The following is a 144,179-nucleotide window of genomic DNA, read 5'->3' as shown; positions in this document are numbered from 1 at the left end:
CAAATTCTGTCTTTTGTTGTCAACCTTTTCCTGTATACCAGCCAGAGAATAAATTGGTGACGATGAATAATCTTTGGAGACCATACCACATTATGCCAATCTACCTCCTGTCCTCTTGTTCTAACAATTTCCCATGCCTTTCCTGTAATAAACTTCTCATTGCTTTCTGTTTTCCAGCTTATTTCATCATTATTTTCATTGAGTTGCTTCTGCCTCATTAGGTTTAGGATTCTATCACCTTCTGGAATACGCCTCAAAAGTGAATCACATCTACCTTCATATACGTCTCTAAATGAGTACTTGATGTATTCTCTTCTAACTCTGTTTCCTTGCATTTCTTCTTTGAATATAATGGGAATATTATCCAGCCAAGGATCATGCCAGAATAGTATCCCTCTTCCATTTCCAATTGTGGTTTTCACCATTTGAAAGGCATTTTTTCTTGTTTTTAGGATTTTCTTCAATGACCATGCCATTCTTTCGTTGATGCTTAGTGTCCAGATACTCTGCTCTTCTTTCATAAATCTTGTATGCACCCATTTGATCCATAGGGAGTCCGCTTTTTGCTCCAACTCCCATAAGCTCTTGATGGTGAGGGCTTTGTTCCATTCAACACAACTTTTTATTCCTAGTCCTCCTTCTTCTATGGGAGTGCAAACATCCTCCCATTTGACTTTTTTTCCTCCTCTACCATGTGTTCCCCATATGTAGTCTCTCATGATTCTATCGAGTTCAGCCATTACTTTCTTTGGGATGACTATCTGTTGTGCCCAGTAGCCAATAATTCCAAAAATGACTCTTTTAACGAGCTCGATTCTACCTGCATAAGACAGTTTTTTCGTAGCCCAACCCAAAACAGAATTTCTAACCTTTTCTACTAGTTGTCTAAAGTGATTGTATCGGAGTTGTTTTGATGACAGGGGTACTCCAAGGTATTTCACTGGTAGTTCACCTTCCTTGATTCCCATAATATTGAAAATGTTTTCTTTCCTTTCTTCATTAACCCCTCCATAGAAAGCCCGACTTTTGTCCTCATTAATGTATAGACCTGTAATACTCGAAAAGATTGTTAGAGCTTCTTTGATTATACTAACAGATTCAACATCCGCATAAGCCACAAAAAATAGATCATCTGCAAAATATATATGGGTTATTGCTTCTTCTTTGCAGTACGGGTGAAATTTGAAATGATGACTTCTTAGAAGCATTTTTAAAATGCAGTCAAGAATTTCCATTATTAAGACGAATAAGTAAGGAGATATAGGGTCTCCTTGCCTTACTCCCCTTTCACCCTTGAAAAAGCCTCCATGAATACCATTCACGCTCACAACAAAGTGAGGAGTGAAAACACATTGCATAATCCAATCAATGAAAATAATTGGAAAACCTGCAGCAAGGAGGAATTCGTGGATTGATCCCCATCTGATCGAGTCAAAAGCTTTTTTAATGTCAATTTTGAAAGCCACACGTGGCGATATGTTTTTCTTTCCATATCCATTCAATAAGCTCTGCATGAGTAGGATGTTATGGGAAATAGAGCGTTTGGGAATAAATGCTGATTGCCCTAATCCTACAAGTTTATCAATAACTGTTTTCAAACGTTGCGAAATAATTTTTGAAATAATTTTATAAATAACATTGCAACATGAAATAGGACGAAAGTCTTGAATTTTTTCCGGAATTGAATTCTTAGGAATCAAATTCAACACTGTGACGTTCCATTGCTTCAACATTTTCCTGTTTTGGAAGAATTCCAAAACCCCTTCGCTTACATCTTTACCCACTATTTCCCAGTTTTCTTTGAAGAAGTTCGCGTTGAAACCATCTGGCCCTGGGCTTTTATCCCCTTTCATCGAAAACACAACTTTTCTAACTTCTTCCATACTAACTATTGTAATCAATTTGTTACCACTTTCTTCACTGATTTTCCTTTGCACAATCTATTGAAGCAATCTTCGGTTGTCCTCTATTGTTGTGCTAGTTTCTGTTCCAATCAGCTCTTTGTAGAAACTTATTGCTTCATCATGAACTGCTTTTTGTCCCTGTAAAACATCTCCATTTGAGTTTGTGAGCCTTAGGACCTGATTTCTGAAATTCCTTGATGAACATTTTTTATAGAAGAAAGAAGTATTCTTGTCTCCTAATAAAAGCCAATTTTCTCTAGATTTTTTCTTAGCAAAACTTTCCTCTTTAGAACAGAGGTCTCTGAATCGCGTAAGAGCCTCTTTTTCCTCTTCCCTGTTATAAGGTAGATTTGGGGCTCTTAGTGCCTTGCTTTGTATTTCCTCTAGTTTCATTCTGGCTTCCTCTACTCTTTTAGAAATCCCACTATATTTGAAATCCCACTATGAAGAAGTTGAAATGTGTTCGTTCGGACAATGGTGGCGAATACAGAGGGCCATTTGTGGAATACTATAAAAGTCATGGGATTAAGCTTTTGAAGACTATGCCAAAAACACATCAATAGAATGGAGTTGCAGAGAGGATGAACAGGTCTATCAATGAGATAATTTTGTGTATGTTGTCTCATGCTAAGTTGCCAAAATCCTTTTGGGGAGAGGCAATGAAGACAGCGGTTGATCTGATAAATCTTTCACCCTAAACTCCTTTAGATGGCGACATTCCAGAAAGAGTTTGGAGAGGTAAAGACGTCTATTATGATCACTTGAGAGTTTTTGATTGCAAAGTGTTTATTCATGTTCCTCGAGATGAGAGAGCTAAGCTTGATAGCAAGACGAGACAGTGTATCTTTATTGGGTATGGCCACGGAGAATTTGGGTACCGATGTTGGGATCCGGTTAACAAGAAACTCATTAGAAGCAGAGATGTGATATTTTTTGAAGATCAAACCATTGAAGACTTTGAGAAAAAAGAAAAGTTGAAGTCTACGGAGAAGGAATTGCCTGATAATGGTAGGATTCGAACACCACAATCATAGCCCAATGATGTGGAAAATGCCCAAGTTGAGGTTGATGAGACTCCTCTTGTTGATGCTGAGCCAACAGAGGAAGCTGAACAAGATGATGATAGTTCTCTAGAGCCACCTAATGATCAGCATATTAGAAGATCTAGTAGGCAGAGACAACCTTCTACTAGGTATCCTCCCAATGAGTATGTGATGTTGACTGACGGGGGAAAACCAGAAACCTATCAAGAAGTATTGTCTCATGAAAACAAGAACAAATGGTCGGTGGCAATGCAAGAAGAGATAAATTCCTTGCAAGAGAACGAGACTTATGACTTGGTGAAACTTCCAAAAGGAAAGAAGACTTTGAAGAACAAGTGGGTATTCAAGTTGTGTTGGGCCTTTAGGTCTAGCCCAATTAGGCATTTAATAAAACAAGCAAAACCCTAAGAATGCTGCTCATTCTATCACTTCTAGAGAGAGAAGTCATTCTGAAAAGAAGAGAAGAAACAGAGGAGAAGAAACAGAGGAAGAAGAAGAGAAGGAGGTAGTAGATCTCTTACATTTTCATCTTCAAGTTTCAATCTCTTGTTATCTTATATCTAGACTAGCTTAAGTCTGAATGAATCTGGTTTTCTCTGTTTGTATGCCTCAACTTTGGGTTTAAAGTTGAGAAGAACATTTGTATCTGTCTCTTGCTTATAGTGAAATTTGCTGGTTGGCCCCGTGGTTTTTTACCCTCCAGGTTGAGAGGGTTTTCCACGTAAATATGGTGTTGTTTTGTTCTGTGCTTGATCTTCTATTTTAGGCTTGGATAACCTAGCATTTACCCATCTCACATTGCTAGATTACAGTATAAAAGTAATCTTCATTTCAAAATTCCCAACAAGTGGTATCAGAGCTGTTAGGTTTATTTTGAAGAGTGCTTTTGTAGGTTGAGATGGAAGGCAATAACACAATGATCAGGTTGACAAATAATAACTGGCAGATTTGGAAATCCAAGATGGAGGATATCCTTTACTGTAAAGACTTGTATGAGCCGGTTGAAGGAGATAGTGCGAAGCCAAAAGATATGTCGGACAGTGATTGGACAAAATTGAACCGGAAAGCGGTCGGCACAATTAGACAGTCGCTTGATGATAGCGTGTATCACCATGTAGCAAGTGAGAAGAGTGCACATGAGTTGTGGAAGAAGCTGGAGTCATTGTATGAGCAGAAAACAGCAGGTAACAAAGCGTTTCTGATTCGAAAGTTAGTAAATCTGAAATTCAGAGAAGGTGCAGGTGTTGCTGAGCATTTAAATGAGTTCCAGAGCTTGATTAATCAATTGTCAGTGATGGAGATGACCTTAGAAGATGAGTTGCAAGCTTTATTGCTCTTGGGATCATTGCCCGACAGTTGGGAGACATTGGTTGTGACAGTCAGTAATGCAGCTCCGAATGGTGTTCTTACTATGAGTATAGTTACTAGCAGCTTGTTCAATGAGGAGACAAGAAGGAAGTCAACTAATACAAATAGTGCACAGGCCCTTGTCACAAAGAATAGGGGAAGAGCTGAATACCGACAACAATCAAGAGGCCATAGCAAGTCCAGAGGCAGATCAAAATCTAAGGGAAGACAGTGTTATCACTGTGGTAAAGAAGGTCACATAAAGAAAAATTGTAGAGCCTGGAAAAGACTTCAACATGTAGACAAAAATCAGAAGAAAGATGATGAGATCAGAAATACCACAGCCACAGTAACTGCAAATGATGTAGTAATTCTTTCTTGTGAAAAAGAACAATATCTACATGTAGAAAGTCACCAAGGAGTTGAGTGGATAGTTGATACAGGTGCTTGCTATCATGCTACACCAAATAGAGAGTTCTTCATGACTTACAAGGCTGGAGATCTTGGTACAGTGAAGATGGGTAATACTAGTCACTCAAGCATTGTGGGTATTGGTGATATTTGTTTGCAGACAGAGCTGAGACATCAGTTAACACTGAAAGATGTGCGACATATTCCTGATTTGCGTCTAAACTTGATATCAGGTGATGCATTGGACAAAGATGGATTCAAACATTACATTGATAGTGGAGAATGGAAGCTCAGTAAGGGATCAATGATTGTAGCAAAAGGGAAATCATGGCACTTATTATACAGAACCCATGTGAAGATACTCAAGAATGGGTTGAATGCAGTACAAGCTGAAAGCTCTTTAAATCTGTGGCATCAACGTCTCGGCCACATGAGTGAGAAAGGGGTACGAATTCTGGTGAGGAAGCTTCACATCCCCTCAACCAAAGATGAGATTCTTGATTTATGCGACTACTGCCCATTTAGTAAGCAACACAGAGTCTCTTTTAGTCAAACATCAGAAAGAAAACAGAATATGCTGGACTTGGTTTATTCTGATGTGTGTGTTCCTTTTGAGGAGGAGTCATTGGGTGGCAATCGATACTTTCTAACATTTATTGATGATGCATCTAGAAAAGTGTGGGTTTATTTTATGAGAACGAAAGACCAGGTATTTAATTATTTTCAAGAGTTCCATGTCATGGTAGAAAGAGAGACAGACAATAAGCTGAAATGTCTTCGCTCTAATAACGGGGGAGAGTATACCTCCAAGGAATTTAAAGCATACTGTACCAAATATGGTATTCGACATGAGAAGACAGTGCCTGGAACTCCGCAGCACAATGGTGTGGCTGAGAGAATGAATCGCACCATTGTAGAAAAGGTGAGATGCATGCTGAAGATGGCAAAGTTGCCAAAACAGTTTTGAGGAGAAGCAGTTCGCACAGCCTGCTATCTCATAAACAGGTCACCCTCTGTTCCTTTGAAGTTTGAAATACCAGAAAGTGTATGGTCTAAGAAGAATATTTCATACTCGCATCTAAGGGTGTTTGGATGCAAAGCATATGTGCATATTTCAAAGGAGCAAAGATCCAAGTTGGATGATAAAGCAATTCCATGTATTTTCCTTGGGTATGGAAATGAGGAATTTGGGTACAGATTATGGGACCCAGAAAAGAAGAGAATTGTTAGATGCAGAGATGTTGTGTTCTTCGAGGGTCAGAATGGGATAAATCCAGAAATCATTGAGAAGTCAGAGAGGGTTGATGAGTCCATAGAACTCATACCAATTCCTTCACATGTACAGTCAACATTAACAGATGAAGATGAACAAAATGAAGAAGCCACTGAGGAAACCTCTGACATGAATGGTAGTAATGATGATGAGACTGTTTATGGTGTTCCTGAGCAGGGGGAACAACATCGTCAAGAGGAGCCAGAAAAGCCTCCATTAAGAAGGTCTGAGAGAGAGCACCAACCTTCTAAAAGGTACCCTTCTTCAGAGTATATTCTATTGACAGAAGAAGGAGAGCCAAAAAGTTTTCAGGAGGCACAAGTTCATAAAGACAAAGCTAAGTGGAAGAATGCAATGAAAGATGAGATGAAGTCATTGCAAGAGATGGGCACATATGAGCTGGTGGAACTTCCTAAGGGCCGAAAGGCATTGAGAAACAAATGGGTGTTCAAGCTAAGAGAGATGAAAATGGAGAAATTATGAAGTACAAAGCTCGACTTGTTGTAAAGGGTTTTGGACAGAAACAGGGCATCGACTTTGATGAGATTTTCTCACCAGTGGTAAAGATGACTTCCATTCGTACAGTGTTAGGTCTAGTAGCTAACTTAGACCTTGAGCTTGAGCAACTTGATGTAAAAACTGCATTTCTTCATGGTAACTTGGAAGAAGAGATCTACATGGTGCAACCAGAGGGTTTTGAAGTGAAAGAAAAGAAGAACATGGTTTGCAAATTGAAGAAGAGTCTATACGGGTTGAAACAAGCTCCGAGACAGTGGTACAAGAAATTTGACTCTTTTATGATGAGTCATGGGTACCAGAGAACCAAGGCAGATTCGTGTGTTTACTTCAAAAGATTTTCTAATGGAAAGTTTCTGATCCTTTTACTTTATGTTGATGATATGTTGATTGTAGGACATGATGCTGAGAAAATAGCAATGTTGAAGAAGGAGATGTCCAAGACATTTGACATGAAGGACATGGGCCAAGCACGTCAGATATTGGCAATGTAGATTACTCGTGACAGAAAAGCTAAGAGACTTTGGTTGTCACAAGAGAAGTACATTGAAAGGGTGCTTGAAAGATTCAACATGCAAGGAGCAAAGGAAGTAAGTTGTCCACTTCCTAGCCATTTTAAATTGAGCAAGAAGATGTGTCCATCAACAGAGAAAGAAAATGATGAAATGTCAAGTGTTCCATACTCCTCAGCTGTAGGGAGTTTGATGTATGCAATGGTTTGCACTAGGCCAGATATAGCGCATGCAGTCGGTGTGGTAAGTAGGTTCCTCTCTAATCTAGGAAAACAACAATGGGAAGCAGTGAAGTGGATTCTTAGATATCTAAGAGGCACTTCCAATTTGTGTTTGAGTTTTGGAAATGGTAAAGTTGTGTTAGAAGGTTACACAGATGCTGATATGGCTGGAGATCTAGATCATAGAAAATCCACTCCGGGTTATGTGTTTACTTTTGCAGGGGGAGCCGTGTCATGGCAATCCAAGTTGCAGAAATGTGTGGCTTTATCAACAACAGAAGCAGAATACATTGCAGCAACCGAAGCTGGTAAGGAGTTATTGTGGATGATTAGATTTCTCCTAGAGCTTGGTATGCAACAAGAAGATGCAATTGTTTTCTGTGATAGCCAGAGTGCCATAGATTTGAGCAAAAAATGCTACATATCATTCCAGAACTAAGCATATTGATGTGAGGTTTCATTGGTTAAGAGATGTAATAGAAAACCAGCAGATGAAGTTGAAGAAAATCCACACGAATAAGAACCCGTCAGACATGTTTACGAAGATTGTTCCAAAAGACAAGCTCGAGCTCTGTTGTCGGCTTGTCGGCATGAATACCAAGTGATGACTTGAAGATCGATGTACCTCTCTCCGTGGACTGGAGGGGGAGATTGTTGGGCCTTTGGGTCCAGCCCAATTAGGCATTTAATAAAACAAGCAAAACCCTAAGAATGTTGCTCATTCTATCACTTCTAGAGAGAGAAGTCATTCTACAAAGAAGAGAAGAAACAGAGGAAGAAGAAGAGAAGGAGGTAGTAGATCTCTTACATTTTCATCTTCAGGTTTCAATCTTTGTTATCTTATATCTAGACTAGCTTAAGTCTGAATGAATCTGGTTTTCTCTGTTTGTATGCCTCAACTTTGGGTTTAAAGTTGAGAAGAACATTTGTATCTGTCTCTTGCTTATAGTGAAATTTGCTGGTTGGCCCCGTGGTTTTTTACCCTCCAGGTTGAGAGGGTTTTCCACGTAAATCTGGTGTTGTTTTGTTCTGTGCTTGATCTTCTATTTTAGGCTTGGATAACCTGTACATTTACCCATCTCACATTGCTAGATTACAGTATAAAAGTAATCTTCATTTCAAAATTCCCAACAAGTTGAAGCACCAAGAGAATAGCTCACAACCTCGATATAAAGCAAGACTGGTTGTGAAGGGCTTTGGACAGAAAAAGGGGATTGATTTTGAAGAGATCTTCTCACTAGTTGTGAAGAGGTCATCCATCAGAGTTGTGTTAGCATTGGCTGCTAGTCAAGATTTGGAAATTGAACAACTGGATGTGAAGACTGCATTTCTCCATGGTGACTTGGAGGAAGAGATCTATATGGAACAACCTGAGGGTTTTAAAGTTAAAGGTAAAGAAGATCTTGTCTGCAGGTTGAGGAAAAGCTTGTATGGGCTCAAGCAAGCGCCTAGACAATGGTATAGGAAATTTGACTCCTTCATGGAAGCAAATGGGTACAGTAAGACTACTTCTGATCATTGTGTTTTCATCAAGACATACGGTGTTGATGATTATGTTATTCTTCTGCTATATGTTGATGATATGCTGATTGTTGGGCTAGATATTGCAAAAATTGAGAAGCTCAAAAGGGATTTGAACAAGTCTTTTGCGATGAAGGATTTGGGTTCAGTGAAACAGATCCTAGGCATGGAAATCACAAGAGACAAAAAGAACAGAACACTTTGGCTATCACAGGAGAAGTACATTGAGAAGGTACTTGAGAGGTTTGCAATGAAAAATGCAAAATCGGTTTCAGTTCCACTTGTAGGTCATTTCAAGTTGAGTTCTAAACAATGTCCTACAAGTGAGAAAGAGAAAGATGAAATGAAGAATGTACCTTATGCCTCTGCAGTTGGTAGTCTTATGTATGCCATGGTATGTACAAGACCGGACATAACACACGCAGTTGGTGTTGTTAGTCGGTATCTCTCTAACCCTGGAGAAAAACATTGGTTGGCTGTTAAGTGGATTCTCAGATATCTTCGAGGCTCTTCGAAAGCACGTTTATGCTACGGAAGTGATACTCCTATTTTGGAAGGTTTTACAGATTCTGATATGGCGGCTGATGTTGATTCAAGAAAATACGTATCAGGTTTTTTGGTTACCTTTGCAGACAGTGCTGTTTCGTGGCAGTCAAAGTTACAAAAGTGTGTTGCTTTGTTTACTACAGAAGCTGAGTATATTGCAGCTACTGAGGCATGTAAAGAGGTGTTATGGATGAAGAAGTTCCTACAAGAGTTGGGTCAAAAGCAAGAGAAGTTTACTTTGTTTTGCGACAGTCAAAGTGTCATTCATCTCTCAAAGAATTCAGCTTTTCATTCGAGATCCAAACACATCGACGTGAGATATCATTGGATACGTGATGTTCTTGAGGCAAAAGAGCTGAACTTGGAGAAGATTCATACAAGTGAGAATGGTGCCGATATGTTTACGAAATCCTTGCCTAAGGACAAGTTTGAAGATTGTCGGGAGAGAGCGGGTTTATTGGAGCCCGCAAAGTTGCGCTGACGGGGAAGATTTAACGGGTCAGCTCATTTGGCAGCTGGGCCTAACAAATTAATAAAGCCCATTAGGGCATATTTAATTAAGGAAATAAAACACAGCAGTTTTTGGGTGATTTTTTTTTCTCTCTCTTCCAGCAGTTCTTCCTCCATTGAAGCAACAATTCCTCAATTGCAGCAGCATATTCTTTTTCTGATTTTCTTTATCTCTTCTCCATTTGGTTAGCCATCTTTAGTGATGATGATAATGTATGTGAATGACAAGTTATGATGAGGTCAATTGATAAATTCTGTTAGATTACCTCTAGACTTGTATTGAACTACATTGTATACCCATTTGATATAGTGGATGATTTAAATGGCTGAAGTGTCCCGTGGTTTTTACCTAATTTGGGTTTTCCACGTAAAATCTTGGTGTCCTGCTCTCTGTTTCTTTGATTGTTTGATGCTCAATTGTTTTGGCCGCCTATTTGATTACACAAAAGGGAAAAAGAATTGTTAGGCCTTGTTGTAGCTTATTTATTTCTGAATTGCTAAACAGGTGCTATTATTCGATTTCTCCAACACTTAATGACATCTCTTATTGGAGATTAAGGAAATTTTGGATAAGTGACCAAATTTCTTTTGTCATATGACAATCCAAGAGAAGATTGTTGGCTTGTCTCCTGAACTTTCACAAAGAACACATCTATTTGTCAAATAAATCCCTTATTCTTGAGTTTGTCTTGTGTAAGGATGTCACCGTGAATGACTTCTCATGCGAAGAACGTGATTCTCGACGGTAACTTGTGTACGCGTTTAAAAACGTCTACCCTGAAAAAACGATTTTTTCGACTTTTAAAAAATAAATATAAAAAATAAATATCTATTTGCAAATTTTAAAATAAAATTAAATCAAATCGGGGAATTGTTTAAAAACCAATTTGTGACTAAAGAATCGTCACCTAATTTTTTTAATAAAATTAGTAAAAATAAATTATTGGCATGTAAAACAATAACGCCTTTGAAAATAGATTATTTAAGGATTCGGTGTTTGGTTACACGTGAAAATTTTTTTGGCGCTATGTCTCACATGCCCATTAAAAAAATAGTCTATACTACTAATATTTTGGTCATTTTTAGAAAAATATTTTACACTTATTTTATCCATTTATTTGTCAATTCCTATCTGAACTAAAATATTAATATTAAATTAATACTTATTAAATATAATAACGAATAATAAGAATAATAATTATTATTCACAAATAAATAAATAAATTGAAAAAATAAAGGGAATTAAAATTTATTATATAAATAAATCAACCACTATTTTTGAAGTTTTATAATTGGGACACAAAATAAAATAAATCTTTAAAAAAATCTTAAAATTTATTTTTATTAAAAATATTATGTTTATTTTTTTAGTTTTTATAAAATGGTGCAAAGGTCATTTAAATGAAATAAATAAGACAAATAAAATAGAAAAAAGAACTTCATCTTCAACCTTTTTATTGCTAGCAAGTTGTTGGTAAAAAAATGACAAATCATTTTTTCCAATTTCACAATTTAAAGTTGAATATTTACAATATAAAAGTTAATAAAATAAATTTAATTCAACAAAAAAAAGTTTTTAAATTAGGTTAGTTGTGATTCTTAATCAATAATTTAAATTAAAAATAAATAAATTGTAAATCAAATATAAACTCAAATATATCCAATTAAAATTTATAAATTGAATTTGAAAGCTTACTAGGTGCTTCCTAAAATGCTAAAAACTTCTTAAACAGTTAATTAACCCTCAAACAACTTCTGAAAAATATAAAATTTAGACAAAAGCTCAAAAATTAAAATTTGAGAATATTTTTCTCTCCCTCTTTTCTCTTTTTTCTTTCTTTTTTTTTATTTGTTTGCAAAAGAATTTTGCACTATACCCAGCCTCGGTCATTTAGGATCTTTTAGGAATTTTTTTTAATGACTGTCCCATTTTTCTATCTATATTTTCCTTAATCTTGGAAAAAAACAAATAAATCAAAATTAATATTTATTAATTTTATTTATTCTATTTATTTGTCAAAATAAACTAATATATATATATATATATATATATATATATATATATATATATATATATATATTAGCCTATTTATTTTTCTTATTTATTTTAACCTATAAAATAAAATAACATATTTATTAATAAATTAAATCATTAAAAATTCAACCTATTTATAAAATATTATTTATTTTATTGCAAGATAAGATATTATTCCTCAAAAAAAGTAATTTTATATTTTCAAACAAAAATCATTTGGTAGACTCCAAATTTATTATAAAATATAAATTTGGGGAACAAAAATGAGTGTCTACAACTTGATTTTCCATAAGTCATTCCAAGGGAAAGAAGATGGACTAATGTTGTCGAGGGAAGAGTAAATATGACTAACCTCGAATTTTGGAGAGTTGGTGAGATTTAAGGAGTCGTAGATCAACGAATCAATAGTAACTTCAAAAAGAAGACCTCTAAGTAAGTCAGCCCTCAGACTATCGGTCATTGAGAGACGAGATGGAATCCTCCAAATGTTTTGACTAAATGAAACGTATAAATTTGCAATCTTGGTATCTTTTGGATAAAAGTCGAGAAAATGTCGTGAAAAGAGACTGCAAGCTTACCATTAGGGAGCCATGAGTCGAGTCAAAAGTGGATCCTTCTTCCATTTCCCACTTTTAAATCAAGAATGATGGTCCAAGTCTTGACGACATATCTTCAAAGACTATTGCCAAATATATTTTCTTCCCGAAATGAGCATCCACTTAAAATCACGATGATCGTACTTTGCAATCAACATCTTATCCCAAAGACTAACATCATTATTTTGAAATCTCCACAACTATTTGCACATGAGTTAGGTGTTGAAGAGGGTTAAGTTTTTTAGACCAAGTCCACTGTCGTTTTTGCACAACTTAACTGTATCTCATTTGACCAAGTGTGTCACCCGTGAGGAGTTAGAGCTGCCAACAAGAAAATTCGCATAATAGTCTCTATTTTTTTTTCCGATGATGAAGGGAGGGAAAAAAATGACATTAGTACGTGTTTTAAACATGGTATCTTAGTACGTGTTGTAACCCCGAGAATGGTCCCCTCGTATCTTAGTACGTGTTTGGACGTCACATGATAATATAGAGCGAATTGTAGGGTAGCTCGAGGTTCGATGCGTTTCAACATTGATTTGCATCTCAAACATCTTTTTAAAAAATGAAACATTATTTTAAAATATTTGAAAATACCTGGGAGCTTTAAAAATTAATCATATAAAAATAATTAATTTTATTCAAATTTTAATAATATGATGATCAAATAAAACTTAATTAAAACCCAGTTTAAATTAATCAAACATAATTAATTTAAGAGATTATTTATTTAAAAAAGAGTCACCAAATAATTTCAGAAAAATCAGTAAAATGTACGTGTATAAACATACTTTATACTAGAGTTTCTATAAGGGGTTCATTTTTTGGTTACGCTCGGAAAAGGGCTTTCGCGCTATGTCCTCTGCATCCGTCAAATGACAGTTTTATCAAGTACAACACTTTAACCAACTAGACTAATAACACTTTTTATTTTAAATTCAACACCAAATTTGATAAACGCGGGACATTTTAACAATATAAATTCAACTGTTTAACTAACTGATCTATATATCTATATCTATATATCTATATCTATATATCTATATCTATATCTATATATCTATATCTATATATATATATATCTATATATCTATATATCTATATATATATATATATATCTATATCTATATCTATATCTATATCTATATCTATATCTATATCTATATCTATATCTATATATATATATATATCTATATCTATATCTATATATAAAATGATGCTTAATTTTTAAAGTTTCCGGCAATGAGAATAAATTGATCTTTGAGTCGGATTTTGGGTTGACCCGACCAAAAAATTTAAAACGGTTAAAAATAAAAATTAAAAATGCTATCATATTTTTACCGTAATATTTTTTTTACGGTTTTTTATATTATTACTCGTGCATTTGCACGAGATGTATGCTAGTTGATATAAATCCTTTATCAAACAAGGTGTCATTGTTCACATTTTTTCATATCATATGAAAAATGATACATACAACATTTTAATTAATTATTTTTAAATATGACCTTAATTAAACTAGGAGGATTCCCGTGCGACGCGAACAGACAAATATATAAGCGAATTAATTAAGACATAAAATAAAAAAATAAAAAAATAAAAATTTCTATAAAATATTGAATCACAATATATAATATATGAATGGTTGTTATATTCAATAGTTTTTAAATATAATAAACAAAGATTTTCACCTTTATTAAATTTTGATTTTAGAAAAAAATATTTAAAAAACTAATATTCATTCCTTTAGAAAACAATATTAATCATTTACTAATCTTGTGACATCACTTCAAATATTTCTCAATTAACCTCATATTACATGTTATTTCACTTTTAGCATTTTGTAATAACACCCTCATATCCAGGTTATTTAATATGTTAGTTAATTAATAATTTTTTATTATAAAATATCTTATCATTATATAAAAAATAGTAATAATATGGTTACACAAAATATAGTTGTAACCCCGAGAATGGTCCCCTCGTATCTTAGTACGTGTTTGGACGACACATGGTAATATAGAGTGAATTGTAGGGTGGCTCGAGGTTCGATGCGTTTCAACATTGGTTTGAATGTTAGACATCATTTTTTTTAAAATAAAACATTATTTTAAAAGATTTAAAAATACCTAGGAGCTTTAAAAATTAATCATATAAAAATAATTAATTTTATTCAAATTTTAATAATATGATGATCAAATAACAACTTAATTAAAATACGGTTTAAATTGATCAAACATAATTAATTTAAGAGATTATTTATTTAAAAAAGAGTCCCCAAATGATTTCAGAAAAATCAGTAAAATGTACGTGTATAAACGTACTTTATACCAGAGTTTCTATAAGGGGTTTGTTTTTGGTTACGCTCGGAAAAGGGCTTTCGCGCTATGTCCTCTGTGTCCGTCAAATGACAGTTTTATTTTTTAAGTAAAAGTCTAACTATTACAAGATTTATTTATAACATTTATTTCATTTAATTAGTAGTACGAGAGTCCTAAACGAGGATATGTTTAGATTACGTAAATAATTGTACAAAATTGTTTAAAAGAGCGTACCTACAATTGCATTGAAATAAGATTAATTGTAACACCTGAAAATTATTAGAAAAATATTATAATTTAAAAACAAATTTCAAACGGGACCTTATTTAAAATATTTGTTTGGGAAATATCCAAAAAATATTTAAATATTATTTTCTAACCTTTCAGGATTATTTGAAAATGAATTGGGATTCCAAAATTACAAAAATAATTTTAGATTTTGAAAAGTGGAACCAAACTGGCCTTAGGACCAGAGTCGTAGAACTTGGGTCCATTTAATCGATTTGGGTTCGGACTGGCTCGGTCTAGACCGGGGTGGTCTAAATCGGGGCTCGGGTTGCTCGGTCAAGGGACTGAAGGGTTCAGTTCTGGGGTTCAGAAGTCTCAGTCCTGAACTTAGGTTATTCGGTCCTAGGTCTGGGAGTCTCGGTCCTAGGTCAAACCTCTTGGTTTGAGGTTAGAATCCTCAGTCGGATTACTCGGTCCTTGCTCAAGAACATAGGTCATAGGTCTCGGTCCTAACTCAAGAACACCGATCATCTATCTCGGTCTTGACTCAATAATATCGGTCTTTGGTCTCGGACAAGACTGAGGATTCTCGATCACGGTTCTATAAGACTCAATCTTTGGGGACCGAGTGATCTTCATTTGGTATGAAGAATTGCAGGTTTGTATCTTTTGATACAGATCATGTAATCATGATCTGTAAGTTGAAAAAAACTTGTATGAATGTATGGATCATAACCCTTATCCTTAATCACGATCAATCGATCTCTATAAAGATCAATTTCTCAAAACCGTTTTAGGGCAAAATTTGGGGAACTTTTGAATTAGGTCATCTCATGGTCTAATTCTTATTCCAACAACTTTGAAATGATGATTATAGTCGAACACAACCAAAATAAGAACATGAATCAAGCTTTGTAACAATTTTTAAAACCGAAATTTAAATTCATTTTTTTTCAAAATTTTAGTTGGATCAAACATGATCGAGATGTTGATATTATGATTTGGAAATTATCCTAACATGTTTACAAACATGTTAGGAAACTATTTGAATCAAAATTCAAGCCAAAAAGCTCAAGAACACGTTTTTCAAATTTTCCACATGTTCAAATCATTTTTTTAGTCTGAATTGAACAAATCTCTTTCGATAGAAAGATTATAAATCATTTAGGGACTGATTCAAATAAAGAAAACACAAATTTGAGCCCTAAAAATGATCAACCCAGTCAAACTAGGAAAAATCCAATTTCAAATCACAAATCAAAATGCAGCAGGTCTGAAAGTTTACCAACGATTAGAGAACACTCCAATGATGTGTAGGAAACTTTCTAAAAGCCTGGATCGAAGCTTGGATTGACGGAGTGAATTTTACAAAATTTTAGTTCACCGGAGTTCTTTGATTCTTTGAATTAGGCTGTAATATTTGGTGATTGTTTGATGGATTGGAAGAATAATGCCTAGAGAGTATTTATATTCAGCTATGTCAGTTATCATAGCCTAATTCAACTTCGTATCAAAGTTCTATCCTTTGAATTCAATTTCGTCTTCGACATCCTAGCTAGGGTATGGATAAGGGTAAGAAACGAATGAGATGTGGTTTCTGGAAGGAACTTTGGCGTCGATCGCGGCCTCCAGAGTTCGCGAAGACGACGAACAAAACGACGTCGTTTTGTTAAACGGGAACACTCTATTGCGTTTCGTTGGCATTTCGTTAGTCGTTGGGCGATTGGGCTAATGGGGTTAGTGATCCCATTAGGTTATCCAATGTAGACCGGGCGTGCACGTGCTTCCGCTACAGCGGGGTGCATGACATCTTTCTGGGTGCTGGATGAAAGTTTTAGCACTGGTAGGATGACCCAAAATCCTGTTGCAATAATTAAATATAATTCCGGCTATACAGGATTATCAGTTCATATTATTCATAAAAGGGTTATTTAAAATCGAATTTTTAACCTTTTCTTGCGTTTTTCTTCACCAAATTAATACACAAAAATATTTTTGACAACATAATAAAAATTATGATCATTTATTTTATTTTTGGGTATTTTGGAGTATTTATTTAATTATCTTAAGCCATAAATTATACATAATTTATGTTTAATAATTAAATAACTTCAACATCTTTTGGGGTTTAATTTGGATAAAATAAATACAATATTGTAACATCAAATTATTTTTAAGTTTTTATTTTATTTTTCTTATCAGGGTTTAATTATCACAATAATTAGTCCTAATTATTTTTAATATCTTTTTGTGATATTTTAAATTTTAAATTTCAAAATATTATTATAAATTAATAATATTATTTATAAATTAGGGTATGTCAAATTTTCATGCTTACAATAGTTAAAATTTTAATTTAAAAAAAAAACAAATATTGCATCAAAATAAACTTTGACTTATATGTGACATTACTTTAAAGTTTAAACATTCTCTAATTATCTCTTAATAGACTTTAGTTCGAATATTTTGTATCAATCTTACCCTTATTTTTGGCATTCTCTCATATTACTAATATCCTGATTAACACTAAATAAATATATGTATATATATTTTTTAAAAACAACTAATATTCTATCAAAATAAACTCCAAGTTACTAATATTTTGACCTCATTTTAAACATTCTTTATTTTGACCTCATTTTAATCATTCTTTAATTGATCTCTCATTATAGACCTTCATTCGAGTAATTTGTACATATTACCTTTACTTTTGACATTTCCCATAATCACAAATTCACACACGCATTTATGTAGTGACTCACATATGTCATCTTACCCTTACTTTTGGTTTTCTCCCATCAACCACAAATTTAAAACATAAAATGAATGCCCCAAAGTAAGATCCCATTGAGAAATGAATAAAAAAAAATTATATTGACTAAATAAATGTAAAGAACATCCTTCAATAAGCATCTTTTCTAATAGAACTAGCATTTTTCCCGTGCATTTGCACGAGTATTAATATAAAAATCGTGAAAAAAAATTACGGATAACATTTTTTATTTTATTTTTAACCGTTTTAAGTTTATGGGTGGGTCAACCCACAATCCGACCCAAGTATCCATTTACTCAACACCTATATAGATTAGTTAGTTACAAAGTTGAACTTATATTAATATTAAAACGTCCCGCGTTTATCAAATTTGGTGTTGAATTTAAAATATAAAGTCTTTGTAACCTAGTTGGTTAAAGAGTTGTACTTGTTTTGTTAGGTTGCAAGTTCGAAACATACCTCTAAAATTTTTAATTTTATTTTTAACCGTTTTAAATTTAAAAACGGGTCAACCCACAATCCGACCCAAGTATCCAAATTAACCACAGCTCTCGACCCGCCAATCCGGACACTTTAAAAATTAAGCATTAATATATATATATAGATTAGTTAGTTAAAAAGTTGAACTTATATTAATATTAAAACGTCCCGCGTTTATCAAATTTGGTGTTGAATTTAAAATATAAAGTCTTTGTAGCCTAGTTGGTTAAAGAGTTGTACTTGTTTTGTTAGGTTGCAAGTTCGAAACATACCTCTAGCATTTTTAATTTTATTTTTAACCGTTTTAAATTTAAAAACGGGTCGACCCAAGTATCCAAATTAACCACAGCTCTCGACCCGCCAATCCGGACACTTTAAAAATTAAGCATCATTATATATATATAGATTAGTTAGTTAAAAAGTTGAACTTATATTAATATTAAAACGTCCCGCGTTTATCAAATTTGGTGTTGAATTTAAAATATAAAGTCTTTGTAGCCTAGTTGGTTAAAGAGTTGTACTTGTTTTGTTAGGTTGCAAGTTCGAAACATACCTCTAGCATTTTTAATTTTATTTTTAACCGTTTTAAATTTAAAAACGGGTCGACCCAAGTATCCAAATTAACCACAGCTCTCGACCCGCCAATCCGGACACTTTAAAAATTAAGCATCATTATATATATATAGATTAGTTAGTTAAAAAGTTGAACTTATATTAATATTAAAACGTCCCGCGTTTATCAAATTTGGTGTTGAATTTAAAATATAAAGTCTTTGTAGCCTAGTTGGTTAAAGAGTTGTACTTGTTTTGTTAGGTTGCAAGTTCGAAACATACCTCTAGCATTTTTAATTTTATTTTTAACCGTTTTAAATTTAAAAACGGGTCGACCCAAGTATCCAAATTAACCACAGCTCTCGACCCGCCAATCCGGACACTTTAAAAATTAAGCATCATTATATATATATAGATACCATTATTCTATAGTTGTTTCTTAGAGATTCATTCACCTCCGAGTCTTCTGAACCAACCTCTTCTTCCTCCTCCTCGAGAACAATATTGAATCCCTATTTACTTGTACCAATGGACAAAAAATGGTGATTTCTTTTAGTCAAGCCCAAGATTGATCAAGAATGGTTAAACAAATAAATACATGCGGGTTTTGAAGGAATTCAAAAAAATCATATAGGGGCACTTTATTAAGTTCCTCTGAGTGTGAAGGCTTCGCCCACTTGCACATGAACGCTCTCAGAAAAAGCACTTTCCAAGCACCTTTGGAGAAGTTGTGAACACATGGAGTAGTTACAGGCAAAACCATCAACTTTTTACAAAGATGGCAACTCGTTCTGCATATTATCATTGTACAATTAGTCAGCCAAACTTAGATGGATATTATTGCAAATTAATTTAGAAATCAGTCTCACACCTTCGAGGTCATCTTTTTCTTCAGAAAGGGATGTCATTCGGCTGGTAGGTGGCAGTTTTGTCCACTCTCATTCTTTCATTCATCCTCATCATTCTAATTGTGGGAGCCAAATTGGGATACCGATTACTTCAACTGTTCCCTAATTTGTGCACAACCAGAATAAACATCAGGCCTACAGAAGTGAACGAGCCAAACGGGGTGGCAAAGGAAATGCTTCAAGCGAACGGATATTTGTGTCCATACCATCTCTGACCATTTTGGAACAATTTAGTTAAGAATGATCTAGAAAATAAGACAAGGGTTTAGGTTAACGATAGTTGGAAGACAAGGGTTTAGGTTAACGATAGTTGGAAGTTTCGCTTAAATTGCAGGCAATGGGGTGTTCACCTAACTCATGTTGTTGGTATTAAGGGTAAAGCCGAATACAGATTGTACTCCATATTTGGTTTGACCGCTAATATAAACAAAATTTGGAAATGAAAACCATATTATTTACAGTCCCCCTATAGCCAACCAAACCCCTCTTATTTCTAAATCATTCTCGGCCAGAATTGGTAACCAAACCCCTCTTATTTCTAAATCATTCTTGGTCCAAAATGTTAGATGGTATGATTACAAATATTCTTTCACTTAAAACATTTCATTTGTCATCCGGTTTGGCTTCGTTGACTTCTGTAGGCGTCATCTTCCTGGTTGTGCGCTCATTTGGAAACAGTTAAAGTAATATGACATTTTTGAACATGCTCAGATAACTCTTGAATCTTAGCCTAAAACCATATAAATTGCATTATCATCCGAAATTTAGAATATCTTTTTATGAAGTTTAACACAAAACCAACCAAAATAAATATAATTAATTAATACTAACTAGATAATCAATGGATAAAAATAAATACCTCCTGGAACCTCAAAATCTTTGATGCTCTGAGTTGAAGGATGAGGTTTCCTTTAGTAATGTTTGTTTTACAGCGACTACTTGGGCACCCAAACAGAGAGGCATAAATACCCTAGTTGTTACCTCTTGTTGTTTCATTCAATCAAATGAAAATTGTTAATATAACAATAACAGAAATGAAAATAGACTCTAAAATGCTTTATGTAGATTACTTATTACCTGGTAGCAACTTGCATCAACGGTTTCACATCTGAGCATCGTGTAATATGCTCACAAGTTGGCCAATGGAAAGAAGCCTTGACTTCCCTAAGGGTGTGTTTGATAACCCTGGAATTGGAATTGGAATTGGAATTGGAGGGTCCAATTCTAATTCTTATGTTTGTTAGACACTTTAATATTAAGAATTGGAATTGGAATTAGAATTCCAATGGAATTCAATACAGTGTAATTTGATAGTTCTCAATTCCTATCTTTTTAGGTCGGAATTATAATTCTAAATTAACACGTTTTTCATGTTTTTGACATGTTTAATACGTTTTTGACACATTAAACACGTTTTTTACACGTGTAACATATTTTCATATTTTGGCACGTTTAACACGTTTTTGGCACGTTTAACATTTTTTGACACGTTTAACACGTTTTTGGCACGTTTAACACGTTTTTGGCACGTTTAACATGTTTTTGACACGTTTAACACGTTTTTGGCACGTTTAACACGTTTTTGGCACGTTTAACACGTTTTTGGCACGTTTAACACGTTTTTGTCACGTTTCACACGTTTTTGACACGTTTCACACGTTTTGACACATTTAACACGTTTTTCACGTCCTTGACATGTTTAACACGTTTTTGACACATTTAACACGTTTTTCACGTCCTTGACACGTCTAACACGTTTTTGACACATTTAACATGATTTTCACGTTTTTAACACGTTTGACACGTTTTTGGCACGTTTAACACATTTTTGGCACGTTTAACACGTTTTTGACACGTTTAACACGTTTTTGACACGTTTAACACGTTTTTCACGTCCTTGACATGTTTAACACATTTTGACACATTTAACACGTTTTTCACGTCTTTGACACGTCTAACACGTTTTTGATATGTTTAACATGATTTTCACGTTTTTAACACGTTTAACACGTTTTTGGCACGTTTAACACGTTTTTGTCACGTTTAACGCGTTTTTGACATTTATAACACTTTTTTACACATTTAACACGTTTTTCACGTCCTTAACATGTTTAACACGTTTTTGACACATTTAACACGTTTTTCACGTTTTTGACGCGTTTAACACGTTTTTGACATGTTTAACATGATTTTCACGTTTTTAACACGTTTTTGACACGTTTAACACGTTTTTTTATATACTGACACATTTTGCACGTTTTGGCACGTTTAACAAGTTTTTCACATATTTAACACGTTTTTGACGCATTAACACGTTTTCACGTTTTTGACACATTTAACACGTTTTTTTTACATTTTTGACATGTTTAACGCGTTTTCACGTTTTTGACATATTTAACACGTTTTTTTACGTTTTTGACACGTTTACCACATTTTTGACACGTTTTTCATGTTTTTCACGTTTTAGCACGTTTAACAAGTTTTTCACATATTTAACACGTTTTTGACACGTTTGATACGTTTAACACGTTTTAAGGTTTTTGATAGGTTTAACACGTTTTAAACCTATCAAAACGTGTGAAAAACATGTTAAACATATTTAAAATGTCAAAAACATGTTAAATGTGCCAAAAATGTAAAAAATGTGTGATAAAGCGTGAAAACGTGTTAAAACGAGTGAAAAATGTGTTAAAACGTGTAAAAATCATGAAAGATGTGTGAAAAATGTGAAAAACTTGTTAAAACGTGTGAAAAACGTGTTAAAACGTGTAAAAAACGTGAAAACATTTGAAAACGTGAAAAACGTGTTAAAACGTGTGAGAAAGGTGAAAAACGTGTTAAACGTGAAAAACATGTTAAAACGTGAAAAACGTGAAAAACGTGTTAAAACGTGTGAAAACGTGTGAAAAATGTGAAAAATGTGTGAGAAACGTGTGAAAAACGTGTTCAAATGTGTGAAAAACGTGAAAACGTGTTAAAACGTGTAAAAAAACGTGTGAAAACGTGTTTAAAACGTGTGAAAAACGTGAAAAACGTGAAAAACGTGAAAAACGTGAAAAACGTGAAAAACGTGTGAAAAACGTGTGAAAAACGTGAAAACGTGAAAAACGTGTGAAAAACGTGAAAAACATGTGAAAAATGTGAAAACGTTTGAAAAACGTGAAAAACGTGTTAAAACGTGTGAAAAATGTAAAAAACGTGTTAAAACGTGTCAAAACGTGAAAACATATTTTAAAAGTTAACATTTTGAACCAATATTTTATTTTACAAATATTGGAATTAGAATTGAATTACAATTCTATCATTTTCCTAAACATAGGAATTGGAATTGAATTACAATTCTATCATTTTTCCAAACATAGGAATTGAATTGTAATTCAATGCCAATTCTCATGGAATTGGAATTAGAATTCCAATGCCAATTCCAATTCCAATTCCCCCTCATCAAACACACCCTAATAGTAAATGGTCGACCCTTGGAAGACCCTAGACCCTGTAATGTAAACCTCACTAGATTTCCACAAAGATCAGTTAAATTAAAATTAGTAATAGATTAAATAACTTTTAAACGAGACTGAGAGCTTATACCCACAAATGGCATTGATAAGCTTACTAGTAGCCTTCGATGGGCGGTCGGCGGGCAGAAAATGCGGGATTTGCGTGTAAACGAGGAAAGAACCTAAATCCTAAACGAGGACATGGAAAGCTGAGATTTGCGTGTAAACCCTAGATGTAAACTGAAGTATCAGTGAGTTTTTTATTTTCATAATTTCATTCATATCCCTATTCTATAGTGTAACGAGCATAATAAAACTTTTCAAAGTCCTAATTAATGATAAAAGAAACTTTTTTTTTTCATATCATTTCTTAAACTTCAAATTGAATCCCGCTTGTTTTTTATAATTAAATTAAATAAAATTTTTATTACCACAATAATATAAATAATGTGTCATCATTAAAATGGTATAATTTTTTTTTAATTAACATAAATTAAAAATTATGATTAATTTGTTCAAATTAAATTGTCATAAAATTAAAATATCATGTTAATTTTTTTTATCAAATTATTTCAAAAAATTCTTAACCTATATCAATTTGTTAAAATATGTTATTTTTATATTTATAATTGTCACAAATTACTTTATTATATTTATGTTTCCAGTTTGTTATTTTAAATTGAATATATAATAATTAAATAATTAAATATTTTTAACCTGCCTAAAAAAAAGGTAATAATTGAATAAGTCCTTGACCAAATTTTAAATTTTAGTATATAATATTATTAATTATTTATTATAATAGTATAATATTATATTTATTTTTTTATAATACTTTAATTTTTTCTTTCTATATATAATAATATCTTTTTTCTCACTCAATATTATATAATAATATATATTACTTATTTTTCATTTTTTTCCCATCATTTCTCAAACTTCATATTGGGATCCCACTTATTTTTTTTAAAAAAATTAAACAAAATTTTCATTATTACAATAATATAAATTATGTGTCACCATTAAAATGGTACAATTTGTTTTAATTAAAATAAATTAGAAATTATGATTAATTTTTCAAGTTAAATTGTCATATAATTAAAATATAATGTTAATTTTTTTTTATCAAATTATTTCCAAAAATTCATAACCTATATTAAATTGTTAAAATATATTATTTTCATATTTATAATTGTCACAAATTTACTTTATTATATTTATATTTCCAATTTATTCATTTTAAATTAAATATATAATAAAAAAAAATCAATTAAATATTTCTAACCGGTTCGGTGAGGCTCGTGCCAAAGTTAATCATTGAATAAGTCTTTCTTCACTAATTGATCAAATTTTAAATTTTAGTATATAATATTATTAATTTTATATTATAATCGTATAATATTATTTTTATTTTCTTATAATAATTTAATTTTTTATTTCTATATATAATAATATCTTTTTTCTCGCTCAATATTATATAATAATATATATTACTTATTTTTCTCTATATTTTATATAATATAATAATATATTAATTTTCTCTCTCTCTCAATATTATATATAATATAATAATATATTAATTTTTTTCCCCTCATTATAACCTTTTTATATCACTAATCATAATAATCTTTTATATCACTAACAATAATTATATTATTTATATTATAACAGTTTTTTCATTTCTAATATTTAAATTGTTTTTTTAATCATAAATTCAACTTAACCTAATTGTGAAAATCATCTTTAAAGTTACATTTTAATGCTTGTATATTTATTTGTTTATTTGTATTTAATCTTATATTTATCTTCATAATCTCTTCTAATTTTAAAATATTTATTACTTTTTTAGTATAAAAACATCATTACAATATATCACAAATATTATCAAATAAGGTTTCAAAATCACCAAAATCATATCAGACCACAAGTATTTTGGATATTTATGTGAGAGTAAATAGATACTTGGGTTGGATTGTGGGTTGACTTGCCCATAAACTTAAAACGGTTAAAAATAAAATTAAAAGTGTTATTTGTATGTTTCGAACATTTAACCTAACAAAAACAAGTACAACATTTAACCAAGTGTGATTGAAATATGGTTTGTCGAGGGATAATAGACTAGTATAATTTGAAAGTGGTTAAATAAATATGAATCAAATATTTGATTGACCAAAGTGTGAGGTCACGATACTAATTATTAAAAAAAATATAAATCAAATATTTGATTGACAAAGTGAAAGTGTAATGTCTCAAATATTTGATTTGATTGACAAAGTGAAAGTGCAAACTAGATGAGAGATTCATTTGGAAAATATATGTGATGAAAATGTGAGAAAATAATTTATTTTATTGAAGTGAATAAAATATGGAATGAGTGCGTCATATTTTTTATTTTAATAATTTTAAATATTATTATAATTTTTTAAATTTATTTTATTTTTATTCTTATCCGTAAATTTTCTTAGTTTTAATCTATTTCATTTATTATAGTTTTTTGATGTTAAAAGACTATTGAATTTTAGGGCTTGAAATAAAATATTTTCTGAAAATTTTAAAGTTGGGTGTAAGTTTGGAAGTTAATCTTTTATGGAGTTGCTTTATAATTACACATGTTCTTAATAATATCTATGTAGTTTGTATTTTTTTTTTTTATCACTTTCACACATTTTTCTAAAATTTGTTCAAATGGTAAATGTACAAATTATAGATGAGGTAGTAGTGAAGATTTATAGAGAGAGAATATATAAGTTCAACCTAAAACTCTTCAACAACATAAAATAGTTATTAAATATTGAGTGAATTTGTATCTTTACTAAGTTTAAAGATAATTAAATATATTGCATTGTTCAAATAGCTATACATTTGTGATTTGTTTATACATACAATATTATATGATGTAATAATAACTTTATAAGAAAATAATTATATTTGAGAAAATTTATCTATTTATTTTTTGTTTGAATAATGTATAAAATATATTGAATAGGTTTTGGTCAAATGACTTAACCTCGTTTTATTAAAAAAAAATTCAAAATATTTTTTACAAACTATTTTCTAAAGAAAGTGAAAATCTAAGCTGTTTTTAGTAGAAAAGAAAATGAAAACACAACCGCACTCAAAACAGCATATGAGGCAATTAATAACCACGTTTGAAACAAAGTAAAATATAGGAATAGTGATTTATTTTAAAAAATAATTAAAACTGTTTCAGCTTCAAGAATGTCAATATGTTCCTAATACATGAAATGAATTCCCCAAAGTAAGATCCCATTAAGAAATGAATAAAAAAAATTATATTGATAAAGAACATCCTTCAATAAGCATCTTTTCTAATAAACATACCATTATTCTATAACTGTTTCTTCATTCAATCTTCGCACATTTGGAAAGAGATTCATTCACCTCCGAGTCTTCTAAACCAACCTCTTCTTCCTCCTCGGGAACAATATTGAACCTCTATTTACCTGTACCAATGGACGAAAAATGGTGATTTCTTTTAGTCAAGCCCAAGATTGATCAAGAATGGTTAAACAAATAAATACATGCGGGTTTTGAAGGAATTCAGCAAGGTCATATAGGGGCACTTTATTATGTTCCTCTGAGTGTGAAGACTTCGCCCATTTGTACATGAACGCTCTCAGAAAAAACACTTTTCAAGCACCTTTGCAGAATTGTGAACACATGGAGTAGTTACAGACAAAACCATCAACTTTTTACAAAGATGACAACTCGTTCTGCATATATATTATCATTATACAATTAGTCAGCCAAACTTAGATGAATATTATTGAAAATTAATTTAGAAATCAGTCTCACACCTTCGAGGTCATCTTTGTCTTCATGTGAACCCTTTCTCTCTTCTTCAGAAGGGGATGCCATTCAGCTGGTAGGTGGCAGTTTTGTCCACTCTCATTCTTTCATTCATCCTCATCATTCTAATTATTCTAATTGTGGGAGCCAAATTGGGATACTGATTACTTCAACTGTTCCCTAATTTGTGCAAAACCAGAATAAGCATCAGGCCTACAGAAGTAAACGAGCCAAACGGGGTGGCAAAGGAAATGCTTCAATCGGACGGATATTTGTGTTGTCCATACCATCTCTGACCATTTTGAAACAATTTAGTTGAGAATGATCTAGAAAATAAGACAAGGGTTTAGGTTAACAATAGTTGAAAGTTTCGCTTAAATTGCAGGCAATGGGGTGTTCACCTAACTCATGTTGCTGGTATTAAGGGTAAAGCCGAATACGGATTGTACTCCGTATTTGGTTTGACCACTAATATAAGCAAAATTTAGAAAATGAAAACCCTATTATCTACAGTCCCCCTATAGCCAACCAAACCCCTCTTATTTTTAAATCATTCTCGGCCAGAATTGGTCCAAAATGGTAGATGGTATGATTACAAATATTCTTCCACTTAAAACATTTTATTTGTCATCCCGTTTTACTTCGTTGACTACTGTAAGCCTCACTTTCCTGGTTGTGCACACATTTGAAAACAGTCAAAGCAATATGACATTTTTGAAAATGCTCAGATAACTTTTGAATCTTAGCCTAAAACCATATCAATTCCATTATAATCAGAAATTTAGAATATCTTTTTATGAAGTTTAACACAAAAGCATACCAAAATAAATATAATTAGTTAATACTAACTAGATAATCAATAGATAAAAATAAATACCTCCTAGAACCTCAAAATCTTTGATGCTCTGAGTTGAAGAATGAGGTTTCCTTTAGTAATGTTTGTTTTACAACGACTAGTTGGGCTCCCAAACAGAGAGGCATAAATACCCTGGTTGTTACCTCCTGTTGTTTCATTCAATCAATTGAAAATTGTTAATATAACAATAACAGAAATGAAAATAGACTCTAAAATGCTTTATGTAGATTACTTATTACCTGGTAGCAACTTGCATCTCTGCGCATCGTGTAATATGCTCACAAGTTGGCCAATGGAAGAAGCCTTGACTTCCCTAATAGTAAATGGTCGACCCTTGGAAGACCCTAGACCCTGTAATGTAAACCTCACTAGATTTCCACAAAGATCAGTTAAATTAAAATTAGTAATAGATTAAATAACTTTTAAACGAGACTGAAAGCTTGTACCCACAAATGGCATTGATAATCTTACTAGTAGCCTTAGATGGGCGGTCGGCGGGCAGAAAATGGGGGATGAGAACAAACAGAGAAAAGAACCTAAACCCTAAACGAGGACATAGAAAGATGAGATTTGCATGTAAACTCTAGATGTAAACTGAAGTATAAGTTAGTTTTTTATTTGCGTAATTTCATTCATATCCCTATTCTATAGGGTAATGAGCATAATAAAACTTTTCAAAGTCCTAATTAATGATAAAAGAAACTTTTTTTTCCACGACATTTTTCAAACTTCAAATTGGAATCCCGCTTATTTTTTATAATTAAATTTAATAAAAGTTTTATTACCACAATAATATAAATGATTTGTCACCATTAAAATGGTATAATTTTTTTTTAATTAACATAAATTAGAAATTATAATTAATTTGTTCAAGTTAAATTGTTATAAAATTAAAATATTATGTTTAATTTTTTTTTTTATCAAATTATTTCAAAAAATTCGTAAACTATATCAATTTGTTAAAATATGTTATTTTCATATTTGTAATTGTCACAAATTTACTTTATTATATTTATATTTCCAATTTATTCATTTTAAATTGAATATATAATAATTAAATAATTAAATATTTCTAACCGGCCAAAAGGGAAATAATTGAATAAGTCCTTCCTCACTAGAAGACCAAATTCTTTAAATTTTAGTATATAATATTATTAATTTTATATTATAATCGTATAATATTATATATAATTTTTTTAATGCTTTAATTTTTTCTTTCTATATATAATAATATCTTTTTTCTCACTCAATATTATATAATAATATATATTACTTATTTCTTCTTTTCTTCACATCATTTCTTAAACTTCAAATTTGGATCCCACTTATTTTAAAAAAATAAATAAATAAAATTTTCATTATTATAATAATATAAATGATGTATCACCATTAAAATGGTACCATTTTTTTTAATTAAAATAAATTAGAAATTATGATTAATATGTTAAAGTTAAATTGTCATATAATTAAAATATAATGTTAATTTTTTTTTATTAAATTATTTCCAAAAATTTCGTAATTTATATTATTTTGTTAAAATATGTTATTTTTATATTTATAATTGTCACAAATTTACATTATTATATTTATATTTCCAATTTATTCATTTTAAATTAATTATATAATAAAAAAATCAATTAAATATTTCTAACAGGTGAGGACCGGCCAAAGTAATCTTTCTTGACTGATGGAACAAATTTTTAGTATATAATATTATTAATTTTATATTATAATTGTATAATATTATATTTATTTTCTTATAATAATTTAATTTTTTCTTTCTATATATAATATTATCTTTTTTACTCACTCAATATTATATAATAATACATATTACTTATTTCTCTCTATATTTTATATAATATAATAATATATTAATTTTCTCTCTCTCTCAATATTATATATAATATAATAATATATTAATTTTTTCTCCCTCCTTATAATCTTTTTATATCACTAATCATAATTATCTTTTATATCACTAACCATAATTATATTATTTATATTATAGCAGTATTTCCATCTCTAATATTTAAATTACTTTTTTAATCATAAATTCGATCAACTTAACCTAATTATGAAAATCATCTTTAAGGTTACATTTTAATGCTGGTAAATTTATTTGTTTATTTGTACTTAATCTTATATTTATAAGCTCTTCTCATTTTAAAATCTCTATTATTTTTTTAGTATAAAAACATCATACACAATATATCACAAATATTATTAAATAAGGTTTCAAAATCACCAAAATCATATCAATACGACCACAAGAATTTTGGATATTTATGTGAGAGTAAATGGATACTTGAGTCAGATTGTGGGTTGACCTGCCCGTAAACTTAAAACGGTTAAAAATAAAATTAAAAGTGTTATTTGTATGTTTCGAACATTCAACCTAACAAAAACAAGTACACCATTAACCAAGTGTGATTGAGATGTGGTTTGTCGAGGGATAATAGACTAGTATAATTTGAAAGTGGTTAAACAAATATGAATCAAATATTTGATTGACCAATGTGTGAGATCAAGATGCTAATTATTAAAAAAAAATATAAATCAAATATTTGATTGACAAAGTAAAAATGTAAAGTAACAATTATTTTGATTGACAAAGTAAAAGTATAAAGTCACGAGATAAGAGATTCATTCGGAAAATATATGTGATGAAAATGTGAGAAAATAATTTATTTTATCAAAGTGAATAAAATGTGGAATGAGTGCGTCATATTTTTTATTTTAATAATTTTAAATAATTTTAAATATTATTATAATTTTTTAAATTTATTTTGTTTTTATTCTTATCTGTGCAAATTTTCTTAATTTTAATCTATTTCATTTATTATAGTCTTTTGATGTTAAAAGACTATTGAATTTTAGGGTTTAAAATAAAATATTTTCTGAAAATTTTAAAGTTGGGTGTAAGTTTGGAAGTTAATCCTTTATGGAGTTGCTTTATAATTACACATGTTCTTAATAATATCTATGTAATTTGTATTTTTTTATCACTTTCACACATTTTTCTAAAATTTGTTCAAATGGTAAATGTACAAATTATACATGAGGTAGTTGTGAGATGTATACCTAAATTTATAGAGAGAGAATATATAAGTTCAACTTAAAACTCTTCAACAACATAAAATAGTTATTAAATATTGAGTGAATTTGTATCTTTACTAAGTTTAAAGATAATTAATTATATTGCATTGTTCAAATAGCTATACATTTGTGATTTGTTTATATATACAATTTTATATGATGTAATAATAACTTTATAAGAAAAAAATTATATTTGAGAAAATTTATCTATTTGTTTTTCGTTAGAAGAATGAATGAACTAATTTTTTTATAATTAAATATTTAGTTATGTTAGGATCGGGGACGCCCTTGGAGGACCGGGGTGTTTCCGGTTTCGAGAAGGGTGGCCGCTTACAACACACAACACACTTTGGTGATAGTCCGGTTAGAGACTAAAACCGTTCTCAGCACTGCACAAACTGTCACAGACTTTTGAACCGGGTTCAAGGGCGGAAATGTCTGTTTCAGGTTGAAGCAACGTATGCAACTTTTAGATGATGTTTTATAGGGAGTCGGTTTTATGGATATGAGTGACCGGTTTATGGAGTATGATTAGTTTGAGGTTGGGTAATGTAAATAATGAAAGCAACGAAAGAACACGAGACAAGGATTTTTATGGATGTTCGGAGCAAACTCTCCTACGTCACCCCTTCTTCTCAGGTTATGAGAAGGATCTCCACTAACTTTTGTAGTTACAACACCACCTCCGGTCGAGCCCAACTTCGCTACTCGCCGGTTACACCAAACTCACTCTTTGATGTAATACAATAACTCAACACAAACACACACAGAAAGCTTCCGGTTTTAGACACACCGGTTTTGGAATATAACAGTTTATCTCTCTAGAACTTAATGCTTTTATGATTAGCTTTTCGTAATGCTTGATTTCAACAACTGCGTTCGTAACTTGCATTTAATGAAGACGTTTCATCTCCCTTTTATAGCTGAGAAGAGCCAACGGTCGTTTTTCTTCTCTCTCCTTGGAATTGGTTGCTCGTTATCACGCCTGGTGCAGAAAGGTTGCTTGCACGCTTCACTTTCCTCACCACCTAGCAGTCATGCAAGCAGCTCTAAGCAGAAGATGACATAGTCGGTTTTCAGATTTGGACACGTGTTGGTCATGCACCTCAGGTTGTCAACTTCGGATCAATAAAGCATCATTGCTTTCCTCGCATGCTTCCGATCGGATCCGATCTTCTTTTATTCTTTCAAGACACGTTTCTTTCGTCATAGTACGTCACTCTTGAAGTTTGAATTTTCCGGTTTTGTGTCTTGTGCAGTATGATCCGGCTGGTTTGTTAACTTTTGTCTTTGCTGACCGGTTGCTTGAGAGAGAGAAAACCGGTTCCTCTAATCTTTATCTTGATCACTTGGAACTAGTTTCTTTGAAGTATAGCAGCAACCGGTTTTGATGCCCCCAACCAGTTCATACGGTTTCGATCTGTATCTGCACATGAAAGTTAACAACTGTTTAGTCCGTCTGGCCGGTTCCAAAAATTAACTTACTTAATTTTTCTATCAATTTCTCCCTTTTTGATTATTTAGAATAAATATTCAAAACTTGTAATGAGTGGCCGGTTTTGAAAATTAACTTACTTAATTTTTCTATCAATTTCTCCCTTTTTAATTATTTAGAATAAATATTCAAAACTTGTAATGAGTGGTCGGTTTTGAAAATTAACTTACTTAATTTTTCTATCAATTTCTCCTTTTTGATTATTTAGAATAAATATTCAAAACTTGTAATGAGTGGCCGATTTTGAAAAGCTTGTTTAGCGTTTTAATTGTTTTATGTTGGAAGAAAATGTTTTAAAAGCATGTGTTTGATTTTCCAAAAATGTATGTTGAAACTACCAGAAAAATAAAATAACCAAGTTCCGTGTCATAATTAAACATAAATTGTTTTGACGGAAATAAAGAGAGATTAGGGCTTGGATGGTCCCCCCTTGTGAAGCTCTTTTTCCAGTGCTTTCTCAAGCTGTCTTCTTTCTTCTTCTTCTCTTGCCTTCCATTCTCTGTCGCGTCTTGCAGCGTCAATTAGCATTCCGGCCCATACACTTGAATGACTTGGAGTCTTTTTGCTGAACCCAAAGTTGGCACAGACCGGTTTTGGTGGAGGACGCGGTGGAGCAATAGTTGGTCTGAAGCTTGGAGTTGCGGTTGAGCCTTCAGTTGCCCTTCTCTTCCGCTGGTTAAGTTCCTCAGCATCTTCTTCTTCTTCTTCATCAAGCGGTTGCACATTTAGCGCGATTGGTACAACAACTCTTTGTTCGGCCCGCTTGATTACGTTCACAACCGCGCTTCGTTTCTTCTTATTCCTTGTGTTCATTGAATGGGACGGTTGAACCGGTGGGAGTTTCTGGATGTTGGTCTGTTCCTCCTCGTTGAACTTCTGGGCAAACTCATAGTCTTTGTCTTCAATCTCCTTCTGCAACCGTATCCTTTCCATTTCTTCCTCTTGCAGCCTTTTAGCGGTTTCAGCATCCGATTCGATTTGCGTTTAAGTTATGCTGACTTGAACTTTGGACATCTCCCCAATTTGAATGGCCATTGCCTGCAGCATGTCTAATAATGGAGCGGTTGCGGTTTGGATGGACTCGGCGATCAAAGATTTGACTAAGGTCTGCATAGCCGTATCTATCATGGACTTCATAAAGTTTGACAAATTAGCTTCGGCCGTTGCAATCCTCTCATCGGTTGCGGTTTTATATCTTCCAAGGCATGAATCAACTGTATCAACCACCGCTTGCTTAATTTGGTCGACTTCCGGAGCTTTAGCGGTTTGAGAAGGGTTTTGTTCCATGTTTTCCGTCGTTCCGGATGTCTCACCGACCGCATAAAATGGCTTACTTTGATATAAGTCAGTATTATTGAGTTGGCTTTGGCAACCTTTCCTCCACTGCATATCAAAAAGGTCGAGATTTTGTACTATCTTTTCTCGCACCGCAATGAACCGTTCGGCCATTCTCATTTCAATCGGATTTAGCGTCGCTCCTTTAGTTTCTTGAAAGGCATTCTCCACTACTTGTAACCGAGCATTTTCAAGAAGTACTGCAGTTGTACTGAAAGCTGGTTGGATAAGATCGGTGTGAGCTAACTAGAGAGCCCTCTCTTCCAGCCTGACGAGCCTGTCCCAATGTTTGTTGCCACTTAGACCTGGAGCCATGTCGGATAACTTTGTTTCACACCTGAGCTTCACCCACATGAGATATGGAGCCAACGCATCACTTGCACCCTTGTTCATGTCCTGGAGAAGTTCATCGAATACTTCATCTTCTTGCTCTGCGGTAAAGGTAACCTCGTCCCCGGTTATGACTTCTGGTTGAGGACCGGTTTCCAGTGTATCTTTACCTGATACCGTTGAATCTTCGATAAGAACCCCTTTGCCTTTGTTGACCTGAACAGAACCTTCAGGTATTGTGGCTGAGTCAGATGGCCCATCTTGAGCCGATTGGTTTTCTGGAGCTGTCTTGCCTCCTGCGGAACCGGATGGTTCCTGTTCTTCAAGATTACCCTCCAGAACCGGAGGTGTAATGTCTGCTGTTTTGGCTGCTTCTTCGACCGGTTGTGCTTCACTCTGATCAGGTATCTCAACCTGATCAACTGGCTTGCGACGACTTGACACATCGTCCTCTTCGGTTTCCTTTGCAATATCTTGGATAACATCCTCAATTGCTTCAGGGGTGTTTAAGCCCACGTTGGCTATTACCTCTTCAATTTGTTTGCTTGGTGATTTGGAGGTTTCAGAGTGAACGCTTACCTCTGCTTCCTCCTTGGAGACTGACTTGTTTTCTTGGCTCCCCGAGGATTCGGTTTGCCTTGGAGAATTAGATGGAACGGGGGTAGGAACGACGGTGTTGATGAGAGTGGGTTGAAAGACGTCTGCGGTTCTTTCTGGTGGATTATCCGAGGAAAGAGTTTTCTCGGAGTCCGCCGGTATGTTGGAACTCTTTCTTGCAGCCACCTTCTTCCTCCTCTTGGGTTCTTGTGAGGCTTCGGTTTCAACCGCTTTTCTTGCCGGTTTCTTCTGCTTGGTTTCTTCTTCAGTCAGAGCCGAAGAACTGGTCCCTTTGGATGACTTTGTTCTTGAGGATTTGGGTTTGATCGTCTTCTCCGGTTTCTCGATCATTGATTCTGAGTCAAGAATATTGGAGATTGGAAGCGGTTTACCTTCACCCAGTTCCACATTAAGGAACTCAAGGATTTTGACGATCTGCATTGCAAAGGCCTGAACTCGGCCGTCCTTCTTGATCACCATCTGGCAAAATTCTTCGAAAATAGCGTATCCCCAGTCCACCTTGTCACCGCGGACAATGGCCAACAGCATTCTGAGTTTAAGTTTCGTCAGGTTGTCAAAGTTGCCTCATCTTCCCTGGATTGAGCGGGCGATGACAGTCAGCAACCATATGTATTCTGGTTTTAGCTTATTCCTCCGGCTAGAGTGGATCACCAGATCCTGATCTGAGAAAGAAACCACTAACCGGGAAACGTTTGATTCTGCAGCGGTTAGATCAATCTTTAGATCCAGACCGGTGTTGGGCAGACCGAGAGCTTCAGCAAATAACTCTTCGGTGATTAGAATAACTTTCCCGTTGACTGTGGCGGAGACCTTCCTCTTCGCGAGCGTCGCCGTCGCCAGGAACTCCGTCACCGCCGCCGGATAAATGGTGAACGGACCCGATAGAAACTTCTCCAACCCAGAATCCCTTAGAAGTTGAAGAACAGCCTTGTTTTTGTCATCGGCATGTTCATCAATATCTGCGAAGTCAACTTATAACATCCATTGGAATAGAGCTTTGCTTAGATCCATGATAGCTTTTAAGAAGAAGATATGAAGAACGATGAAGAACGGAGAGAAGAGAGCTTTTGAGAATTTGGAAATTTGTAGAGAGAGAAAGCACAAGTGTCGAATGAGATGATGTGAACTTATATAGATGGCGGTTCCGAGCGGTTGGAGGACGAACCGTCATTTGATGTTTTTGGCGCCAACTTTCCCTCCAAAAGTTATTGCAGTAACTTTCGGCGGTAAATGCGGAAAACCCATGGGCGGTAAATTTTGAGAGGTAAAACCGTGGGCGGTTAAGTTTTTCAAACTTTTCATTTTTGTTCGAGGTTCCGGTTTTACTTGAAGACTTGCTAACCGGAAGTTTTTTAGGTTAACCTTGAGATTTTGTGTATAAGTTTAAGAAACCGGAAAGAGAGATATAAATGATAACCGGAGGCTTTGAAGATTAAATATTTCATAAGTAGCGGAAATGGTTAACATTGAGCGGTTTTGGTCGTACAACATAATGACCAAAAACCGGAAAAGAAAGACAAAGAAATTTTAGTCTTCTGTGAACCATCCCCCTTCCATCCTCCTTTCGTACCACTTTTCCATGGTGTTTTCAGGTGATCGTTCCTCAATTCTTGATATCCACCTGTGCATCATGAGTATGGTGATAGTGTTGGATGGTCCAACCGGAACACCGGTTCCAAGGTTGTGACGCTTGGATAACAGGAACTGGGTGATTTGAGGAGCGAAACTGGTCCTTCCCCTTGCAGCGGTCATGAGCCGCTTCAGTTTGTTGAAGAGGTAGGTTGCCCAGTTGATCGACGAGTTTCGAATGATGGCTATCATGATGTCAAATGCCTCCCGGTTATAGTTTTGGTTAGGCATTTGGCCCATGATAGACCTGTGAACCAAGTCATGCAGGACTTGGTAGTGAGGAGCGAGGGTTTCTTTCTTTCCAAAGTCCTTGATCGGAGCGTCGGAAGAAGAGAAGATCTGGAAGAAGTCTTCCTTAGCCGGTAGGAACGGCGTTGGGAAGTCCGAAAAACCTTCGGTCGGAAGGTGAAAGAAGTTGGCGAATTCCTCTTCGGTGAACTGAAGGAATTGACCGTCGACGATGGTGCGGATGCTACCATCATCTAGGATATGACCGTTGTTGAAGAATTCACACACCTCCTCCACGAGGATAGTGTCTGAACCTTTAAGAAAGCCTTGGAGTCTTGAATCTATGATATGCTGAAAAATGCATTCATAGTATGCACTATCTTTGATGTCTTCAAAGTCGACGATAAGGGTATTTCTGAGTTCGGCAGACATGATGATGAGTGGTGAGGGAGGTTTAGAAAGATTTTCTGAAGTTTTAGAGAGAAGGAGTACTGGAAGCGTGTTTTGAAAATGGAGGAATGAGTCCCATTTTATAGCTTGGAACGGTTGAGAGCATTTAATGAGAATATTTGAAAAATCTAGCCGTTTATGTCTAGTCATTAATGTCTTTGTGATTTTCCAAGAGAATAAAGGCATGTCTTGTCTAATCAAGTCAGGCATGCTTATTGAGAAAGAGTATTTGTGTTTCCAAGAGTGATCTGATTTTATTTTGATACGGCACATTGAATATTTGATCATTTATGATTTTAGATTTTGACTTAAAAGAGGAAGGAAATCTGATTCATTGATTGAGGTACAAAAACCGGTAGTACAGCAAAATTACCGGTTTTTGGAAAGAAAATAAAATTGGACAGAGGAAAAGATAGGCTAGGTGTTGGATGACTCAGCCGCTTGATTTCTTCTAGCTTTCACCGCTTCCCACCGGTCGATCATCTCTTGTACTCTTTCCTTGGTGAGCACATGCTTGGATGGAGAGTTACGAATGGTCCGGAGTGGATGTCCAGACTTGCACAGAAACCGCTCAACTGAGGAGCGTAGCCGGTTTTGTTTGAGAGGAGCATCTTCTTCAGGTTGCTGAAGATGATCCAGGACCAGTTAACCGGTGTCCCAACCGTTACGGCGATCATCATCTCGAAGAGCCTTTGGGTGTAATAGTAACTTTTCTCTCTGCCCAAAACGGACTTTCCCAGAATCTCACAGAGAAGCTGGTATTTATGAGAAAGTTGGCTTTTAGCACCCCAGGGTTTAACCGGGATGTCAGATCCTGAGAACCGGCGACACATCTCTTCCATGGTCACCGGGGAGTATGTTAAGTCGGTTACCCCTTCATTGGGCAAACCGCAGTATACAGCGAAATCCGTCTCGCTGAATAAGAACTTTTGACCGTAGACTTGTGCAACGATGATATCTCGATGCACTTCTTTTCCGGTCTGAAAGAATTCTTCGACTACTAGGTAGTCAAGAATGAATCTGTTTTCGAGGAAGCTTCTTAGCCCGCTTCTTTCTACGGCTAAGAACATTTCTTTGACTTCATGATCTTCATATTGGTAGATTGAGTTGAAATCTGCCAATAGAATCTTCTTTGCTAAGGAGTTGGTGTTCATGTTCTTGAGAGAGAGAGTTTATCTCAAGAGTGATACTTGTGAATAGTGATCTTGTGAGGTTTTGTGAAGGTTTTAAGGGTGGTTTAAATAGCCAGGGGTTCGGCTAGATTAATGAGTTTTAAGCATGCTTGATGATGTCATCAGTCATTTAATAGACTTTAACTTGTTGAAGTAACTAATGTTTATTTCCAAGATAAAATCTAATTATTACCAAGATAATAATGATGACAAATATCTATTGACAAGATGTGAGTCTCCCACTCTTGATGATGGACACATGTCGTCATCTCGATTATGGTAGACTTATTTTTATTGATTATAGGCTTCATTTTTCAAGATATGCATGAAAACTCAGTCAGTCATCCCAGGTTAACCGGAAAAGTTCATTCTATCAGACCATAATGCATTTGTATTAAGCGGTTTTCCATGACCGGTTTTAGTAGGATATTTTGTTCCGATTGTGTAGAAACATTGATTTATGTCAACATTTGTTCAACTTTGGATTTATCATATCTACTTCAACCTGGTTATTTCAACCGTATAGTAAATACACATTTGATTTGAAATTATGAAGTAATCGGGCATAACCGGAGACTTCCTCCCAGTTAGCATTTTTGATTTATCAATGGCCTATTTGAATATGGTTTGAGAAGCGAGAGTTTCTCCCTGAACACATATCCCGGTTTCTTATATGCATGCATAATCATGATATCAATTGATTAAGATTAGTAAGTCCCAAAATATTTCGAAAATGAGAAAACTTAGCTTCCTGTAGCAGTTTTGTAAATATATCCACTACTTGTTGCTCGGTTGAGACATATTCCAGCCGGATGTGTTTCTCTTGAACGTGCTCCCGAATGAAATGGTGTCGGATATCGATATGCTTTGTTCTTGAGTGCAACACTGGATTGTATGTAATCGCTATGGCACTGGTGTTGTCACAGAAAATTGGAGATTCCTTGGCTTCTATCCCGAAGTCCCTTAGTTGCTGTTGGATCCAGAGGAGTTGTGCACAGCAGCTTCCAGCCGCTATGTATTCTGCCTCTGCGGTTGATGTTGCAACAGATGTTTGTTTCTTGCTGCTCCAAGTGACTAACCGGTCACCCAGAAACTGACAGGTTCCACTTGTGCTCTTTCTATCGATTTTGCATCTTGCGTAATCGGCATCTGAGTAGCTTATAAGATTGAAACTTGAGTCTTTTGGGTACCAAAGTCCCACTTCTTGAGTTCCCTTTAGATATTTTAGAATTCTTTTGGCCGCCGTATAATGAGATTGCTTTGGATTTGCTTGGAACCTTCCGCACACTCCGACCGCAAACAGAATGTCAGGTCGGCTGGCTGTGAGATATAACAATGATCCGATCATTCCTCGATATGTTGTGATGTCAACGGCTTGACCATCATCATCTTTGTCTAGCTTTACTGAAGGGCTCATTGGCGTAGCCGCTTCGGCGCATGTATCCATCCCAAACTTCTTCAGTAATTCGGCTGTGTACTTCGGTTGGCTTATGAAGGTTCCGACTTCAATCTGCTTAACCTGAAGTCCTAGAAAGAAACTCAATTCTCCCATCATACTCATTTGAAATCTATCAGTCATCATTTTTGAAAACTTGTCACATAATTTTGGATCGGTTGATCCGAATATGATATCATCAACATAAATCTGAACAAGTAAGATTTGTTCCTTCCTTTCAAATTTGAAAAGTGTTTTGTCTACCGATCCTATTGTAAATTTGTGATCAAATAGAAATTGTGTCAAAGTGTCATACCAAGCTCTTGGAGCTTGTTTCAAACCGTAAAGGGCTTTATTCAGCCGGTAAACATGATTTTCGTGTTCTGGATTTTTAAAACCTGGAGGTTGATTAACATACACCTCTTCATTGAGCCAACAGGGGCAAATGATTCTTCAAAATCAACGCCTTCTTCCTGTTTATAGCCTTGAGCCGCTAACCGGGCTTTGTTCCTCGTAACTAAACCGTCTTCATTGAGTTTATTTCTGAATACCCATCGTGTTCCTATAACCGGTTTGTTTTTCGGTCTAGGGACTAGGTACCAGAATTTATTTCTCTCAAACTCGTTTAATTCCTCTTGCATTGCTAAGATCCAATCTGGATCTGACAATGCTTCATCCACCTTTTTCGGCTCAATTTGTGATATGAAAGCAGAGTTTTCATAGTGATCCAAATTTTGTTGCCTAGTTCGGACGGGTGAGGATATGTTACCTATTACTAGTTCAAGAGGATGATTTTTGTTCCTTTTGAGGTTAATCCGAGACGTGTCTATCAAGCTTTCGGTTGGCTGATCAAGGTTAGACTGATCGGTAGGTTGAACAGAGTCAGACCGACCGATTTCTTCAATAGAAACTGAAGCGTCAACTTTCTGCGGTAAGGCAGCTTGATCAGGCTGAGGTTCAGCATCAACCGCTTGGTCCTTGACAAATCGTCTAAAAACCGGAACCTCGTCTTCATCATCAGAATAGATATTAAAATTTTCCATTCTGTTGTGAAGGTCGAAGGGTAATGCAGTGTTTCGTTCAACCGATTCATCGAAAACAACGTGTGCGGTTTCTTCAACTGTTAAAGTCCTAGTATTGTATATTCTGTAGGCTTTACTTACAGCTGAATATCCCAACATTATTCCCTCATCGGATTTAGCATCAAAAGCGGTCAAGTAATTCTTGCCGTTATTGTGAACAAAACATTTGCTACCAAAAATTCGAAAATACCGTACACTTGGAATTTGATCAAAGTAAATTTCAAAAGGAGTTTTAGAAAACCGTTTAGTTACTAAAGATCGATTTTGTGTATAGCAAGCAGTGTTGATAGCTTCAGCCCAAAACTTTTGAGCAATGCCCGAATCAACTATCATTGACCTTGCGGCTTCCTTGAGAGTCCGGTTTCTTCTCTCAGCCAGACCATTTTGTTGAGGAGTTCTGGCACTAGACAACTCGTGTCTAATACCGGAATCATCAAGAAAAGTAGTTAAGTTACTGTTTATAAACTCAGTTCCTCTATCACTTCTGATTTTGTTCACTCGAATGGATTTTTCATTTTGTATTCTCAAAATCAGTTTAATCAGGTTTGGAGTTGCTTGGTTTTTAGAAGCTAGAAAAGTAACCCAAGTAAATTTGGAATAATCATCAATAACTACCATAGTATAATGCATGCCTCCTAGACTAGTTACTTTAACCGGACCAAACAGATCCATATGCAGGAGTTCTAAGCATCGTTCAGATTGATAATTTCCTTTACTTTTGAAAGATGATTTTACTTGCTTGCCCATTAGACATGCAGCACATACTTTATCTTTTGAGAATTTAACGTTTGGAAAACCGTGAACTAGTTCCTTGGAACAAATGAAGTTAATCGTTTTGAAATTCAAGTGATTTAACCGTTTATGCCAAAGCCAGTTTGGATCATTTCCGGCTATCATACACACAGGTTTTTCAAAATCAGTTTTCCAATCAACTTTGTAAATGTTTCCCATCCGGTTACCGGTTAGCAGAATGTCATTATCTTGGTTTTTAACTAAACATGACTTTTTATGAAATTCAACTTTGTAACCCACATCACACATTTGACTTATGCTTAACAGGTTAAAACGTAGTTTTTCTACCAATAATACATTACTTATGGATAGATCACCATGGACAATCTTACCCTTGCCCACGGTTTTACCTTTCGAGTTGTCCCCGAATGTGATGATTGCTCCGGTTTCGTGCTTGATATCGGTTAGTAGCTCCTTGTTTCCGGTCATATGCCTTGAACATCCGCTGTCCAGGTACCATTCTGAATTCTTTAGCCGGTTGCTCCTCCTAACCTGCAACAAACAATTATTTACACCTTTTTGGTACCCACATTCAGTTGGGTCCATGGTTGATTAGTCCCTTTGGGATCCAGACTTGAATAAGTCGGATCACCTTTCCGGTATCTGTTTTTATGATATTTGGCTTAACTTCTTGGCTGTTGCTCAAGAATGCCTTATGTTGTGATGAGTTTCTTTGATGTCGAGTTTTATTCAGTTTACTCGGTTTCCGGTTGACTTTCCTTTTCTCAGGATGAAGCCATTTTTCTGATTCGTTAGGACTTACATACTTGAGTGTTTCTTCCGGTTTTAAGTCATTTTCGGTTTGTGAACTCTTGACAAATTTTATAAACGGAAGGTTGTTCTTCGTAAGTTTTATCCCGTTAGGCTGTTTTGATTCGTTTTGTTTATTTGGTTCATAACCGATACCATACCTACACTTCGGGTGTCTTTTATAGTTGCACATTTGTTTTACTGTTTGACGTGATCTCTCCCACGCAGCAGTGACGTACATTGCTCGTTCATCGATTTCGGTTACCGGTTGAACTGTCTTCTCATTATCGGAGAATAGTTCATCCGGTTCATACATTTCGATTTCACATATTTTATCATATACATTATTTATTTGTTCGGTTTTAGTTTCTACAGGAGTTGGTATGTACGCAGATATGTTTCTGAACTCAGCAACCATTTGGTTGAGTGCAGAAACCAGATCTTCTTTGGTAAACTCGTCAGAAGAGAAATCAAATACCTCTTCGTCGTTTGCCATGAAGCAGGTTACTCTTTCTTCACCGTCTTCATTGTCGGAGTATGCCCACTCGCTTCCGCCATCGGATGCAATGAGTGCTTTCTGAATCTCCTTTCCTTCATCAGCATGTTGATCATCGTTTCTCCGGTAGTCGTTTCGTTGGTTATTGTTTCCCCGGTAGTTGTTCCCTTGGTAGTTGTTTCCCTGATACCGGTTGCTTTGGTAGTTGTTCCCCTGATAGTTGTTTCCTTGATAGTTTCCTTCCGATTTTCTATCGTCTCTTCTTGGTTTTCTATACTCTGACCTGAAATGTCCAAAACCGTCACAATTATAACATCTTTTGTTTGATTTATCTACATAGTTATAATTAAAATCATTATTAGATAGTGGCTGGCTCTTCTTCATGAATTTCCCGAATTTCTGAGCTAGCATCGCCATCACATCTTCAGTAATTTGATCGGTGTTTTTGACTGGAGCCGGAACGGTTGATACTTGGACCGCTGGTTCCACCGATGTAACCAAAGCTCTGGTTGCGGTTGATGTGGATGCTTCGTCTTTGATCCGAGACTTGATCTCGAACTCGTAGGCTTTTAGATCCTCGAACACATCATGCAACTTCATCTGCCCAAGGGTGCTCGATTCCCTCATCACCATGGTCTTGATATCCCACGTGCTTGGCAAAGATCTTAGGGCTTTGATGATTACTTCTCGGTTGTCATACTTCTTTCCGAGTGTTTGAAGCTCGCTGACTACACTAGTGAACCGGTTGCTGAATTCCTTCATGTTTTCCCCCGGTTTCATCCTGATGTTTTCATATTTCTGTGTAGCCACCAAGATTTTGTTCTCCTTAGTTCTTTCGTTTCCCTCATGGATCTGAATGATCGTTTCTCAGGCTTCCTTTGCATTTTCACACTCTGATATTTTGTTCAAAGTGTTATCATCTATAGCCTTGTAGATGTGTCTCATGCAATGGTTGTCCAGGTTACTCCGTCTTCGATCTTCACTTGTCCATAGTTCTGCCTCCTTGTTAATCTTGATCGGTCCCTCTTTCATGACTCGGCTCATCTCATCATCTAATGTAATCAGATGTAGATACATCTGTTTCTTCCAACTGCTAAACGCTTCACTGTTTAGCATTGGCGGCTTGTCGTTGTGGGTCATGCTTCCCATCTTCTTCGGTTGCTTGAGTGCTAAGAACCTCGCTCTGATACCACTTGTTAGGATCGGGGACGCCCTTGGAGGACCGGGGTGTTTCCGGTTTCGAGAAGGGTGGCCGCTTACAACACACAACACACTTTGGTGATAGTCCGGTTAGAGACTAAAACCGTTCTCAGCACTGCACAAACTGTCACAGACTCTTGAACCGGGTTCAAGGCGGAAATGTCTGTTTCAGGTTGAAGCAACGTATGCGACTTTTAGATGATGTTTTATAGGGAGTCGGTTTTATGGATATGAGTGACTGATTTATGGAGTATGATTAGTTTGAGGTTGGGTAATGTAAATAATGAAAGCAACGAAAGAACACGAGACAAAGATTTTTATGGATGTTCGGAGCAAACTCTCCTACGTCACCCCTTCTTCTCAGGTTATGAGAAGGATCTCCACTAACTTTTGTAGTTACAACAACACCTCCGGTCGAGCCCAACTTCGCTACTCGCCGGTTACACCAAACTCACTATTTGATGTAATACAATAACTCAACACAAACACACACAGAAAGCTTCCGGTTTTAGACACACCGGTTTTAGAATATAACAGTTTATCTCTCTAGAACTTAATGCTTTTATGATTAGCTTTTCGTAATGCTTGATTTCAACAACTGCGTTCGTAACTTGCATTTAATGAAGACGTTTCATCTCCCTTTTATAGCTGAGAAGAGCCAACGGTCGTTTTTCTTCTCTCTCATTGGGATTGGTTGCTCGTTATCACGCCTGGTGCAGAAAGGTTGCTTGCACGCTTCACTTTCCTCACCACCTGACAGTCATGCAGGCAGCTCTGAGCAGAAGATGACATAGCCGGTTTTTAGATTTGGACACGTGTTGGTCATGCACCTCAGGTTGTCAACTTCGGATCAATAAAGCATCATTGCTTTCCTCGCATGCTTCCGATCGGATCCGATCTTCTTTTATTCTTTCAAGACACGTTTCTTTCGTCATAGTACGTCACTCTTGAAGTTTGAATTTTCCGGTTTTGTGTCTTGTGCAGTATGATCCGGCTGGTTTGTTAACTTTTGTCTTTGCTGACTGGTTGCTTGAGAGAGAGAAAACCGGTTCCTCTGATCTTTATCTTGATCACTTGGAACTGATTTCTTTGAAGTATAGCAGCAACCGGTTTTGATGCCCCCAACCGGTTCATACAGTTTCGATCTGTATCTGCACATGAAAGTTAACAACTGTTTAGTCCGTCTGGCCGGTTCCAAAAATTAACTTACTTAATTTTTCTATCAATTTCTCCCTTTTTGATTATTTAGAATAAATATTCAAAACTTGTAATGAGTGGCCGGTTTTGAAAATTAACTTACTTAATTTTTTTATAAGTTATATTCTTATTTTGTTTGATGCACATTTCCAAATTGAAGTTACAACAATGTCTTCTATTATGGTATGTTGGTTATTTACAAATCTTCTTGATTGTGTTATTAATAAGTTTATATTATTGTCACATACATTCTATGACAATGTATCTTTATTGATAAAACATAGTTTTCAGCTTAAATCTATTTTAGATGTCAACCCATATTTATAAATCAAAAGTATGTGATAAAGGATTAAAAAATATCAAATTTAGGTTATCTCCTGAATTAGTAGATTTTGAATGACAACTAGATTTACAAACTCATTTTATTAAGGATTTATGATTTCTTCATCATCAATGTTATAAATTGTGATTGTTAAAATATCTAAAAAATAGATCATATATGGAATATTGAATGTTTTGTAAGATAAGTTTCACTAATTTATTTCAATGTATTCAATTTGAGTATCTTTTTAAGTTAATGTGTTGTTATTATTTGAATACATTTGCATGATTAAACATTACATTGAGTTGCAATTTTCAAAATTTTAATAGTTTGTGTATGGGATGGTATAAAATTATTTAAGTTAATAAATTTTTTTTTGTCACATTAATGTAATATTTTATTGATTTTTTTTTTACTTAAATACATCTTTAAAATGATGGTATTGAGGCATTAAATTTTTTAAAAGAAAATTAATCATTTTATAATTTTAAATAACTTTTATTTTAAAAGTTTTAAATAATGATCATATTTTTAATATTGTAATTGAAATGTCTAGCATTCAAAACAGCATATGAGGCAATAAATAACCACTTTTGAAACAAAGTAAAAAATAGTAATATAAAAATATGACTTTATAATATAGGAAGAGTGATTTATTTTTAAAAAATAATTAAAACTGTTTCAGCTTCAAGAATGTCAATATGTTCCTAATACATACATGAAATGAATGCACCAAAGTAAGATCCCATTGAGAAATGAATAAAAAAAATTATATTGATAAAGAACATCCTTCGATAAGCATCTTTTCTAATAGAATACCATTATTCTATAGCGGTTTCTTCATTCAATCTTCGCACATTTGGAAAGAGATTCATTCACCTCCGAGTCTTCTGAACCAACCTCTTCTTCCTCCTCGAGAACAATATTGAATCCCTATTTACCTGTACCAATGGACGAAAATGGTGATTTCTTTTAGTCAAGCTTAAGATTGATCAAGAATGGTTAAACAAATAAATACATGCTGGTTTTGAAGGAATTCAGCAAGGTCATATAGGGGCACTTCATTACGTTCCTCTGAGTGTGAAGGCTTCACCCACTTGCAATGAACGCTCTCAGAAAAAATATTTTTCAAGCACCTTTGCAGAAGTTGTGAACACATGGAGTAGTTACAGGCAAAACCATCAACTTTTTACAAAGATGGCAACTCGTTCTGCATATTATCATTATACAATTAGTCAGCCAAACGTAGATTAATATTATTGCAAATTAATTTAGAAATCAGTCTCACACCTTCGAGGTCATCTTTGACTTCATGTGAACCCTTTCTCCCTTCTTCAGAAAGGGATGTCATTCGGCTGGTAGGTGGCAGTTTTGTCACTCTCATTCTTTCATTCATCCTCATCATTCTAACTGTTCCCTAATTTGTGCACAACCAGAATAAACATCAGGCCTACAGAAGTGAACGAGCCAAACGGGGTGGCAAAGGAAATGCTTCAAGCGGACGGATATTTGTGTTGTCCATACCATCTCTGACCATTTTGAAACAATTTAGTTGAGAATGATCTAGAAAATAAGACAAGGGTTTAGGTTAATGATAGTTGGAAGTTTCGCTTAAATTGCAGGCAATGGGGTGTTCATCTAACTCATGTTGCTGGTATTAAGGGTAAAGCCGAATACGGATTGTACTCCGTATTTGGTTTGACCACTAATATAAGCAAAATTTGGAAAATGAAAACCCTATTATCTACGGTCCCCTTATAGCCAACCAAACCCCTCTTATTTCTAAATCATTCTCGGCCAGAATTGGTCCAAAATGGTAGATGGTATGATTACAAATATTCTTCCACTTAAAACATTTCATTTGTCATCACGTTTTGCTTCGTTGACTTCTGTAGGCCTCACCTTCCTGGTTGTGCACACATTTGGAAACAGTCAAAGCAATATGACATTTTTGAACATGCTCAGATAACTCTTGAATCTTAGCCTAAAACCATATCAATTCCATTATCATCAGAAATTTAGAATATCTTTTTATGATGTTTAACACAAAACCATACCAAAATAAATATAATTAGTTAATACTAACTAGATAATCAATGGATAAAAATAAATACCTCCTGGAACCTCAAAATCTTTGATGCTCTGAGTTGAAGGATGAGGTTTCCTTTAGTAATGTTTGTTTTACAGCGACTAGTTGGGCACCCAGAGAGGCATAAATACCCTAGTTGTTACCTCTTGTTGTTTCATTCAATCAAATGAAAATTGTTAATATAACAATAACAGAAATGAAAATAGACTCTAAAATGCTTTATGTAGATTACTTATTACCTGGTAGCAACTTGCATCAACGGTTTCACATCTGAGCATCGTGTAATATGCTCACAAGTTGGCCAATGGAAGAAGCCTTGACTTCCCTAATAGTAAATGGTCGACCCTTGGAAGACCCTAGACCCTGTAATGTAAACCTCACTGGATTTCCACAAAGATCAGTTAAATTAAAATTAGTAATAGATTAAATAACTTCTAAACGAGACTGAGAGCTTATACCCACAAATGGCATTGATAAGCTTACTAGTAGCCTTCGATGGGCGGTCGGCGGGCAGAAAATGCGGGATGAGAACAAACAGAGAAAAGAACCTAAACCCTAAACGAGGACATGGAAAGCTGAGATTTGCGTGTAAACCCTAGATGTAAACTGAAGTATAAGTGAGTTTTTTATTTGCTTAATTTATTCATATCCCTATTCTATAGGGTAACGAGCATAATAAAACTTTTCAAAGTCCTAATTAATATAAAAGAAACTTTTTTTCATATCATTTCTCATACTTCAAATTGGAATTCCGCTTATTTTTTATAATTAAATTAAATAAAATTTTTATTACCACAATAATATAAATGATGTGTCACCCTTAAAATGGTATAATTTTTTTAATTAACATAAATTAGAAATTATAATTAATTTATTCAAGTTAAATTGTCATAAAATTAAAATATCATATTAATTTTTTTTTATCAAATTATTTCAAAAATTTCTTAACCTATATCAATTTGTTAAAATATGTTATTTTTATATTTATAATTGTCACAAATTTACTTTATTATATGTTTGTTCATTTTAAATTGAATATATAATAATTAAATAATTAAATATTTCTATTCGGGCCTGGCCCCGGTAAAAAAGGGTAATAACTGAATAATATTATATAAATTTTAAATTTTAGTATATAATATTATTAATTATATATTATAATATTATAATATTATAATATTATATTTATTTTTTTATAATATTTTAATTTTTTCTTTCTATATATAATAATATTTTTTTTTTCTCACTCAATATTATATAATAATATATATTACTTATTTCTCATTTTTTTCGCATCATTTCTCAAACTTCATATTGGTATCGGACTTATTTTTTTAAAAAAAATTAAACAAAATTTTCATTATTACAATAATATAAATTATGTGTCACCATTAAAATGGTACAATTTTTTTTAATTAAAATAAAATAAAAATTATAATTAATTTTTCAAGTTAAATTGTCATATAATTAAAATATAATGTTAATTTTTTTTTATCAAATTATTTCCAAAAATTCGTAACCTATATTAAATTGTTAAAATATATTATTTTCATATTTATAATTGTCACAATTTTACTTTATTATATTTATATTTCCAATTTATTCATTTTAAATTAAATATATAATAAAAAAAATCAATTAAATATTTCTAATCGGTGAGGTGAGGCCCGTGCCAAAGGTAATCATTGAATAAGTCCTTCACTAATTGACCAAATTTTAAATTATTAGTATATAATATTATTAATTTTATATTATAATAGTATAATATTATATTTATTTTCTTATAATAATTTAATTTTTTATTTCTATATATAATAATATCTTTTTTCTCGCTCAATATTATATAATAATATATATTACTTATTTTTCTCTATATTTTATATAATATAATAATATATTAATTTTCTCTCTCTCAATATTATATATAATATAATAATATATTAATTTTTTTCCCTCAATATAACCTTTTTATATCACTAATCATAATAATCTTTTATATCACTAACCTAATTATGTTTATATTATAACAGTTTTTCCATCTCTAATATTTAAATTATTTTTTTAATCATAATTCAACTTAACCTAATTGTGAAAATCATCTTTAAAGTTGCATTTTAATGCTTGTAAATTTATTTGTTTATTTGTATTTAATCTTATATTTATCTTCATAATCTCTTCTAATTTTAAAATATTTATTACTTTTTTAGTATAAAAACATCATACACAATATATCACAAATATTATCAAATAAGGTTTCAAAATCCCCAAAATCATATCAATACGACCACAAGTATTTTGGATATTTATGTGAGAGTAAATGGATATTTGGGTCGGATTGTGGGTTGACCTGCCCATAAACTTAAAACGGTTAAAAATAAAATTAAAAGTGTTATTTGTATGTTTCGAACATTCAACCTAACAAAAACAAGTACAATCTTTAACCAAGTGTGATTGAGATGTGGTTTGCTGAGGGATAATAGACTAGTATAATTTGAAAGTGGTTAAATAAATATGAATCAAATATTTGATTGACCAAAGTGTGAGGTCACGATGCTAATTATTAAAAAAAATATAAATCAAATATTTGATTTAAAAAGTGAAAATATAAAGTCTCAAATATTTGATTTGATTGACAAAGTGAAAGTGCAAACTAGATGAGAGATTCATTAGGAAAATATATGTGATGAAAATTTGAGAAAATAATTTATTTTATCGAAGTGAATAAAATGTGGAATGAGTGCGTCATATTTTTTATTTTAATAATTTTAAATATTATTATAATTTTTTAAATTTATTTTGTTTTTATTCTTATACGCAATTTCTTAGTTTTAATCTATTTCATTTATTATAGTCTTTTGATGTTAAAAGACTATTGAACTTTAGGGCTTGAAATAAAATATTTTTTGAAAATTTTAAAGTTGGGTGTAAGTTTGGAAGTTAATCCTTTATGGAGTTGCTTTATAATTACACATGTTCTTAATAATATCTATGTAATTTGTATTATTTTTTTTTATCACTTTCACACATTTTTCTAAAATTTGTTCAAATGGTAAATGTACAAATTATAGATGAGGTAGTAGTGAAGATTTATAGAGAGAATATATAAGTTCAGCCTGAAACTCTTCTACAACATAAAATAGTTATTAAATATTGAGTGAATTTGTATCTTTACTAAGTTTAAAGATAATTAAATATATTGTATTGTTCAAATAGCTATACATTTGTAATTTGTTTATACATACAATTTTATATGATGTAATAATAACTTTATAAGAAAATAATTATATTTGAGAAAATTTATCTATTTGTTTTTCGTTAAAAGAATGAATGAACTAAATTTTTTATAATCAAATATTTAGTTATATTCTTATTTTGTTTGATGCACCTTTCCAAATTGAAGTTACAACAATGTCTTCTATTATGGTATGTTGGTTATTTTACAAATCTTCTTGATTTTGTTATTAATAAGTTTATATTATTGTCACATACATTCTATGACAATGTATCTTTATTGATAAAACATAGTTTTCAGCTTAAATCTATTTTAGATGTCAACCCATATTTATAAATCAAAAGTATGTGATAAAGGATTAAAAATATCAAATTTAGGTTATCTCTTGAATTACTAGAGTTTGAATGACAACTAGATTTAAAAACTCACTTTATTGAGGATTTATGATTTCTTCATCATCAATGTTATAAATTGTGATTGTTAAAATATCTAAAAACTTAGATCATATATTGAATATTGAATGTTTTTGTAAGATAAGTTTCACTAATTTATGTCAATGTATTCAATTTGAGTGTCTTTTTAAGTTAATGTGTTGTTATTATTTGAATACATTTACATGATTAAACATTACATTAAGTTGCAATTTTCAAAATTTTAATAGTTTGTGTATGGGTTGGTATAAGAATTATTTAAGTTAATAATTTTTTTTTTGTCACATTAATGTAATATTTTATTGATTTTTTTTACTTAAATACATCTTTAAATTAATGGTATCGAGGAATTAAATTTTTTAAAAGAAAATTAATTATTTTATAATTTTAAATAACTTTTATCTTTTATTTTAAAAGTTTTAAATAATGAACATATTCTTAATATTGTAATTGAAATGTCTTTACTACGGTCATATATTCTTCCACATTTTTATGCTTCGAAAACATCAATATTAATCTTAAAAACAAACCTACTAGTGAAAATTAATATTCTTTTTATAAATAAAAGGACATGACAAAGCAATAATGTATAAAATATATTGAATAGGTTTTGGTCAAATGACTTAACCTCGTTTTATTAAAAAAAAAAATCAAAATATTTTTTACAAACTATTTTATAAAGAAAGTTAAAATCTAAGCTGTTTTTAGTAGAAAAAAAAATGAAAACACAACCGCAATCAAAACAGCATATAAGGCAATTAATAACCACATTTGAAACAAAGTAAAAAATAGTAATATAAAAATATGACTTTATAATATAGGAAGAGTGATTTATTTTAAAAAATAATTAAAACTGTTTCAGCTTCAAGAATGTCAATATGTTACTAATACATGAAATTAATGCCCCAAAGTAAGATCCCATTAAGAAATGAATAAAAAAAATTATATTGATAAAGAACATCCTTCAATAAGCATCTTTTCTAATAGAATACTATTATTCTATAGCTGTTTCTTCATTCAATCTTCGCACATTTGGAAAGAGATTCATTCACCTCCGAGTCTTCTAAACCAACCTCTTCTCCCTCCTCGGGAACAATATTGAATCCCTATTTACCTATACCAATGGACGAAAAATGGTGATTTCTTTTAGTCAAGCCCAAGATTGATCGAGAATTGTTAAACAAATAAATACATGCGGGTTTTGAAGGAATTCAGCAAGGTCATATAGGGGCACTTCATTACGTTCCTCTGAGTGTGAAGGCTTCGCCCACTTGTACATGAACGCTCTCAGAAAAAACACTTTTCAAGCACCTTTGCAGAATTGTGAACACATGGAGTAGTTACAGGCAAAACCATCAACTTTTTACAAAGATGGCAATTCGTTCTGCATAGGGATGGCAACGGGTACCCTACCCGACGGGTAGTTAAGTACCCATCCTCGAACCCGATTTTTTGAATTACTATCCGATACCAACCCCGAACCCGACGGGTATCTCTATTTATATCCCATCCCCGATTCGTCGGGTACCCGATCCCCGACCGGTACCCCATTACCCGATATTAAATATTAAAAAAATTATATTTTAATTAATTAAAACTATATAAATTAAATATAATATGTTACTACAAAATATAATTAACCTAAAACTATTAATAAATATTATATCATTAAACAATAGATAGAAAATTATTTACATTATATAATATAAATTCATCCATGCTATATAATATAAATTCATCCATACTATAAAAATACAAATAAACTTAAAAGGGATAGAACGCAATTTTTAATTAAACACAAAAACTTCAAAAATCATCAAATTAATTTTCTCATAAAAAGCATTCTTCTTGAATAAACCTCTTCAACAGGTCAATTATAACCTACAAAATCAATAAATAAAAAATCAACATTAACAAATAAAAAAATAGAATTAAGATTAAAGTATTTAACTAATATTGAACTATTATTCCCTAAATATAGTTAAATATTTAAAAAATTCTTTTATTTTTGAACTAATATATTGAACTAAATACAAGAAACTTTTAATATTCCTTAAAAAAACTTTGACCATTTATTTTTGTCTTATAAAAAATAAATTTATTTATTGTATTACTTTATTAAATTATATATTATTTCATAAAAAAAATTAATAATATTAATATTCTATTATAATTTAGAACCCTAGTCTGTGAGTTGTAAAAATCCATCAATAATTTATACAATGTTTAATGTGATTTATTAAATCTTAGTCAAATAACTGATAAATATATTATATATATAATGAAAGTATGTCGCATATAAATTATGCACATATATATATAATAGGAAAATGTCAAGTAATCCAGAAATTTCACATATTAAACAAAAAGTTTAGAAATAATGTAAGTATTACTTACATACTGGTAGAACTTACTGAAAAAATTTAATTTTATTGCTTTTAAACCGGAAGAAAAAACTACAAAAATAAAGATTGAAGATTAAGTTAATAAATAAATATAAGATTGTAAAAGATGAAGAACATGCATAACTTTATTAAATGAAAACATTACTTACTTGCATAGTCATGTAACTTATATATGGTAGAGGTTGAAAAATATAACATTTTTTTTTTTTTTGTTAATGAGGACTTTGAACAAAAAAACTAAAAGAATGTTGAAGAGATAGAAGTTGAAGACTCTTAAGTAAGTTGAATGGATATACCATGAGAGAGAAACAGTTATTACAAATGAATGTAATAATGTTAAGCTTGATGTGTGCCTAGGAAATGATGTTAAGCATGACGTTAAAAGTAATGATAAAATAATTAATATATTTATTTAATGATATTTAATAGTTACAACTTGTGATGTGGAATTTGAAAAGGCACTTAAATTTTATTAATATATTCGGGTATCGGGTTTGGGTTTTCAACACTCCCCATCCCTTACCCCGAACCCGATCGGGTACAATTTTTCACTCCCCATCCCCGACCCTGGCCCCAAACCCGATTTAAAATACCCGAACCCGATCATCGAGTACCCACGGGTATTGGGTACCCATTGCCATCCCTAGTTCTACATATTATCATTATACAATTAGTCAGCCAAACTTAGATGAATATTATTGCAAATTAATTTAGAAATCAGTCTCACACCTTCGAGGTCATCTTTGTCTTCATGTGAACCCTTTCTCCCTTCTTCGGAAAGGGATGCCAGTTTTGTCCACTCTCATTCTTTCATTCATCCTGGTCATTCTAATTGTGGGAGCCAAATTGGGATACTGATTACTTCAACTGTTCCATAATTTGTGCAAAACCAGAATAAACATCAGGCCTACCAAAAGTGAACGAGCCAAACGGGCTGGCAAAGGAAATGCTTGAAGCGGACGAATATTTGTGTCCATACCATCACTGACCATTTTGGAACAATTTAGTTGAGAATGATCCAGAAAATAAGACAAGGGTTTAGGTTAACGATAGTTGGAAGTTTCGCTTAAATTGCACAATGGGGTGTTCACCTAACGCATGTTGCTGGTATTAAGGGTAAAGCCGAATACGGATTGTACTCCGTATTCGGTTTGACCACTAATATAAGCAAAATTTGGAAAATGAAAACCCTATTATCTACAGTTCCCTATAGCCAACCAAACCCCTCTTATTTCTAAATCATTCTCGGCCAGAATTTGGTCCAAAATGGTAGATGGTATGATTACAAATATTCTTCCACTTAAAACATTTCATTTGTCATCCAGTTTTGATTCGTTGACTTCTATAGGCCTCACCTTCCTCGTTGTGCACACATTTGGAAACAGTCAAAGCAATATGACATTTTTGAACATGTTCAGATAACTCTTGAATCTTAGCCTAAAACCAAATCAATTCCAATATCATCAGAAATTTAGAATATCTTTTTATGAAGTTAAACACAAAACCATACCAAAATAAATATAATTAGTTAATACTAACTAGATATTCAATGGATAAAAATAAATACCTCATGGAGCCTCAAAATCTTTGATGCTCTGAGTTGAAAGATGAGGTTTCCTTTAGTAATGTTTGTTTTACAGCGACTAGTTGGACACCCACACAGAGAGGCATAAATACCCTAGTTGTTACCTCCTGTTGTTTCATTCAATCAAATGAAAAGTGTTAATATAACAATAACAGAAATGAAAATAGACTCTAAAATGCTTTATGTAGATTACTTATTACCTGTAGCAACTTGCATCAACGGTTTCACATCTGAGCATAGTGTAATATGCTCACAAGTTGGCCAATGGAAGAAGTCTTGACTTCCTTAATAGTAAATGGTCGACCCTTGGAAGTCCCTATACCCTGTAATGTAAACCTCACTGGATTTCCACAAAGATCAGTTAAATTAAAATTAGTAATAGATTAAATAACTTTTAAACCAGACTGAGAGCTTATACCCACAAATGACATTGATAAGCTTACTAGTAGCCTTCGATGGGCGGTCGGCGGGCAGAAAATGGGGGATGAGAACAAACAGAGAAAAGAACCTAAACCCTAAACGAGGACATGGAAAACTGAGATTTGCGTGTAAACCCTAGATGTAAACTGAAGTATAAGTGAGTTTTTTATTTGCATAATTTCATTCATATCCCTATTCTATATGGTAATGAGCATAATAAAACTTTTCAAAGTCCTAATTAATGATAAAAGAACCTTTTTTTTGGAATGCTGCTTATTTTTTATAATTAAATTAAATAAAATTTTTATTACCACAATAATATAAAGGATTTGTCACCATTAAAATGGTATAATTTTTTTTAATTAACATAAATTAGAAATTAAAATTAATTTGTTCAAGTTAAATTGTCATAAAATTAAAATATCATCTTAATTTTTTTTTATCAAATTATTTCAAAAAATTCTTAACATCTATCAATTTGTTAAAATATGTTATTTTCATATTTGTAATTGTTACCAATTTACTTTATTATATTTATATTTCCAGTTTGTTCATTTTAAATTAAATATATAATAATTAAATAATTAAATATTTCTAGCTGGACCAAAAGGTTAATAATTGAATAAGTCCTTCCTTACTAAAAGACCAAATTTTAAATTTTAGTATATAATATTATTAATTATATATTATAATCATATAATATTATATTTTTTTTTTTATAATACTTTAATTTTTTCTTTCTATATATAATAATATCTTTGTTCTCACTCAATATTATATAATAATATATATTACTTATTTCTCCTTTTCTTCGTATCATTTCTTAAACTTCAAATTGGTATACCACTTATTTTAAAAAATAAATAAATAAAATTTTCATTATTGCAATAATATAAATTATGTATCACCATGAAAAGGGTATCATTTTTTTTAATTAAAATAAATTAGAAATTTTGATTAATATGTTAAAGTTAAATTGTCATATAATTAATTAATAATGTTAATTTTTTTTATTAAATTATTTCCAAAAATTAGTAACTTATATTATTTTGTTAAAATATGTTATTTTTATATTTATAATTGTCACAAATTTACTTTATTATATTTATATTTCCAATTTATTCATTTTAAATTAATTATATAATAAAAAAATCAATTAAGTATTTCTAACAGGTGAGGCCCGACCAAAGTAATAAGTCTTTCTTCACTGATAGAACTAATTTTAAATTTTTAGTATATAATATTATTAATTTTATATTATAATTGTATAATATTATATTTATTTTCTTATAATAATTTAATTTTTTCTTTCTATATATAATATTATCTTTTTACTCACTCAATATTATATAATAATATATATTACTTATTTCTTTCTATATTTTATATAATATAATAATACATTAATTTTCTCTCTCAATATTATATATAATATAATAATATATTAATTTTTTCTCCCTCCTTATAACCTTTTTATATCACTAATCATAATTATCTTTTATATCACTAATCATAATTATATTATTTATATTATAGCAGTATTTCCATCTCTAATATTTAAATTATTTTTTTAATCATAAATTCGATTAACTTAACCTAATTATGAAAATCATCTTTAAGGTTACATTTTAACGCTTGAATATTTATTTGTTTATTTGTACTTAATCTTATATTTATCTTCATAAGCTTTTCTCATTTTAAAATCTCTATTATTTTTTTTAGTATAAAAACATCATACACAATATATCACAAATATTATCAAATAAGGTTTCAAAATCACCAAAATCATATCAATACGACCACAAGTATTTTGGATATTTATGTGAGAGTAAATGTATTTTGGGTATTTATGTGAGAGTAAATGGATACTTGAGTCGGATTATGGGTTGACCTGCCCATAAACTTAAAACGGTTAAAAATAAAATTAAAAGTGTTATTTGTATGTTTCGAACATTCAACCTAACAAAAACAAGTACACCATTAACCAAGTGTGATTGAGATGTGGTTTGTCTAGAGATAATAGACTAGTATAATTTGAAAGTGGTTAAACAAATATGAATCAAATATTTGATTGACCAAAGTGTGAGATTACGATGCTAATTATTAAAAAAAATATAAATCAAATATTTGATTGATAAAGTAAAAATGTAAAGTCTCAAATATTTTGATTGACTAAGTAAAAGTGTAAAGTCATAAGAGATTCATTCGGAAAATATATGTGATGAAAATGTGAGAAAATAATTTATTTTATCGAAATGAATAAAATGTGGAATGTGTGCGTCATATTTTTTATTTTAATAATTTTAAATATTATTATAATTTTTTTAATTTATTTTGTTTTTATTCTTATCCGTGCGAATTTTCTTAGTTTTAATCTATTTCATTTATTATAGTCTTTTGATGTTAAAAGACTATTGAATTTTAGGGCTTAAAATAAAATATTTTATGAAAATTTTAAAGTTGGGTGTAAGTTTGGAAGTTAATCCTTTATGGAGTTGCTTTATAATTACATATGTTCTTAATAATATCTATGTAATTTGTATTTTTTTATCACTTACACACATTTTCTTAAAATTTGTTCAAATGGTAAATGTACAAATTATACATGAGGTAGTTGTGAAGATGTATACCTAAATTTATAGAGAGAGAATATATAAGTTCAACTTAAAACTCTTCAACAACATAAAATAGTTATTAAATATTGAGTGAATTTGTATCTTTACTAAGTTTAAAGATAATTAATTATATTGCATTGTTCAAATAGCTATACATTTGTGATTTGTTTATATATACAATTTTATATGATGTAATAATAACTTTATAAGAAAAAAAATTATATTTGATAAAATTTATCTATTTGTTTTTCGTTATTGAATGAACTAATTTTTTTATAATTAAATATTTAGTTATATTCTTATTTTGTTTGATGCACATTTCCAAATTGAAGTTACAACAATGTCTTCTATTATGGTATGTTGGTTATTTTACAAATCTTCTTGATTGTGTTATTAATAAGTTTATATTATTGTCACATACATTCTATGACAATGTATCTTTATTGATAAAACATAGTTTTCAGCTTAAATATATTTTAGATGTCAACCCATATTTATAAATCAAAAGTATGTGATAAAGGATTAAAAAATATCAAATTTAGGTTATCTCCTGAATTAGTAGATTTTGAATGACAACTAGATTTACAAACTCACTTTATTGAGGATTTATGATTTCTTCATCATCAATGTTATAAATTGTGATTGTTAAAATATCTAAAAAATAGATCACATATGGAATATTGAATGTTTTGTAAGATAAGTTTCACTAATTTATTTCAATTTATTCAATTTGAGTGTCTTTTTAAGTTAATGTTTTGTTATTATTTGAATACATTTGCATGATTAAACATTACATTGAGTTGCAATTTTCAAAATTTTAATAATTTGTGTATGGGATGGTATAAAATTATTTAAGTTAATAATTTTTTTTTGTCACATTAATGTAATATTTTATTGATTTTTTTTTACTTAAATACATCTTTAAAATGATGGTATTGAGGCATTAAATTTTTTAAAAGAAAATTAATCATTTTATAATTTTAAATAACTTTTATTTTAAAAGTTTTAAATAATGATTATATATTTAATATTGTAATTGAAATGTCTTTACTAGTTTTTAGTAGCAAAGAAAATGAAAACATAAACGCACTCAAAACAGCATATGAGGCAATAAATAACCACTTTTGAAACAAAGTAAAAAATAGTAATATAAAAATATGACTTTATAATATAGGAAGAGTGATTTATTTTAAAAAATAATTAAAACTGTTTCAGCTTCAAGAATGTCAATATGTTCCTAATACATGAAATGAATGCCCCAAACAGTGGCGGACCTAGAAATATTTTATCGGGGGGCCAAATACCTAATAACGTAGCATTTTTTGGCTATCAAATAAATGCATTTTTTAATTAAAATTTTACTCGATAATTACATAAAAATACTAATTAGCACAATTACTAAATTATTCTTGTCCATGAGTCGGTACAAAAGAAGACAAATATCTTCATTACGTTGACTATATCAATCAATAAATTCAAGAAAATTTCCTTTATTTGATGAACTACTTGACTCATCATGTCCTCGAAAAGGTAATCCTTGCCTTAATAGAAAGCGTGTTACATCAAATATTGTCGTTAAACATGTGTGATAATTTATTTCTATATCACGACCATGTGTACGTAAAACGTTTCTCACGTTATGTCTTTGGTCTTAAAATGATTCAAATTGAATTCTAGCTTCATTATGACAACTATTTGAAGTTCTCATATGACGATTGAATCTTTCTAATGCTCTTTTCCAATTTTTGTACTCATCTCCTATAAATGTATTATCTACGTTTTCTCTATTTAAAGGTTTGAAAAGATAACACCAAAAACAAAATGATGCATCTTTTGATATGCTATATTCTAACCATGTATATTTGATCAGTAACATTAGACTCATTAGTAGGCTCATTAATTGATTAAGAAGACTCATATTGGTCATGTGATGTAGAAGTACAAATTCGTTTATAGAACATCTTCATTATTCTATATCCTACATAAAATAAATGATTAAAAATAAATATGTGTCACAACCCCTAAATAAAATCTAACAAATACATTTATTTGTTGAAATAATTTAAAATTAATTTAAAATTAAGAAATATAAAATAATATGTTACCCTTATATTTATATAAATGGTTATTTTACCCTTATATTTATAAGTAATTTGTATTATTAATTATATTAAAATTAATAAAATATATATATATAAATAAATTATAATATAAATGTAGGTTTAAAATAAATAATAATATTATATGATTTTCATTATTTTATATATAATGCTTTATATTTTAACTTATATAAATAAATGTTATTTATATATTAACTAAAATTTATGTATTATTATAAATATTGTATTTTAGAAAAAAAAATTTGTATAAAATAAAATATTAATAATAATTACTTGTATTTTAGAAAATATTTTTTTTGTATAAAATAAAATAATAATTACTTTAATAAAATTATATTTGAAATTAGAATAGTTTTTTTTATTAATTTTTATAGAAGGAATGGTTAGTTTATTATAAAATAGTGTTGGTATAAAACAAAGGTTATAATTAAAGAAATGTTAGAGGCAGGTTTTGGTCACCTGACCAAAACCACTCAGGCAAAGCCTTATTTGATAAACATATATATATATAATATCTTAAAAGTTTTACCCTGGTTGGGGAGGGCCCCCTTGTAGGTTCGCCACTGGCCCCAAAGTAAGATCCCATTGAGAAATGAATAAAAAAAATTATATTGATAAAGAACATCCTTCGATAAGCATCTTTTCTAATAGAATACCATTATTCTATAGTTGTTTCTTCATTCAATCTTCGCACATTTTGAAAGAGATTCATTCACCTCCGAGTCTTCTGAACCAACCTCTTCTTCCTCCTCCTCGAGAACAATATTGAATCCCTATTTACCTGTACCAATGGACGAAAATGGTGATTTCTTTTAGTCAAGCTTAAGATTGATCAAGAATGGTTAAACAAATAAATACATGCTGGTTTTGAAGGAATTCAGCAAGGTCATATAGGGGCACTTCATTACGTTCCTCTGAGTGTGAAGGCTTCACCCACTTGCAATGAACGCTCTCAGAAAAAATATTTTTCAAGCACCTTTGCAGAAGTTGTGAACACATGGAGTAGTTACAGGCAAAACCATCAACTTTTTACAAAGATGGCAACTCGTTCTGCATATTATCATTATACAATTAGTCAGCCAAACTTAGATTAATATTATTGCAAACTAATTTAGAAATCAGTCTCACACCTTAGAGGTCATCTTTGTCTTCATGTGAACCCTTTCTCCCTTCTTCAGAAAGGAATGTCATTCGGCTGGTAGGTGGCAGTTTTGTCCACTCTCATTCTTTCATTCATCCTCATCATTCTAATTTTGGGAGCCAAATTGGGATACCGATTACTTCAACTATTCCCTAATTTGTGCACAACCAGAATAAACATCAGGCCTACAGAAGTGAACGAGCCAAACGGGGTGACAAAGGAAATGCTTCAAGCGGACGGATATTTTTGTTGTCCATACCATCTCTGACCATTTTGAAACAATTTAGTTGAGAATGATCTAGAAAATAAGACAAGGGTTTAGGTTAATGATAGTTGGAAGTTTCGCTTAAATTGCAGGCAATGGGGTGTTCATCTAACTCATGTTGCTGGTATTAAGGGTAAAGCTGAATACGGATTGTACTCCGTATTTGGTTTGACCACTAATATAAACAAAATTTGGAAAATAAAAACTTTATTATCTACGGTCCCCTTATAGCCAATCAAACCCCTCTTATTTCTAAATCATTCTCGGCCAGAATTGGTCCAAAATGGTAGATGGTATGATTACAAATATTCTTCCACTTAAAACATTTCATTTGTCATCCCGTTTTGCTTCGTTGACTTCTGTAGGCCTCACCTTCCTGGTTGTGCACACATTTGGAAACAGTCAAAGCAATATGACATTTTTGAACATGCTCAGATAACTCTTGAATATTAGCCTAAAACCATATCAATTCCATTATCATCAGAAATTTAGAATATCTTTTTATGATGTTTAACACAAAACCATACCAAAATAAATATAATTAGTTAATACTAACTAGATAATCAATGGATAAAAATAAATACCTCCTGGAACCTCAAAATCTTTGATGCTCTGAGTTGAAGGATGAGGTTTCCTTTAGTAATGTTTGTTTTACAGCGACTAGTTGGGCACCCAGAGAGGCATAAATACCCTAGTTGTTACCTCTTGTTGTTTCATTCAATCAAATGAAAATTGTTAATATAACAATAACAGAAATGAAAATAGACTCTAAAATGCTTTATGTAGATTACTTATTACCTGGTAGCAACTTGCATCAACGGTTTCACATCTGAGCATCGTGTAATATGCTCACAAGTTGGCCAATGGAAGAAGCCTTGACTTCCCTAATAGTAAATGGTCGACCCTTGGAAGACCCTAGACCCTGTAATGTAAACCTCACTGGATTTCCACAAAGATCAGTTAAATTAAAATTAGTAATAGATTAAATAACTTTTAAACGAGACTGAGAGCTTATACCCACAAATAGCATTGATAAGCTTACTAGTAGCCTTCGATGGGCGGTCGGCGGGCAGAAAATGCGGGATGAGAACAAACAGAGAAAAGAACCTAAACCCTAAACGAGGACATGGAAAGCTGAGATTTGCGTGTAAACCCTAGATGTAAACTGAAGTATAAGTGAGTTTTTTATTTGCATAATTTATTCATATCCCTATTCTATAGGGTAATGAGCATAATAAAACTTTTCAAAGTCCTAATTAATATAAAAGAAACTTTTTTTCATATCATTTCTTATACTTCAAATTTGAATCCCGCTTATTTTTTATAATTAAATTAAATAAAATTTTTATTACCACAATAATATAAATAATGTGTCACCATTAAAATGATATAATTTTTTTTAATTAACATAAATTAGAAATTATGATTAATTTATTCAAGTTAAATTATCATAAAATTAAAATATCATATTAATTTTTTTTATCAAATTATTTCAAAAAATTCTTAACCTATATCAATTTGTTAAAATATGTTATTTTTATATTTATAATTGTCACAAATTTACTTTATTATATGTTTGTTCATTTTAAATTGAATATATAATAATTAAATAATTAAATATTTCTAACCGGGCCTGGTCCCGGTAAAAAGGGTAATAATTGAATAATATTATATAAATTTTAAATTTTAGTATATAATATTATTAATTATATATTATAATATTATAATATTATATTTATTTTTTTTATAATATTTTAATTTTTTCTTTCTATATATAATAATATTTTTTTTCTCACCCAATATTATATAATAATATATATTACTTATTTCCCATTTTTTTCGAATCATTTCTCAAACTTCATATTGGTATCCCACTTATTTTTTTAAAAAAAATTAAACAAAATTTTCATTATTACAATAATATAAATTATGTGTCACCATTAAAATGGTACAATTTTTTTTAATTAAAATAAAATAGAAATTATAATTAATTTTTCAAGTTAAATTGTCATATAATTAAAATATAATATTAATTTTATTTTATCAAATTATTTCCAAAAATTCGTAACCTATATTAAATTGTTAAAATATATTATTTTCATATTTATAATTGTCACAAATTTACTTTATTATATTTATATTTCCAATTTATTCATTTTAAATTAAATATATAATAAAAAAAATCAATTAAATATTTTTAACCGGTGAGGTGAGGCCCGTGCCAAAGGTAATCATATTGAATAAGTCCTTCACTAATTGACCAAATTTTAAATTATTAGTATATAATATTATTAATTTTATATTATAATAGTATAATATTATATTTAATTTCTTATAATAATTTAATTTTTTATTTCTATATATAATAATATCTTTTTTCTCGCTCAATATTATATATAATATAATAATATATTAATTTTTTCCCTCATTATAACCTTTTTATATCACTAATCATAATAATCTTTTATATCACTAACCTAATTATGTTTATATTATAACAGTTTTTCCGTCTCTAATATTTAAATTATTTTTTTAATCATAAATTCAACTTAACCTAATTGTGAAAATCATTTTTAAAGTTACATTTTAATGCTTATAAATTTATTTGTTTATTTGTATTTAATCTTATATTTTTCTTCATAATCTTTTCTAATTTTAAAATATTTATTACTTTTTTAGTATAAAAACATCATACATAATATATCACAAATATTATCAAATAAGATTTCAAAATCACCAAAATCATATCAATACGACTACAAGTATTTTGGATATTTATGTGAGAGTAAATTGATACTTGGGTCGGATTGTGGGTTGACCTGCCCATAAACTTAAAACGGTTAAAAATAAAATTAAAAGTGTTATTTGTATGTTTCGAACATTCAACCTAACAAAAACAAGTACAATCTTTAACCAAGTGTGATTGAGATGTGGTTTGCCGAGGGATAATAGACTAGTATAATTTGAAAGTGGTTAAATAAATATGAATCAAATATTTGATTGACCAAAGTGTGAGGTCACGATGCTAATTATTAAAAAAAATATAAATCAAATATTTGATTGAAAAAGTGAAAGTGTAAAGTCTCAAATATTTGATTTGATTGACAAAGTGAAAGTGCAAATTAGATGAAGATTCATTAGGAAAATATATGTGATGAAAATGTGAGAAAATAATTTATTTTATCGAAGTGAATAAAATGTGGAATGAGTGCGTCATATTTTTTATTTTAATAATTTTAAATAATTTTAAATATTATTATAATTTTTTAAATTTATTTTGTTTTTATTCTTATACGTAATTTTTTAGTTTTAATCTATTTCATTTATTATAGTCTTTTGATGTTAAAAGACTATTGAATTTTAAGGCTTGAAATAAAATATTTTCTGGAAATTTTAAAGTTGGGTGTAAGTTTGGAAGTTAATCCTTTATGGAGTTGCTTTATAATTACACATGTTCTTAATAATATCTATGTAATTTGTATTTTTTTTTATCACTTTCACACATTTTTCTAAAATTTGTTCAAATGGTAAATGTACAAATTATAGATGAGGTAGTGGTGAAGATTTATAGAGAGAATATATAAGTTCAACCTGAAACTCTTCAACAACATAAAATAGTTATTAAATATTGAGTGAATTTGTATCTTTACTAAGTTTAAAGATAATTAAATATATTGTATTGTTCAAATAGCTATACATTTGTAATTTGTTTATACATACAATTTTATATGATGTAATAATAACTTTATAAGAAAAAAATTATATTTGATAAAATTTATCTATTTGTTTTTCATTAGAAGATTGAATGAACTTTTTTTTTATAATTAAATATTTAGTTATATTCTTATCACTAGTAGAATAAGGGTCTTCTGTAACGACCCCTAGTAACGGCGCTCGAACGCCCTTACTAATGTATTTTATCAGTAACGGCATTCGAATGCCGTTACTGATATAAGTCCATCTGTAACGGCGATATAAACCGTTACAGATACGACATCATCTTAACGTTTCAGTAAGGATATCAGTAACGGCTTTATACGTAAACCGTTACTAATAATGTATTTGTAACGGTTGGAGAAGAACCATTACAGATGCTGCGCCGTCTCTTCGTTGTCATTACCACTATCTGTAACGGTTTTACTAATAACCGTTACAGATAAGCCATAAGTTACCGTTTGAGGAACGTATCACCAGTAACGGCTTTGAGTGATTTTTTTCAAATGCAAATGGTTTGATGTTTATCACAAAGATCGGGGCATTAAAGTTGATAAGTATGGTTACGTTAGTATAAATATCAACAGGATTCTACAGACTCAATTAAATGAACCATTCATAATGGCAAGCCAAGCACAACAAGTCTTTTACTCTACAGATATGGCATCAAGGCTTGAATGGAAAATTGTGACACCAATAAATCCCCGTTATTCTAATTAAGGTTGAATTAATTTCTATGAAGGGTTACTTGTAAATTTGTCTTATAAACATTACATTCAATATTTGCAGCTATCATGACACCTAAAAGAATGCAAGGTAAGAGTTTAAGCAGCGCGCTACACGACCTTGTACGAAGGACCGAGGAGCATTCAGAAGATCCCGTGCAATTGTGTAACTCTATCGGGGAAATTGATTTGGACCTTGATGATGTCATGAATGTTGATAGTGTACCCAACACTATCCCCGGTGATGATGATGATGATGAGACACAGCCCCCGTCTGAGGAGCAAGATGGAGGTACTTGTGTTTTTGCTTAAGTTAGTTGTTGTGATCCTATATAATTTTTTGTTTAATTTTAGGATCTATTTCGAGAAGGAGACGGGGCAAGAACAAGAATAAAGATGTTGGTAGATTGCAAGCGGGGCAAAAGATGACTCTTCATTTTAACCCTGTTGATGGTAAACCAATGTGCGAGAATAGGACAGCTTGGTCGAGGCATATTGAGAGTGTCATTCGAGACTCCAATGCACTACCTCATAGGACTTTGCGTTGGTCGGACCTGAGCTCCACACAACTAGATCACATATGGATGGCTATCACGATAACTTTTTATATTATTAAGTCCATTATGTATTCAACACAATCTATAATCTTATTTTAATGTTCACTATTTAGGATCCTTTCGTGGCTGTGGGGGATGACATCAACAACTATCGAAGACAAAGTTTATTTCAAGCCAACAAATTATGGGATAGATGGAGATGTCATTGGAACACCATGTACATTAAACCCCGTGAAGGTGACGAGCAAGAGATTAGGGCAAATCCCCCTCCCGAGATCGAAATTAGTGATTGGAATTATCTACTTGATCGTCGCTTTCTCACGCCGGAATGCAAGGTAAATTAATGTGTTTATAAATAGATCTTACATTAATCATTCATTAAACACAAATGTTTTCTTATTTGCAGAAAACAAGTGCTGTGAATGCGCAAAATAGGTCGCATGTTGTGTACAAGAATCATGCGGGCAGCATCTCATTTTCGCAAGTGGAGAAGCAAATGGTTCGTTTTATCATTGAATAACAAAGTTTAGAATGTTATTACGTTTTTATTAATAATTAAATTTGTACAGGAGAAGACTACCGGTACGTTGCCTAATTTTTCGGAATTATTTCTGCACACTCATACAAAGAAACCGACTCTGCAAGATCCAAATCCGGAGGTTCCCCCTATTATTCAAGAAAAAGTGGTAAGTCGTGTTTATTAGTTATATTTCTTTTATTTATCATATGTATGTATGTATGTAATCCAATGTAATTTGTGTTTGTAGACTGCCTTGCGAACTGCTATAGAAGAAGACCCGAATAGAAATGAATTGCAGTTGGCTGAGTGTGCATTCGGGTCTTAGGGACATGGGCGAGTTGTGGGTTTGGGCTCCGGTGTAACACCTAGATCTTTTTGACCTGATGCTCGTGGTGGTACTAGTACACAGCGCAGTGACACGCAAAACGCACTTTTACTTGAGGAGATACAGAGGATGCGAGAGGAGCGTGAAGCTGAGAAGCTTCAGTCACGGAGAGAGCGCGAAGAAGCCTTAATCGAGCGTCAAATGGAGCGTGAGGAAGCACAAAGGCAACGTGAAATGGAGCGCGAAGAGTTATTGATGCAGCGTGAAGATGAACGTGAAGAAGCTCGAAGGGAGCGTGAGAGAATGCGGGATGAGATGCTTGAGATGAGATCGACGATGAACTTCTTATTATCCAGGATTCCCCGTGATCAACTTCCACCTGCCCCTCCCACTCGAGATGATGCCCCTCCTACTTAGAGATGATCCCCTTCCTCGTGATCGTCGCTTTCCCATTTCAATTCTGGTTAGTTGAAATGTAATTTGAAATACGTTAATTAATGGTTTTTGTGAATTTGTGATATGATTGTAGTTTTTGGATGGATTATAGTTTTTGGATGGATTGTAGTTTGTGGATGATTATTGTTTTGAATTAATGATTGTAGTTTTAGGTTTTTGGTTATTGATGATTGTGTGCTTTTTGGTTTTTGGTTATTGATGATTGAGGTTTTAAATAGGTAAAAATTTGTATAAAAAAAAACAATTAGGGTTTAGTAACGGTTAAATAATTTCAAAAACCGTTACTATAAATCTAACTGTAACGGTTTAACAAATAAAAAACCGTCACAGAAACAGCACGAGTATCTGTAACGGTTTTCGAAAACCGTTACAGATACTACAGCCTTTCAGTAACGGTTTTTAGCCGGCTAAAACCATTACTGTTGTATCATTACTATCTGTAACGGTTTTCGAAAACCGTTACAGATGCTCGTGCTGTTTCTGTGACGGTTTTTAGACGGCTAGAACCGTTACTGTTATTCCATGACTATCAGTAACGGTTTTCTAACGCCGTTACTGATACATGTGAAGTTTCTGTAACGTAATTTTTAGTAACGATTGGTAACGGTTTTATGTGCCGTTACAAATAAGTTTCAGTAACGGCGTTCGATGCTTTCAGTAACGGTTTTAGCCCTTACTAATACCCCTTTTTCTACTAGTGTATTTTGTTTGATGCACATTTCCAAATTGAAGTTACAACAATGTCTTCTATTATGGTATGTTGGTTATTTTACAAATCTTCTTGATTTTATTATTAATAAGTTTATATTATTGTCACATACATTCTATGACAATGTATCTTTATTGATAAAACATAGTTTTCAGCTTAAATCTATTTTAGATGTCAACCCATATTTATAAATCAAAAGTATGTGATAAAGGATTAAAAATATCAAATTTAGGTTATCTCTTGAATTAGTAGAGTTTGAATGACAACTAGATTTAAAAACTCACTTTATTGAGGATTTATGATTTCTTCATCATCAATGTTATAAATTGTGATTGTTAAAATATCAAAAAACTTAGATCATATATTGAATATTGAATGTTTTTGTAAGATAAGTTTCACTAATTTATGTCAATGTATTCAATTTGAGTGTCTTTTCAAGTTAATGTGTTGTTATTATTTGAATACATTTGCATGATTAAACATTACATTGAGTTGCAATTTTCAAAATTTTAATAGTTTGTGTATGGGTTGGTATAAGAATTATTTAAGTTAATAATTTTTTTTGTCACATTAATGTAATATTTTATTGATTTTTTTTACTTAAATACATCTTTAAATTAATGGTATCGAGGAATTAAATTTTTTAAAAGAAAATTAATTATTTTATAATTTTAAATAACTTTTATCTTTTATTTTAAAAGTTTTAAATAATGATCATATTCTTAATATTGTAATTGAAATGTCTTCACTATGGTCATATATTCTTCCACATTTTTATGCTTTGAAAACATCAATATTAATCTTAAAAACAAACCTACTAGTCAAAATTAATATTCTTTTTATAAATAAAAGGACATGACAAAGCAATAATGTATAAAATATATTGAATAGGTTTTGGTCAAATGACTTAACCTCGTTTTATTAAAAAAAATTCAAAATATTTTTTACAAACTATTTTCTAAAGAAAGTGAAAATCTAAGCTGTTTTTAGTAGCAAAAAAAATGAAAACACAACCGCACTCAAAACAGCATATGAGGCAATTAATTACCACATTTGAAACAAAGTAAAAAATAGTAATATAAAAATATGACTTTATAATATAGGAAGAGTGATTTATTTTAAAAAATAATTAAAACTGTTTCAGCTTCAAGAATGTCAATATGTTACTAATACATGAAATGAATGTCCCCAAAGTAAGATCCCATTAAGAAATGAATAAAAAAAATTATATTGATAAAGAACATCCTTCAATAAGCATCTTTTCTAATAGAATACTATTATTCTATAGCTGTTTCTTCATTCAATCTTCGCACATTTGGAAAGAGATTCATTCACCTCCGAATCTTCTGAACCAACCTCTTCTTCCTCCTCCTCGGGAACAATATTGAATCCCTATTTACCTATACCAATGGACGAAAAATGGTGATTTCTTTTAGTCAAGCCCAAGATTGATCGAGAATTGTTAAACAAATAAATACATGCGGGTTTTGAAGGAATTCAGCAAGGTCATATAGGGGCACTTCATTACGTTCCTCTGAGTGTGAAGGCTTCGCCCACTTGTACATGAACGCTCTCAGAAAAAACACTTTTCAAGCACTTTGCAGAATTGTGAACACATGGAGTAGTTACAGGCAAAACCATCAACTTTTTACAAAGATGGCAATTCGTTCTGCATAGGGATGGCAACGGGTACCCTACTCGACGGGTAGTGAAGTACCCATCCCCGAACCCAATTTTTAAATTACTACTCGATCCCAACCCCGAACCCGACGGGTATCTCTATTTATATCCCATCCCCGATTCGTCGGGTACCCGATCCCCGACGGGTACCCCATTACCCGATATTAAATATTAAAAAAATTATATTTTAATTAATTAAAACTATATAAATTAAATATAATATGTTACTACAAAATATAATTAACCTAAAACTATTAATAAATATTATATCATTGAATAATAGATAGAAAATTATTTACACTGTATAATATAAATTCATTCATACTATATAATATAAATTCATCCATACTACATAAACACAAAAACTTCAAAAATCATCAAATTAATTTTCTTATAAAAAGCATTCTTCTTGAATACACTTCTTCAAAATGTCAATTACAACCTACAAAATCAATAAATAAAAAATCAACATCAACAAATAAAAAAAATAAAATTAAGATTAAACTATTTAACTAATATTGAACTATTATTCCCTAAATATAATTAAATATAGTATTTAAAAAATTCTTTTATTTTTGAACTAATATATTAAACTAAATACAAGAAACTTTTAATATTCCTTAAAAAAACACTTTGACTCTTTATTTTTGTCTTATAAAAAATAAATTTATTTATTGTATTACTTTATTAAATTATATATTATTTCATAAAAAAAATTAATAATAATAATAATATTCTATTATAATTTAGAACCCTAGTTTGTGAGTTGTAAAAATCCATCATTGATTTATACAATGTTTAATATGATTTATTTAATCTTAGTCAAATAACTGATAAATATATTATATATATAATGAAAGTATGTCCATATAAATTATGCATATATATATATATATAATAGGAAAATGTCAAGTAATCCAAAAATTTCACATATTAAACAAAAAGTTTAGAAATAATGTAAATATTACTTACATACTTGTAGAACTTACCGAAAAAAATTAATTTTGTTGCTTTTAAAACGGAAAAAGAAACTACAAAAATTAAGATTGAAGATTAAGTTAATAAATAAATATAAGATTGTAAAAGATGAAGAACATGCATAACTTTATTAAATAAAAACATTACTTACTTGCATAATCATGTAACTTATATAATCATGTAACTTATATGGTAGAGGTTGAAAAATATAACATTTTTTTGTTATTGAGGACTTTGAACAAAAAAACTAAAAGAATGTTGAAGAGATAGAAGTTTAAGACTCTTAAGTAAGTTGAATGGATATACCATGAGAGAGAAAAGGTTATTACAAGCATGATGTTAAAAGTAATGATAAAATAATTAATATATATATTGAATGATATTTAATAGTTACAACTTATGATGTGGAATTTGATAAATCACTTAAATTTTATTAATATATTCGGGTATCGAGTTTGGGTTTCCAACACTCCCCATCCCCGAACCCGATCGGGTACTATTTTTCACTCCCCATCCCCGACCCTGGCCCCAAACCCAATTTAAAATACCCGAACCCGATCATCGGGTACCCACGGATATCGGGTACCCATTGTCATCCCTAGTTGCATATTATCATTATACAATTAGTCAGCCAAACTTAGATGAATATTATTGCAAATTAATTTAGAAATCAGTCTCGCACCTTCGAGGTCATCTTTGTCTTCATGTGAACCCTTTCTCCCTTCTTCAGAAAGGGATGCCAGTTTTGTCCACTCTCATTCTTTCATTCATCCTGGTCATTCTAATTGTGGGAGCCAAATTGGGATACTGATTACTTCAACTGTTCCCTAATTTGTGCAAAACCAGAATAAACATCAGGCCTACCAAAAGTGAACGAGCCAAACGGGCTGGCAAAGGAAATGCTTGAAGCGGACGGATATTTGTGTCCATACCATCACTGACCATTTTGGAACAATTTAGTTGAGAATGATCCAGAAATAAGACAAGGGTTTAGGTTAACGATAGTTGGAAGTTTCGCTTAAATTGCACAATGGGGTGTTCACCTAACTCATGTTGCTGGTATTAAGGGTAAAGCCGAATACGGATTGTACTCCGTATTTGGTTTGACCACTAATATAAGCAAAATTTGGAAAATGAAAACCCTATTATCTACTGTCCCCTATAGCCAACCAAACCCCTCTTATTTCTAAATCATTCTCGGCCAGAATTGGTCCAAAATGGTAGATGGTATGATTACAAATATTCTTCCACTTAAAACATTTCATTTGTCATCCCGTTTTGCTTCGTTGACTTCTGTAGACCTCACCTTCCTGGTTGTGCACACATTTGGAAACAGTCAAAGCAATATGACATTTTTGAACATGCTCAGATATCTCTTGAATCTTAGCCTAAAACCATATCAATTCCATTATCATCAGAAATTTAGAATATCTTTTTATGAAGTTTAACACAAAACCATACCAAAATAAATATAATTAGTTAATACTAACTAGATAATCAATGGATAAAAATAAATACCTCATGGAGCCTCAAAATCTTTGATGCTCTAAGTTGAAAGATGAGGTTTCCTTTAGTAATGTTTGTTTTACAGCGACTAGTTGGACACCCACACAGAGAGGCATAAATACCCTAGTTGTTACCTCCTGTTGTTTCATTCAATCAAATGAAAAGTGTTAATATAACAATAACAGAAATGAAAATAGACTCTAAAATGCTTTATGTAGATTACTTATTACCTGGTAGCAACTTGCATCAACGGTTTCACATCTGAGCATCGTGTAATATGCTCACAAGTTGGCCAATGGAAGAAGTCTTGACTTCCTTAATAGTAAATGGTCGACCCTTGGAAGTCCTTATACCCTGTAATGTAAACCTCACTGGATTTCCACAAAGATCAGTTAAATTAAAATTAGTAATAGATTAAATAACTTTTAAACCAGACTGAGAGCTTATACCCACAAATGGCATTGATAAGCTTACTAGTAGCCTTCGATGGGCGGTCGGCGGGCAGAAAATGGGGGATGAGAACAAACAGAGAAAAGAACCTAAACCCTAAACGAGGACATGGAAAACTGAGATTTGCGTGTAAACCCTAGATGTAAACAGAAGTATAAGTGAGTTTTTTATTTGCATAATTTCATTCATATCCCTATTCTATATGGTAATGAGCATAATAAAACTTTTCAAAGTCCTAATTAATGATAAAAGAAACTTTTTTTTTTTTTTGTTGGAATCCTGCTTATTTTTTAGAATTAAATTAAATAAAATTTTTAATACCACAATAATATAAAGGATTTGTCACCATTAAAATTGTATAATTTTTTTTAATTAACATAAATTAGAAATTAAGATTAATTTGTTCAAGTTAAATTGTCATAAAATTAAAATATCATCTTAATTTTTTTTTATCAAATTATTTCAAAAAATTCTTAACATCTATCAATTTGTTAAAATATGTTATTTTCATATTTGTAATTGTTACAAATTTACTTTATTATATTTATATTTCCAGTTTGTTCATTTTAAATTAAATACATAATAATTAAATAATTAAATATTTCTAGCTGGACCAAAAGGTTAATAATTGAATAAGTCTTTTCTTACTAAAAGACCAAATTTTAAATTTTAGTATATAATATTATTAATTATATATTATAATCATATAATATTATATATTTTTTTTTATAATACTTTAATTTTTTTTTTATATATAATAATATTTTTTTTCTCACTCAATATTATATAATAATATATATTACTTATTTCTCCTTTTCTTCCCATCATTTCTTAAACTTCAAATTGGGATCCCACTTATTTTAAAAAATAAATAAATAAAATTTTCATTATTACAATAATATAAATTATGTATCATCATTAAAATGGTATCATTTTTTTTAATTAAAATAAATTAGAAATTATGATTAATATGTTAAAGTTAAATTGTCATATAATTAAAATATAATGTTAATTTTTTTTATTAAATTATTTCCCAAAATTCGTAACTTATATTATTTTGTTAAAATATGATATTTTTATATTTATAATTGTCACAAATTTACTTTATTATATTTATATTTCCAATTTATTCATTTTAAATTAATTATATAATAAAAAAATCAATTAAATATTTCTAACAGGTGAGGCCCGCCAAAGTAATAAGTCTTTCTTCACTGATAGAACAAATTTTAAATTTTTTTTGTATATAATATTATTAATTTTATATTATAATTGTATAATATTATTTCTCATACTTCAAATTGGAATCCTGCTTATTTTTTATAATTAAATAAAATAAAAATTTTATTACCACAATAATATAAATGATGTGTCACCATTAAAATGGTATAATTTTTTTTAATTAACATAAATTAGAAATTATAATTAATTTGTAGTTAAATTGTCATAAAATTAAAATATCATATTAATTTTTTTTTATCAAATTATTTCAAAAAATTCTTAACCTATATCAATTTGTTAAAATATGTTATTTTTATATTTATTATTGTCACAAATTTACTTTATTATATGTTTGTTCATTTTAAATTGAATGTATAATAATTAAATAATTAAATATTTTTAATTGGCCCCGGTAAAAAGGATAATAATTGAATAAGTCATTCTCACTAAAAGACTAAATTTTAAATTTTAGTATATAATATTATTAAATATATATTATAATCATATAATATTATATTTATTTTTTAATAATATTTTAATTTTTTCTTTCTATATATATAATAATATTTTTTTTTTCACTCAATATTATATAATAATATATATTACTTATTTCTCATTTTCTTCGCATTATTTCTCAAATTTCATATTGGTATCCCACTTATTTTTTTTTTTAAAATTAAACAAAATTTTCATTATTACAATAATATAAATTATGTGTCCCCATTAAAATGGTACAATTTTTTTTAATTAAAATAAATTAAAAATTATGATTAATTTTTCAAGTTAAATTGTCATATAATTAAAATATAATGTTAATTTTTTTTTATCAAATTATTTCAAAAAATTCGTAACCTATATTAAATTGTTAAAATATATTATTTTCATATTTATAATTGTCACAAATTTACTTTATTATATTTATATTTCCAATTTATTCATTTTAAAATAAATATATAATAAAAAAAATCAATTAAATATTTCTAACCGGTGAGGTGATGCCCGTGCCAAAGTAATCATTGAATAAGTCCTTCACTAATTGACCAAATTTTAAATTATTAGTATATAATATTATTAATTTTATATTATAATTGTATAATATTATATTTATTTTCTTATAATAATTTAATTTTTTATTTCTATATATAATAATATCTTTTTTCTCGCTCAATATTATATAATAATATATATTACTTCTTTTTCTCTATATTTTATATAATATAATAATATTTTAATTTTTTCTCTCTCAATATTATATATAATATAATAATATATTAATTTTTTTTCCCTAATTATAACCTTTTTATATCACTCATCATAATAATCTTTTATATCACTAACCTAATTATGTTTATATTATAACAGTTTTTCCATCTCTAATATTTAAATTATTTTTTTAATCATAAATTCAACTTAACCTAATTGTGAAAATCATCTTTAAAATTACATTTTAATGCTTGTAAATTTATTTGTTTATTTGTATTTAATCTTATATTTATCTTCATAATCTCTTCTAATTTTAAAATATTTATTACTTTTTTAGTATAAAAACATCATACACAATCTATTACAAATATTATCAAATAAGATTTCAAAATCACCAAAATCATATCAATACGACCATATGTATTTTGGATATTTATGTGAGAGTAAATAGATACTTGGGTCGGATTGTGGGTTGACCTGCCCATAAACTTAAAACGGTTAAAAATAAAATTAAAAGTGTTATTTGTATGTTTTGAACATTCAACCTAACAAAAACAAGTACAATCTTTAACCAATTGTGATGTGGTTAAATAAATATGAATCAAATATTTGATTGACTAAAGTGTGAGGTCACGATGCTAATTATTAAAAAAAATATAAATCAAATATTTAATTGACAAAGTGAAAGTGCAAACTAGATGAGAGATTCATTAGGAAAATATATGTGATGAAAATGTGAGAAAATAATTTATTTTATCGAAGTGAATAAAATGTGGAATGAGTGCGTCATATTTTTTATTTTAATAATTTTAAATGATTTTAAATATTATTATAATTTTTTAAATTTATTTTCTTTTTATTATTATAAGTAATTTCTTAGTTTTAATCTATTTCATTTATTATAGTCTTTTGATGTTAAAAGACTATTGAACTTTAGGGCTTGAAATAAAATATTTTCTGAAAATTTTAAAGTTAGGTGTAAGTTTGGAAGTTAATCCTTTATGGAGTTGCTTTATAATTACACATGTTCTTAATAATATCTATGTAATTTGTATTTTTTTTTTTTATCACTTTCACACATTTTTCTAAAATTTGTTCAAATGGTAAATGTACAAATTATAGATGAGGTAGTAGTGAAGATTTATAGAAAGAATATATAAGTTCAACCTGAAACACTTCAACAACATAAAATAGTTATTAAATATTGAGTCAATTTGTATCTTTACTAAGTTTAAAGATAATTAAATATATTGTATTGTTCAAATAGCTATACATTTGTAATTTGTTTATACATACAATTTTATATGATGTAATAATAACTTTATAAGAAAATAATTATATTTGAGAAAATTTATCTATTTGTTTTTCGTTAAAAGAATGAATGAACTAAATTTTTTATAATCAAATATTTAGTTATATTCTTATTTTGTTTGATGCACCTTTCCAAATTGAAGTTACAACAATGTCTTCTATTATGGTATGTTGGTTATTTTACAAATCTTCTTGATTTTGTTATTAATAAGTTTATATTATTGTCACATACATTCTATGACAATGTATATTTATTGATAAAACGTAGTTTTCAGCTTAAATCTATTTTAGATATGTCAACCCATATTTATAAATCAAAAGTATGTGATAAAGGATTAAAAATATCAAGTTTAGGTTATCTCTTGAATTACTAGAGTTTGAATGACAACTAGATTTAAAAACTCACTTTATTGAGGATTTATGATTTCTTCATCATCAATGTTATAAATTGTGACTGTTAAAATATCTAAAAACTTAGATCATATATTGAATATTGAATGTTTTTGTAAGATAAGTTTCACTAATTTATGTCAATGTATTCAATTTGAGTGTCTTTTTAAGTTAATGTGTTGTTATTATTTGAATACATTTGCATGATTAAACATTACATTGAGTTGCAATTTTCAAAATTTTAATAGTTTGTGTATGGGTTGGTTTAAGAATTATTTAAGTTAATAATTTTTTTTGTCACATTAATGTAATATTTTATTGATTTTTTTTACTTAAATACATCTTTAAATTAATGGTATCGAGGAATTAAATTTTTTAAAAGAAAATTAATTATTTTATAATTTTAAATAACTTTTATCTTTTATTTTAAAAGTTTTTAATAATGAACATATTATTAATATTGTAATTGAAATGTCTTTACTACGGTCATATATTCTTCCACATTTTTATGTTTCGAAAACATCAATATTAATCTTAAAAACAAACCTACTAGTCAAAATTAATATTCTTTTTATAAATAAAAGGACATGACAAAGCAATAATGTATAAAATATATTGAATAGGTTTTGGTCAAATGACTTAACCTCGTTTTATTAAAAAAAAAATTCAAAATATTTTTTACAAACTATTTTCTAAAGAAAGTGAAAATCTAAGCTGTTTTTAGTAGAAAAAAAAATGAAAACACAACCGCACTCAAAACAGCAAATGAGGCAATTAATAACCATGTTTGAAACAAAGTAAAAAATAATAATATAAAAATATGACTTTATAATAATAGGAAGAGTGATTTATTTTAAAAAATAATTAAAACTGTTTCAGCTTCAAGAATGTCAATATGTTCCTAATACATGAAATGAATGCCCCAAAGTAAGATCCCATTAAGAAATGAATAAAAAAAATTATATTGATAAAAAACATCCTTCAATAAGCATCTTTTCTAATAGAATACTATTATTCTATAGCTGTTTCTTCATTCAATCTTTGCACATTTGGAAAGAGATTCATTCACCTCCGAGTCTTCTGAACCAACCTCTTCTTCCTCCTCCTCGGGAACAATATTGAATCCCTATTTACCTATACCAATGGACGAAAAATGGTGATTTCTTTTAGTCAAGCCCAAGATTGATCGAGAATTGTTAAACAAATAAATACATGCGGGTTTTGAAGAAATTCAGCAAGGTCATATAGGGGCACTTCATTACGTTCCTCTGAGTGTGAAGGCTTCGCCCACTTGTACATGAACGCTCTCAGAAAAAAACACTTTTCAAGCACCTTTGCAGAATTGTGAACACATGGAGTAGTTACAGGTAAAACCATCAACTTTTTACAAAGATGGCAATTTGTTCTGCATAGGGATGGCAACGGGTACCCTACCCGACGGGTAGTGAAGTACCCATCCCCGAACCCGATTTTTAAATTACTACCCGATCCCAACCCCGAATCCGACGGGTATCTCTATTTATATCTCATTCCCGATTCGTCGGGTACCCGATCCCCGACGGGTACCCCATTACCCAATATTAAATATTAAAAAAATTATATTTTAATTAATGAAAACTATATAAATTAAATATAATATGTTAGTACAAAATATAATTAACCTAAAACTATTAATAAATATTATATCATTAAACAATAGATAGAAAATTATTTACACTATATAATATAAATTCATCCATACTATATAATATAAATTCATCCATACTACATAATTTAAATAGATCCATACTATAAAAATACAAATAAACTTAAAAGGGATAGAACACAATTTTTAATTAAACACAAAAACTTCAAAAATCATCAAATTAATTTTCTCATAAAAAGCATTCTTCTTGAATACACTTCTTCAACAGGTCAATTACAACCTACAAAATTAATAAATAAAAAATCAACATTAACAAATAAAAAAAATAGAATTAAGATTAAAGTATTTAACTAATATTGAACTATTATTCCCTAAATATAGTTAAACATAGTATTTAAAAAATTCTTTTATTTTTGAACTAATATATTGAACTAAATACAAGAAACTTTTAATATTCCTTAAAAAAACACTTTGACCCTTTATTTTTGTTTTATAAAAAATAAATTTATTTATTGTATTACTTTATTAAATTATATATTATTTCATAAAAAAAATTAATGATATTAATATTCTATTATAATTTAGAACCCTAGTTTGTGAGTTGTAAAAATCCATCACTGATTTATACAATGTTTAATGTGATTTATTTAATCTTAATCAAATAACTGATAAATATATTATATATATAATGAAAGTATGTCGCATACATATATATATATATATATATATATATATATATATATATATATATATATATATATATATATATATATATATATATATATATATATATATATATATATATAATAGGAAAATGTCAAGTAATCCAAAAATTTCACATATTAAACAAAAAGTTTAGAAATATTGCAAATTAATTTTGTTGCTTTTAAAACGGAAGAAGAAACTACAAAAATAAAGATTGAAGATTAAGTTAATAAATAAATATAAGATTGTAAAAGATGAAGAACATGCATAACTTTATTAAATGAAAACATTACTTACTTGCATAGTCATGTAACTTATATGGTAGAGGTTGAAAAATATAACATTTTTTTTTTTTGTTAATGAGGACTTTGAACAAAAAACTAAAAGAATGTTGAAGAGATAGAATTGAAGACTCTTAAGTAAGTTGAATGGATATACCATGAGAGAGAAACGGTTATTACAAATGAATGTAATAATGTTAAGCTTGATGTGTGCCTAGGAAATGATGTTAAGCATGATGTTAAAAGTAATGATAAAATAATTAATATATTTATTTAATGATATTTAATAGCTTGTGATGTGGAATTTGATAAGTCACTTAAATTTTATTAATATATTCGGGTATCGGGTTTGGATTTCCAACACTCCCCATCCCCGACCCCGAACCCGATCGGGTACTATTTTTCACTCCCCATCTCCGACCCCAAACCCGATTTAAAATACCCGAACCCGATCATCGGGTACCCGCGGGTATCGGGTACCTATTGCCATCCCTAGTTCTGCATATTATCATTAGACAATTAGTCAGCCAAACTTAGATGAATATTATTGCAAATTAATTTAGAAATCAGTCTCACACCTTCGAGGTCATCTTTGTCTTCATGTGAACCCTTTCTCCCTTCTTCAGAAAGGGATGCCAGTTTTGTCCACTCTCATTCTTTCATTCATCCTGGTCATTCTAATTGTAGGAGCCAAATTGGGATACTAATTACTTCAACTGTTCCCTAATTTGTGCAAAACCAGAATAAACATCAGACCTACCAAAAGTGAACGAGCCAAACGGGCTGGCAAAGGAAATGCTTGAAGCGGACGGATATTTGTGTCCATACCATCACTGACCATTTTGGAACAATTTAGTTGAGAATGATCCAGAAAATAAGACAAGGGTTTAGGTTAACGATAGTTGGAAGTTTCCCTTAAATTGCACAATGGGGTGTTCACCTAACTCATGTTGTTGGTATTAAGGGTAAAGCCGAATACGGATTGTACTCCGTATTTGGTTTGACCACTAATATAAGCAAAATTTGGAAAATGAAAACCCTATTATCTACAGTTCCCTATAGGCAACCAAACCCCTCTTATTTCTAAATCATTCTCGGCCAGAATTTGGTCCAAAATGGTAGATGGTATGATTACAAATATTCTTCCACTTAAAACATTTCATTTGTCATCCCGTTTTGCTTCGTTGACTTCTATAGGCCTCACCTTCCTCGTTGTGCACACATTTGGAAACAGTCAAAGCAATATGACATTTTTGAACATGTTCAGATAACTCTTGAATCTTAGCCTAAAACCAAATCAATTCCAATATCATCAGAAATTTAGAATATCTTTTTATGAAGTTTAACACAAAACCATACCAAAATAAATATAATTAGTTAATACTAACTAGATAATCAATGGATAAAAAATAAATACCTCATGGAGCCTCAAAATCTTTGATGCTCTGAGTTGAAAGATGAGGTTTCCTTTAGTAATGTTTGTTTTACAGCGACTAGTTGGACACCCACACAGAGAGGCATAAATACCCTAGTTGTTACCTCCTGTTGTTTCATTCAATCAAATGAAAAGTGTTAATATAACAATAACAGAAATGAAAATAGACTCTAAAATGCTTTATGTAGATTACTTATTACCTGGTAGCAACTTGCATCAACGGTTTCACATCTGAGCATCGTGTAATATGCTCACAAGTTGGCCAATGGAAGAAGTCTTGACTTCCTTAATAGTAAATGGTCGACCCTTGGAAGTCCCTATACCCTTGGATTTCCACAAAGATCAGTTAAATTAAAATTAGTAATAGATTAAATAACTTTTAAACCAGACTGAGAGCTTATACCCACAAATGGCATTGATAAGTTTACTAGTAGCCTTCGATGGGCGGTCGGCGGGCAGAAAATGGGGGATGAGAACAAACAGAGAAAAGAACCTAAACCCTAAACGAGGACATGGAAAACTGAGATTTGCGTGTAAACCCTAGATGTAAACTGAAGTATAAGTGAGTTTTTTATTTGCATAATTTCATTCATATCCCTATTCTATATGGTAATGAGTATAATAAAACTTTTCAAAGTCCTAATTAATGATAAAATAAACTTTTTTTTTGGAATCCTGCTTATTTTTTATAATTAAATTAAATAAAATTTTTATTACCACGATAATATAAAGGATTTGTCACCATTAAAATAGTATAATTTTTTTTAATTAACATAAATTAGAAATTAAGATTAATTTGTTCAAGTTAAATTGTCATAAAATTAAAATATCATTTTAATTTTTTTTTTATCAAATTATTTCAAAAAATTCTTAACATCTATCAATTTGTTAAAATATGTTATTTTCATATTTGTAATTGTTACAAATTTACTTTATTATATTTATATTTCCAGTTTGTTCATTTTAAATTAAATATATAATAATTAAATAATTAAATATTTCTAACTGGACCAAAAGATTAATAATTGAATAAGTCCTTCCTTACTGAAAGACCAAATTATATAATATTATTAATTATATATTATAATCATATAATATTATATATATTTTTTTTATAATACTTTAATTTTTTCTTTCTATATATAATAATATCTTTTTTCTCACTCAATATTATATAATAATATATATTACTTATTTCTCCTTTTTTTCACATCATTTCTTAAACTTCAAATTGGTATCCCACTTATTTTAAAAATAAATAAATAAAATTTTTATTATTACAATAATATAAATTATGTATCACCATTAAAATGGTATCATTTTTTTTAATTAAAATAAATTAAAAATTATGATTAATATGTTAAAGTTAAATTGTCATATAATTAAAATATAATATTAATTTTTTTTATTAAATTATTTCCAAATATTCGTAACTTATATTATTTTGTTAAAATATGTTATTTTTATATTTATAATTGTCACAAATTTACTTTATTATATTTATATTTCCAATTTATTCATTTTAAATTAATTATATAATAAAAAAATCAATTAAGTATTTCTAACAGGTGAGGCCCGGCCAAAGTAATAAGTCTTTCTCCACTGATAGAACAAATTTTAAATTTTTAGTATATAATATTATTAATTTTATATTATAATTGTATAATATTATATTTATTTTCTTATAATAATTTAATTTTTTCTTTTTATATATAATATTATCTTTTTACTCACTCAATATTATATAATAATATATATTACTTATTTCTTTCTATATTTTATATAATATAATAATATATTAATTTTCTCTCTCTCAATATTATATATAATATAATAATATATTAATTTTTTCTCCCTCCTTATAACCTTTTTATATCACTAATCATAATTATCTTTTATATCACTAACCGTAATTATATTATTTATATTATAGCAGTAATTCCATCTCTAATATTTAAATTACTTTTTTAATCATAAATTCGATCAACTTAACCTAATTATGAAAATCATCTTTAAGGTTACATTTTAACGCTTGTAAATTTATTTGTTTATTTGTACTTAATCTTATATTTAAATTCAGAAGACTCGGAGGTGAATGAATCTCCTTCCAAATGTACGAAGATTGAAAGAAGAAACAGCTATAGAATAATGATATTCTATTTGAAAAGATACTTATTGAAGGATGTCCTTTATATTCATTTAGCCAATATAATTTTTTTTATTCATTGACATTTTTGAAGCTGAAACAGTTTTAATTGTTTTTAAAAATAAATCACTCCAAATATAATATTTGGTCATATTTTCATATTACTATTTTTTTAGTTTGTTCCAAATATGGTTATTAATTGCCTCATATGCTGCTTTGAGTGCGGTTGTGCTTTCATTTTCTTTGCTACTAAAAACAGTTTAGATTTTCACTTTCTTTACAAAATAGTTTCTAAAAGACATTTTGAGAATTCTTTTTTAGTAAAACGAGGTTAAGTCATTTGACCAAAACCTATTCAATATATTTTATACATTATTGCTTTGTTATGTCTTTTTATTTTTAAAAAGAATATTAATTTTGACTAGTAGGTTTGTTTTTAAGATTAATATTGATGTTTTCGAAACATACAAATTTGGAAGAATATATGACCATAGGAAAGACATTTCAATTACAATGTTAAAAATATGATCATTAATTAAAACTTTTAAAATAAATGATAAAAGTTATTTAAAATTATAAAATGATTAATTTTTTTTAAAAAAAAATTAATGCCTCAATACCATCATTTTAAAGATGTATTTAAGTAAAAAAAATCAATAAAATATTACATTAATGTGACAAATAATGACATACCTTTCTATCAAGAAAAAAAATACAAATTATTAACTTAAATAATTCTTATACCAACCCATACACATACCATTAAAATTTTGAAAATTTCAACTCAATGTAATGTTTAATCATGCAAATGTATTCAAATAATAACAACACATTAACTTAAAAAGACACTCAAATTGTATCTTTATAAAGATGGCTTTGATGCAATTAATTTTTTAAAAGAAAATTAATCTTTATATAATTTTAAATAACTTTTATCTTTTGTTTTAATAATTTTATATATTTTTAACATTGTAATTCAAAACATGGAACATGGTTTAATACCAAGATTTGTTTTTATCTTTTCTTATTATTATCTTTCCTACCATCGTATTCCTCCAAATTGGTATGTTTACCAGAACAACAATATTAATCTACAAACCTAGAAGAATTTATCTTTTTTTATATACAAAAGAACCATGACCCTAGAAAAGTAGTAATGTATATATGAAATTGAAGAGAATTTTGCCAAATGATTTAACCTCATTTTATTACAAAAAGGATTTTTCAAAATGTTTTTTACAAATTATTTTGTCGAGAAAGTGAAAATCTAAGTTGTTTTTAGTAGCAAAGAAAATGAAAACACAACCACATTTGGAACAAAGTAAAAGTTGAACTTATATTGTTAAAATGTTGCGCGTTCATCAAATTTTGTATTAAATTTAAAATATAAAATGTGGTTAGCCTAGTTGGTTAAATGGTTATACTTGTTTTTGTTAGGTTACACGTTCAAAACATACATATAACATTTTTAATTTTATTTTTAAACGTTTTAAGTTTATGAGCGGGTCAACCTACAATCTGACCAAAGTATCCATTTACTCTCACATATATATCCAAATTAACCACATCTTTCGACCCGGCAATCCGGACACTTTAAAAATTAAGTATCATTATATAGAGAGACTAAAAAAATTCTCGTGCGATCCACACAAATAAAAATATAAATAATAAAAATAATAATATGTATTCAATGTTTAAAATTCTTAACAAATCACGAATAATATATTGAGATAGAAAATAGAACACTCTCGTTCCACATTTTATTCATTTCGTTAAACAATTTATTTTGTCACATATCTCATCACATATTTTTTCCGAATAAACCCTTATCTCGTAACCTTACACTTTCACTTTGGTCAATCAAATATTTGATTCATATTTTTAACATTTAACATTGTGACCTCACACTTTGATTGGTCAATCAAATATTTGATTCATATTTTTTAACCACTTTTAGTTGATATCGGCCTATTATTCCTCAGCAAACCACATCTCAATCACACTTGGTTAAAGAGTTATACTTATTTTGTTAGGTTGCAAGTTTAAAACAATAATAAAACATTTTTAATATTATTTTTAACCGTTTTAAGTTTATAGACAGGACAACCCAAAATCCGACCCAAGTATCCATTTACTCTCACATATATATATATATATCCAAATTAACCACGACTCTCGACCCGGTAATCCGGACACTTTTAAAATTAAGTATCATTAATTATATATATATATATTAGTTAGTTAAAAAGTTGAACTTATATTATTAAAAAATTTCGCGTTCATCAAATTTGGTATTGAAATTAAAATATAAAGTTTTATTAGCCTAGTTGCCAGTTGGTTAAAGGGTTGTACTTATTTTTGTTAGTTTACAAGTTTGAAAATACATATAACATTTTTAATATTAATTTTAATCATTTTAAGTTTATGGGCGGGTCAACCCAAAATTCAACCCAAGTATTCATTTACTCTCACATATATATATATATATCTAAATTAATCACAATTCTCGACCCGACAATCCGGACACTTTAAAAATTAAGCATCATTATATATATATATATATATTAGTTAGTTAAAAAGTTAAACTTATATTGTTAAAATGTCTTGTGTTCATCAAATTTGGTGTTGAAATTAAAATATAAAATTGTATTAGTCTAGTTGGTTAAAGGGTTGTACTTATTTTGTTATGTTACAAGTCGAAACATACACATAACATTTTTAACATTATTTTTAACCGTTTTAAGTTTATGGGTGGGTCAACCCAAAATCCGAATCAAGTATCCATTTACTCTCACATATATATATCCAAATTAACCACAGATCTCAACCCGGTAATCCGGACACTTTTAAAGTTAATTATCATTATAGAGAGAGAGATTAGTTAATTAGTTAAAAAATTGAACTTATATTGTTAAAATATACCGCATTCATCAAATTTGGTGTTAAATTTAAAATATAAAATTTTATTAGCCTAACGGGTTAAAGTATATATATATATATATTTATATATATATATATATATTTATATATTAGAAGATACCTAAAACAAATAGATAGAGTTCTTCTATGCGTTTAAAAAATCTGCAACAATCTTTCGATAAAAATAATAAAATATATATAGTTATTTTTGAAATAATAAAATTAAATCAAATCGGGATATTGGTAAAAATCAGTGGACTTAAGAGTAGTCACCTTATTATTTTCTATAATTTTAAAATACACGGTTCGACCGCCATTTTAACCGGTGTGACTGCGAAACAGTTGAATTATCGCTCTAACTTTTCACTTTAATACGGTTACCTTTTGAACCGGTCAAAATTCGGTCTGACCTGACGGTTCGACCAAAAATTCGAACCGAATATTTCCAGTTCGAAAGGTGACACATTATTCTATTGGATCTATTCTACTTCTATACACTTCTTCTCCTCGTTAGGCAGCATCGACTCTGATCGTTTCCGCATGAAAAATAATAACGTTATTGGAAAAGAATTTTTTTAAAAGTTCGGTACTTAGTTACACATGAGAAAGAGTCTCGACGCTATGTGTCACGTGCCCGTAAAAATAGTATTTAATTTTATATATTTTGATCATTTTAAACAAATATTATTACACTTTTTTATATGTTATTTTTGTGAAATCCTAACTGGTATAAAGTGGATTACCTTATCCCCTGGCTTAGTACTAAAGTAATTATTATTATTTACAATAAATAAAACTAATGGCTTAACTTAGAAAAATAAAAAAATAATCTAAACATATATATATATATATAATGATGCTTAATTTTTAAAGTTTTCGGATTGCCGAGTCGAGAGTTGTTGTTAATTTGGATATATATGTGAGAGTAAATGAATACTTGGGTCGGATTGTGGGTTGACCCTCCAATAAACTTAAAACGTTTAAAAATAAAATTAAAAATGTTATTACTATGTTTCGAACTTATAACCTAACAAAACAAGTACTACGCTTTAACCAACTAGGCTAACAACACTTTATATTTAAGATTCAACACCAAATTTGATAAAAGCGAGACATTTTAACAATAAAAGTTCAAATTTTTAACTAACTAATCTATATATATATATAATGATGCTTAATTTTTAAAGTGTCCGAATTGCCGGGTCGAGAGTTGTGGTTAATTTGAATATATATGTGAGAGTAAATGGATACTTTGGTCGGATTGTGGGTTGACCCGCCCATAAACTTAAAAACGGTTAAAAATAAAATTAAAAATGTTATTTGTATGTTTCGAACTTGCAACATAACAAAAAAAGTACAATCCTTTAACCAACTAGGCTAACAACACTTTATATTTAAGATTCAACATCAAATTTGATGAACGCGAGATATTTTAACAATAAAAGTTCAAATTTTTAACTAACTAATATATATATATATAATGATGGTTAATTTTTAAAGTGTTCAGATTGTCGGGTCGAGAGCTGTGATTAATTTGGATATATATGTGAGAGTAAATGGATACTTGGGTCGGATTGTGGGTTGACCCGCCTATAAACTTAAAACGGTTTAAAATAAAATTAAAAATGCTATTTGTATGTTTCGAACTTGCAACCTAACAAAACAAGTACAACTTTTTAACGAACTAGGCTAACAATACTTTATATTTAAGATTCAACACCAAATTTGATGAACGCGAGATATTTTAACAATAAAAGATTAAATTTTTAACTAACTAATCTATATATATAATGATTTTTAATTTTTAAAGTGTTTGGATTGCCGAGTCGAGAGTTGTGGATAATTTGGATATATATGTGAGAGTAATTGATACTTGGGTCGGATTGTGGGTTGACCCGTCCATAAACTTAAAACGGTTAAAAATAAAATAAAAATTGCTATTTGTATGTTTCTAACTTGCAACCTAACAAAACAAGTACAATCTTTAACCAAGTGTGATTGAGATGTGGTTTGCCGATGAATTATAGGCCGGTATCATTTGAAAGTGGTTAACAAGTATGAATCAAATATTTGATTGACCAAAGTGTGAGGTCACTATGCTAATTATTAAAAAAGAATCAAATATTTGATTGATAAAATGAAAGTGTAAAGTCACGAAATGAGAGATTTATTCGGAAAAAATATGTGAGAAAAAAAGTTGTTTTATCGAAGTGAATAAAATGTGGAATGAGAGTGTTCTATTTTTTATTTTAATATATTATTCATGATTTATTAAGAATTTTAAAATTGAACACATATTATTATAATTTATTTTGCACGGAAATTTTTCTAGTATATCTAATGATGCTTAATTTAAAATGTTAGAGGTGTACAACACGCTCTATCCAAAATCATCCACAAATTAGTTAATTTTTATTTTCTAATTTATTTATCTTAATTATTTTCTCAATCCTAATTTGTTTCAAAAATTAATTTAAGGGCTAAAAGTGAGCGTTCTGATTAATTAGAGGGTCCTAGGTAATTTGCCTATATAAAATTTCCATCTTAATTATTATTTTCATTTATTTTCTCTAATATTATATATATATATATATATAATACATTTTATAATTAATTTTATATAAATATATATTTATATGATATTTTAACATTATTATTATTATTATTATTATATTCCTTATTAATATATTTTTTAAATTCTTTTCATATTTATTATAGATTGTTTTTTATTATTATCATTATTAATTTTATTTTATTTTATATTTTTATTAATTAATTTATATTTTATATTAAGTATTTTATAATTTATATAATTATATATATAACCAGCGTATATAAAAAAATGGTTAAAACTTAATTAATATATATATATATATATATAATTTTAAATTAAAAACAACAATCATCTAGCGGTCAAAGTGTTCACAATTCATATATGAGACCATGAGTTTGAATCTCTCCTAATGCGAATTGAAAATGGTGGTGGTATATATATGAGATTAAAATATATTGGTATAATACTAAAATAGAATAGTGGTTGTATATGAGAATTTGATAAAATTTGTTGTCGTTTAGAAAAATCATTAAACAAAATTTTTTGGATCAAATTATCTTTATTTGGGTTTTCTCTTTAGTTTGTTTATAAAATAGCTTGAACTAGAAAAAATTATTATTGGCCCGCAGGTCTAAAATTATATAATATAAAAATATTGTTTTTCCTACAATATAATATGTTGCACTAAATCGTAATTTGTAAGGGAGTGAGAAATATATGATAACGATCACATATTTTTTGCAATGAAACTCATTCGATTCACATTCGTAAATCTTGACTACATTACTAAAATGATAAACTTTAAGATCATTCATTTTTCTTTTATATTAATTTATCATTATTATCAGGTATGATTGTATGAAGATTACAAAATATTAAAAGATGATCTGTTTCATGTGTTTGATTACATTTTAATACTTCACTTGATTTAACGTATTTAACGATATTATAATTATTTTTTTCTTCTATAATATGAGTCCATATTTTCAATCTTCATAACCTTAGTTAGTGAAGAATCATGCAAATATTTACACCTTATATATTGCTCTTATATGACTCACGTTCTCATATTTTTATAGTGTTTTGGTTTTAAAATTCTTATAAAGATTTACTCAGCTCAAATGGTAAAAGACTTTTACGTCAATAACTTTTCTTAATTATGGTTTTTTTAGATATCATTATATAAAAAAACAACATAATGCAAGTTTGCAATATAATTTGAGTGGATGCTTGATAATTTTCATTGACTTTATATAAATAATATTAATATTTTTTATTAACATAATCATAAACTTTATTTTATAATGATGTATGAGTATGACCAACTTCTCATAAATGATAAACTTTCGTGAAGACATATGTAGTCAATGCTAGAAGAATATATACAACCGTTGTGCATATTATAACATTATGCATCTCAAAAATGTTGATAGTTAATGAATTTATATTATTTTTTACTCTTAAAAATTAAATCTTTTCATTACTAATATCACAAAAGTCTAACTACTTTTATATCGAAACTCCTAAAAATTGAATTAAGGTAACAAATACACTTTTTTCCATTATTATTTTTAAAATATTTTATACACATTTTATGGTTTCACGACGAATTTTCCTAAAAAGTAATTGTGAAGATGATTTATCCAAACTACAAGTTGAGTCATCTAATAAAATTTTGTCATTTTAACTTATATATTAAATTATTCTTTATTAATTTTAAAATTTGTTTGGCATTATGCACATATTTATTTTTAATATGCTAAATTATAATATCTTTTGGTCAACAAATAATGTTTCGACATTTTGTATCTAAAATTGATTATAATACTCACTATCTCCTAATAATGATCATATTATTTTTTAAATAATTTTGTATATTTTAAAAATCTTCATACACCGGTTAGTGAAGAATCCATATAAATATTTACACATTTTATGGTTTCATGACGAATTACCCTAAAGTGTAATTGTGAAGATGAATTGTCCAAACTAAACGTTGATTTATCTAATAAAATATTATCATTTTAATTTATATATTAAATTATTTTTTATTAGTTTTAAAATTTGTCTGACATTATACACTTATTTTTTTTAATATGCTCAATTATAATATCTTTTAGGTCAACAAATAAATTTTTAACATTTTGTATCTAAAATTGATCCTAACACTCATTGTCCCCTACTAATAATCATAATACTCATTATTTTCATGGATTCTTCACTAAAATAAATATTCATTATTTCTTAATTTTGTAGTTATTTGTTTATTTTAATTATGAGAATGTTTATTTTAATATGCTGTCTAAATGTTTTGATTATTTTCAAATAAAATTTTTGTTTATAAATACATAAACAATTTAACTTTATTAAAAATGTTTAAAATGTTATGTGGGAAAATGTATATGGATGGTTAAAATATATAAATTTATTTTAAAAATTATTAATATTATTTTTCTTTCAAATATATTTAACTTATTTATTTTTTTGTCTTTTAATATTTATATTTTAAAATTATTATATATATCCATAAAATATAAAAAATATGTAATATATATTATTAAATAAAAAAATAAAAAAATATATATTTTGAAATATTTTAAATTGTTAATAAAAAATTATTATTTTAATTTATAGTTGTATTATATATGTATAATTTTATATCAAGTATTATACTATAAAATTGTTTTTATTAAATAAAAATAAAAATTAATATTATTATTTAATATAAAATTAATAATTGTATTAATATATTATTAAATAAAAAGATTGAAATAAAAAAATCATAAAAATAAATTTTAAAAAAGTAAAAATAACTTGAGATAAATTAATAAAAATATATAAAAATTATATTTGTTTTAAAATATATTTAACTAATCATTTTAAATTTTAAAATGATTAAGAAAATTTGAAACTTATTTACTATTATAAAAATATAAATTATAACGCTATATATTTAATAATTAATTAATTATATTATTTTTTATTAATATTATTTGTTTTTGATAAATATAAATTTTCACTAAATAGTCAAAATTAATATAACTAACAAAACGAAAAAAAACTTCACATATGTTTTTTTAATATTTTATTTTTTAAATAAGTAAATCAACAATAATAATATTATATCAAATATAATTTTATATAATTTAATTGATAGTATTATCTAAAACTTAATATTTAAAAAGTTTTAACATTCGATATTTCTTTTAATTATTTTGCAAATCAACCAAATTAAATTTTAAACTTATATATATATGAATTTTTATATTTTTAGATATTCAATAAATTTAAAAATATATATTAACATTAAATTTTAATTAAAACTAATTTTTATAAAAATAAAACCAATTCAAAATTAATTAAACTTGAATAATATTAGTTCTCTTTAAAACATTTATACCTAAATAATATTTTGTTTATATTTTTTATATTTAAATTTAAAAAAAAATTAAGTAATGAACATAAGAATGAAGAATGTTTAAAAAATATAAATTTTAAAGTTATAAATGTACGAAGATACACAACAATAACAAATATATAATAACAAATATTTATTCTAGAAAGAAAATAAATAATTTTTCAACATGATTCTCTAGTTAGTATAGTCAGTGGCGGACCTACAAGGGGGCCTTGGGGGCCCGGGCCTCCCCAACCAGGGTGAAAATTTTAAGATATTATATAGATATGTTTACCAAATAAGGCTTTGCTCTACTGGTTTTGGAGCTGAAATTTATAGTAGAGGTTAGGTGATCAAACGCCTCTCACATTTTTTTTATTATAACCTCACACTTTCTTTTATAAAAATTAATAAAAAACACTAATTCATAATTATAGTATTCTAATTTCAAATATAATTTTATTAAAGTAATTATTATTAATATTTTATTTTATACAAAAAAAATATTTTCTAAAATACAATATTTAATATTATTATTTATTTTAAAACTACATTTATATTATAATTTATTTATATATATATATATATTTTATTAATTTTAATATAATTAATAATACAAATTACTTATAAATATAAAGGTAAAAGAACCATTTATATAAATATAAGGTTAAAATATTATTTTATATTTCTTAATTTTAAATTAATTTTAAATTATTTCAAAAAATAAATATATTTGTTAGATTTTATTTAGGGGCTATGACACATATTTATTTTTAATTATTTATTTTATGTAGGATATAGAATAATGAAGATGTTCTATAAACGAATGTGTACTTTTACATCACATGACCAGCACGAGTCTTCTCAATCAATTAATGAGCCTAATAATGAGTCTAATGTTACTAATCAAATATACATGGTTAGAATATAACATATCAAAAGATGCATTATTTTGTTTTTTGGTGTTATCTTTTCAAACCTTTAAATAGAGAAAACGTAGATGATACATTTATAGGAGATGAGTAAAAAAAATTAGAAAATAGCATTTGAAAGATTCAATCGTCATATGAGAACTTCAAATAGTTGTCATAATGAAGCTAGAATTTAATTTGAATCATTTTAAGATCAAAGACATAACGTGAGAAACGTTTTACGTACACATGATCGTGATATAGAAATAAATTATCACACCCGTTTAACGACAATATTTGATGTAACACGCTTTCTATTGAGGCAAAGATTACCTTTTCGAGGACATGATGAGTCAAGTAGTTCATCAAATAAAGGAAATTTTCTTAAATTGATTGATTGGTATAGTCAACGTAATGAAGATATTTTTGTCTTCTTTTGTACCGACTCATGGACAAGAATAATTTAGTAATTGTGCTTGTTAGTATTTTTATGTAATTATCGAGTAAATTTTAATTAAAAAATGCATTTAATTGATAGCCAAAAAATGCTACGTTACTATGTATTTGGCCCCCCGAGAAAATATTTCTGGGTCCGCCACTGAGTATAGTCTAGGATACATTTTGAGCTTCCATAACATGCCATAAAACTAGAGTATTGATACAAGTCATTCGTCATTTTGATTTTGTTTCTTAAATTTACTTTTAATTATTAAATAGATTGTTTTATCTTTCTAATTAATTTATATTTTTATTTTATCTTTAATCATATATATTGTTTTATATTTTATAACTATTTATGAATGAGATAAGAATTAAAAGTTGATTATATTTATAAATTAATTTTTGTAACCCACAACTTTTGTAATTTTTAAAGTCCAAATTGTGGACACATAAATTGAGTTAATATTCTAAAACCGAGTCAAACAGGCCCTAGGAGAAATAAAAAATTTATTTTTGTAAAATTTTAATTTGTAATTATTTTATATTTTATAAAATTTAATCAAGTCATTTAAATGTAAAAGTAAATAAATTGGAAAATAAAGAGGGCTTAAAGGGATTGGGTTAGAGACGGGCCATTAACTTGGGCTCGCGGGCCAGGCCGTTGTTTAGCACATTTACGAATTTTCCGGCTATAAAACGCAACAAGTTCAAAATGATATAAAAACTCAGCATTTCTTTCATCAAAAATCTTCTCGAACTTATACAAATTCACTATATCCAACCAAAAACCAAATTACATCAACCTAAATTAAACTATAAACGGTAAAAACTAACAGTTTCAAAACAAAATAAAAGTTTCAGATAGACTAAGAACAATTATGATTGATCTGAAATCATCACATAACGCTACAAGAAGCCTATAGGTCTGTCATTCTTGAGTAGAAGCTAAAAAATGTCTAGCCTAGAACTCAATTTCAAACCAAATGAATTTGAATATTTCTGTTTTAAATTCAATCAATGAAATCGAATGCGACACACAATCCCCAAGTCATGTACTAAAACCAATAATCAACCAATAAACATAATTCAATAATGAAACAAAAACTTCAAATTTCAAACAAATATCAAATTACAGAATAAAATCGGGTTTACAATGGATGAACATGAGTTCTACCTAGGGGTGTAAATGAGTCGAGTCGCTCGGTCAAAGCTCGATTCGAGTTCGGTCAAAATCGAATTCGAGCCGAGCTCGAACCAGCTCATTTAAGATTCGAGCCGAATTCGAGCTTAGGTAAGACTCGCTTGATGGCTCGTCTAATCATATAATTTTTTTTTATTATATATTTACTTTTTAATCAAAATTTGAAACACTTATAAAATTATTTATGGACTTATTATTTATAATACCGATACCAAAATTATTGGTACGTAAAAGGTATGAGATTTTCAATATTTTGGTATATCAAGATATACTAAAATAATATTTATAAATTAAAAAATATATATTATATAATACTTATAAGAAAATAAGTAGATTTGATATTAATTTAATTACAAAAACATAATTTTTGAAAATCAAATAAAAAATATAATTATATTGTAAAATTATTTAATATATGCAATCTCAATATATTATATTTTACAAGATATAAAATTATTTTTATTTCACTATAAAGTATTTTATTTTTCAAAATAAACCTAATAGAGTCTAATATGTTTTCAAGTTTGTCTCTATTACAATATACGATTTCCGCAACCATTTTGCAAAAAGACTCAAGAAACTTCTCATTGATATTTCTTCAACAAACTTATATCTCGTTTCAAAGCCCTGAATCTCGCTTTAGTAAAATCCAAAATCTTGTTCAGTTATTTTTTTAATATAAGAATTTAATATATAAATATATTTAAATTCGAGTCTTTCGAGCCGAACTCGAGCCTATGATTATATGATCGAGCCGAGTTCGAGCTTAATATTAAAATGTCGATCGAGCCGAGCCAATAAAAAACTAGTCGAGCCGAACTCGAGTCAGGGCTAGTTCAAGCTCAGTTCGTTTACACCCCTAGTTCTACTTACCTATCACAATTTTAGATAATCACTTAAATCTCATAACACTAAACTTGAGAATTTTCGGAAAAGCTCAGAGTTCTAGGTCCTTTTCATGGATATCGTATGAACATCACTTTATAGTGACTCAAGGCTGTCACACTTTCTCTCACGAAAATTTGACCACAACTTTCTCAACAACCAAATCAGAAAAGTAGGTTTATAGGCTAAAAATTATTTTAAATATATAAATTAGAAAGCGAAAATGAGTATCTAAAATTCTGAAATGACAAATTGCACTTATGTGTAATTCGTCACACCTAGTCTACAACATATCATCTATATTGATATAATTATAAGTGAATCTATATAGCATTAGTGCTTATCATTTTCTTGTGTTTAAATCGGACATTCCGGATATTCATAAGAATACGATAATGGAATCGAAAAATGCATCGTTCTTTGAACATGTACTTCCATATAAGTTTAATGAAGAGCACGTTCTCCAAAAAGATTTCTTGAATTAGATGAACAAGAAAAGGATAATAAAATTGAGGTTGAACTTAGACGAAGTAAACGAGCTGAAACCAAAAAATCATTTGGTCCAGATTTTATTACTTTCATGATGGAAAGTGAACCTCAAACGTATAATGAGGCAATTACCTCGTCTGAAGGGCCTCAATAGAAAGAGGCAATTAATAGTGAGATAGAATCTATCTTGCAAAACCATACATGGGAACTAGTGGATCTACCTCCGAGAAATAAACGACTAGGTTGCCGATGGATTTTCAAAAGGAAAATGAAAGCTGATGGATTAATTGATAAATATAAGGCAAAACTGGTGGTAAAAGGATATCGCCAACAAGAAGATCTTGATTATTTTGATACATATTCTCCAGTTACGAGAATAACTTCTATTCATTGATTCTTGTGATTGCTTCTTTGCGCAATCTAAAAGTTCATCAAATGAACGTAAAAATAACTTTCTTAAATGGAGACTTGGAAGAAGATATTTACATAGATCAACCTCAAGGGTTTTCGTCTCAAGGGTAAAAACATAAAGTTTGTAAATTGGTTAAGTCATTGTATGGCTTAAAACAAGCTCCAAAACAATGGCATGAGAAATTTGATCATTCTATGATCTCAAGTGGATTTAAGATCAATGAATGTGATAAATGCATTTATAATAAAGACACAAAAAATGGTTACGTCATTTTATATCTTTATGTAGATGACATACTTATCATTGGAAGTAATGATAAAATGGTTAAATCCACTAAAGATATGTTAAATTCAAAATTTAACATGAAAGATATGGGATTGGCTGATGTGATTCTTGGAATCAAAGTGATTAGAACATCGGAAGGGATAATTCTAAGTCAATCACATTATGTGGATAAAATCCTTGAAAAATTCAACAAGGATGATTAAGCATTGGCTAAGACTCCGATAGATACGAGTCAACATCTATCTAAAAATCGCAGAGAGAGTGTTTCTTAATTAGAATATTCTCTAATAATTGGGAGTCTAATGTACTTAATAAGTTGTACAAGACCAGATATAGCCTATGCAGTAAGTAAACTAAGTAGATACATGAGTAATTCGGGTAATAATCATTGGAAAGACATTGTACGATTACTTATGTATTTAAGAAATACTCGTGATTATGGTCTTCACTACACGAGACATCATGTTCTTATCGAATGGTACACTGATGCTAATTGGATTTTAGATATGAAAGACTCTAAGTCTACAAGTGGATATGTATTTACACTTGGAGGTGCAACTATATCTTGGAAATCTTCTAAACAAACGGTTATTGTTAGATCTACGATGGAATATGAATTTATAGCTCTTGACAAATGTGGTGAAGAAGATGAATGACTACGTCTATTCTTAAAAGATATTCTAATATGGTCTAAGCCCGTACCATCAATTTCTATTCATTGTGATAGTCAATCCGCGATTGAACGAGCTAAGAGTCGTATGTATAATGGTAAGTTTAGACATATACGTCGTAGACATAATACCATTAGACAATTACTTTCTACTGCAATTATCTCAATTGATTATGTAAAATCAAAAGATAATATTGCGGATCCGCTAACCAAAAGATTAAACAAAGAGTTGGTGTTAAAGTCCTCATAAGGAATGAGACTTAAGCCTACAATAAGATAGTATGAAAGGAAACCCAACATATGATGACTGGAGATCCCAAGAACTAGGTTCAATGGAACAACCTAATTGTACTAAACATGGTAAATTGCTATGGGTAAAAACTCCTACGATAAAATAGCATTTCGGGAAAGGATAAGCACACCGGCTTTTAATGATTCTTTATAAACAAAGAGATCATCTATGTGAAAGGGAAGTGAGGCCGCTTCGAAAGAATTGAATGGCTCAATTCTAGACCCTCTCACTGAACCAGACGAGTGTCCATGGCCAAAACGAACACAATCATGAGAACTGACATGTATCAGGAAGAATTCTACGTGAAAGTGTGTAATCGTTTACACAAAAGACAGAATAGTTCAAGGACATCGAATCTACTAATCGGCTAGTAAAGTTATATACTTTCATAAGGGAATGTTCAAAGGGTTGCACATACCTATCCTATGTAGATTCAACTGTTGAACCTTTCATCGGGTTAATATTTCAATTTCCATTAATGTGGAGGATTGTTGGAATTAAACAAATTCCATTAATTAAATGAAAATGATATTTGGACTAATGAAATTTACACCAAATTCAAATGTGAATTAAGTGTGAAATTAATCTAAATGAAATTCACATTAAATTCAAATGTGAATTAAAGTAAGATTAATCCAAATGAAATTCACATGAAATTCAAATGTGAATTAAAGTGAGATTAATCCAAATGAAATTCACATGAAATTAATTCAAATGTGAATTAAAGTGAAATTAATCCAAATGAAATTCACATCTAATTCAAATGTGAATTAAGGTGAAATTTCATCCAAATGAAATTCACATTAAATTCATTGTGAATTAAATTTGTTAATTGTTACAACATTAATGCCTTAAATAACACAATTAACAAATGGTATTAATTGTTATTGTAACTACAAAATACTTATTGTTGGATGTAACTTGCAAGGATGATGAAAAGGCTAGCAAAGATAACCGTTGGATGAATGGATGATGGATTAGTGGTCATTGGATTAAATAATTGATTATGAATTTAATTTTCAACTATAAATAACCCTTCTAGTTGTATTCATCTCCACGCATTATCTTATCATTTCTCACTTTAGAATTCTAAAAGTCTCTACTTGTTTTTGTGAGTGTTCTTGTGAGTCTTCTTTCTTGACTCGATCATTTCTTTGCGAAACCCGGTGATTGTGATTCAGGTAGTTTTGTCTAGTTCGTTATTGTAGTGGTTTTTTGTGATAAAGCATTGCAGGTTTCGTTGTACCCTGGAAAGAAGTCACCGACTAAACTCTCCAACACAAACGGGAGACGGTAAAACTATTTTAAGGGAACTGTGATTCTACAGGCCTCAGAGCAAACGAGAAGATTTTTTCTTCATCTCTTAAATAATATATTGTATCTGTTCTATTATCATTATATTGTATTCATATATTATTTACGTGTAATAGTTACGAGATAAGATAATCAACAAATCTATATAAAGGTTGTATTGAGTTTAAGTCAATTAAAAACATATATTTTATTACCTATTCAATATTTATGTATCTAATTTTTGTAAAATTTGTAATACAGAGTAATATAGTAATTTTTAAAATAAATGGTGTATATTATGTTTTTAGTTTAATTATTTTTATGTGATTTCTTTTCTATTTTTTTATATTAAGTTAATGTCCTCTTTAAAAAAAATTACATTATGTTCAAGAATCAAGCCCTCATAACTCTAATTTATGGCTCATGTTTAATTGTAACTTATCTTTTCTAATGCTGTTGATTTCTTTATTTTGGATAAAAGAATTCATAATTGTCGTCAATCTATAACTCTACAATTATCATGTGGTGATCGAATTTTATGTATAAATATTTTCAATCAAATCTGTTTTCTGCCTGCCGACCGCCCATCGAAGGCTACTAGTAAGCTTATCAATGCCATTTGTGGGTATAAGCTCTCAGTCTCGTTTAAAAGTTATTTAATCTATTACTAATTTTAATTTAACTGATCTTTGTGGAAATCTAGTGAGGTTTACATTACAGGGTCTAGGGTCTTCCAAGGGTCGACCATTTACTTTGCCACCCCGTTTGGCTCGTTCACTTTTGTAGGCCTGATGTTTATTCTGGTTGTGCACAAATTAGGGAACAGTTGAAGTAATCGGTATCCCAATTTGGCTCCCACAATTAGAATGATGAGAATTAGAATGATGAGGATGAATGAAAGAATGAGAGTGGACAAAACTGCCACCTACCAGCCGAATGACATCCCTTTCTGAAGAAAAAGATGATCTCGAAGGTGTGAGACTGATTTCTAAATTAATTTGCAATAATATCCATCTAAGTTTGGCTGACTAATTGTACAATGATAATATGCAGAACAGAACGAGTTGCCATTTTTGTAAAAAGTTGATGGTTTTGCCTGTAACTACTCCATGTGTTCACAACTTCTCCAAAGGTGCTTGGAAAGTGCTTTTTCTGAGAGCGTTCATGTGCAAGTGGGCGAAGCCTTCACACTCAGAGGAACGTAATAAAGTGCCCCTATATGATTTTGTTGAATTCCTTCAAAACCCGCATGTATTTATTTGTTTAACCATTCTTGATCAATCTTGGGGTTGACTAAAAGAAATCACCATTTTTTGTCCATTGGTTCAAGTAAATAGGGATTCAATATTGTTCCCGAGGAGGAGGAAGAAGAGGTTAGTTCAGAAGACTCGGAGGTGAATGAATCTCTTCCAAATGTGCGAAGATTGAATGAAGAAACAGCTATAGAATAATGGTATTCTATTATAAATAAATTGGAATTTTAAAAATTATAATATTATGGCTCAATATCCTATAACAAAACTAATTATAAAATAATAAAATATAATTATTGGATAAAATATTGAAAATTAAATGGCTAAATGTATAAAATTCTATAAATATATTTTTTCTCGTGGGAATTATAAATTAAATATTAATTACAAAAATGTTGTTAAATCAGTTAGTAAATTAATTCAGAAAATAAAAAATATGCCATCTAAATATTGAAAACTATATTGCACAAGAAATGACTAAAGATATTAGTAAAATTTATAAATATATATTTTTTTTGTATAAATTACAAATTATGTTGAATTATATTTGAGGTAAAAAATATATATTAATTGCAAAAGATTTTACAGAACCTATTGGTAATATTTTGCAAATATTATAAATTATGTTGGAGAACATATAGATAAAAATATTGATAATTTTTTATAAATAAATTTATATAGATTGCAAAAATATATTGTAGAATAAATTGGTAAACTTATTGTAAATATTTTTAAATCTGTAATTTAAATTTGATTGTAAATTATGTTACTGAACAAATTGCTAAAGTAATTGATAAAATTTTCTGAATACATTTATATGGGTTGCCAAAGATATTGTAATACTTATTAATAAACTAATTGGAAAAAAAACTTAAATATATAATGTAAAGTTATTGTAAATAATATTATAAATGAAATGGCTAAAGTTAGTGTTAAAATGAAAAATATAAATTATATATATATTACAAAATATATAGCAGTAAATAAAATTAATAAAATATTAAAAATTAGATATTAATTACAAATAATATTACAAGTGAAGTTTGAAAATTAGTTGCTATACTAAAAATATATAATTGCTTGAATGGTAAAATAAGTTACATTTAAAATCATTATATTTATAAGATAAATGAAATGATTGCAAACATAGTTGTAGAACATTTGACTAATTACATTTTAAGAAATATTTTTACCAACTTAAATATTAATATATATTTTTTTGTTGAAAAATATAAATAAGTTATTAATAAATAAGTCATTAATAAACAAGTCATTAATAAATAATATTATAATAATTATTCCAAAATAAGTTGTAAAATACAAAATAACATTAATAAAATCTATCATGTAAATAATGTTTTGAATACTAGTTTGAATAATATATATTGAAATAAAAATGGCTAAAGTCTAGTTACAAGTATAATTGTAAAAATAGTGACAACATAGGTTACAAAATCTGCAACTTCATAACCGCATCTGATTTATGTAACATTGCTGATTATATTAGAATTGTTCTCAAAGTGACTAAATTAGTTGATAAATACTTATTTTAATGCTATTTCAGTCGAAAAGAACACTATTGCAAAATATCATAATTTTTGTAGTGTGGAGGGCCTCAACGAGTGCCTGCAAATCCCTATTTACATGCAACAATGGACAAAAAATTGTGATTTCTTTTAGTCAAGCCCACAATTGATCAAGAATGGTTAAACAAATGAATATCTGCGGTTTTTGAAGGAATTCAGCAAGATCATATGTACATGAGGGGAACTTCATTACGTTCCTCTGAGTGCGAAGGCTACGCCCACTTGCACTTGAACGCTCTCTGATTAACGATTAACGTCTCAGAAAAAACACTTTCCAAGCACCCTTTGCACAAGTTCATTTGCAGAAGTTGTGAACACAAGGAGTAGTTTCAGGCAAAACCATCAACTTTTTACAAAGATGGCAACTCAGTTCTGCATATTATCATTATACAATTAGTCATCCAAACTTAGATGAATATTATTGCAAATTAATTTAGAAATCAGTTTCACACCTTTGAGGTCATCTTTGTCTGCCTGTGAACCCTTTCTCTCTTCTTCAGAAAGGATACATATTGTCATTCAGCCGGCAAGTGGCGGTTTTGTCCACTTTCATTCACCATCTTCATTCTAATATTGGGAGTCAAATCGGGATACCGATTGTTTCGACTGCTCCCAAATTTGTGCACAGCTAGGATAAGCTAGATCAGGCCTACAGAAGTTAACGAGCGAAACGTGGTGAAAAATAAAATGCTTCAAGCGGGAAGATATTTGTGACAATACCATCGGACCATTTTGGACCAATTTAGCTAAAAATGATTCTCAGAAAGTTAGACAGGTTTTGGTTGGCGATAGTTGAAAAATTCGCTTAAACGGCAGGCAATGGGGTGTCATCTTTCTCATGTTGTTGGTATTAGTGGTCAAGCCGAATACGGAGCAAAACCTGTCGTGCTTTCTGATTGGATATGAGGAAACACCAGAAAACACCGACAAATTGTGCTTCGTATTCGTTTTGATCATTAATACCAACCACAGTAAAAATGAAAACTTCATTATCTATAGTCTAAATGGGACTTCCAACTTTAGCCAACCAAACCTCCCTTTATTTTCTCGATCAATCCAGCTAGAATTGGTCCAATATGGTAATATGGTATGGTCACGAATATCCTTCCCCTTGAAACATTTCGTTTGTCAACCCATTTTATGTAGGCCAGGTCGGTTCACCCTTAGTTGTACACAAATTGGGAAATAGTCGAAACAATATGACCATTTTGAACATGCTCAGATAACTCCTGAATCTTGGACTGAAACCAAATCAAGTGCAATATGAATAGAAATTTAGAATATCTTTTTATGAAGTTTAACACAAAACCATACCAATAACAATAGAACTAGTTACTACTAACTAGATAATTAATAATTAATGGATAAAAATAAATACCTCTTGGAACCTAAAAACTTTGATGTTCTGAGTTGAAGGATGAGATTCCCATTTGTAATGTTTGTTTTACAGCAACTTGTTGGCCACTCAAACTGAGAGGCATAAATACCCTATCTGTTACCTCCTGTTGTTTCATTCAATCAAATGAAAAGTGTTACTATAACAATAAAAAAAATAAAAAAATGGACTCTAAAATGCTTTATGTAGATTACTTATTACCTGGTACATTTCAAAAGCATGTAATGATACTGATATGCTCACAAGCTGGCCCTTGGAAGACCCTGTGATGTAAACCTCACTGGATTTCCACAAAGATCAATTATATTAAAATTAGTAATAGATTCAACAACTTTTAAACCGAGTGACTGAGAGCTTATAGCCACAAATGGCATTGTTAAGCTGCCATCTTAAGAGAGAGAGAAGGACGGTCGGCGGACAGAAAATGGGGTGTGAGAAATGAGAACAAATAGAGAAAAGAAGTAAGCGTTGGATTTGCCGCCCAAAGAAGAAGAAACCCTAGATGTAAAAGTATAAGGCGAGTTTTTTATTTGCATCATTTTCATTCATATCCCTATTATCAGAGTAATGAGCATATAAAGCTCTTCAAAGTCCTAATTAATGACAAAGAACCTCTTTTTTTTCCATCATTTCTCAACCTTCAAATTGAAATCCGCTTATTTTATATAAAAAATTTAATAAAATTCCGATTATCACAATAATATAAATTATAGTGTCAATTGTCATCATCAAAATGGTAAAAAAAAATCTTTTTTAATTAAAATAAAAAAAAAATTATGATTAATTTATTAAAGTTAAATAATATGATGCTAATTTTTTTTTATCAAACTATCTCAAAAAAATTCGTAACATATATCAAATTGTTACAATATGTTATTTTCATATTTACTTTGAAAAAAAAAATATTATAATTGGAACAAATTTATTTTATTATATTTATATTTTCAGTTTATTCATTTTAAATTAAATATATATAAAAAATTAATTAGATACTTCTAACTGGTTTGGCCCAGCCCAACCCAACCCCGCCCGGACCAAAATGTAATAATTGAATAATAAGACCAAATTTTAAATTCTTAATATATAATATTATTAATTATATTATAAAATATCTTTTTTATCTAAAATATTATATTTATTTTCTTATAATAATCTAATTTTTTGTTTTTATATATAATAATATTTTTTCCTTACTCAATATTATATAATAATATATATTACTTATTTCTATCTATATTATATATAATATATTAATATATTAATTTTCTCACTCTCAATATATTATACAAAAATATATTAAATTTTTTTCAATCTCAATAACATTTATACATTATTAACCCTAATTATTTTTTATATCACTAACTCTAATTATTGTTTATATTGTAGTCTTTTAAATCAGTAATATTTAAAAAAAAAAATCATAAATTCAACTCTAACCTAATTGTGAAAATTATTTTGAGGTTACATTTTAATGCTTTTAAATTTATTAATCTTATGTTTATCTTTATAATTTCTTCTCATTTTAAAATATTTATAATTTTTTTCATTATAAAAATATCATACACAATATATCATAAATATTATGAAATGAGGTTTCAAAATCACTAAAAGCATATCAATACGACTACAAGTAATTTTTTTTTAATCAATGATCTAATTATATATTTAATTTGTATATTTAATATATTTTATATAAAATATACAAATATTATATTTATTATAATTTTGGGGCCATAAAATTTGAATTTCCATTGTCCTGCTCATACCAACTTTAATAATAATAAAAATGTTCAGCATTTCTTGTCAAGTTTGAAAAAATAAATGACTTGATGTGTAGGTCGTGCATTTATGATATAAAATATTTTTTAATATCTTTAAAAAAAAATTATATATATTTTGTAAGTTAAATTTTGAATAATTATATAAATCATCTATTGACTATAATATTACTTATTATTATATACTTATTTGAAAACATAAAAATATTAAAAAAATCAACTATCCAATTCATTTAAGTTTTTATATCTATAATGATTTTGATTATTTAATAATCAAATTAGATGGTGCATTCTTAAACATTTTTTTAGCATGATCATAAGTCCTAAATCACCATAAAAGGAGCTTTATGTTTTTTCATCAATGTTTGTGTTACTCAAGTCAACATTCTCATTTTTATTTTGTGTTATTCAAGTCAACATTCTCATTTTTATTTTGTGTTATTCAAGTCAACATTCTCATTTTTATTTCAACTATCAAGGTTCGCAGTCAAATATAATAATTACTTTTTTTTAGGGATTCAAACATAGTTTTTAGTATGAAATGTTAACACTTTAACCGCTAGATCATTTATGATTGTTAAAATAATTTTATAATTATATATATATATATATATATATATATATATATATATATATATATATATATATATATATATATATATATATATATATATATATATATATTTGTAAATTAGATTTTGAATAACTATATAAATTATGTAAAAATTTTATACACATTAAAAATTATATAATAAAAATAATTAAATTATAAAAATTACATATAATAAAAATTATTAAATTTATTATCCTAATTTTTCTCAATATATTTTACAAATATATTTTTTTAATTTTTTTTCTCTTATATATATCTTATTCTAAATAAAAATATTTTTCACCTAATTTATTTTTCAATATATAATAATTATATAATTTTACATATTTATATATTTATTTTTATATATAAATATTTATTTATTTTTTTCTTAAATAAATTTCATTTTAAAAAATATTAATATTTTATTATTTTTATATATCTATTCTATTCTATTCTATTCTATTGTCGAATTCGTAAAAGAAAAGGATGATCAAATATTTATTCGACCTTTTTTTGGAATGAAAAGAGGTATTGGAGAAGTATTGAATTTTGTGGATTGAATATATATAAATAAATAAATAAAAGAAAGAGAGAATTGATAACTTGAATTATTGTGTGTCTTGTTGACTTTAAGAAATAGAAAGTAGAAAAGATGAGAGAGAATTGATGACGTGGATTGTTGGGGTGATATTTGTTGACTTTAAGTATCATTAATTATATATATATATTCTTACGGTTCTAAATTAAAAATTCATTCTATCAATAACATTTGTATAATTTTTAGGATTGTGTTTTTTTAATTTTATTGGTGTCCATAATGTTATACTTATTTGTGTTTTTGTGAATCGCAAATCTTAGAATTGTGTCGAGATATATTTGAAACAAAAAAATGAAAAATATTTTGATTGGGGAGTTGATCCGTTTAGTTTTAACTTTAATTATTTCAACGGCAACTAAAAACGGGCATTTTTTGCAATGAAATATGTTTTAAAAAATCGTAATAAAATGAAAGAGAATTTATGTAACTATAGATTCAATTATTGATAAATATATATATATATATATATATATATATATATATATATATATATATATATATATAATATTTGGATACTTCAAAATTTGTAGATCTCAACTTCAATAGTAAATATATGCATTCAAGTATTGAAAAAAAATTAACCCGAGTAGATTTTAAATTTTGACTTCGCCCTTTCACGTAGTACATGCAAGTTTCTCCTCCTCCTGTGTGTTCTTGCAGACTATACAAATATTGTGGTCGTTCAAGGAAGTTGAGTCATGAAACTAGAAGCATGCAAAACCAAAGAAATGAATTCAAACGAATGAAATTGAATGTGTCCAAAATTCCCGAAAGAGAAACAAACAAATTCAGGCGGCGACCATGTAATATGAAGTACCGTGGCACAGAATTGCATATAAAGAGACGGCCTGATTTTCAGTTTTCAAAATGCTCTACTAAAATAAAGTTACTTATTAATCCCGTTGGAAATATATTTGAATTTTGTTTCAAATTAAAATTATTTTATTTTTTAATTATCACATTTATTTATTTATTTTTTAATATTTTAATTTTCTTGCTAAATAAATCACCCCCATAATCCAAAATTTTATTTCACCAAAAAAAAATATATTTTGATTTATAAAATCATGATAAAATGAAATAAAATGGAACTCTTACTTATTATTGAACTACAATGATATACCATGGGTCTTGTTTGAAAAAATAAAAATAATTAGTTAATTCTTATATTGTATTGCTATAATTTTGGTAAGTAATTACAAAATCAAGAAGAGTTTATGTTTCAAACAATGTGACAAATATAGTATATAATGTTGTGACAAATATAATATGATGTTTTTTTTAAGTAGTTACAAAAATAATACTAACAAATAAAATAAGTAGATAGTTTACCCGCAAAAACTATCAATTTGTTAAAAAAAATCACAAGTAATTTTGGAACGTAAATCTAACATTTTTATTATAAGTAAATGATATGTCATTGTATTGTACCCCGTTAAAAAAATAATACAGACAAATAAAATATGTAGATAGTTTACCGGCAAATATTATCAATTTGTTAAAAAATCGCCAGTAATTTTAGGACGCAAATCTAACATTTTTGTTATACGGAATGATATATAATATACTAAACCCTAAATCCTAACTCTAACCTTTTTTATTATTTTAGGACGTAAATCTAACATTTTTTACCAGTAAACGTAAAATTTATATGTCATTTGATTGTACGACAAAAAAGATAGACAAAATAATATCAATAGATAGTTTAATTAACAGAAAAAACTATCAATTTATTAACAAATGGTCAATAATATTGTAATGCAAATCTATCATTTTTCTTATACTATAAACTAAAAAATATTTATTTTTACTGTACTGTAAATAGTTAGAAAAATAATGTACTGTAAATAGTTAGAAAAATAGCACATACAAATAATTAGAAAAATAACACATCCGTACATAATTACCATGAAAACTACTAATTTATTGAAAATCGTCAATAATTTTGAAACACAAATCTAACTTATTTGTGGTAGGAAGTGGTGTGACATTAATTGTATTGTACGTCATTTAAAAAAAATAATATAAACAAATAAAATCCGTCGATAATTTACCGACGAAAACTGTCGATTTGTTGGAAAATCACCAGTAATCTTAGGACGCAAATCTAACATTTTTCTAGTAAAGAAGTGATCATAATTCAGTTTAAACTATAAATAATTGAGTGGGATTTAATTTACTTTTACTATATTATCATGAGTACTAATATATGAAAAGTGAGTTGTACAAAATAAATAAATAAATATATATTTCATATTATACAAAAAAAAATAATAATAATATACACTAATTGAATATTAGATGATCACAACATTTTAAAATTTAAGAATCACAAATTATCTGCAAGTCACCCGCATCTCTCGCAACTAAGTTAACATGTGTGCATCTAATTGTTAGATTCCACTTCTAGGAAGTGTGTATTGTTCGACACCAAATTGTTGAAACGATGTAACAACATATGTCAAATTTTATGTCAATAACGGCTTAACTTTAGTACACCACTTAATTTCAAAGATATTTTTGTATAATATCTAGCAAAATGATGGTTAGATGCAAGTTTAACCATAGTCACCATATAAAAAAAATTAATTATGTAAATCTAACATTTTTATTATAAGGAGATGATATGTCATTGTATGGTAGGTAGTAAAAGAAATGATGTAGACAAATAAAATTCGTAGATAATTTGTCGACGAAAACTACCAATTTGTTAACAAATTTTTGTAATTTTGGTACGCAAATCTAAAAATTTTATTATAAGGAAATGAGATGTCATTGTACTGTATTAGTAAAAGAAATAATGCAGACAAATAAAATCATTAGATAATTTGTTGACAAAAACTATCGAGTTGTTAACAAATCGATGGTAATTTTAGAGAAGTAGTATGTTATTGTATTTTACATCATTAAAATATAAAAAATAAAATTTGTAATAAATATCAATTTGTTTAATATCGTCAATAATTTTGGAACGCAAATCTAATTTGTTTTTATTGTAGGGGTGTACAACATAAATTGTATTGTAAATCATATAGACAAATAAAACTAGTTGATAATTTAGAGCAAAAATTGTCAATTTATTAGAAAATTGCCATTAATTTTGGTGATAAAATCTAACATTTTTCTGGTAAAAAAAAGTGGTAAATAAATTATAATAGAGTGATAATTTATTTTAAGTTTACTATATTATCATTAGTATTACTATTTTACAGTATAAGTTTAATTATCAAATCTATTGTAATATCTATTTATATATTATATTATAAAATTAATAATTAAAATAATATATTTAAATTATTAGTATCTATTATTAATTTTTATATTTAAACAAATTAAAATAAATTATAACATGAAAATATATATAATACAATCAGTTTTATATATTAGATTAATATTTTCATTAATTATTTAAAATATAATAATTAAAAATATTAAATACCAGTATATAATAATAAATTAAAAGGCACAATAATAATAATAAAATTCCTTTTAATCACTTTAATGATAAAAATATCATTTTACATATTACATTCTTATTTTTTATATAAACATACAATTATTAATCCTCTACCAATATTTTATAGTACTATAAACTAAAAATATTTATATTTAATGTACTTTACCTTTCAAAAGAAAACAAAAAAGTTTTGGGATCAGGTTAGATCACTTTTAGTTAAAAGTACATTTGTTAGTTGAAAAAACAAAAATATAAGGTAGAGAGATATACCATGCATATTTAAACTAAAAAAGTGGCTTGGTTGACAATGCATGCAATATGGACAAATGTTTTTAAATAATGTGTCTTCACAGTTTTCTAATAAGAAACTGAAAAATTATTTGAAAATGCTTTTGATTATTCAAAATAAATATTACTAACTACTTTCTTTAATGAGAATTAAACTAATTTAGATTTTTTTTTTCTTTAAATATATATAAATAGAATTCAAATTAAAACATAAAGGTTAAAAAGTTGACACTAGAGTTTGCCAAATAGAGTCTCTAACAATAATATTGTTAATTTTTAATACAAAATATTATATTTTTTTAATTTTGTTTTAAAAAATATAAAGTGAACGAAAAGAAAAAGAACATTTTTTTTTTTTCTTAGAAAGTATTGTTTTGGTCTTATGAATTGAATGTAATAGAAAGTTGCTTCATAATTAAAAGAAGTTTTAATTAACCCATACATTATAGCCCAAAGTTGCATGATCAAGTTCACAGAATTGAAGTCCCAAAATTAATTCTTCAAACATATACAAAAACAACAACAAAACATTTCAATCACCATAAATGTTCTCTTCCAACTTAGAATAACCCGACCATTGTCTCTTCAACTAAATATTTTGTTGCCTAGTTCTTCCTCGGGTTTGGTTTTCTCATCTCCATCTTCTTCTTCAACCTTGGCCCGTTTCGGTGCTGGCGCTTCGGAGTTATCTTCTCCACACTCAACATCATTCTCCATAGCAGATTCATCTTCTTCTTCTTCCTCCTCCTCTTCCTCTTCATCTTGTTCCTCCTCCTCCTCTTCCTCTTCATCTTCCTCCTCCTCATCTTCCGCCTCTATAGGTTCCTCAATAACATTATCATCTTTAACCTTTGACTTGAGAGTCTTAATGATCTCCTCAAGATCCATATTAACCTGCAACAATAGACAAACAAAAACCATAAAGTCTATCCCATGATTCATCATTATAAACGGTTGAAAACAAAAATACCCTTGGGTTTTGTAGGAATTCAGCTATGTCATTTCCACATGAGGGGCACTTCATTACGGTCTTCTGAGTGCGAAGGCTACGCCCACTAGCAGTTGAACGTTCTCTGATGAACTTCTTCCCAGAAAACTTATCTTCCAAACACCCTTTGCAGAAGGTGCAAGAACAAGGAGTCATCACGGGAGAAACCATCAACTCTTTACATAAACGGCAACACAGCTCTGCAAATTACAAGTCAGCCAAACTTAGATGAATGTTAACCAAAATATTATTGCAAACAATGGGATGAATATCAAATTTCAAACCTTTCTTATCCTTATTCTTTGCCTGACCACCAGCAGTTCTTTTACCTTTACCTTTACCTTTAACTTTACTTCCTTCATTAGAAGGAGATTTCTTTTGGGTAACAGGTGGAGGTTTTGTCCACTTCCATTTACCATCTTCATTCTAAGGGATATCCAAAAGAGTCAATATCAAATTAAACTTAAGTAAATTACATAAATGAATGAATGAATTTACGCACATCATAGTCCCACATAGGGCTTTCTTTCCTCTCGAAGACATCAGTAGCATCTTCCAGCTCGGGTATATCGGGGAGAGCCCTCACCACATCTCCTCGTCCATCACTGAAGTGTCACAAGGCATGTGTCATTACAATTGATTCTATTTAAGGAACAAGAACAGAAATGTGATCACTAGATAACAAACCTTGACCATGGTGCAGGTTCGTTATCGCATCTAACAAACAAGTACCGGCAGACCTTGAAAACCTATTATTCAAATATAAACACTTTCATTAATATATACAAATCTTGTGTTTTTCAAATTCACAAACTTATTTACCTGCGTTCCCTTCTTTCGCCAGCATTTCTCAACCCTGTAAATCCCGTCGTATCTCAGTCCCTTAGGTCCCATTTGAGGAGCAAATAAAGAACGTTTTTCTTTATGAGACCTGAAAGTGAAATTTAACATTGAAGTTTCATACTAATAAATAATACATGATGATATTATTAGGAAGGAATTCAGTTCTTACCTAACGACTCGGACAGGATAGCCTTTTTTACAGCTGAACCTTAATGCCTCATTAGAATTCTTGAATGTTTGATCGGAGGACTGTATCATGTTTGTTCGTTTATTTCCAGTTAGATCCCTCCCACCGCTGTGTATAATTCAGAAATAAAGTTATTAAAAGAAAGAAAAAAGAAAATAGAAAACATTAGATTATATGAAATTAATTAACCTTCCAGTATAAAGGAACCAGTCTCCATGATCCTCGTCGTCAAGATATCCCCCAGAAAGCACCACAGATTGTGCTCCATAATTGGCTTTTCCACTTATACCAGCAATATGAGGGAAATGAATACCCCATTGCCTGCATTCTAACCTAAACTCCCAACCACTACCGACCGAAACCCCTGTATTAAATATGGGATCATGCTCGGCGAGAATCGGTCCAAAATGGTCCGATGGAATTGTCACCAAAATTTTGCCGCTTGAGGCATTTCCTTTCCCGGCCCGTTTGGCTCTATCAGTTGTGTAGGCCGAATCTGGTCTATCCTGATTGTGCAAAAATTTTGGGACAATCTTGGTCTCAGCCGAACCACTTGATTGCTCCAATTTGATCAATCGAATGCCCGCCACCAATGACACATTGATACGAGGTTGAGATATCATACTCCTCGGTATTATTTGTCGACACTTTACACAAGTTTTCTTTCCTTGCAGCCCTGTCCATTTCTTGAAACAGGGCAAGCAGAAACTGTGTGTGCATGGTATCTGTTGAAAGATAAAAGGCAAAAATGAGCTTCAAATTAACATCAGAGCAAATAAAACATCTTCAAATTAACCCTAAAGCAAGCTTTAAACAGCAAGTGAAAGAAGAGGCAACATCACTCATGCTTTACTTTCCAAGAACAGTAAATTCAAGATCCAATTCATCAGTCACAAATACATGCTCATTTTGATCTGAAACTTACAATAATGCCTAAATCAGTTCATGGAGCAAACAAAAATAAAAAAAGGAATAGCCATATCTGTAAATGGCAGTAATGACATGAAATCAAAAAGGGGAAACTTTAGAGAAGAATCCAAATGACCTTATTAAGAAACTAAAATCTGTTAACAGAAGTTTTGAAAAGGTAATGCTATTAGATCTGATATTCATTTGCATACAAAATATGCTTCAGAAATGAATCCAAATGACTGTCAACAGAAATTTTTGAAAAGGTAGATCTGGTATTCATTTGCATGCAGAATATGCTACAGATCCAGACAGATGATGTTAAATCAAACAGGGGAAACTTCAGAGAAGAATCCAAATAACCCAAAATCTGTTAACAGAAGTTTTGAAAAGGATATTGCTATTAGATCTAGCATTCATTTGCATGCAAAATATCCTACAGATCAAAACAGATCAAATAGAGGAAAACCTTATTAACAAACTAAGATCTGTAAACAGAAAATTTGAAAAGGGTATTTCTATTATAGATCTAGCATCCATTCATTTGCATGCAAAATAAGCTACAGCAGATCCAAAGTCGTATGATATGTTAGAGCTTAGAACATACCGTTATTGGTTTTTCCATCAATTCCATGCAACAGCAACAAACATAAATATCTTCAACAGTACGACTAGAACTCCCCTTCCCTTTCTCTGTTTCTCCATTTGACAAATCGGCCTTTCCGCTCAATAGCTGCTGTCTCCTCCTGGCCTTCTCTGATTCCGATAAGGTCGAATCGGCTTCAATAGCTCGAGTCGCAGCTACTAGTCCATTAGAGGGACCAGCATTCAAGACAGGGTTGACGTCGGCCGGCGGCGCAGTACAGTCGGGACATTCCCATTGAATCGTGGACTGGAGATTCGCAGGCAGGGTTGAAAGACAGGACACGTGCCAAGGAGTGACGCAAGTGCTGCATGTGAGTATCTCCGCCTCCGACGGCGTGGTCTTGCAGACCATACAGATACCTTCGCCGTCGCAAGGAAGCTGAGTGATGATGGAAGCCATTGGAGATGATAAATGATGAGAGAGAAACACAAACAGGAGGGATTCAAAATACAGAAGAGAGAGAAAGAAGGTGAAAATGGTAAGAGTGCACTTATTTATAGTCTGGGATTAGCTTGGTAGGTTTTGTAAAAGTGTTTCCATAAAAAAATTAATTTAAAATATTTTAAGTTATTTGATGTTTATCTTCTTATTTTTTTATTTGTAATTATTACAAACATTTTAAATTTCTTACTAAATAAACCACATTGCATTTCTTACTAATTATTTTTTACCTTTTTGAATTTTAATTATGATCATCAAAATTGAACTTGAAATGGTTATTAGTAATTATATTAATCCATAAATTGATAAACCAAATTATGTTGTTATGAATATAGTGTGTAAATTGATTGAATCGTGGTTAAAAGAAATACATACCGACTCAACCTTTAGGAGAAAAATTATATGTCGATAAAAAAATACTATGCAAATAAAATTGTTATTTGTCAATGAAAACGACACATATAATAGAGTATATCTCAACCTTAAAATGAAAAATTGTCCGTCGACAAATAAAACTCGTCTCGACATTTATGAAAAAAAGCATACGACAAAAAATATGCAAATAAAATTCGTCTCAAGCTTTAAGGGGAAATCGTCAATAACTTGCTAACGACAATTTTCTCGACGTTTCGTCGCCTTCGAACTTTTAATTTGTTGCAAAATCGTCTTAGTTGAGTTTCGCAAATTCAATCATTTTCTTGAACAGAATAAATGATTGAATGATAACATTTTTTTTATTATAACAAAATTGATATATAATTGGTTCTCGAACAAATAATTATTTGTGTTATTATTATCAAAATTTATTTTAATAAAGATTATTATATTTATTCTTAATTATTTTTTTATTTTTACATGCCATTTTAAAAATGTTTTCTTAGGAATTTAACGACAATTTTCTCGACGAAACGTCGCCTTTGAACTTTTAATTTGTTGTAAAATTGTCCTAGTTGAGTTTCGCAAATTCAATATTTTTCTTGAACAGAATATATGATTGAATGATAGCATTTTTTTTATTATAATAAAATTGATATATAATTGGTTCTTAAATAAATAATTATTTGTGTTATTATTATTAAATTTTATTTTAAGAAAGATTATTATTTTCATCCTTAATTATTTTTTAATTTTAAATGCCAATTTTAAAATGTTTTTTTAGGAAATTGTGATTCTCAATTTTGTGTCGTGACATGTGAATAATAAATTTTGTATATAATTTTTAATAATACATTTTAAACATTCTAAACAATACTGGTGTGTCCATAATCAGTTTAATTTATTTCTTATTGAAATTATTTAAAAATTATTATTTTGTTATAATTTTTTTAATCCATAATATCATATTTAAAATAGTCAAGTTGATTTTTTTTTATTTGGTATAACTATTTTTTTATATAATTATCTGTGTAATTATTTTATTTAGTATAAAAGACTTTTCTATTTATAATCTAAATTATTTTATAGCTTGTTGTCATTTATAGTAAACAATCTTACTTTCTAAATTTTATAGCAAAGATATAGGTACGGTGATTAATGTTTATTTAGTTAACAATGCTATAAATATAGATAGATTGGAACAAATCTTTTAATAATTTACTCTTTAACACAATTAATATATATATTAAATGTTTATTAGTAGTAGTTTTTTAAAATGTAATCAATTAAGTTTAAACACTAATAATAGTTTTTTTATTACCCAAATTTATTCACATAATAATTAAAATGACTCCAGAACTTTGATCATTTGAACTTTATATATAACTTAATTTAATTTTTACCAAAAACTTTTATATCATATTATTTTTTAATCATTAAATTATTTAATTCACCAACTAAAACATATTTTTTTATTTATTTTTATAAAATTTAAATAAAAAATATTTATAATAATTCAAACAATTAAAAGCTAAAATAGCTCACATTTTTTTTTATTTAACAAAATTTATATTAAAATCCACCAAATAACTCATATCAAATAAGTTTTAAAAAATTATTTAATTATTTTTTTATAAAAATATTAGTATAATAAAATATTATTCATAAACTCTATTATCAATTAAATCACTAAATTCATTAATTAAAATATTATTTATTTTAAAAATTATTATTATATATTAATACATTTTAAATTCTATATAAAAAATTAATTTTAAAATAACCCACTGTCAATCTTTTTTCACTAATTCAAAATTTATTTTAAATAACCTATACAACAAACCTCCCCTATTCAACTTTTTTTAAACAAAGTATGTGGTCCGGTTTGTTTGAAATTATTTAAATAATTTAAATATAATAAAATTTAATTTTACTTATCTTCTCATTTATTATATCACTTCAATATTTTAATATATTAATATCTTTTAAATTATTTTATAAAAAAATTATACTTTATCAAAATCACTATTAATTATCTATCAGTTAAAGTATGAGAGTAACAGATGTGGCTTGACGACAAAAAGGAAGAAAGAGTCAATGTTTATCCTTGTCCTTTTCGTTTTTAATTAATTATGTTCAGATTGTTTCTGATCCCCTGATATTTTTATATTTGGTCACTGAATACAATAAAATCTGTAAGAAAATTTTAAGATTAATAGGCTTTGTTTGGATTGATGTTTTTGAAAAAATTTAAAGAAAAGAAAAAGTAATGATTGGTGATGATTTTGAGGAGGTGATAATTAATTTTGGTAAAAAGACGGGTATTAATATATATGAATAAAATAAAAAATAATAATTTAAAATAGAGAATATTTTAATATTTTGATTAATGAAATGAGTAATTTGATTTTTAAGAAATAATTAATTGAAAAATTGATTTTAAAATAAGTTTTTTAAAAATTCAAAAAGAACCGATACCTCAAAGATAATAAAATATATAAAAGTAGAATTGAAAATCTATTCATATTAATTTTAATTTTAAATATTTTATTTTTAAAATGATATTTTTGTATTCTGATACCAGTTATAAAATATTATTAAAAAAAGTTAACTAAGATTATTAAAATCCACCATTTTAGTTTCAAATAAGATAACTTTTGGTTAAAGCAGAGATTTTCAATATATTTAATTAACTTTTTACAAAATATATTAGGCAATTTTAATTTTAAAATAAAATAAAAATAAAACTTATTTATTGACTTTTATTACTTTAACTTCATTATTCATGTAATATTGACAAATGTTTGAAAAAACTGAAATATTCAGATTTCTGAAATAAGAAAAAGACCCTTTAATATTAAAGTAATATCTAAAATATATTTATTTTTTAACTTTAGTTACAATAAATATTAATATTTATTATATTTTTAATACAAATCAAACTTAACTTTTAATATATATATATCCACCATTAAAATTAAAACTAAAAACAAAAAACAAAAATATTATAAAAGTAGGATTACCGGGAGACAAGACAAAGAAAAACAAAAACATGATCCCTGACACTTTAGTTGTGAAACGTGTATGATCCGGGCCTGAGCCGGTCCGAACTGAAAGAATGGGCTGACACGTAAACTAATTTTATTATTTAAATTTGATAAAAAAATTGGATCGTTGGGCTGGGTGGGTCATTTAGAAGTATTTAATATTTTGAAATTTCTTAAAATAAAAAAAAAATTATATTTTAATTAATATATAATTTGAGAATATTATATATATATATATATTGGGATATAAAATATTCAGGGGTTGCATCATGTTTAAGATTCATGAGAAATTTTTATTACATTTTAATAAATTCTTATAAGTTATGCCTGTTATTTTGTTTTTCTAGTGCATTAATTTGAACTCATTTGGATTTTTATTAATTTTGTTTGAATGAGTTGTTATTATTCTATCTAAAGTTATTTCAATTTTATTATTTTTTTCTTCTTTATATTTGGTACATCTTAAAAAAAATACATCTTTAAATGTTAAATTAAATAGCTCAAAGTTTATTTAAGCAAAAGAAAACGGCACATAATTATCACATTTAAAAGTTTTTTTCTTTTATAATATTGTATTATTATGGGACGAAGAAGTTTATAATTAATTCTTAAAAATTTTGTTATCTCATTTGATGTTGTTTTGTACTAACTATAATAAAGGTAGGCACATTTGGTTGCCTTAGATGAGAAATTGGATGAAATGACTTTAATAATTGGCTTAATTCTTCAAATGACCCGCGTCTAATAAAAATTGTGCAAATAATCATTTTTTATTTTTCGGATAAAAATATTATTGTTACATTACGCGATGCGACGTGCAGTACGCGACGGAACCCTAATTCGTCGAGTGTATCGTCACGTGACGAGCGTGCCATCGCGAGACGTGACTGTGCTTTCGCAAGACGCGACTGTGCGAGTGTGCCGTCGCGAGACGAGGGTATTTTTGTCCGAAAAATATGAATTGATCATTTGCGCAATATTTATTATGTGCTGATCATCTACACAATTAAGGTAATTATTAGGGTCATTTCATCGAATTTCCCCTAGAATAATTGTACATGAATTGTTATCCAATTTAAAATCTATTTTATATTGATAAGTTTTTTTACTTTAGTATATACAAATTCGTGTTTTATTTATGTATAATAAAATTAAAAAGTATTAAATTTGGTCTAATGAAAGTATTAAGCTAGTATTAAGCTGTTTTAACTTAATTAATAATTAATAGATAAATGATTGAGAGAAAGAATTTGAGAGGGAATTACATGGCCCTTTATCATTTATTCTCCTCACTTTTATTAACTTTTAAACCAACCAGTGTTGTGCTGACACGTCATTCCCTTCCCATTTTCTCTTATTAATATTTGTTTGAAACCCATCTATTTATGAAGATGGAACTAATACGAGTTTTGTTGAGAAACTAAGAAAATTATGTAAATACACTCCTGGTTATAATTGGTATAAAAAAGATTTTTAATTTATAAGTTTTGTTAATATATATAGACAAATTAACGGGGTGATTCTTCAATTATTTTAATCATATACTTTTATTCCTTAAATTATTTTTTAAACAAGTCACCCCTCAAACTATTTTCTAAATCACCCCTCAAACTTTTTCGATATATTTAACTGTTTTAACTAAATATTATATATCTATATATTTATTATCTTTAATCGCTAATTTTTATATTTATATATATAATTATTAAATCTCTTTTATCTACGAATATAATATTTATATAATATATATTTTTTAATTTTTATCATTAATTTTTATATTTATATATATAATTATTAAATCTCATATATATATATATATATATATATATATATATATATATATATATATATATATATATATATATATATATATAATTATTATTTAAGTGACCTTTCAATTACTCACCTACTCTTAATCTTGAAATTATTTCTAAAATAATCCAGGACCGAGAAAACTTGACCTGAGATCGAGAATCCAAGGACCGAGTTTTCTGACCTAGGACCGGTGTTCTTCAGTTGAGACTAAGGACTAGGACCAGAGTTCTTCAGTTGGGACCGAGGACTATGACCGGTGTTTTTTAGTTAGGATTGAGTCCTAGGACCGATATTTTTAACCTATGACCAATCACTCCCTTTAGCCCTAAGACCGATGTTTATAACCCCAGGAACGAGCACTCCCTTTAGCCTAGGATCGATATTTCTAACCCTAAGATCGAGCCCTTTTTAACCTATGATAGAGAACCCTAGACCTAGGACCGAGCCTCCTTGTAACCTATGACATATGGCCTTTAGCCTAGGATCAAGAATTAGGACCGAGCCTCTTAGACTTAAGACCTAGAACCTTAACCCTAGACATATGACCCTCACCCACGACCAAGTAGCCCAAGTCCGGGACCGAGCCTCCCGAGTCTAGAGCCGAACCCTTCGGTCTATTGACCAAGGGTCCCAAGCCATGATCTACACCACCTAGTCTAGTCTGAGTCCAACCGAGCCTAGATTAATCTAAACGGACTTGAGCTCTAGGACTCTGATTCTAAGGCCTGTTTGGTTCCACTTTACAAAACCCAAAATTATTTTTATAATTTTGGCAACTCCGCTCCATTTATAAATAGTTTCCCGAGGTCAAAAACTAATTCTTAAATATTTTAGGGATGTAACTCAAACAAATATTTTCGATAAGGCCCCGTTTGAGATTTATTTTTAAACTCTAATGTTTTTTTATATTTCTTAGGGTTATTACTCAATTTTATATCAATGCACTTGCAAGTACGCCCTTCTAAATAATTTTGTACAATTATTTACTTAAGTCAAACTCATCATTATTTAGAACTCTATGACTAATAATAAGATAATCAACGTTATAAATAAATTTTTTAATAACCAGGATTTTATTAAAAAAATAGAACTATCCTTAGGCGGGCGTGTTGGACATAGCATGAAAGCCTTTCCCGAGCGTAATCAAAACAACGAATCTCTTTATAGAAACTCTGGTATAAATACGTTTGTACACATATCATTTTATTGATTTTATAAAATCATTTGGCAATTCTGATTTCAAATAAATAGTTTTTTAAATTAATTATGTCTAATTAATTTAAATTGTATTCTGGTCAAATTATTATTTAACTCCCCAGGTTATTAAATTTTGAACAATAATTAATTGTTTTTGCATAATTAATTTTTACCGCTTAAAGTATTGTCAAAATGTTTTAAAAACTAAATGTCTCATTTTAAAAGATGTCTGACCCGCAAATCAAGATTGAAACATATCGAACATCGAGCCTCCCTGCGACATTTCCTTATATTGCCACGTGTCCACGTGGACAAGCTACGAAAATGAAAATGAGCAATTCATAGAGGCTTACAATTAGCTTACTTGTTTCATTTATAATTTTCTAAAAAAATTTAAGTCTATCCCATTTTTTTTTTTCAAGTCCACTTTACTATAACCTAGGTTATGCTTGTCCCAAAACTGAACTAAAAAATCTTAGAATTGTTTATGCTTTATATTTTATTTGAACAATGTACTACATTGATGGATCCAAGAATTAATCTTAAAATTATATTAGTTTAATTTGAAAAAAATAATACTTATATATTATTATTATTTAAATCAATTTTAAAATTTTATTTATGTAAATATTAAATTAATTAAAAAAATATAATAATAAAATTATACTATAAAAAAATTATATATAATTAATTAATCTAAATAAATAACAACTTTATTTTCTTAATTTTTAAACATAAAATCATATATAATCATAAATATTGTTTAATTAATGATGATCGGTAGAATATGTGGCATGAGCGGTGGAGTGAGGACGAGCGGAATCGACAAAGGCTGTGGACGGGCGGAATTAGGGGTGTTCAATATTTGGTCTGAACCGAATATCTGACCGTATTCGAATTCACTGAATTCAAATAAACTGAATTCGATTTTCATTTTCGGTTTTCGAATCGAATTTCAAACCAATTCGAATTAAAATACGATTTTCGAATTGGTTTTAGTTTGGGTTTCAATTCCAAAACCAAACCGAAAATCGAATTCATTTTTTATTATTTATTCTTCCAAACTTAGTTAAAAAATTCAAAATAATCAAATTATAATATTTGAATTCAAGATTTAATAATAAAAGAACAAAGAAAAAAAAGCACTAGTGGATCTAGTGGTAGAATAGTAACTTGCTACGGTACAGACCTGAGTTCAATTCCCGGCTGGTGCAATTTATTTTAAGTTATGCTAGTTATCATCTATTCTAAAAATAAACCGAACCGAGGAACCCGAAAACCGAACCGATGAACACCCCTAGGCGTAATCGATAAAGGATGTGGACGGGCGGAGAAAGAAGGGGATCAGAGCGGGAGAGGCGGAAGCGAGAGGAAAAAGAAGAAATAAAGAAAAGGAAGCGACTGTAAATTGAAAGGATTTCACTAATGTGTAAACGCGGACCCTCGGAAATAGCTTTTTACCGAAAGTTGAGAACAAAATCCCTCGGAAATAAAAGTCATCTGCGAGAGATAACTGATGCCTTCGGTGGCCTCTTCATATATATCAGCGATTGAAAATGGATGCTCTCGGTTAAAAATATATTTCCGAGAGCATTTCATAACTTTCGGTGAGCCTCCTCGGCAATTATATATTTTTTACTATCGAATTAAAATTATTTATAAACTCGTAAAATCGTAAAATTTTATTATCGTAAATTTAAAATCGTAAGAGTGTATCTATTAAAGTTATCTGATGTGAAATCGTAAAAATGTAAAATTTTAAAAATTAACTCGAAATTTTATCTGCCTTACTAAGAATTCAGGACCTCATTTCTATATTTGTCACTAACCATTTAAAATACTTACATTTATTTATGAGTATTTATAACTTTCTCATTATTTATAACTTTCTAATTACATGTAATTAAGTGTTAGTTTTATTCATATTATAAGTTGAGATAAGTTGTGTTGGATAATAATTTGTTATAATAATTTTAAATAACAGGATATTAAATATATATATATATACAAATATATATATATATATAAATATATATATATATATATATATATATATATATAATTGAGTATATTTTGTATTTAAAACATAATTTTCTCTCTATCTTCTAAACCTTATAATTTTTAATATTTTTTTTTTCTTCAATTTTAATTTATTATATTTTTCTTTTTATTTTATATTTTTTAATTAATTAAATATATTTATTAAATCAATAGACTAATATATATATATATATATATTATACTATAAATTTATGTATGTAGTGGACCGTCAATATATAAATGTATTTTTTTAAGAAAATAATTATCTATATATCCGATATTAATTATCTATATATAAAGTAGTCTCCCCATCTTACTTTGTTTTGAGTAAAAAACTTCTTCTTAAGCTTTAAAAATTGAAATGCTTTTAGCATTTGATGTATGAAGCATACTCTTACAATATATATAAAAATGAAGCTACAACAATTGGCACTCATCATAATAATAATAGCCAGTGCCAGTACTACTGATGCTCTTTATAATAACGAGACTGATCATGCTGCACTATTGGCTATGAAGTCCAAAATCCTAGACCCTTTTGGTGGAGGAGCTTTGAGTTCATGGAATGAGTCTTTCCATTTCTGCAATTGGGAAGGTGTGGTCTGCGGTAAAAGGCACAAGAGGGTCACTCTCATTGGTCTAACCTCTTTGGGTTTGTCGGGCACCTTGTCTCCTCATGTAGGAAATCTCACATTTCTTAGACAACTGTGGCTAGACAACAATACTTTCCTTGGGGAAATCCCAAATGAAATAGGTGGCTTGTACAGGCTGAAATTATTGGTGCTCGCAAGTAACAGTTTCCAGGGCAGGATTCCTGCCAGCCTGTCGCTCTGCTCTAACCTCATGCATCTAACGATTGAGTTCAATAATCTGGTGGGAACCATCCCAGAAGAATTTAGTTCCTTGTCAATGCTAAAGTCGATCAGCGTACATTACAACAATTTAACTGGAGGAATTCCAAAATCTCTGGGCAATATCACTTCTCTTGAACTATTCTCTGCTGGAGGTAATCTCTTTGGTGGAACTATTCCAAATAACTTGAGGCAATTAATGAACCTCGCATTACTTGGATTGGGTGATAATCAGATCTCTGGTATGATCCCTTCATCATTGTATAACCTCTCCAACTTGAATGTTTTGTCTTTAGCCAGGAATGATCTTCATGATCTTCATGGGAGTCTTCCGCCCTACTTTGGCAACATGTTCCCGCATTTGGAACTGCTTGAACTCCAAATTCAATAGAGAATCTTACCAAAGCCGCGAGGCTAGCTTTTGCCGATAACGAATTCAGTGGGAAACTAACAGTTAATTTCAGCAAACTAGTGAATCTTGTGAATCTTACATGATAATAAAAAATAAATTTTATAAAATTATCTCATTCATAAATAGTTATAAAATATAAAACAATATATATATATATATGATTAAAGATAAAATAAAAATATAAATTAATTAGAGAGATAAAACAATCTATTTAATAATTAAGAATAAATTTAAAAAACAAAATCAAAATAACGAATGACTTGTATCAATACTCTAATTTTATGGTATGTTATAGAAGCGCAAAAAAATGTATGCTTGACTATACTAGCTAGCTAGAGAATCATATGTATTGTTGAAAAATTATTTTATTTTTTTCCTAGAATAAATATATGTTATTCTCTAAAATAAATATTTATTATTATATATTTGTTATTGTTGTGTATCTCTCCTTACATTTATTCTTTTAAAATTTATATTCTTTAAATCTGTCTTCATTTTTATGTTCATTACTTAATTTTTTTTAATTCAAATATAAAAATATAAACAAAGTATTATTTAGGTATAAATGTTTTAAAGAGAACTAATATTATTCAAATTTAATTAATTTTGAATTGGTTTTGTTTTTATAAAAATTAGTTTTAATTAAAATTTAATGTTAATATATATTTTTAAATTTATTGAATAACTAAAAATATAAAAATTCATATATATATATATATATATATATATATATATATATATATATATATAAATGAGTTTAAAATTTAATTTTGTTGATTTGCAAAATGATTAAAAAAAATATTCAATGTTAAAACTTTTAAATATTAAGTTTTAGATAATATTATTAATTAAATTATATAAAATTCTATTTGATATAATATTACTATCGTTGATTTACTTATTTAAAATATAAAATATTAAAAAAACATATGTGGAGTTTTTTTTACATTTTTTTAGTTATATTAATTTTGACTATTTATTGAAAATTGATATTTATCAAAAACAAATAATATTAATAAAAAAATAATATAATTAATTAATTATTAAATATATAGTGTTACAATTTATATTTTTACAATAGTAAATAAGTTTCAAATTTTCTTAATCATTTTAAAACTTAAAATGGTTAGTTAAATATATTTTAAAACATATATGATTTTTAAATATTTTTATTAATTTATCTCAATTTATTTTTACTTTTTTAAAATTTATTTTTATGATTTTTTTTATTTAAATTTTTTTATTTAATAATATATTAATATATATATATACAATTATTAATTTTATATTAAATAATAATATTAATTTTTATTTTTATTTAATAAAAACAATTTTATAGTATAATACTTGGTATAAAATTATACATATATAATACAACTATAAATTAAAATAATAATTTTTTATTAACAATTTAAAATATATCTTTTTTATTTTATTATTTAATAATATATATTACATATTTTTTATATTTTATGGATGTATATATATAATAATTTTAAAATATAAATATTAAAAGACAAAAAAATAAATAAGTTAAATATATTTGAAAGAAAAATAATATTAATAATTTTTAAAATAAATTTATATATTTTAACCATCCATATATATTTTCCCACATAACATTTCAAACATTTTTAATAAAGTTGAGTTTATGTTTAAACATAAACAAAAAATTTATTTGAAAATAATCAAAACATTTAGACAACATATTAAAATAAACATTATGATAATTAAAATAAAAAAATAACTACAAAATTAAGAAATAATGACTATTTATTTTAGTGAAGAATCCATAAAAATAATGAGTATTATGATTATTAGTAGGGGACAATGAGTGTTAGGATCAATTTTAGATACAAAATGTTAAAAAATTTATTTGTTACCTACAAGATATTATAATTTAGCATATTAAAAAAAATAAGTGTATAATGTCAAACAAATTTTACAACTAATAAAAAATAATTTAATATATAAATTAAAATGATAATATTTTATTAGATGACTCAACGTTTAGTTTGGACAATTCATCTTCACAATTACACTTTAGGGTAATTCGTCATGAAACCATAAAATGTGTAAATATTTGTATGGATTCTTCACTAACCGGTGTATGAAGATTTTAAAAATATACAAAATTATTTAAAAAAGAATATGATCATTATTAGGAGATAGTGAGTATTATAATCAATTTTAGATACAAAATGTCAAAACATTATTTATTGACCAAAAGATATTATAATTTAGCATATTAAAAATAAATATGTGCATAATGCCAAACAAATTTTAAAACTAATAAAGAATAATTTATTAGATGACTCAACTTGTAGTTTGGACAAATCATCTTCACAATTACTTTTTAGGAAAATTTGTTGTGAAACCATAAAATGTATATAAAATATTTTTAAAATAATAATGGAAAAAAAAGTGTATTTGTTACCTTAATTCAATTTTTAGGAGTTTCGATATGAAAGTAGTTAGACTTTTGTGATATTAGTAATGAAAAGATTTAATTTTTAAGAGTCAAAAATAATATAAATTCATTAACTATCAACATTTTTGAGATGCATAATGTTATAATAGGCACAACGGTTGTATATATTCTTCTAACATTGACTACATATGTCTTCACGAAAGTCTATCATTTATGAGAAGTTGGTCATACTCATAAATCATTATAAAAAAAATTTATGATTATGTTAATAAAAAAAATATTAATATTATTTATATAAAGTCAATGAAAATTATCCAGCATCCACTCAAATTATTTAGTAAATTTGTTGTATGTTCTTCCTCACTTAGACGTAGATGTTGCAAACTTGCATTATGCTATTTTTTTATATAATGATATCTAAAAAAAACTGTAATTAAGAAAAGTTATTGACGTAAAAGTTTTTTACCATTTGATCTGCAAAATTATCACAAATATTTAATCTTTTTAATCTCGCCAAATTTACTCAGCTCTTCTAAAAAAGTCTTTATAAAAATTTTAAAACCAAAACACTCTAAAAAATATGAGAACGTGAGTCATATAAGAACAATATATAAGGTATAAATATTTGCATGATTCTTCACTAACTAAGGTTACGAAGATTGAAAACGTGGACTCATATTATAGAAGAAAAAAATAATTATAATATCGTTAAATACGTTAAATCAAGTGAAGTATTAAAATGTAATCAAACACATGAAACATACCATCTTTTAATATTTTGTAATCTTCATACAATCATACCTGATAATAATGATAAATCAATAGAAAAGAAAAATGAATGATCTTAAAGTTTATCATTTTAGTAATGTAGTCAAGATTTACGAATGTGAATCGAATGAGTTTCATTGCAAAAATATTTCATCGTCATCATATATTTTTCACTCCCTTACAAATTACGATTTAGTGCAACATATTATATTGTAGGAAAAACAATATCTTTATATTATATAATTTTAGACTCGCGGACCAATAATAATTTTTTCTAGTTTAAGCTATTTTATAAACAAACTAAAGAGAAAACCCAAATAAAGATAATTTAATCGAAAAAATTTTGTTTAATGATTTTTCTAAACGACAACAAATTTTATCAAATTCTCATATACAACCACTATTCTATTTTAGTATTATACCAATATATTTTAATCTCATATATATACCACCACCATTTTCAATATATTTTAATCTCATATTTTATTTTTTTTATTTAAAAATAAATCAAAATAATTATTTTAATATTCTAAATTAGAGTGTTGATTTTTTAGTATTTACAGTTTTATTCCTACATTAATGAAATTAGTCATTATAATGATTGACTAATTTATTTTGATATAAATTCTCGATTGCTCATTTATTATGTAAGACAATAGTAATTGAAGAACTACAATTATCTTATCCTTTTGGGATGAATTTATAGGACTTTTATTTTCAACATCACAGGAAATTTGCTACTTCTTATTTTTTTCATAAAACATTCATTGGTAATTTTAATTGTCAAAATAACAAATTAGTTATCTTTATTATGGGCAATTACAATTTGGGACCTCTTCTTTTGAACTTCACAATTTGAGGCTCCTTATTGAAGGCAATTACAATTTGGGACTACATCTTTTTTTGAATCTCATAATTTTTAGGTTCACATTATCAAGTCTGTGATAGGCATGGACGTCCGTTTAAAAAAATTTATTGCGTTGCCTTTATAATTTAAAATTTTATATTGACACGTACTTCTAAATGTCACCTTATTTTTAATAAATGCTAGTTTGTTAAAAACAAAAAAGAAAAAAGAAAACACTACATCCATTACAACCCAAATTAAACTTCATCATCGACTTTATCCCATTCACCCTAGTTTGACTCCACTACCTTTCACCTCGCGACGTTTGACTACCCTCTCCCTCGTCCTAGCTTGACTCTCCTCTTCTCCTCGTGATGAAATGAAGTTGAGTCAGGTTTAGGCATTTAAAATTATGTGCCACTATTAATTTTTTAACTATAAAGGTCGCGTAATATATATTTTTGACGAACATCTATATTTGTTAGAGAAAAACTCCATTTGTACAAACCTGACAGTACAGATCTCCAAATTATGAGGTTCAAAAGAGGTCTCAAATCGCAATTTATCCCCAACAAGAAGCCCCAAATTACGAGGTTTGAAAGAAGAGTTTCCAAATTGAAATTGTCCTCCAATAAGGAGTTCAAAATTGTAAGATTCAAAAGAAGTCTCAAATTGCAATTTATCCCAATAAATAACCCCAATTTGTTATTTCGGCCAAATTTTTATTTTATTTAAGTTAGAAATGATGACATAATAATTTTATGATATACACTATTACTCTAATGAGAAAGAATTAAATTATTGACAAATGTGGTAGGAAAGAAGATATTGTATGCATATTACATGACTCTCCTATCAAAGTGATTGATTTAATACATTTGGAGAGAACAGTATTTATATAATTTTATTTAAAATAATTTTTATCTTTTATTTCACATTTGGAGAGAACAGTATTTATATAATTTTATTTAAAATAATTTTTATCTTTTATTTCAAAAGTTTGAAGCAATGATTAAATATCTATTATCATAATTTTAATAGTGTAAATGAAAACATCCTTTATATATTCTTCCAAATTGCTATGTTTAGAAAATATCAATATTAATCTTAAAAACAAATTAACTTAGTCAAAATTATTATTTTTTTAATTTACAAAAGAACCCTGACCATAAAAAAGTAGTAATGTATAAGATATTGATCCTAAAAAAGTAGTAATGTATAAGATATTGAATAGGTTTTGAGAAAATGATATAAACTCATTTTATTAAAAAAAATCTTAAAATGTTTTTTACAAATTATTTTTATAAAGAAAGTTAAAAAAATCATGTTGTTTAAGTAGCAAAGAAAATGAAAAACATCCAAAACACAAAACAAGAAAAAACTTTATGTAAAAAATATTAATTTTGTTGGTTGTTTTGCCATGATAAGTGTGGATTACTCATCAATATATAATAACCCCATTTGGAAGAAAGTAAAAATAGTACTACGACAATATTGACTGAATATTATATGAGTAGTGATTTATTTTAAAAAACAATTAAAACTATTTCAGCTTCTTTAGCTTTATGAAAAGAATGTCAATATTATATTGTCTGCTTCAGGATTTTGCTGGAGGACCTCAATGAGGGCCTCAATGAGCGCCTGCAAATCCCTATTTACATGCAACAATGAAAAAAAAATGGTGATTTCTTTTAGTCAAGCCCACGATTGATCAAGAATGGTTAAACAAATATATACCTGCGGGTTTTGAATGAATTCAGCAAGGTCATATGTACACGAGGGGCACTTCATTACGTTCCTCTGAGTGCGAAGGCTACGCTCACTTGCACTTGAACGCTCTAAAAAACACTTTCCAAGCACCCTTAGCACAAGTTCATTTGCAGGAGTTGTGAACACAAGGAATAGTTTCTGTCAAAACCATCAACTTTTTACAAAGATGGCAACTCAGTTCTGCATATTATCATTATACAATTAGTCATCAAACTTAGATGAATATTATTGCAAATTAATTTAGAAATCAGTCTCACACCTTTGAGGTCATCTTTGTCTGCCTATGAACCCTTTCTCCCTTCTTCAGAAAGAATACCTATTGTCACTCAGCCAGCAGGTGGCAGTTTTGTCAACTTTCATTCACCATCTTCATTCTAATTGTGGGAGCCAAATTGGGATACCGATTGTTTCGACTGCTCCCCAATTTGTGCACAACCAGGATAAGTTAGATCAGGTCTATAGAAGTGAACGAGTAAAACATAGTGGAAAAGGAAATGCTTCAAGTGGAAAGATATTCGTGACCATACCATCCAATCATTTTGGATCAATTTAGCTGAGAATGATCCAGAAAATAAGACAGAAGTTTTGGTTGGCGATAGTTGAAAAATTCGCTTAAACGGCTAGCAATGGGGTGTTCATCTTCCTCTTACTTATATAAGCGGTAAAGCCGATTACGGAGCAAAATCTGTCGTGCTTTCTGATAGATAAAGTACCGACAAATTGTGCTTCGTATTCGGTTTAACCATTTATACCAAACACAGGAGGAAGATAAAAACTTCATTACCTATAGTCTAAATGGGACTTCCAACTTTAGCCAACCAAACCTCCCTTTATTTTCTCGATCAATCTGGCTAGAATTGGGCCAAAACGGTCATATGGTATGGACACGAATATAATTCCCCTTGAAACATTTTGTTTGTCAACCCGTTTTACTCTGTTCACTTCTGTAGGCCAGACTTGGTTCATTTGGGAACATTCGAAACATTATGAACTTTTTGAACATGCTCAAATAAATCTTTAATCTTAGCCTGGAACCATATCAATTGCAATATGATTAGAAATTTAGAATATCTTTTTATGAAATTTAACACAAAACCATACTAATGGAAATAGAACTAGTTACTACTAACTAGATAATTAATGCATAAAAATAAATACCTCCTGGAACCTCAAAATCTTTGATGCTCTGAGTTGAAGGATGAGGTTTCCTTTAGTAATGTTTGTTTTACAGCGACTGGTTGGGCACCCAAACAGAGAGGCATAAATACCCTAGTTGTTACCTCCTGTTGTTTCATTCAATCAAATGAAAAGTGTTACTATAACAATAACAGAAATGAAAATGGACTCTAAAATGCTTTATGTAGATTACTTATTACCTGGTAGCTACTTGCATCAACGGTTTCACATCTGAGCATCGTGTAATATGCTCACAAGTTGGCCAATGGAAGAAGCCTTGACTTCCCTAATAGTAAATGGTCGACCCTTGGAAGACCCTAGACCCTGTAATGTAAACCTCACTGGATTTCCACAAAGATCAGTTAAATTAAAATTAGTAATAGATTAAACAACTTTTAAACGAGACTGAGAGCTTATACCCACAAATGGCATTGATAAACTTACTAGTAGCCTTCGATGCTATCTTTAGAGAGAGATGGGAGGTGGCGGGCAGAAAATGGGGGTGAGAAATGAGAACAAATAGAGGCTGGATTTGGCGGCCAAAGAAGAAGAAACCCTAGATGTAAACTGAAGTATAAGCGCGAGTTTTTTATTTGCATAATTTCATTCATATCCCTATTCTCTAGGGTAATGAGTACATAAAGCTCCTCAAAGTCCTAATTAATGAGTAAGAACTTCATTTTTTTCTAATCATTTCTCAAACTTTAAATAGGATCCCGCTTATTTTATATAAATAAATAAATAAAACTCTCATTATCACAATAATATAATTTATAGTGTCAATTGTCATCATCAAAATGTTTATTTTAGTTAAAATTAAAATTAAAATTAAAATTAAAATTAAAATTAAAATTAAAATTAAAATTAAAATTAAAATTAAAATTAAAATTAAAATTAATTTGTTGAAGTTAAATAATGAATAATGATTTAGGGGCCGAAAGTGGGGCTCGCGAATCTACGTGACATTGACACGCTATAATGCCATGTTGTAATTTTTCAATTAAAAAATAAAAATTAAATTCAAACAAGCGTGCATTACTACTCTTAGCTTGCCCCTTTCTCTCACTAGCATTAATGCGCGACTCTTCGTCTGCCTTAAACTTAATTATAATCAATCACTAACTACATTGTCTCTCTCTCACTACTCTCTCTTCTCGCTCCTGTCTAAAACCCTAGTCCTCGCTGTGAGTTCTTCTCTGTCTCGCTGTAGAAGTGCTCAACTTAAATCTCTTCTTATCGTCAGTTGTTCTCTGTCTCGCTATGGATGCCCCTCGCCGTCTATTCTTTCTCCCGCCTCGCCTCCTATTGTATTCTCGCTGTACGTATTCTTCAATATCAAATCTCTTCTTGTTGTTTATTCTCTCGCCGCCTAACATCAACATCAATGGATTCTCCCACCGACAACATCCTTTCTACCGTCCCCCCTTCTAACATTGTTCTATTCGATGGAAACCTCGACACCAACATTGCAATGATCCCGAACGCACGAAAGAGGAAGACCAGCGGTGTTGACGATCAAGATTTTGGAAGGTAAGTTATCATTTGCGTGTTAGTAGTTATATTTCGTAATAAGTAGTTATATTAAGCGTAAAATGTAGTTATATAAAGTATAATATGTAGTTATATGGAGCATAATAGGTAGATATATGGAGCTTAATAAATAGTTATATGGAGCATTCACCTTTGTCATTTTTTCAGTTCGAAGTTTTCAAAGAAAAGATTGCCGAAAAAAACGATTCCAACTTATACAATAAGCTCCGACCGAGAAAGTGATCCACTCTCCGGTTAGAGTGTGGGCTCGAGGTAGGCCACCCACAAAACGAAAATTATCTACCGTAGAAAAAGTAATTAACAAATTCAAACATTCAACAAATGTTAGTTTTGCCTCATTGACTCGTTATATGTGCTAGTTGCTTCGTTATATTGAGTTCATTGCCTTATTATATAGAACTAGTTGCCTAGTTACATTGAGTGTATTATTTTATTATATTTAGCTAATTGACTCATTATATTATGCTTATTTCTTCGTTATATTGAGTATTGCCTCGTTATATAAAGTTCATTGTCTAGTTATATTGAGTGTATTACCTCGTTATATTGAGCTAATTGTCTCGTTAAATTTTGTTATAGAAAAAAATGTGGAATGAACCAACAGATGCGCAACAATTCAATGACCCAGCTACTATACCACACAAACAATCATCTCTACTAAAATAAATGATTCGACTATGATACTATAAACAATAGTCTCCACTCAATTCTCTTTTACCACATTATTGTAGTTATTTTATCATGTGTTTATGTTATAGTAGTTATATTGAGTTTATTTCTGCGTTATATTGAACTTATTTCAACGTTATATTGAGCTTAATACACGGTTATATTGGATAAATACATGGTTATAAACATTATAAATATTGAATAAATATTATAATTAAATGTATAAATATTTTAAACAAATGGATAAACATTCTAAATACTTTAACTAGAACTTGGAAGATATAAATTCAAAATGGCTCGTTCATTGCCGTGGGTGTTTAAGGGGGGATTTTAACAATTTGGCGCTGTAATGAATCCTCAACCAATGCATATTATTGACGACATCTTTTGGATTCGCCCATAAATTCCAATCTTTCAATTCGCCATTGTAAGTCTTCATGTGTCTCATGGTAAAAATTTCACAATCAATTGCGTTTATAGTATCCTGCCACTTCAATTTCAACAATGCAAGCTTTAGCGAAGAAAGTGGACAAATCGCTCGATAATGATGTTAAGTTTTTCGTACTTATCTTCAAATTTTATACCTTTTGGGAGACACCGTTTGTCTATGACATCCACTTTGTATTTATATTTCCTATTACCTCGAATGAGGTTGAAAACAATGACGTAAAAATGGTGATGTCTATCAATTGGAAGAAAAATCTGCACGCAAACAAAAAAAATATAACTAAGTAATACACTCAAGATAAACATCATATATCTATCACTTAAGCTACATATAACTAAGTTATACGCTCCATATATCTACCAATTACACTTCATATAACTAAGTAATACACTCAATATATCTACCACTCATCCTTTATATATCTACCAATTACGCTACATATATCTATATATCTACCACTTAAACATATAACTACCAATTACTTATCCATATAAATATAAAATAATAGGTCAAGATAACTCACCAATTCAGCTTGAGCGATGTCTTCACTTGTTATGCCGAATAACCTCCATTCATTTTCTATTGATTGATTGTAAATTTCATGATCATTTTTCGTGTATTGAGCTTAATATATTTGTGTATTAAGATCAATAAAAAGTGTATTGAGCTCAATATAACTGTATATTTAGTTCAATATATTCGTGTATTGAGCTCAATATATCTGTGTATTGAGCTTAATATAAATGTGCATTGAGCTCAATATAAATGTGTATTGAGCTTAATATATCCTTGTATTGAGCTAAATATAAAGGTGTATTGAGCTTAATATATCTGTGTATTGAACTCAATATATCTGTGTTTTGAGCTCAATATTTAGCTCAAAATATCCGTGTATTTACCTCAATATAATAGTGTATTTAACTCAATATATCTTTGTATTGAGCTCAATATAAAGGTGTATTAAGCTCAATATACCGTGTATTGAACTCAATATAAAGGAGTTCAATATATTCTTGTATTGAGCTCAATATATTTGTGTATTGAGATCAATATAAAGATGTATTGAGCTCAATATAACAATGTCAATGTAAAGTTGCATTGATCGGAAAATAAAGTGAGTATAACGATTAAAAATAACGATAAAAAAACACAATATCAAAACATAATAATCATATGGAGTTACCTGAACAATGTCAATATAAAGTTGTATTGATCTGAAGATAAAGTGGGGATAACGATTAAAGATAACGATGAAAAAACACAGTATCAAAACATAGTAGTCATATGGAGTTACCCGACCACAGTCGATATGGTTCTCCGAAGCAGCCACCGTCGAAATGTATTTATATCGAGTTATATCCTGGCCGTCGTCGATAAAGTTCTCCGAAAGAACCGAATCTATTCTAGGGTTTACAAGAAATTGGTTGTCTAGGAGAGGATAGAGAAAAGAGAAAAAAGAGAAGATACAGCCTAACAAGAGAGAAAAAAGAGAGAGAAAAGAGAGAAAGTGGTTCTGTGCGCTTACATTTCTTTTTTATATAATTTTTTTTACAGCCTGGATAACACACATGACAGCCACGGAGGATTCGCTGTATGGTCGGAGGCCCAGCATCGACCTCCCTATCACTGCTCTTAAATAATATCCTACTAATTTTTTTTTATCAAACTGTCTCAAAAAATTCTTAACATATATCAAATTATTACAAGACGTTATTTTCATATTTACTTTAAAAATGAAAAAAATAACATTATAATCGTCACAAATTTATATTTCCAGTTTATACATTTTAAATTAAATATATAAAAAATTAATTAAATACTTCTAACTTTTCAAGGACCAATTTAAAATTTAAATTGATAGTATATAACATTATTAATTATATATTATAAAATATAAAATATTTTTTTATCGTAAAATATTATATTTATTTTCTTTCTATATATAATAATATATATTACTTATTTCTCTCTGTATTATATATAATATATTAATATATTAATTTTTTCTCTCTCAATATTATATAATAATATATTAAATTTTTATCAATCTCTATAACATTTTTATATCATTAATCCTAATTATTTTTTTTTTATCAGTAACTCTAATTATAACATAATTGTAATTAAAATGTCATAAATTCAACTATAACCTAATTGTAAAAATTATTTTTAAGGTTACATTTAATGCTTTTAAATTTATTAATCTTATGTTTATTTTCATAATTTATTTTCATTTTAAAATATTTGTCATTTTTTAGTATAAAAACATCATACACAATATATCATAAATATTATCAGATGAGGTTTCAAAATCACCAAAATCATATCAATACGACTACAAGTATTTTTATTTTTTTTAATCAATGATCTAGTGATAGAGAGAGAATTTTGTGAGAGAATTTGGTGAGAGAATTTGGTGAGGGAATGACTTGACATAATCGACATAATCGCTGAAAAAATAAAATAATTTCTCTTTTCTCTATTTCCTCTATTTCCTCCCACTTTTACAACAATGAAGGTATATGTATGTCAAGTCATTCCCTCACCAAATTCTCTCTCTCTATCACTCCTCATAAATTATTTATTGGCTATAATATTACTTATTATTATATACTTATTTGAAAATATAAAAATATTAAAAAAATTAACTATCCAATTCATTTAAGTTTTTATATCTATAATGATTTTGATTATTTAATAATCAAATTAGATTGTGCATTCTTAAACATTTTTTAGCATGATCCTAAGCCTTAAATCATTCTATATGGACCAACCTTTAGGTTTTTTTCATCAATGTTTGTGTCACTCAAGTCAACGCGCACTCACATATAATAATTAATTTTTTTTGGAGGGATTTGAACATAGTCTTTAGTATTAAATATTAACACTTTAATGGCTAAACCACTTATAATTGTTAAAATAATTTTATAATTTTATATATATATATATATATATATATATATATATATATATATATATATATATATATATAGCACACTTATACAATACCTACCTCATTTGGAAAGAAAGAGAAAATATTTTTCTCTCTTTTGTATTTTTTATAGAAGATATATTTTCTCTTTTTTTTTCGAATGAGGTTTACTTTCTCAATATATATATATATTTTGTAAATTAGATTTTTTAATAACTATATAAATTATGTAAAATTTTCATACACATAAAAAAAATATAATAAAAATAATTACATCTCTTATACTAATATTAAATACAAATCTTTCTATTAATAATGATATAACATTATATATAATAAAAATTAATAAATTTACATCCTAATTTTTCTAAATTTATTTTTTTATTTTTTTTCTCTTATATATATATCTTATTCTAAATAAAAATATTTTTCACCTAATTTATTTTTTAATATTTTGATTTTAAGAAATAGAAAGTAGGAGAAATGAGAGAGAATTGATGATGTGGATTATTGTGATGATTTGTTGACTTTAACTATCATTATATATATATATAATTATATATATATATATATATATTTTTTTTTACGGTTTTAAATTAAAAATTCATTCTATCACAACATTTGTATAATTTTTTAGGATTGTATTTTTTATTCATAATTTTATTAGTATCTATAATGTTATACTTATTTGTGTCTATATGAATCGCAAATCTTAGAATCTTGCCGAGATATATTTGAAACAAAAAAAAATGAAAAATATCATTTGATTGGGAAGTTAATCCGTTTAGTTTAACTTTAATTGTTTCAACGACAACTACAAAACAAACGGGCATTTTCCGCAATGAAGTATGTTTTAAAAAAATTGTAATAAAATGAAAGAGAATTTACTATAACTATAGATTTGATAAATGTATATATATATATATATAATATTTTGATCCTTCAAAATTTATAGATCTCAACTCCAATAGTAAATATATGCATTCAAGTATTGAAAAAAATTAACCTGAATAGATTTTAAATTCTAGCTTCGCCCTTTCACGTGGTATATGCAAGTTTCTCCTCCTCCGTCGTGTTCTTGCAGACTATACATATATTTTGGTCGTTGCAAGGAAATTGAGTCATGGAACTATAAGCATGCAAAACCAAATAAATGAGTTCAAATGAATAAATTTGAATGTGTCCAAAATTCCCGACAGAAAAACAAACAAATTCAGGCAGCGGCGATCAAGTAATATGAAGTACCGTGCCACAGAATTGCATATAAAGAGACTGGTTTTCTGTTTTCAAAATGCTTTACTAAAATAAAGTTACTTATTAATCTCGTTAGAAATATATTTGAATTTTGTTTCAAATTAAAATCATTTTTTTCTTTCAATTATCATCTTTTTTTTTCTTTTTTTTTTTAATATTTTAACTTTCTTACTAAATAAATCACCACCCATAATCTAAAATCTTATTTGACTAAAACAAATTATATTTTGATTTATAAAATTATGATAAAATGAAATAAAATGGAACATTAAAATTAGTCACACACAAACTATATGCGATACTTCTTCTCACTTCCAAAGGTAATTTGGATGTATTTTAGGAATTCATGCAAACTTTTACATAATTTGACAAGTTGAAATAATATTGGGTGATATAATTCGAGCTTATGTAATTCTGACGAACTCCTACTATCAATCAGTTAACATTTAAGATTAGATAATTCTTAAATTTGTATTAAATAAGATTTTATAATATTATGAAACTTTAACAATAAAATTATCCACACACAAGCCATATGCGATATTTCTTCCCACTCCCAAATGTAATTTTGATGTATTTTAGGAGTTCATACAAACTTTTACATAATTTGACAAACTGGAATAATATTGGGTGATATAATTCGAGCTAATGTAATTCTGACGAACTCCTACTCTCAATCGGCTAACATTCAAGATTAAATAATTTTTAAATTTCTGTTAAATAAGATTTTATAATATTATGAAACTTGAACATTAAAATTAGCCACACACAAGTTATATGCGATACTTCTTCCCACTCCCAAAGGTAATTTGGATATATTTTAAGAATTGATACGAACTTCTACATTATTTGACAAGCTAGAATAATATAGGGTGATATAATTCCAGCTAATGTAATTCTGACGAACTCCTACTCTCAATCGGCTAACATTCAAGAGTAGATAATTATTAAATTTCTGTTAAATAAGATTTTATAATATTATGAAACTTGAACATTAAAATTAGCCACACACAAGTTATATGCGATACTTCTCCCACTCCCAAAGGTAATTTGGATATATTTTAGGAATTTATACGAACTTCTACATTATTTGACAAGCTAAAATAATATAGAGTGATATAATTCCAGCTAATGTAATTCTGACGAACTCCTACTCTCAATCGACTAACATTCAAGATTAGATCATTCTTAAATTTCTGTTAAATAAGATTTTATAATATTATGAAACTTGAACATTAAAATTAGCCACACACAAGTTATATGCGATACTTCTTCCCACTCCCAAATGTAATTTGGATATATTTTAGGAATTTACACGAACTTTTACATTATTTGACAAGCTAGAATAATATAGGGTGATATAATTTCAGCTAATGTGATTCTGACGAACTCCTACTCTCAATCGACTAACATTCAAGATTAGATCATTCTTAAATTTCTGTTAAATAAGATTTTATAATATTAGGAATGTTGAACATTAAAATTAGCCACACACAAGCCATATGCGATACTTCTTCCCACTTTCAAAGGTAATTTGGATGTATTTTAGAAATTTATACGAACTTCTACATTATTTGAAAAGCTAGAATAATATAGGCTGATATAATTCGAGCTTATGTAATTCTGACGAACTCTTACTCTCAATCGGCTAACATTAAGATTAGATAATTCTTAAATTTTTGTTAAATAATATTTTATAATATTAGGAAAGTTGAACATTAAAATTAGCCACATACAAGCCATATGCGATATTTCTTCCCACTCCCAAAGATAATTTGGATGTATTTTAGAAATTCATATGAACTTCTACATTATTTGACAAACTAGAATAATATAGGCTGATATAATTCGAGCTTATGTAATTCTGACGAACTCCTACTCTCAATCGGCTAACATTCAAGATTAGATAATTCTTAAATTTCTGTTAAATAAGATTTTATAATATTAGGAAAGTTGAACATTAAAATTAGCCACACACAAGCCATATGCAATACTTCTTCCCACTACCAAAGGTATTTTGGATGTATTTTAGAAATTCATACGAACTTCTACATTATTTGACAAGCTAGAATAATATAGGCTGATATAATTCGAGCTTATGTAATTCTGACGAACTTTTAATCTCAATAGACTAACATTCAAGATTAGATAATTCTTAAATTTCTGTTAAATAAGATTTTATAATATTATGAAACTTGAACATTATAATTAGCCACACACAACAACTACAACATTATGTTCAGCCACATCATTCATCTCTGCAATTGTTAATGCATCATAAACTAAAATATCACCAAAAATATATTGTTAATGTATTACTAGATTAATCACTATGTACTCATAAGTCATTCAACTAAAATTATTTTGTGACATGAATTAAAAAGTCGCATAATCATTAAACAAATATAAGCTCAATGTCACTAATCATATAGCATTTAAAAGTAAGTGAAAATTTGAAAAGTTGCGATTGAATAGGTAATGTTATGAACATAATTTGTCGTTGTATTCATAGAAGATTTACTATTAAAATAAATTAATCAAAAAATGGGGATAAAAATTATAAATTTCATTTAATAACGTCTTTAGCAACATTTTATATTTCTTTCAGTGTAATCAATTTGAAACCGAAAATCTAATCGCAATATTTCCAACAATGTTATTATCCAGCGCTGAACTTATTCCTATCAAGTAAATTTACCAATATTTGTAATTTAATCGATAAAATGTATCGCAAATCGGACCTTTTTTTTGTAGTGCCAGCAAAATCCTAAAGACTCGGAGGTGAATGAATCTCCTTCCAGATGTGCGAAGATTGAATGAAGAAACAGCGATAGAATAATGGTATACTATTAGAAAAGATGCTTATTGAAGGATGTTCTTTACATTCATTTAGCCAATACAATTTTTTTTTCTATTCATTTCTTAATGGGATCTTATTCTGGGGCATTTTTTTATGTCTTAGAAACATATTGACATTCTTTTAATTAAGCTAATTAAAGAAACTGAAACACTTTTAATTGTATTTTAAAATAAATCACTCCGGCACTATTTTTTACTCCGACACTATTTCATATAATATATTCAGTCATAATTGTCATATTACTATTTTTTACTTTCTTCCAAATGGGGTTATTAAATATTGATGAGTAATCCACACACTTATCATGGCAAAACAACCAACAAAATTAATATTTTTTACATAAAGTTTTTTTCTTGTTTTGTGCTTTGGATGTTTTTCATTTTCTTTGCTACTTAAACAACATGATATTTTTAACCTTCTTTAAAAAATAATTTGTAAAAAACATTTTGAGATTTTTTTTTAATAAAATGAGTTTAAATCATTTCCCCCAAAACCTATTCAATATCTTATACATTAATACTTTTTTAGGGTCAATATCTTATACATTACTACTTTTTTAGGGTCAGGGTTCTTTTGTAAATTATTTTTTTTACTAGGTTAATTTGTTTTTAAGATTAATATTGATGTTTTCTAAACATAGTGGAAGAATGTATGACGGTAGGAAAGAGAAAAATAAGAAAACACATCAATACTAATAATCTTAGAATTAGTATTAAACTCTGGTTGGATGTTTTCAATTACGCTATTAAAAATATGATAATAGATATTTGATCATTGCATAAATCTTTTGAAATAAAAGATAAAAATTATTTTAAATAAAATTATATAAATATTCTTCTCTCCGAATGTATTAAATCAATCAATTTTATAAGAGTCATGTAACATGTATACAATATCTTTTCCCTAGTCAATAATTTAATTCTTTCGTCAATAGTGTATCATAAAATTATTTTGTTATCATTTTAAACTATTTTGTCATCATTTTTAACTTGACAAATGAACCTGAACTATCACCAAGATCATAACATAATTGTGTGAACATTTTTAACTTGACAAATGAACCTGAACTATCACCAAGATCAAAACATAATTGTGTGAAGGCATAAAAAATTGGAGTTCTTTGTTGGGGATCAATTGCAATTTGAGACTTCTTCTTTTGAATCTTATAATTTAGAGCTCCTTATTGGAGAACAGTTTCAATTTGGGAACTCTTCTTTCAAACCTCGTAATTTGGAGCTTCTTGTTGGGGGTAAATTGCGATTTGGGACCTCTTTCGAACCTCATAATTTGGAGATCCGTATTGTCAGGTGTGTACAAAATGGAGTTTTTCCCTAACGAATATAACGTCCATCAAAAATATTTATTACGCGACCTTTATAGTTAAAAAATTAATACTGGCACGTAATTTTAAATGCCTAAACCCAACTCAACTTCATTTCATCGCGAGGTGAAGAGGGGAGTCAAGCTAGGACGAGGGCGAGGGTAGTCAAACGTCGCGAGGTGAAAGGTAGTGGAGTCAAACTAGGGTGAATGAGATAAAGTCGATGATGAAGTTTAATTTGGATTGTAATGGATGTAGTGTTTTCTTTTTTCTTTTTTCTTTTTTGTTTTTAACGAACTAACATTTAGAAGTACGTGTCAATATAAAATTTTAAATTATAAAGGCAACCCAATAAAAATTTTTAAACAGACGTCCATGCCTGTGAGGACAAAATCCCATTTTGTACCGACTTGATAATGTGAAGCCCAAAATTATGAGATTCGAAAAAAATGTACCTAACTGTAATTGGTCCGATTAAGAAACCCTAAATTGTGAGGTTAAAAAGAAGAAGTCCTAAATTGCAATTGCCCTCAATAAGAAGTCTTAAATTGTGAAGTTCAAAAGAAGAGGTCCCAAAGTTTAATTACCCACAATAAAGATCCTTAATTTGTTATTTTGACAATTAAAATTATCAATGGAAGATTTTATGAAAAAAAAATAAGAAATAGCAAATTTCTTGTGATGTTGAAAATGAAAGACCTATAAATTCATCCTAAAAGATAAGATAATTGTAGTTCTTTAATTACTATTGTCTTACATAATAGATGAGCAATCAAGAATTTATATCAAAATAAATTAGTCAATCATTATAATGACTAATTTCATTAATGTAGGAATAAAATTGTAAACACTAAAAATCAACACTTTAATTTATAATATTAAAATAATTATTTTGATTTATTTTTAAATAAAAAAACAAAATAATTAACCTCATTGTCAAAAAAAACTCATTTAAAACAATTAATTAGGATTAATGTAATAATTAATCAAATTAATTAAGAGTTAAAGCCAAAACAAATAAATAAAATTATCTGGGATAAATGTTTTACACATTTCATCTTAAAATAATTTTTGAAATAATAAAGGGACAAAAATAAATAACTTAGAATAAATTTTGTATCCAATTCATCTAAAATATTTATTTATTTAAACCCCAAAAATATTTTTAAAAAATTTTAAAATATTTACCATATTTATTTTAATATTTTGTGTAATTAAAAAAATCAAAATAAAAGCAAAAGAGTGAAAGAAAAATCAATTTCAAACAAATTTTTAATGATTTAATTAAAAAATAAAATCGCAATTGAATATAACTGAAATTGGGAGAAGAAGCTACAGCCAAAAACCGGGCCATCAAATGAGCACTTGGATCTCATCCAACGACCCAGACACACCCGCGTAGCCAACTGTAACCAAGGAAGCGCGCGCAATTCGCACTAGATCGGCCAACGTTCGTTAACCAAATCCCTAACGAACCGCCCAAACGCCAACAACAATGGACATAACGCCAACAAAATGCGCTAAAACGCATGAAACGACGTCGTTTCATGCGCCACCTTCTTCTCCAACCCGACGCCAGTGTAGTTAAGATCAAAGACCCGTATTTGATCATATCTTTTTGGAATTCCCTCGTTAGTTAATCATTTCGGCTGATTTAAAGCCTGAAATGATCACCCTACGATGGTGGTCATTTCTCCTACAATTATAAAGATGATTCATCCCTATTCTATCAAAATTGAAGAAGAATAGCCAAAAACCATAAATGGATTTTGGCTGATTCAATTCAATTGAAGCCTCAACCGACCTTGGCCTGAGTCGATCCGAAGAAAATAGATCCACCCTCCAACTTCCAATCGTCGATTTTCAGAAATATGTCATTAAAGCTTTAAACTTTTGGATTTTTTGAAACTTTTGGATAAGGCCTTAAAGCTTGAATCTGAGCATCCCAACA

At 28.8% G+C, this 144,179-nt stretch overlaps 1 protein-coding gene and 4 long non-coding RNA genes across 5 annotated transcripts; all 5 read right to left on the bottom strand.

Annotated features, from left to right (window-relative positions):
- Positions 1 to 47,700: 47,700 nt before the first annotated feature.
- Positions 47,701 to 48,179, bottom strand: LOC124918659. The gene is made up of 3 exons (XR_007097502.1): positions 48,038 to 48,179; positions 47,819 to 47,959; positions 47,701 to 47,724 (listed from the first exon to the last, which is right to left on the bottom strand). It is a non-coding gene; the product is annotated as an uncharacterized LOC124918659 (long non-coding RNA).
- Positions 48,180 to 55,224: 7,045 nt separating this feature from the next.
- LOC124918658 lies at positions 55,225 to 62,934 on the bottom strand. Its single transcript, XR_007097501.1, has 3 exons — positions 62,836 to 62,934; positions 62,592 to 62,732; positions 55,225 to 55,339 (listed from the first exon to the last, which is right to left on the bottom strand). It is a non-coding gene; the product is annotated as an uncharacterized LOC124918658 (long non-coding RNA).
- A 10,088-nt stretch (positions 62,935 to 73,022) lies between these two features.
- Positions 73,023 to 73,541, bottom strand: LOC124918657. The gene is made up of 3 exons (XR_007097500.1): positions 73,413 to 73,541; positions 73,194 to 73,334; positions 73,023 to 73,100 (listed from the first exon to the last, which is right to left on the bottom strand). It is a non-coding gene; the product is annotated as an uncharacterized LOC124918657 (long non-coding RNA).
- Positions 73,542 to 80,930: 7,389 nt separating this feature from the next.
- On the bottom strand, positions 80,931 to 81,930 carry LOC124918656. The gene is made up of 3 exons (XR_007097499.1): positions 81,805 to 81,930; positions 81,587 to 81,711; positions 80,931 to 81,455 (listed from the first exon to the last, which is right to left on the bottom strand). It is a non-coding gene; the product is annotated as an uncharacterized LOC124918656 (long non-coding RNA).
- A 29,291-nt stretch (positions 81,931 to 111,221) lies between these two features.
- Positions 111,222 to 114,422, bottom strand: LOC124918654 (E3 ubiquitin-protein ligase ORTHRUS 2-like; the record flags this gene model as incomplete). Its single annotated transcript, XM_047458698.1, has 9 exons — positions 113,985 to 114,422; positions 112,658 to 113,193; positions 112,451 to 112,576; positions 112,261 to 112,369; positions 112,126 to 112,187; positions 111,941 to 112,043; positions 111,723 to 111,864; positions 111,421 to 111,638; positions 111,222 to 111,344 (listed from the first exon to the last, which is right to left on the bottom strand). Coding segments are annotated over exons 1-9 (1,857 nt in total), but the record flags the coding sequence as incomplete, so codon positions are not given.
- Between the last annotated feature and the right edge of the window lie 29,757 nt (positions 114,423 to 144,179).

This window comes from Impatiens glandulifera, chromosome 1 (genome assembly GCF_907164915.1).
Source record: "Impatiens glandulifera chromosome 1, dImpGla2.1, whole genome shotgun sequence".
NCBI classification, from domain to species: Eukaryota; Viridiplantae; Streptophyta; class Magnoliopsida; order Ericales; family Balsaminaceae; genus Impatiens; species Impatiens glandulifera.
The sequence above is the reverse complement of the archived record's forward strand: the minus strand, read 5'-3'. Positions and strand labels throughout refer to the sequence as shown.